Source organism: Cryptomeria japonica, chromosome 11 (assembly GCF_030272615.1).
Source record: "Cryptomeria japonica chromosome 11, Sugi_1.0, whole genome shotgun sequence".
NCBI classification, from domain to species: domain Eukaryota; kingdom Viridiplantae; phylum Streptophyta; class Pinopsida; order Cupressales; family Cupressaceae; genus Cryptomeria; species Cryptomeria japonica.
Genome location: NC_081415.1, coordinates 22,171,968 through 22,316,146, shown reverse-complemented (window position 1 = coordinate 22,316,146; position 144,179 = coordinate 22,171,968). Strand labels below are relative to the sequence as shown.

Here is a 144,179-nt window from a genome sequence, read left to right as displayed (position 1 = left end):
TTTCCAATTTCTAGATTACAACACATTTTGCCATTGAAGGATAAAAAAAACACCATGACTGTTGGAGCAACATCTCCAAATAGTTAGATCACATTGCAAATGATGAGCTAAAAAGAACAAGTATCTTTTGTGTTTGGCACGCTTGTGCAAAGTTGGTCGAGTGGTCCTACTTCTAACACACACTATCCTCTCCCTTGGCTCTTGTGGTCTTAGGTGCAAGAGAAAAGTGTTAGTAACACTCAAAATTTTATCTTTTTAAGAGAGACCTGCCAAGAGACACATCACTCTTGGGAACGACCTCGAGTGGTAAATCCTTCGAGCCTCTATAGAAATCAGGTGTGAGCGAAAGTTGTAGCCTTGGGTATAGCCGTTCCTATAGTGTAACTGGCCGAAAGGACAAATGGGCCCCACCACTGGTTACAAGGCTCTTAAGTGAGTCACTGTAGAATGAACTTATGTCCAAAAACATCGAACATGACTAAACACCTTTAAGTAGTAGCCCACCCATTCTATTGATTGAAGATATTTGTGATATAATTTAGTGCAAAAGCATAGATGGTTTTGCTCTCAAGATACTTACCATATATATTTCCTTGAGTAGAAACATAGCTTTTTGAAAAGTCACTTGTGGCTTGATAAAAGTGGTGACTCCCCCATCATAGGGATCATCTATTTGTTATGCTCGTGCAAGACTTAGTATATCACATCCTTACCTGCCAAGGCAAGATTCATAAGGTATGTAGTACCAAAGTCGAAGAAATATCAAGATGTGGGCTAAATTTATCACAACTGGCCATTTGACCTTAGGGATAAAAAGTGTTTGAAGGGTGTTCATTTTAAAGACCAAGTGCAAATTGAGCCGACTTCAGGCTTTGGAAATACATCTAAAGGAAGGGTCATATACAAGTCCAAGGATTGGGTTGATCTAGACCCATACTCATTTGTGCCTTTAAGGCCACATTCTTGTGTTTGTGTGCTTGCTTTGTTTTCTTGTCAAAGAAACATCAAATCAGAAAAATCACTCCCAAAAACAAAGTATTCATCCAACCAAACATTTCTCAAAATAACCAAGCACATCAAAAACAAAGTACAAACAACAAAGAGTCAGAATTTTATGACCATTCTTCACATCTTGCGAAAGAAGAAGCGTCATCAGAATATCAACTTGAAAAGAAGACCATTAAGCTCAAAGGCTTTTATCAAACGAAGGAAATTCTTCTATATCAATAGACAAATCTTTGTCTCCCATAGAGTTTTCTTGCGTCACATGCGTCTCTACCTTCAAGGCAAAACAAACTAATTTGATTCAGAATCATTGAACCGCAGAGCTTTTATGCAATATAGAGCTCTGAGTTATCACAAAAACCAAGGAGGTAAGATTAATCCCAACTTTTTCCCAAATGTCTGTATCACATACAACATAGCTCAAGAAGTGCCACCAACGCCCGAAAGGGAAGAGGTAGAATTTGTTCCATTTGTAACACAAAGTTTTTATTAAAGTTGAAAACATTTCATCCATCATCTTACTCATACATCATCATTTCATCATCAATCCATTTCCAACTCTCAAAACATTAAGAGGTTCTTGTCCCAAGTTCTCTCTTGGATATTGCTTGAATCAAACTTCACATCACTTTTTAGATTGTTTCTACATCTAGGATAAGCTCATCCTAAGAGACACATCTACGCAGGTTAAAACTAGTTCATGAGTGAATCCTCTCATTACTAGGTAGTTAAATCTGTAACACATCTCAGATTTCTCTACACCTTATCACATCCAACCTTATCAAAACAAACAAGCAATTCGAAGAAGGAATTTTGGTTACATCTACCTTAAAAGTGCTAGAGATCCACATGCAACACAATTCACCAACCATAAATCTCTCATTTCATCAAAAACTCATCATCATTTTCACACAACTTCAACAAAAGCTTGTAAACAAAATGGCCCAAACCCGATCACAGTCAAGGCAACGAGAAATAGAAATGGAAGAAGAAGAAGAGGAAAATCTCAATGAATTTCAAGAAGCACTTGGAGGAAATGCAAATGATGAAAACCTAAGTACTCCCACTCCTGCAACAATAGAAAGGGCCCAGCATAACCCTCTCTTTAATAGACTTTTTGACGAAATACTCAGGAGCAATGCAGATGCTCACTTTTTAAAGCTCGCTCAAGAAGGAGCAAAACTCCCCTCTGACTTTGATCTTGCCCAATTAAGACAAGCATCAGAAAGACAAAGTCGCCATGAAGAGGAAAGAGGTAGAGATCCCATTAGATATAACATTCCTCAAGGTAACCCACCACCTCCTCCTCCAACTGAAATGGAGATGTTGCGGCAACAAGTCGAGAATCTCGCCCAACAACTTCATAGTGGTGTCAAGACCAACCAATTCTCACTCAATGACATCTGTCCTTATCCTTTTGATCGGAATCTTTATATGCCACCCTTTCCACGAGGATTCGAAACACCCAAATTTGAAAAATATAGAGGAAAGGGGGATCCCCGCAATCATGTCCGAGAATTTCATTCCGCTTGTCTCAAAGTAGCATATGAAGACACGTACCTAATGCGCCTTTTTCCCCAAAGCTTGGGAGGAACAACCACATCATGGTTTTCCTGACTACCAGGTGGCATTAGAACATTTGAGGAACTTATCCAAAAATTCCTCGCTCATTACTCTCATAACATTGAACGCGACATCACCATGGCTGATCTGTGCAACACCAAACAAAAACCAGGTGAACTATTCTCAGTATTCCTGCAATGATGGCGCCAAATGTCTAGCAGACGTTCTCTTTAGTTACCTGAACGAGAACTAGTGAAAATATTCATTTCCAACTTAAACGAAGAAATGGAATTTCACCTGGATGTCAAAGACATAGACTCTTTTAATGATATGATCACCAAGGGTTTAAAATGTGAACGGGAACTCATCAAGAAAGGACTCATCAAAATCTTTAATGAACCAAAAGATAGTCCTCACCCGCCCTTCAATAGTGATAAACCAAGCTTCTAGAATAAAAACAAGAATATCGTCAACGATGGGGTTGTGGATGCCCGAACTATCCAGAATGCACAACCTGTGGTTCAGTTTGCAAGACAAAATCCTCCACCTCAGAACAACACAAATGTTCCTTCGAATCAAAGTCGCATTACATCTCACGATGAACCAAGACCTCGTCAGCAAAAACAAAAACGCACATACACTCCCTTAGGGGAACCCATTGAAACAGTATTGCGACAACTCATTTCTCAAAATTTGGTCACTCTCCCTAAAACATCAAACTATGAACCTCAGGTCAAACCCGCATGGTGGCGAGATACTGAACACTGCAATTTCCACCAAGGGAGAGGACACAAGACAAGTAATTGTCACCGATTGAAAGATCTTATTCAGGATCTTATTGACCGAGGAGAAATTGAAATTAAAGGACATGACCGAAAAACAACAAATAATGATCATCTGATGTTCAAAAATCCACTTCCATCACAAGATCAAAGGGGTCCTTCCACTTCCAGGCGAGGCACTGATACCACGAATTATACACAGGTTGCATATAATTATACTGTAAATCACCTGTATAATGCCAGTGAACAAGTTGCAACTATAACCTTCAAAAATCCCAACTCAAATTGCAATGTTGTTACACGTCGCGGTAAGGTTACCATAAAGGCAGCTCCACAAGGCACCACCTCCATCCCAAAGCAATACAATCTTGTGGAACAATTAGACAAAACCCTTGTGCTTATATCCATTTTAGAGCTATTGCACCTATCACAATCCCATAAAACTATCTTGGATCAAGCACTCCAAGAGGCATCAGTCCCTGCAAACTTGAATACAGACCAATTTCAAGCAATGGTTGGAAGTCTAAAGTCATCACCTTGTCTCACTTTTTCTGAAAGTGACAACTCTTTCTTCCAGCAACCTCATAACGCTTCGCTACACATTGAAGGCTTTATTAACCAACACAGGATCAAGCGAGTCTTGATCGATAATGGAGCAGGCCTGAACATTTGTACACTACAGTTGGTCACAACATTGGGCTATGCGGTAGAATTGGTGGATCCTCGTAAGAAGATCACAATCAAAGCCTATGATGATGCAGAGCGTTCATCCAAAGGAGCTGTGGTACTACCAATCCGAGTGGGCCCCGTGGTAAAGCACATCATCTGTCAGGTTCTGGACCTTCCTCTGCCATACAATCTATTGTTAGGAAGACCTTGGATACATGCCATGCAAGCCGTTCCATCTACCTACCATCAATGTATCAAGTTCCCACACAACGGTGTAGAGATCACAATCCTGGGCGATGCAAATCCCTTTGCGTACTGTCATAATATCAACCATCAACCAGAGATTACTGTTCCTAATAATAGAGAAGCCATTTCCTCCACATCATATATAAGTCCCGCCTCTCTTGCCAGTTCAAACACCACTATACCAAAGCAAGAAAAGCTTAAGATGAAAATAGAAGAGGAAGGTCTTGGGGAATACAAATTGAGTCAACTCTTTTGTGTGGGACAGATGCCCACTTCTCCTAGAACACATGGTAAACCACAGCAGGTACTCCCGCAACCACTAATCACCCCAGCATGTGCTTTAATGCCTTTCATCCTTGGAAAGAGTCAAGAAGAAGAAACCCAAGATGAGGACTTAGTGGAATGGATCTATAAAGATCCCATCACCACTGATATACCGAAAGTTAAACTTCCTACAGAGCAGTATGGCAAAGGCCTCCTCATTATGCAACGAATGGGATATGATGGTCAGAGTGCTTTGGGATATTGCAAACAAGGACGACATGAACCTCTGCTGCCAGAATTAAAGCCCAAAGGTAATACAAGCCTAGGCTTTGAAAAAGAGATCTTTCCTAAACTCAAATTCAAAGGAAAACCCAGCAAACCATTATGTCAGCCTACTGCAAAAAGGACACCTTTCATTATCAAAGCAGCATCAAGCACCATCACAACTGCCCCACCGAAGCTCACAACCCCAACACAACCATCTACAATACCAATCATCCCACCAATCAAACCAGTAATCCCATTCGCAGCAGCCATTACATCCATAGTACCATTAGCAGCAACAACTGTATCAGAACCCGTAGCAGCATCTATGGTACCAGCAGTTCTCGCAGAAGCCACTGAGTCAACACTGCCAATACTTTCTGTGCCAGAATCTTTTATCCCCATCAAACTTCCTGTAGCACCGATCACTACAAAGGTACATCAACCAATCACACTTGGAGTGTTTAACTCAAAAGACATCCCAGTATGGTATAGCAATCGGATGCTGGAAATTGATTCAGAGACCGACTCACATGAATGGGAATTTGATTCGGTACAGCTTAATATTTCAGATGAGGAAGACACATCACCACCTCCACCATGCAAAGACATCCCTGTTTACGGAGAAGCATAGATAAAGACCACTTGGGTTCCTGAACTGGAAACATCTTCCACAAACCCTATGTCTCATCCTACGCCTAATTCTGATAGGGAGAGTACCATTAACGACCTTCACCATAACGTCTTGACCCTCACTGATACATCTAACACACTTAACCTAATCAATGAAGTAATGCCCATTATCCACCCTGAACTCATTGAATGGAGCCAATCAAATCCTCCATGTCTTGACTTCTTCCAAAATGATGAGGCCATCATTGACTTTTTGGAATTAAGGGATAACCTACCAAGCGGGGATCACAAAGCTGGATTCGCCATTGAACTTAATAGCGTAGCATACTTCGGGGCGGATGCCAAACCTTTCAGCTGCAAAAATATAACAATAAAACATGGATCTTCCAGTGAAAACCACACTGTGGCACTGTTTGATTCGACAAAAGTAAAAAGAAAGAACGTATCCAATGGTGAAAACCTCTCTGAGGCACCTGAGGATGAAGGGTTTGAAATTCTCCCTGCTAATGTACAACAGGAACGATCAACGATTCTCATCGAGGAAACCAAAGAATACAATGTGGGGACTCCTGAAAATCCTCATCTCATACATTTGGCATCTCTTCTCACTCCAGAGGAACAACCTAAATTTATAGAGTTCTTCCAGAAGCGTCAGATCAACTTTGCATGGTCATATGTAGACATGCCTGGGCTTGATCCTGATTTAGTCATGCATCACCTCACCGTAGTAGAAGGAGCCAAACCTGTCAAGCAAAAGCTTCATAAGATGCATCCACAGATTGCAGTGCTAGTCAAAACAGAACTCAAGAAACTCCTAGATGTTGGTTTCATTAGGACAATTGATTATGCAGAATGGATCTCCAACATTGTGCCTGTCGGCAAACCAAAAGGGGGCATCCGCATTTGTACTGACTTCAGAGATTTGAACAAGGCATGTCCTAAGGATGACTTCCCCCTACCAAATGTCGACATCATAGTGGATCTGACAACAGGACATGCCATGCTTTCACTCATGGATGGCTTTTCAAGATACAATCAAATAAAGATCGCACCAAAGGACCAACATAAGACAACCTTCACATGTCCATGGGGCACATATTGCTGGAATGTAATGCCCTTCGGTCTAAAGAATGTAGGAGAAACCTATCAAAGAGCAATGACCACCATCTTCCATGACATGATGCATACCATGATGGAAGATTATGTTGATGACTTACTAGCAAAATCACCCACCAGAGAAGGGCATCTCCACATCTTAGATAAAATCTTTGATAGACTGGAACAATACCATGTTTGACTCAACCCAAAGAAATGTGTCTTTGGAGTGACCTCCGGGAAGCTTCTAGGATACATTGTCTCAAGCAAAGGTATTGAGGTCGACCTAACAAAGGTAAAAGCAATCATGGACATGCCACCTCCAAAGAATATCAGTCAACTAAGGACATTACAAGGACGGCTTCAATCCATCCGAAGATTCATTGCACAATTGGCTGATAAGTGTCACCCATTCACACACCTGCTACACAAGAACATCCACTTTCAGTGGGATGCCCGATGCCAACAAGCATTTCAGACACTTAAAGACTATCTCATGAAACCACCATTGCTGATCCCACTAGATCTAAGTAGACTATTGTTACTCTATATCTCAGCAACAAGTACAGCATTGGGTGTACTACTGGCACAACATAATGCAGAAGGAAAAGAGTGTGTTGTTTACTACATCTCTAGCACACTAGTGGGCTATGAACTCAATTACACGCCTATTGAGCGAGCTTGCCTAGCAGTAATCTTAGCAGCCACTAAACTGAGGCACTATCTGTTAACACACAAAGTACAACTCATTGCAAAGATTGATCCACTCAAGTATTTACTCAGCAAAGTAGCATTGATAGGCCGCTTGGCCAAATGGGTGATGATTCTAAGTGAATTTAACATCGAGTACGTGGACCGTAAAGCTATCAAAGGGTAGGTTATTGTAGATCAGTTGGCCGATGCACCACTCATAGGCGATCATCCCCTCATTTCCAATTTTTCAGATGAAGAGATATTCATGATCACAACAACACAACCATGGAAACTATATTTTGATGGTTCATACACTAGGCACGGCTCGGGGGAAGGCATTCTGTTTATCACACCTCAGGGTGATAGCATCCTGAAGTCTTACAGGCTCACATTTCCATGCACAAACAACATAGCAGAGTATGAGGCCTTGATCACAGGACTCAGGTTAGCCGTACAATGGAAATTACAAGAACTGCAAGTATATGGCGATTCCCAACTAGTCATTCGACAAGCAACAGATGAATATCAGACCAAAGATGATAAACTCATGCCATATAAGCAAATGGTGGACACTCTAAAGACATCATTTACTACTATCACTTTTGAGCAGATACCAAGAGATCAGAATCGAGCTGCTGACGCTATGGCTACCATCGCATCTCTCCTAGATCTTCCACAAAATTCAACACGCTACGAGTTCTTGGTAGAACAGCTTTGGATCCCCACTTATGATATCCCTGAATCCGAGATGATATGTCGCCTTGTCAGTTCTGAATCCCCATGGTACGGTGAGTTCTACACCTATCTCCACGATCACACCCTTCCTCCCAACCAATCAAATAACCAACGTAAAACCTTCATTCGCCAAACTACTCGATATACCATTATTGCTGAAACCCTATACCGTCGCAGTCTTGATGGTACTCTCCTTTGATGTCTGGAACAAGGTGAGATAACAAAGGCTTTGAAAGAGGTACATGAAGGAATTTGTGGAACCCATGCAAGTGGTCCGTCACTAGCCAAGAAACTCCTGCACAATGGATACTATTGGCCATCTATGGAAAAGGATTCCTACTACTTTGTCAGAAAATGCAAGAAATGTCAAGTTCATGGCGACCTGATACATGCACCAGCCCAGGAACTGCAACCAATCACAACACCATGGCCTTTTTGTCAATGGGGTCTTGACCTTGTGGGTAAAATCCATCCATCTTCATCCAATGGCCATAAATTCATTATTACCGCCACCGAATATTTCACAAAGTGGATCGAAGCTGTTCCACTTACCCAAGTCACCGGCAAGCAGATCGCCTCATTCATCCTCAACTACATCATCTGCCAGTATGGTGTACCCGTGTCCATCATCACAGATAACGGTCTTCCTTTCAAAAATCAGGATGTCCGTGAACTTTGTGAGAAATTTCATATCCAACATCGCTTTTCCACCCCCTATTACCCACAAGGCAATGGTCAGGCCGAAGCATCAAATAAGAACATATTAAGAATCCTCAAGAAGATAGTCAATGATGCCGGTCGTGATTGGCATGTTCAACTAAATCCAGCGCTATGGGCATATCGAACTAGCATTCGAACCCCTACAGGTGCAACTCCTTATTCATTGGTCTATGGTGCAGAAGCTATCTTGCCTATTGAGGTTGAGATACCATCATTACGGGTTTCCTTGCATAATCTGATAGATGACGAAGCATATAGAGTATCCTGTCTTCAGGACTTAGAGTTACTTGATGAGAAGCGACAAGCTGCATACAACCATCTCAAAGCCTATCAGCAGCGCATGAGCAGAAGCTACAACCACCGAGTTAGACCTCGTACATTTTAGGTAGGTGATCTTGTTCTCCGAGAGAATCCTCGCAACCAACCAAATAGAGAACATCAGGGAAAGTTTGAATCAAACTGGCTGGGCCCATACATTGTCACTACTGTATTTGGGTCTGGGGCATATCAGTTGGCTAATTCAGAAGGAGAACCGCTCGCAGATCCAATCAACAACATGCACCTCAAACAATTTTATACCTAAGCTGTACAGAGCATCAGGCTCCCCTGCATACCAGAAAATACCAAAAACATTCAAAAAATGTCCTGAAGAAATACCAAAAAAAAAAAGCATCCAAACGGTGAACAACCACTCCGGTGGCACCTTGGGTAAGTGCGATGGTGAAAACCTGGCAAACAGGCGCCACTCATAAAAGGCTATGGCTCCATTGCCTTTCAAACTTGTTGTCATCACATCTACTTCATACATACATCCATCCATCCATCAACCATGGCTTGTTATAAATCTACAAATCCAAGAAAGTACTACATGCATCCTACATGCCACTTTTTTATAGTCATGTCTAAACTGGGGGCAATTCCCTTAAACTATTGATGGAAGTGGATTCTACATTGTCTTGTGATTCATTAAAGTTCTTCATTTAAAACTATCTCACAAAATCCACAAACATTCAAAACAATTCAAAATCCAAAAACATCCAAAACACTTCAAAATCCAAAAAACATCAAAAAACATCAAAAATCACATAAAAACATGGCAACACATTGTACATACCCATCTGAGCAGATCCCAAACAAACATTGCGACATACTTAACAAAATGACCATTTATCAATCAAACCAAACAACATCAACAATCTACACAACAAACTGTCTTCAACAAGGATGCATCATTCCTTACCAAAACAAAGACAAGATGACATTTTCTTTGACAAGAAAATTCTGTTTAAGCTATCATATACTTGATTGATTTATGGGTTATTTATTTTAGGTTCTTGCCGCAATTGTTTGTATCCTTTGCAATTTATTTCCGATGAAGTTCTGGGGCATGTACTAATGGTGTCTACATGCGAAGTTCACCAAGCTACGTGATCTTATGCCAAATGCAGTCATAGATCATTACGGCTTGCTGACTACAACATATACCTCGACCATATGAGCATGAACCATTACCAAGGATCCATATTCTTTATTCTTTATGTATATACTGTTTGTTTGCAGGTACAATGCTCTTTCTTTGATTCCTCCTACCTCATCCAAACTAGATAAAGGTTTTATCTCTTATTATGGTATGCACCCACCTTAGTGTGTCTTGCATCTTGCATTTCTAATTTCCCTTTAAGCATTTAATTAATTAATTTAATTAAATCTATAGTCCTATTTCATCACTTCATACATTATAAAACTGGGCCCTTTACCTTAAGTGTTCCACTTTTTTATTTTATTCCTCAAATAAATCATTTAATCATAAACCCTAATTATGTCCTATTTCGACATTTAAGGCCCAATTTTGCATATCAAAACACCTCGAAATCAGCTGTAACTTTGGGATTCACTCTAATATCATCATAGCTAATGGTCCTGAAAATTTGGTGAAAAGTTAGTAGGACCGTGGCGGGAGTGCACATGGTCCTTGGCTTTTTTCTCGAAATTTCGGGAGCACAATTCTATGATATATTATAATGCTTAACCTCAAAAGATTGGTAGGAAATTAAATTCCTAGGTCGGCCTAAAGATGGAAATATGTTGAAATTAAGATCTAGGGTTTCATACATAAGATTTCTCTTTCTTAATTTGAAGGCAACTAAGAACTATCTATCGGATTTGAGAATCTAAGAGCAAGTTTTTGGAGCACAAGGAGCCTTCTATGTAGTGAAAGAGAAGCCTATGTGGAGTCTTCAACAACATTCAACAAAATTTCATCAAGCATTCATCATCAATTAGGAGCCTTGAAGACATTGAAGAGTAATAGGAGATCTAGTGGCAATATGTCTCCCTTGGGGATTGGTGCAAAAACAAGTACCTGGAAGGACTTTCAGCTCAGGAAAAGGCATCAGAACCACCTAGAATCATCAGATTTGCCCTAATCTACTTGGGATAGGGGGGTGGTTCCCTGGTCCTACCTAGGACAGTGGCATGGCGCCATAGTCCCCCTCAAAATCAGTCAAATTTGACAGGTTGCAGACTTAGGACCTCTAGTTTGCAGTGTCTCAATTACAACTCTCTGTCATATTCTCAGGGACAGTGGTGTGGCACCCTAGTCCTGGTCAGTTTGGGTTAGTTTGCAGCATCAGGTATACATCCAAAATCCTCCCCCTTTCATGCTTTCAATAACTCAATTTCAGATCTGCAAGTTTGTGCAATTTCAAGTTCATTTATGCTTCATTCTTCATCTCCTAGTCTAGTTGATCAATCAAACCCTCATTTTTCTCATCATTTGCAACAAGAGGAATAGAAACCCTAAGAGGTAATATTTGGCTCTCTTTCTCACAAGAATTAGCCAAAGTGATGTATCTCCCTAGGCTCTTTTGTATTCCCAATGTGTTGGCAAAAGTGGGATTAGGTCATAGTCACCCGGTCTCGCTTTTCCCACCTCCACAACTTTATGAGCTTTATCCTAGTATTCCATGATCTGATCTTCTTTCTCCTTTAGTTTGTCCATCAATTCCTTCCTCTTCTCTCTAGATATGTTTGCTTGATCCTTCTAGTCATTAATGAAATCATCAGCAGAATTCAGGTTCTTCTTCAAGGTATAGATCTCATTTCTAGCTGCATCAAGATCCTCATGTGCCACATTGAGTTGTCTCTAAAAATTAGAATCCATTGACTCAATCTCCTAGACCTTCCTCAAGCAGTTAAGATTCCTTAGAGGAGCTAGGCTCTGATACCAATTGTTGAAATCAGGGATCACTGAGAGGGGGGGGGGGTACGGGTTAGCAGATTTTCAAACTTAACTTTCAACTACCAGATGCAAACACTAAGAACTGAAATGCAAAAACATGAAAGAAGCAACCACAATATGATAAAAATGGTATTTTTTACATGGAAACCCAAAAGGGAAAAACCATGGTGGAATTCGAACCCACAATATTATTCCACAATGGCCAGTAGCAAAACAATATTACAAAATGGGAATGCAAAAGCATTTAGGCACACTACCTAGAGCTCACTGCTCAATTACAATAACCTGGAAGGCTACAACCCTCAGGTAAGTCTCACTGACTTACAAGACAATTTAGTGATTAATTATAATGTACATGAACTTTGAAATAGCATCTACTATGCCTGGATGAGTTCCAATTAAGTGCTAAAACACTGACCGGATCACCTTCTCTGTTCTGCTTTGTTTTGCCTTGTCCTCTGTCTCAGTCAGCTACTGGATCAAGAATGCGCACATGAAATTGTGCCAAAACAAATTCTTGATCAGCTCTTGCTCGCACAAAATCACATCATTCATAAAAAAGAGCACCCACACCGAATTTATATACCAACAACCACAAAATAGGTTAATTACCATGTCGGCCTAAAAGTGTAACGTGTAGTCACATGTCTTGATCGGATCACCAAAGATAAATGCAGATCACCAAAACAATAATAGAATGATATGTCTAAGTCAGCCCAATCATCCCAAACACTCTTCAATGCAACGCAATCACTGGAAAGCTTCCGGACCCAAAAATGCTCTGTTTTTCCCTGAAATACCAGTTAACATCCACTTCCGGATAAGAAAAATTATGACCACCAGATCGAATCTCCATGAAGAGTTACCATCAATGACAACCCTAAACTAATAATCATCTACCGAAAATCACCAGAAATCACCAGATGAGTGTCAATTTCCAACAATATATCCCCAGAAAGAGACAATGATGGAACCTTTAAAATTTTGGTTGAAATTTCCTTTCAATACCTCTTATCTAAGCCTAGTTAGGTTCTAAAAGTCCTAAAACACTAAACCCATGGATTAATTTTACAAGTTTGAGTCCTTAAACCTTGTTATTTTATTTTGTTACTAATCTCAGTAGCTAATATTAAGTTTTTAAGATACATCCTTAAGTGTTAAAATTTGGTGGTTTATTAGCTCCTCCTTCCTAGCTACTTATTGACCCAGACCCATTAATGTTTCCTAAGTCCACATTGTAATATTTCCTAAGTATTTATTGATCAAATCAATGCTTGAAGGCAAATAAGAGAGAATAGATATGTTAAAGGCAATACTAGTTTCAAGGTTAAATTCATAACAAGCAACATATGATTCCACCATAATTGAACTCACAATGTTGGGATGATTATATCTACCTACCTTCATTATAAATACCATTCTTTATAAAAATAAAAAAATCCTCAATACCAACCTCAAATCACCAACTGGGGAAACATGTTTGTTAAAGGGAAAATAGGAAACCAACATATCTAATCTAAAATAATATGGCCTATTTGGACAATTTTGTAGTCATGGTTTAGCTTGTTGTCTGGTGTGCTTCCTTACAAGTTGTTGCATTTTAAATAGTAGTGCTATCCAATACATCATATGATTTTATCTTTGCATATCTCGAGAACTAGGCGATCAAAAAGTTTTAAAAATATAACATTACATCTTAATTTTAGTTGAATATTTTTTAAAAATTTGGGGTATTTGTTATAGTGGTATCAAAGCTAGCAATCTTACCAATTTATACAACTAACCTTGGCATGTAGCTTTCTCTCTATGAACAAGAGTACCTTAGGATTAATATATTATAAGAAAGAGACAAAAAAAAAAAAACAATAACAACCAACAAAACTCTAGTAGAAGATACATTTTAGAATTCCCAACTACTCATCAAAGTCCCATAATTGATATTAAGGTATCTTAAAAAAACATGTCACGGAAAGACAAGGGTATGACCATTTCAAAAACTCCAAATGCTAGAGTAGAAATAAATTTTGATTTCATTCTTGACATGATGTCCCAACTTCTTGCCAAAATAAATTATAATGGAGAAGTGTTTATGATACCACTAATCAACAAAGTAGTAATGACTATATTGTTGAAGTTGTTATTGGGTTTGTTGCTAGAATTCTCTAGGATACATTCACTCGTATGGAGGATGAAAAAAAATGCACAAGAATCATAACTCATATGATAGATGATGTTTGGGCTATTTATACAACCACGTGACTCTTCCTTTGGAAATTCAAGACATTTTGCCTATTCATCAATTGATGCATTAGAAGAAAATTTGTCACCTTATATTTTTTGTCATAAAATAAAAAAGTCAAAAACATGTCAATAATTTGATTCAGGTTGCTTAATTATGGCATTGAGATCGAAGTTCATTAATGACTATATTACAAAATTTCATAAAATGTACAAAAATTAAAAAAGTTAAGCTATCTTTGCCTAGAACTCATAAAAAACTCTACCAATTTTTTCTCCCTTGTAATAATATAGAAAAAAAAACAAAGACAATTCTATTAATATAAATATAATAATAAGTTAATATAAATATAATAATAAATTAATATTCATTTAAATATTAATTTTTTTGATTTTTTCTTCTTTTCTTCTTCTTTAGGAACATTCAACTCGATCGGTGGATTGGGACGGAGGAATGTTGTAGCGCGCGATGTTTGAGATGAGTTAGGGCCAACATGCCCTAGCTCGATTTCTGCTATGTTTCCATTTTTAGTGAATTGGTGGGGGTTTGTTCATTTGTTAGGGTTTTTTTTGTTGTGTCTAGCTCATGGATAGGCTTTTTGCAAGTGTTGCGGGTGTAGTGTGGCGGCTTGAGGATGAGAGCCACCTGTCCCATTTTATTTTTCTTTCTGTTTGGGAGATTCGTTCATTTTCATGAAGAAACGAAGGTTATTTTTCTTTAATGAATATAATTAGAAACATTCATAAAATAATTGATAAAAATACAAGATAAATTTTTAATTGAAAATCTATAATCAAATATTGACTAGCTATTTAGATTTTAAATGTCTCTCAATATATGCCCAAAAAAACACCCACTCATGCAAACACGTCCTCCACATCAATGGTTATATGGGGATTTTTGTCTTTGATTTTTTTCCAATATGTTCCCCCTTCCTTCAGCATTTCCCTCAATTCAGACATCCCTGAGTCGAATAAAGAGATCTTCTTGAGTCTTTTCAACCCCTCCAATCCCTCTCCCACTTTATTCAGCTTCCCACAACTACACAATTCCAACTCCTCCAGGTATGCCATTGCTCCATCCTCCATTTCTGGAAACTCCTCCAATTCAGGGAACTCACTTATCTCCAAGAAGCGTAGCTGTGGAAACCCTCCCGACTTTCCAAACGCCCTTGGCAATTCTCTGCACCTCTTGTCCCCCCACAACCTCAAAACCACTAGATTCTGCATTGTTTGTAATTCCGGGTAATTACTGCAATCACAATAGTATAAGTAGAGGTACCTGAGATTTGCCAAACAACATATCCAAGTTGGCACTGCAAAATGGTCTAGCTCCAGATGTTCCAGATCTCTCATTGCATTCATTCTCTCCGGAAACTGTGGAAGATCCAATCCTGATTCACCTCGCATTCCACGGATTTTATTGTATACTTTCAGCCGACGCATCTTCCCCAAGGGCGCAAGGATCCCTTCTTCAATCTTCTTCAACTGTGTTGCATCCTCAACATAAAACTCTATTTCCTCAATCTCCCTCATCTTGCCAACATCCTCTAACCTTAACACACCACATTTCATACAAGTAATTTTGGACAGGTGCAAAGTCCATGTTCGCAGTGTTCTCAAAGACTCCAGCTTTGACATTCCCTTTGGCAGTCTCGTAAACGGACCTTCCAAATGCTGAAGACACCTCAGTTCACTTATCCATTTCGGTGCCTGCCTATGCCGCAATTGACTGCAACTAGAGACATCAAGATAAGAGAGACTCTTAAGGCTTCTCACACACTGGGGCATCTTCCTAATCTTTGTGTTCCTTAAATTCAAGACTTTGAGAAGTTTCATCTCTCCAACAGATGCAGGCAATGTGGTGATATTTGTATGGCTCAAATCCAGAACCCGCAGAACTCTCATACCGCTAAACAACATTGCCGAAAGCTTTCCTTTAACTAGGCCATTTAAGAAAAACAACATTGCCGGAATCCTTCTTCCAATTTTGGAATTACAGGAGAGCGACAGTGTGCGGACAAGTGTGGGAAAAACAGGGCGTCTCTCTGAGATGGTATCCTCATCAATATCTTTCTTCGCCAAAAATAGGCGACACCAGCGACCACCACCTGTATTTACAGAGTGTAATTTTGAGAAGGCATCCTCCACATGGAATGCACATTTATTTTCTCTGGATATGAGTATGGCCAGATCAAGCAATAAATCATGAATTTTACAATATTTCACCAGCTCCCATCTTTCCCATCCTCCTTCCCATAATTCAAGCAGACAGAGATCAGCAAGCTGATGTAAACAATCCCAGGGGTTCTGTCCTGTTGGAATGAATCCTTCTCCCTTCCATAGATATATGAGATATTCACACTCTATTTCCTCATCCTCCGGAAAGAAGGAAAGATAAGCAAAACAAGTCTTTAAATGTGCAGGGAGTGAGTCGTAACTCAACTTGAGAATATCCATGACAAGGTCGTTAGAATTGCCTACCTTTTCCAGCTTACTCAACTTGGACTGCCACTCACTTAGCAATGCATTGCTCGCCAGAGATGCTGCTATGATTTTGATTGCAAGTGGCAACTCCCCACATTTCTTCACAATCTTACGAGCAACCTCCTCCAAGTTCTCCGGCGCTCTATTTTCCTCGAACTTAGGAAATCCGTAAGCACAAAACAGCTGCCAACTCTGTTCATCTGTCAAACGTTCCATCTCATAGATCTCAGCATTGAGATTTGCAACGACCTCTCTGTTTCTTGTGCTGACCAAAATTTTACTTTGGCTACCATCTTCAGTTGGTATGCCAAGTTTAGCAAGCAAATGACCTCCTCTTGTAGCCCTCCACACATCATCTAACACAATAAGACACCTCTTCTCTAACACAAAGCGATAAATCGCATCTGCTGCTTCCACCTCACATAGGAACAACATTTCCTTACTTAAATCTTTATCTAATTGAAAGGCCAATTCACGCTGCAACTTGGAAATAGAATAGAACTGAGAAACTGAAAGGCATGCAGATTTCTCATACCTATCTTTTCTACTATTGTAAACATGCTGAAGAAGATAGGTTTTGCCGATTCCCCCCACCCCAACCACTGCAATAATTGGAATTTCGGGGTTTTCGAGCAAACTCACCATGCTTTCAATCTTGGACTGTATCCCCACTGGCTTCGAATCTTGGACACTCCATCTCTTAAACTGTTGCCCGTGGGATCTACTTGATGATTCTGCTTCATCTACGTGAGGCACAGCAGCACGAACTATATTCAGTTGGTTTCCATCTGCAACAACGGAGCTCAACCGGTCTTTGACCTTTTGAATTCTTGTGCCCATTTTATGGCGAAGAATCAATTGACTACATGAACTCAAACAGCAAAATTGGTTTCGGGCATACAGAGAATCCACAGCAAATTCTTCGAGTATGTCCTCTGCCTCCCAGGCAATGTCCCGAGCTCTATGAAGCCAGTTTTTTACAGACTCCTTTTGACTACTACTCTCTTCATCGGCTTCACTCAGGACACAATTGATTTCCATAAATTTGCTCTGCAACCATTCAAGGTCTTCTGTGGAGTTGCAGAGTATTTTAGCCTCATTAGCCGCTTGTTGGATGGCCATCTCACAAACTTTTTTAACAACACCTTCTGCAAGCACGGATGCCATTTTCAACTCTTTTTTGGGTTGAAATTGAGGATTGCAGCTCCTAGGAAATAGAATAACTACTCCTAATTTTCAGGGAAAACTGAGAGGAGATAGAATAGAATAGAAAAGCAAAGAATAGCTGAATTCAATTCAAAACTTGAAAACCTTGGCTGCAGTGTGTGTAAAATACCGCCTGCAACAATATCATTTATAACATCACAAAAGCCATTCTGCTTGCTATTCTTTACTTGCAAATCCTGAAAAGAATAAGAATATTGTGGACCACTTGGAAAAGCAAGGCATAAGAGAAGAACTGAGCAACAAGGAAAAGCATCAAGAATAATATGATTGCAGCAAATTTAAAGTTTCTTGCGCACAAAAAATAGAGGCTGATCTAAATTAATTCAACATGGTAAAGAATAAAGCAAACAAAACCTTACCCCACCCCAAGTAAAGATTAATAGATTCTTTAATTACGAACTATGAAAACATAGATTAAAATAATTATAGTTTGCTTTCTGTTTTGCGGAGTGATATTCCATGGCCACAATCTGTTCTCGTGCTTTCGCTTTTTCTTTAGCATAAGCTTTCGTTGTATGTTTTAATTGAAACAAAGTCAAAGCTCAAAAACCTCTACATTATTAACCATGTTTTTAATAATGCATCCAAAATATAGGGGAAGAGCACCAGTAGCCATCATAGCTAATTTCGCGCACCTACAGATTTTAAATGGTACATCAGATTTTGATTTTTTTTTTAGTTGTCTTCGTATGTAACTTAATTGCTTATAGCTATTGATTTGGCTTCTAGGTAGTAACGATGCACGTTGTGGAATCAGTTATGCGCACAAAGGTCAAAAAGTACACATTTCAAAGTGTCGCTTGATACCTAACTAAAGATGTTCCAGTAACCACCAACTCAAAATCGTTAGTACTTATTGACAAATGCCCCAATAGTGGTGCACAAATGTTCCAATAGTGGTACACAAATGGGACAAATGTTCCAATAGTTGTGCACAAATGGGCCAATTAATTACAAAAAATGATCAGCTATTGGTACAAAACAAATTTATTAATGATGTTTTCATTATGACGGCTATTGGGGGGTCAGCATGATAATAAGGTGACGGTTATTGGAACTATGTTATCTATTGGTGCTCTTCCCCTATGGGATAAAATAAAATGGTCTTTGTTTGCTTTCCTTTGTACGTGCCCTTTCTCTTTTTCTTTATATTTCAATTAAGAAATAAAACAATAAAGTAAAAGTTCTCAATTTGAGGGGTCCATTATGTTTTTGATACTAAGAGTGAGAATAATGTACAATTTTGATATTTTTAAGTAAAAAAAAGAAATGAATATAATTTTCTAATAATATTTTAATGTTATATCTTAGAATATAACACATTTTTAAACTATATCATCATGTTACATGACATTATTAAATCAAATGACTAATTTAAGATGTTAAATACTTATTGTGCAAGGAATTGTAGAATAAGATCACTTGTGGCTAATATGAAGGTTATGATTTGAAAATTGTATGTAGATTTTAAAAGAGTTGTGTCTATTAAAAATATATTTATAATAAATATAATAATTAATAATGAGTTTTTTAAGTTTCTATAATTCTTTTAGTTTTATATAAATTTAAAACATTTTAATATCTTAGAATATTACTTTTTGTTCAATTTGAGACAAAAGGTACAACTTTGCCTCATCTCAAGGTTATAAGTGTGGTTTCGATACACTTTTTCAAATATCAAAATTAATAATCATCTCAGGCCAACTCAACTCAAACTAATCATTACATGAGAACTCCCGCACTAAAAGGATTAAATTATGTATCTACGACATGTATAGAATTATATCAGTCATTGGTCATTAGTAACATCCATCCATTATAGGAGATAATCTAAAATCACTCATTGCAATCACCCAACATAATCAAAATCACTTAGGTCTATATCATCATGCCTTGTTTTCAATTAGTCATTTTGATTCTATCAATATTTTACATCAACAAATGCCAAAACCCTAGTTATTACACTTATGGACTCCATCACTCATTATACTTTTTTAGATTTTCATGTTCAATCATCATAACCTGCACATTTTCAATTCTCTTTGTTGTTTGGCATACTTCCTCTAAATTTTATTGAAATCATTAAATAAATCATCAAGATTTGACTAAGGAACAAGGAGGGAAAGAAGTTGGCTTTTCTTTTTTGGCATAATAAAATCCAATGGTATTCTTTAGCACTACCAAGTTTTCCCTTTGTAGGTGCATGTATGGGTAAAATTTTGTTGTTTATCAAAGTTCTAAAGACCGCAACTTTAGAGATGCACGAGAAGTTCAAGGCTATGCCATTTGGATCAAAACTACATATTTATATATTAGAGACACAAATGTGAGATTGATGTAGTTTGATGCATAATTTTATATTCCACAAAATTGCAATAATCTCAAATCAACTTTCAAATTTTAGCTACCAATTTGTTGTCATGAGTGATAGCATAATAGTATGTCCCATGTTTGGCAGCTTGGGACCACTAAAATTAGTATTTTACATTCATTACATTTTATCAAATTCTAATGAATAAATTGTCAATAATTTAAGTGTTGGGAAAATAGGTGTTGTATGCCTTACATAATAATGTTTAATTGTAATATTTGTTTATTATGGATTTCCCATAGATATTTCATGTATTGTTTTATTATTATTGTTGCACCTAGGAGCACTTAGATGGACATGCAACATGTAGAGATTCCTTGGGAATATTCTTGGAGACCACTTTATGAGTTGTTACATTGTATATTGTATTTTATTGTAATATTATTATTGGGGAAATAAATCAAATAAAGTACCCAATAGTAATTGAGGATAGGTGGGGTTATTTATTACATGGTTTTGTAACACATGGTTTTGATGTAATACCACTTGGTGGTTTTGTGGGAGCTTGTGTTTATAAAAGCAATCACAAGGGTAGTTGTTTGGGTTATCCAGGGTAGCCAAGTTTAGCATTTGTGGAGGTTGGAAGCATGGCATGGGATGTGTGGTTATATGCTTGTTCACATGGAGCACTTGTTTATGGTTGGGTTTCAAAAGTTTTTACAGTTGTATTGTAATGGTTGCATTGTTGAATAATACATGGTGATGGATGCTTTTGGAGGCTGGGTTTTTCCCTCGTGAGGGTTTTCCCAAGATATATTTTATGTCATCTTTGATGGGTATGTTGTCTATTCTTTGCATATGGATTCTATGAGTTTATTTTGTTGAAATCTTAATTGGGTTATGTGGAAATTATCATAAAGTTGGCTGCAAGTTTCCTTACAAGTGGTATCAAAGCTATGGTTTTTATGGTGTTATAACCCTAGGTTGAATCCATGAATGCATATAAGAATGTTAGACAAGAGAAGGTATGAGGGTTTGTTGTAGGTTGTGGGGCTGCAGATTTGTGGGCATTTGTTGCAGATCTGGTTTTATAGAAATTTGTTTCAAAATGGGTTTTCATGATTTTACATTTTGGAGGTTTTGGGGGTGGATTTGCATATTTGACCTTGTGGGATAAAACAGACCCCATGGTGTTGATTAGGGAGGCCAAGAGACGAATTTTGATATATAACTTGCCCTATTTCAATGATGGAAATCTAAGTTTGAAAACTTTTTAGACGTACTACCGTACGCAATGATGACATCAGAAATAAAAATTTATTTCCTGCATGTTCTAAAACTTGAAAATGCCTTTTTGAAAAATTGTTGTATTTTTTTTTTTAAATTAAAAGGCAAAGGAAAAAAATTTAAAAACCTGCATGCGGGGGGGGGGGGGGTCTGCAGACCCACCCCCCAGGAGAGTACAGATGGCAACCCCTACAGTCCCGTAGGGTGTGGGCCCTCCCCCCCACGTGGACCAATCAAAAAAAAAAAACTTTGGAAAATGAAATTAATTCTGTCAGCAATGTTATATGCAATGTTTTATTTATTATGCCATGTTGGGGTGGGTTCGGTCAGTGGGCCCCACCTGGTAAAAAAATGAAAATATTATTTTTGGCATATTGTGAAAAAAAAATTTGAAAATTATTTTATTATGACATATTGGCATTTTTGGGGATCCAGTTGCTTGCATGTAGCCTAATGGGCTATTTTTCTTCTATGGAGCATATCTTGATCATATGATGTCGGTTTTTCAACTTCTTATAGTCATTGGAAAGGTGGTTCAGTGTACTTCATTGTGATTTGATTAGTTTTTCCAGATTTTGTTGTTTGGATAGTGAAATGTCAGCTGGAAGTCAAAGTTAATTTTATGGTTTTGAAAGGTCATAACTTGAGCATACAGAGTCGGATTTTGTACTTCGAATAGTCGACAAAAATCTGTTGGAGAGAACTACACTTTGGTTCAGGTTTGGAGCAGGCTTGACATGATTTATTTGCTAATATTTTGATCTGAGCTTTTTATTGGTCCTTTTGACTATGATGATATTATAAGTTTATGACATGTTACAAATTGGAGATTTGGATTTGATGTCATTGTATACTCAATATTCTATCTCGATTACTCTCATGTTGACAAGGTTATCAATTTTGGTTTGAGTATGTGTGTTTCATTGTTGGGTCTACAAGTTGTGCAATGTTGTAGGTGGTCTATACTTACAAGATTGCATTTATGACTTAGATATGGGTTGTCTATGCCCATAGACCTTTCATTGTTGATGCATATATAGATTGGTTGCTTGGTTTAGTCATATGGTTTTCTATTTTTTTGTCATGTTGAGGAGGAGAGATGTGGTTAACATGTACAGTCATGGTGGAGGACCTATGATGTTGACTATGGTATGCTAATAGGTTGGACACATTAAGAGTTAGATGCTTGTTTCGTGGAGATGATCATGATGCCATGGTTGTTCCTTGTGTTTAGGGACTTTGGCATGACATGATTGGATTTGCAGGTGCTTTGATTGGTAATAATTTGTTTTGGATTCCTGATTGGTTATGGCGGTGTATCTTCTTGGTTGAGGATCATGGTTACTTTGACTTTTGGGATCTTATGATGCGTGCCTTGAGTTCTTTGATTTTTAGATGGATTTGGTTGATTATCATGTTAGAGGATGGTTTTATCATGATGTCATGGATAGCTTGGATACACTTTTTGTGGGATCTTTTAATAGTGATGATGTGGTGGTGTAGGATTGGTTCCTAATTGTTTGTTGGTAGTTTGGTATCTTCTTGGTTTGGATTTCATGGTTTACTTGATGTTATTGACATTTTAGTTGTATGTGTGTAGACCTGGATGGTCTTCATTTAGGAGATGGTTATCACAATGCTATGGAGAGCTTGGTATCACAGTCCAGTGGGAGCTTGTAGCAGTGATGTGTATTCACCTTTGGTTGGTGGATGATCTTCTTAGTGTGTAGATGTTTGGAGGATTCCTTAGATCTTATTGTTGCAGAAGGATCTTTCACATTTGCAGGTACACTTGTAGGAGATGGTGATCTTCATGATATTTGAGGATGTTGACATCTTGGAGGACTCACAAAGTTTTTTGGTTGAGTTGTGGTTTTATGCTTTCATTTGGCATGTTATCCTTGTTTGATGGGATGTTTGATATTATGTCATGGTGCACTCTTGATTATAGATTAGAGTTTTGGAATGATATGGTTATTTGATATGTTCATATGGAGCATGTTATCTCTTTGGAGGAGATGGTTAGATCATGTTGCCATGTTTATGTTCTTGATTCTACAGTTGGAGCTTTAACATTGATCTTGGTGGTTCTCTTTGTATAGGGTACATGATCATTTTCTTGATTACTTTATGGTGTTGCTATGTTGCACTTGGAGTTTGTCATGGATTGATTGGTTACAAGTACTCGTGGATACATAGAGACATAGGTGATGTCGGTATTCTCTTATGATTAGAGACATGTATTGAGATGGTTGATGATTTCAATAGGAAGTCCGAGGAGCATTCACCTGGTATGAACTTGAGAGGAGATTGTTCTTAGATGATTCATGATGACTTGGATGTCTTGGAGGAGCATTCTCATTCCCCACTCTTGGTCTACTCGATGGTTTACTACTTGAGGGATATTGCCCATTATTCCTTTCAAGTGCATTATGTTTATGTTTATCTTTTATAAATATGGATCTTGAGCTATGGATAGATGGTTAATTTTGGAGGATTCTGTTTGAGAGATGTATGGCATTGGTTATCTCCTTGTGCATTTGAGTTATTATTATGATGGCATTAATTGATTATTGAGTTTGGGAGATGGTTTAGTGGGCATATTCCCTTGGGATTGTGAATAGATATTAATTTGATCTTCTTGGTTATGAGAGGCTTACATCCATGTTGATTACATAATATATATGTTTATTTGGTCTAGTAACTGAATGGTTTTAGGTGTTGTGATTCTTCTCATTTGGGGTTTTATGGAGGCGATCATGCTTGACACGGTTGGCATTTAGAGGTGTATATGTAGAAGGACATGCTACAGGTTTTGATTTGCGGTGTTTTCTCTTTGGTCTTGGTTATCTTCTAGATCTTCGGTTTCACATTACATTGATTTGAGGTTGTTTGGAGCTATGTGTTCACTAGTTTGTGTTCATGATATGTCATCTGGGAGATGACATGGAGGTTCCTTCTCTTCTTTCTTTTGTTGGTTGTGGAGAACATGGGAGTTATGGATGCGTCAACCTTTCAATAGAGGGGGTAAATGTAACCGAAATGACTCTACTCTTTCTTCTAGTTCTAAAACTCAGAGCCTTTCCCCCCCCCTGGGTGAAAGTCCCTCACCCTGGGTTCAAGAAAAGTGGGATATCTCCGAGCTCGCACTTTTTTCCCAAAGAAAGATCCAGCACAACATCATATTATTAGCTAGCATCCGAGACTTGTGGTGAGAGTTGTACTTGCAGGTTATTGGTTTACAAGTTATTCATAATGTTGTGGATATTCATTGATACTACATAGTTAGGGTTACACTTTCTATGTGATGTTGTTAGTGGATTCATTTTAGATTTAACATTACCTATTGTAGTCACATAAATCTGTCCACTTAATTAAATGAATATTTAATATTTATTTGATTATTTAACCATCAATTAATAATTAATTAAATTAATATTTAATTAATTCATCTTAACCCTCTTCTCCTATTAATTAAATAAATAATTCAATTTATTTGATTTAATTCACTTAACCAAATTCAGACCATTAATTAAATAAATAAATCATATTTATTTAATTAAATCTTCTCTCACATTTAAATAAATTAATATTTATTTAAATTCCCCCAAAATCCCACCTCTCACATTTAAATAAATTAACATTTATTTAAATCACCTTTATCCTCCACCCACTTGTATTTTCCTACAAATGCAAGTTGCACAACAATTTTAAATAAATCATTTATTTAAATCACCTTTATCCTCCACCCACTTGCATTTTCCTACAAAAGCAAGTTGCACAACTATTTTAAATAAATTATTTATTTAAAATCCTATTTATCCTCACCCACTTGAAACCTTTAATGGTTTCCCTTAAAGTCTTCAAACTTGATGGCTTTAAAGTTTTCAAACTTGATGGCCTTAAAGTCTTCAAACTTAATGGCTTCCCTTAAAGTCTTCTTAAGACTTTAATAGTTTTCCTTAAAGTCTTCAAGCCTTTAATGGTTTCCCTCAAAGTCTTCAAGCATTTTAATGTTTTATCTTCCTTTTTCTCATTTAAATAAATTAATATTTATTTGAATATTTATCCAAATGCAAATTACACCATTTAATTGAAATAAATGATTTTATTTTAATTGAAAATACCAAAATTTCTCCCACTTGCATTTTCCTACAAAATCCACTTGCATGCCTAAACCCCTTCTAGATTCTTCTAAACCCTTCCTAATTAACCTAATCCATCCCCTAAATATTGTCACATTCCTAAGCAAATTGAAGTCACTTTTCAAAGACTCCAAAGTCTTTGAAAAACAATTAATGATTTGTGTGTTCAACAAATTAACCTCTAAAGTCTTCCAAACCACTTATGGCTCTTACATGACCATTAATGGTTAATTCCACTTGCACCCATGGTTAAGGACTTTGACCCCTTACTTAACCCTCATGTAACCCATGTGTCTCTTCAAAGCATTTATTTCTTTGACTAGGGTAACCATCATGTCCCCTCAAGCATTTAATGCTCCTTATCACTCCTCTCAAGCCTCCTCATGGTGACACTTGTCAACATGGGATTGGGTTGAAAGTCTCACATGGATTGAATATCTTTCAATCCTAACCCTTGTTAAGATTACTCAATCTTAACCCTTCATTTCCCCATTTCTTCTATAAATAGAACCCTTCTCCTCAAGCAAAAAAAAGAAGCATTAGAGTATTGTTGTTATACTGGCATTAGCATAGAGCTTTTTCATAGCATCACTATCTACTCTTGCATAGTATTTGCTTATCATATTCAACCATCTTGAATCTCCATATGGCATCCATGGCTAGTGCTAAAAGCTGAGAGCTACACTCATTTGGGACTTGGAGAAGAGAGGAACAAGGGAGGAGCAACTATGAGCATCTTGATTAGCTATTTTATTCTATGTTTATATGCTTTCTATTTCATGCTTAATATCTCTCTTGATATGCCTGTTTAGGATAATCTTTTGTTGCTAACACTAACGTTTGTTTCTTGTGCTCTTGTGTGTGTTGCCATCAAACAGATTTTCTAATCCTTTTTGCAGAGCATCACCTATTGTAGCGGAAGTTTCTAGGTGTACATATGTGACAGGTATTGCACTTGGAGCTTATGGTTGTATGTTATGGGTTGTACATGTTGATGAGATGAGATTCACTTGATATGTATACCTTGGAGGTATGGATAATTGGATGTGTTGGCACTAGCTGTGGGTGCTATTTCATTTATGGTTATTGGTTCTTGACAACTACCGATGCATTTGTTACCTTTGGATTGAGTGTTTGTGCTTGGATATTAGGTGAGAAGAGATTTATATTTCATTACGACAGATTGTGTGGCTTTCTCTTTGGATAGCCTTTTTATGTCTAGTGGTAGTGGTGTGGTGAAGGGTGGGAGCATTCATGTATGAGATGGTGGTTACTTTATTTCTTGTTCCAAGTATCTTGACGGAGCACAAGGAGCACTTTGATTCCATGATAGTATATGTGTTAGGAGGGATTGCTCCCTTGTTCATGATATGGTTGATTGCCCCTTATGCAATGTATACAACAAGTGGGAGAATGTTTGGAAAATACGTGTTGTGCACCCTACATAATAATTTTTAAGTATTATATTTTATTTATTATGGATTTCCCATGGACATGTAATATATTATTTTATTATTATTTTTGCACCTAGGAGCACCTAGATGGACGTGCAACATGTAGAGATTCCTTGGGAATATTCTTGGAGACCACTTGATGAGTTGTTACATTGTATATTATATTTTATTGTAAATATTATTATTGTGGAAATAAATCAAATAAAGTACCCAATAGTAATTGAGGGTAGGTGGGGTTATTTACCACATGGTTTTGTAACACATGGTTTGATGTAATACCACTTTGTGGTTTTGTGGGAGCTTGTGTTTATAAAAGCAACCACAAGGGTAGTTGTTTGGGTTAGCCAGGTTAGCCATGTTTAGCATTTGTGGAGGTTGGAAGCATGGCATAGGATGTGTGGTTATATGCTTGTTCACATGGAGTGCTTGTTGATGGTTGGGTTTTAGAAGCTTTCACAGTTGTATTGTAATGGTTGCAATGCTGAATAATACATGGTGATGGATACTTTTGGAGGCTGGGTTTTTCCCTCATAAAGGTTTTCCCAAGATACATTTTGTGCCATCTTTGATGGGTATGTTGTCTATTCTTTGCATGTGGATTCTATGAGTTTATTTAATTGAAATCTTAATTGAGTTATGTGAAAATTGTCATAAAGTTGGCTGCAAGTTTCCTTACATTAAGAACAATGTAAACTAGTGATTCGTGTCATTTTTCTGTGTAGAATAAATTTATATTCTTTCTAACAGTGATATTAAATTAGTTCTATCACATTTCGTTAGTTTTTAAGAAAGTATTTATTATAAATTAATAATATTTTTTATCACAATATTTTACCATAATGCATAAATTGAACTACAAATAAAACATTTTCATGATTTCTTAAACATGGATCATTAACTCCAATATCTAGTTCACAAATATTTTTGGTAATTTTTATAGCATAATCTATTTTCTATTAATCTTTTAATTTGTAATAATGAATATTTGGACTTGTATTTTTCTATAACAGATTTGTCTTTATGTATGTATCAAAACCAATTGATTTATGTATCTATTGAAATAAGGACATCAATAGATAATACAGTTTATTTTTTGTACATCAAATCATTTTTTTAAATTCCACAAAGTATAATAATTTTAAATCAACTTTCAAAATTTGGGCACCCATTTATTCTTGTGATGATAACATAATAATTTGTCTCGTGTTTGATAGTTTGGGACAACTAAAATCAACATTTTTGCATTCATTGCATTTTGCAATTCTAATGGACAGACCAAGAGAGCCTTGTTTTGCATCACCTCCATCTTAGTCATTCTAGGCTACATTATTATTGTTGAAGCTACAGACTTCATGATCGACCAACAAAGATTCCTTCCACAAGAGAGTGTTGCAATGATGAGTTTGCTTGAATATTGAGATATGAAAATGAGATATATTACAAATATACAATCACATTGGTTATATAGATAAGGTATGATGATGTATGACAATTATCCTTGATACAAATATTATATTTTTAATGTAAATATTAAATGCCTAAGCGACTAAAAGTAAATGAAGTGAACATGGTCCAATTATAATTAACTTCTAGAAATGACACTTAGGACCTAAGTCAAAATGTGAATAGGTTCCCACTAATGTCAAGTTAGGAAATAAACTTATTCACTCTAACAACCCCCTTAAATGTAACTGAAGGATTGAAAATATTATGCAAATTATACCAAATGAAAAATGTAATGTGGGTCCTGATGACTAGGTCATGTAAGGTACCCATGCATAGATGATCTCTCATAAATGGAGAAAAAGTTAAAACCAATTGGGATAAAACTCATCTGTGAAAGGGAGAATTCAAATAAGATCATTTAATAATGGTAGAATGAGTGATGTATAGAGGTGTCATCACTACACCTCAAGAACTACATCCTTCACAAAAATACAAGACAATAACCCTTTTAAAGAAGGGAAATATAAAGACTACACAGGCCTTGACACATAATTTGAAGTATCATAAAAACAACAGAAGAAGATCTGAAGCCAAAAGAGAGTCCCATAGCGACAAACCATATATTTACAACGTCAACTTATTGGTTTCTTTAATTTATATTGTTATTATTTTTGTACTTGTGATTATTACTTCAATTATTATTCTTGGTAGGTAAGGTGTTTGAAACCCTGTTTATGCTGATGCTTCTATTGCTGTTTAAAATTTTAGGCATAGAGGGATTATTGTTGTTGTTGTGCATTGTCTAGTTGCTACTCTAGCTTTGGTTGAATAACCTTCCATTATCCTAATAAGTTCTTCTATCACTATTAATGATTTCCTTGTCTATTCTAAGGGCACTCTTTTAAGGCTTACAAGATTTTTAATAGATATTTTTAGATTTCATGGCATGTCTTATAACATGCAAGAAGAGGTCATAAAATACCCAATCACCCACATGAGAAGAACTAGTAGAAGAGTACAACAATCATCTTCTTTGGGTTAATAAATGAATGATTAACTTCTTGTCTTGTTTTACATGTAGGAATTCCCTAATTCTAGTCTTAACTAACTTTTTCATATTGAATTCTAGTACAAGCTCTAATTAGTTTTTAGAAGGGAGTAATTGAACCCTCAAACAAGTGGTTAAAGTATTTGAGAGTAATTCCTTCTAATGTTTTTGAAAATGTTAGAGAAACTAATGCATCTAAGGCTAGCAGTTCTTGAATAGCTATGGTTTAATAGTTGAGGTGGGTGTTTGGATCCCTAAAGGTTCCTTCAAGTACTCTAGATATGTACCAGAAAGGAGTCATGTGTGGATGGTGGTATTCCTCTATTGTCCTCCAATGTGGATCACATGGGAGGAATTAGATAACCTTGACAACTATTTAACCCTGGATTCAATGGTTGGCTATGATGTGTATATGAGAAATGACACAATTATCGTAACAAATTTGATGCAGGAAGTCCATTTGGGCATGATCAAATGAGTTTATCTCAATTGAATGGACACTATTGTGGGGGCTCAGTATTAGAAAAGGCAATGCATTTCTTTCAATATGACTCCCTCAATCTAATGCCCATCTATAGCCCTTGTTTTGTAGCTTCTTGCATAGAGAACCTCTAGCCAATGTTATAAAAAACAGAACTTCTAATCTTAGAACTATTTATCATGTTTAAGGACTACTTATTGAGATTGAATAATAGGTTGGATTAATAAAATTATAATTGACCTTTATATGGTGATCTACATTAAAATTATGAGATTAATCATGCAATTGTATTTTTCCAAGCCTTATAGAAGAGATATGTTTGATAGACACAATCAATAGGGTAAGATTTATAGATATTGTGAAATTGAGTGAAAATAAAGAATGATGTATGACTATTGTATATGCTTTTCTTAAATTTTATGGGAAATTTCTTGATTTGTTGAATATGGGTAATGGGTAAAAAAATCTATTGATTTAATATATTTATGGACTTATAATCTGTAGGTTTCAAGATCACCTCACATTTCAAACTTCCAAAAATATGATGTTGAATGAGATGGTTCTTACAAATCAATATTTCATAAAATGTAAAACAAAATAGATTCTCTTAAGATTTGACATGAGGACATGTTAATTTTTTCAAAGAGAGTGATGATCTCTAAACATTATATATTAATTACAGTTTTTTCTATGATATGAAAGTTTAGAAGGAATTAAATAGTAACATAGACCTATCATACACGATTTTCTATGGTACAAAGATGATCATTTTTCGGGTCATAATCAAATCTTCCAAATCAATCTAGTGATTTTTTTCTTATGTTTCTTATGATCATAAAGGCCAATAAGTTGATCATAGCATTTATTAACAAAAGCCTTAGAGACCTCAAAGAAATTCAAAGTAAGCCAAGGTTATTAGAGACTTATATTGAATGTGTTTTTTTGAAACAAAACTAGAACATTGAATTAGAGATAAAAAAGAACTAAATACTTAAGCTTTATATAGTGACTATGGCATCTTTTATAAATGGATATTCTTGTTTAGGTATTTCTAGATAAGATAAAACTTATACTTGCATTTCTAGCCTCCTCAAATAAAAATTGTTTGACATTTAAACTAAAATATAATTTTGACAATTAATGATACATATAAACTTTAATTTCATGTTTGGATGTTTAGATGTTAGAAAATACTTTAATTCATATGCATCTAAATCAATATATTAAAAAGTCTAATTTTCTTATCATATATAAAGATATTATTTTCTCTTTTAATATAATTTAAATATTGGTATGTTGCATACTTTAGGTGCTACATCTAAGCATGTGAAGAGTTCTAATATCTATATGACTATTGAAAAGATTATTCATTTGAAGTGTTCAATACAATCATTCTCTTACTTTTTGGGAAGAAGATCCAAAAGGTGAAGTTCAAAAAAGATCTTGTGATCTATAAGTTTAAGAGGGTGGACTATCTTGTTAACAATGATGTAAATGCATCAAATGCTATTGAGGGCAACAACTAGGTGGAAAAATGTTATGGGACCATTCAATTAAAAGGAAGATTAAAGTGAAATAATTTTGCAAAATGTTCCCTCTAAAGGGATGAATAATTGTATTTGATATAAAAAATGATAATTAATCATTTATTTAATGGGTATGTTGGTTGCAATCAAAAATAAAAAATAAAAAATTATTTAATCACATGGAGAATCTTGAGAAGATAATCTAAGACAATTTGTAAGCCTTCAGCCAGATAGAAGCCCTACCTACATATCTAGTTATGATTGAGTGTTCATTTAAATAACTGTAGGTGGGAGGTCCTATTTACCTATTGGGTTGGGATTGAGTGTTTCTCCAAGACCCTATACTCATCCGAAGGGCACACAAAGTGTATCCAATTCAAAGTATAGAGTACATTTCAATTAACACAGTATAGAGTACATTTCAATTAACACATCTGAATTGATAATGTATATCTTTTGGATTGCAGCCATAACATAAGAAAATAGTGGAACAATTTTTAAGAGTCTTCTCAAAGAAGTATTGCTTGACCTTTAAACTAAAATATAATTTTATCAAAGTCAAAAGTGGCAAAGTTCATATTGTAGGCATCTAAATAGTGCTGAGATCAAATCTTCTACAATACAAAAAAATTTGAATGTTAACAATAGAAAATAGATATAACCTTTTTCTCTTTATTTTAAATGATTAAATTCACATTTTAGATGTTTGAAGATATATTAATCCATATGCCATTAAATTATTAACAAAATAAATCTAAATTATTTATACATACAAAGGTTACTCCGTTATTTGGTCATTTTAAAAAAAAGTGATCTTACTTCTTTAGGTGCTACATCTAAGCATGCAAAGGGCTCTAATATCTATTCTTGCCAAGGGCTAAGAAAATTATTCATGTTTAGTGCTCAAGGCAATTCCCTCTTTCAGTTCCTGGAGCTATATAAGGTGAATTCTGCTATGCAAAGAAATGTTGTGACTTATAAATATAATAAATTTTAACCCACCATTCCACATGCATAGTTGCGTTTCAATAATTGGACACCGTTCATAGAAAGCATGTTGGAATTATACCCCTATACACAGAATTTCTTCATAGCAATTTTTAGATATTTGGATGAATCATTCTCTTCTGATGAAACCAGAATTTGCATACAGTAAGGCAGGTGTTCATGCTCTCTCATATCCCCACGGTTCTCTTCTTCAATCTTCCTGAACAACAGCAAGATTGAAACACCAGATAAAACATTATAGGAAGACCAGATAAAAAATATGAAAATACACAATCCGGCACCTGCTGCAGTTAACTACAAGAAAATGAAGAACAAACAAGAAGATCAATGCTGCAATGCTTGTGAGTTTAACCAGTTCCCAAACCTTTTGCTTGAACAACCTGTGAGATGTTATACCATCTACCAAAACAAAGTTTGGAAATGGTGAAACCAAATTTGCCACGGGTTGTCCTCTGTCTGTTATACCATCTACACATACATAAGGCATTAACTCTCATGCACCACACAAGTACACATCGGGGTTAGCTCAGGGATATGTCATCGATAAACATGATAACTAGATTATACACACAACACAAGTACAAATAATGAGTACCTTATGCATACATCACATATACACAATATGACTAACTCATACCCACGTCACAAGTACATAGTGACTAGCTCAAGCATCTATGACATATACACTTAATTTCGCATACACATAACATATACACAATAAGATGACTTGGGCCTGAATCACATATACACAAAATGATATAATCTGACTAACTTAAATACGACATGTTCACATAGAGTTCAACTATCAAACATGGAAGTGGTTGCGATGTTTTTATAAACGTCTTACTCTTTACCTGGATAACCAACACATAATCACTTAAGTACATCCTAATCAAAAAGAGGAATGTCAATGCATCCCATACTACACCATGGATCCCATCTTTTTTTCCAATCTTCCACCATCTATGATAACAAGCAAATATCCCATGCTACCTGATGTTGTCATTGACAAGGGCATAAGCTTAACAACATGCAAAATTTGTGGGTTCATTTTACACAATGATTACTTCACACATACATAGTGACTAACTAGTAATAGTCCAAGTGAATTTGCATTATTGCATGCATCTTCCAATTACCCAATCCACTAACACTTACCCTGTATTTGTATCCCGACTAGAAAAGACAATGCCAGTGCATCCCATACAACATTATGGATCCCATCATTTTGCCCAAATTTTTGCACCCATTGTGATGGTGGGTAAGAATCCCATATACTTGCAATCATCATTGTATAAGGTGCAAATGTATCAACACACATCACCATAAGACCCTTAATAAGATTCCCACATCTTGCTAAACCTTTTGAGTCAAGGGTTCGTTGTGATGTTTTCACACATCACCCCATTGCAAATGGGGACCCCCACTTTTTCTGCTTTCTAGGTTAGTTGTTGTGTATGTTAGCTATTAGCCTTTCATTTGGAAGAGGTGTAGTATGATAAGTGGCTAAGAGGTAATCAAGTCAAGGCTCTCTCTTTGGGATGAAGTGAGGTCAGATAGTTTTCAAGGCTTAGGAAATGAATGATTCACATCTCTGCTCGCTCTAATGAAAATGAAATGTTGAAATTTGGCTAAGGCAAGTTGCTTTCAGAAGTCGAATATTCTAAGTTTGTAGTTTGGAGGACAATCATTGACCTCCCAAAAGTGTGACATAAGCTCCCAAGCTCGATCATTGACACCTTGAAAGTGCGACTTAAGGACTTTACTCATTTCCTTGCCCTATTTTTGCATAGCATTACTTTCGATTAGAGGTTATCATTTTTTGACAAAGATATTGCTAAGATCAAGCGATATCAAGGAGGAGATTGGCTACTTCAAGTATGTGAAGAAATCCATAAACTTAAGGCTTTTGGGCGACTTCCTATTGGGACTTCAAAATTTTTGCATAATTTTGAAGACCCAAGCTCAAAATTTTGTAGATTGCATTTAGAATCGCCTTCTAGAGCAGGCCTTTGTAGCTCATTTGGTGAGCTCATATTTTTGCACCGAAGAATTGTTAAGAGAAATCCCTCTGATGGATGGTTATACACCTTTTAGAGGTACCATATACCTCTTTGCAGCTTCCCTAGATCATTTACAATGCGTTAGTGAAGTCTCCTTTGGAAGTCCTAAAGTTAGGGTTGTTGATTCGCAGTTATTCCACTTTTCTGAGTAGCATCCCTGTTTGAGGCATCATAACTTTGCACCGGTTGATTTTCAAGACAAATAGAGAGTTGTATATGATTTCCTGGTATTTGTTGAAGCCCTCTGCCAAGTGGCTAAGTCCCATGAATCCATTTGACAAGTTTTCAAAGTTGATTCTAGTTGCAAAAATTTTAGTTTTGCAACTGAACATTGTCAAACAACAGTTTGAGGGCCACTTTGAAAATTTGTATCTTGTTCCCAATTAACCTGAATTCAAAATGAATATACCCCATGATTCTCTGTAAAATTTTCTACCATGCCTCAGATTTGTAGCCCCCAATCTCATCATTTGATCATTTTTTGAGACCCATTCCAAATGCAACTTTTCAAGGTTCAACATCAGCACAGTTCAGTATTTTCAGAGGAGCCAACTTTGAGGATTAATAATTTTCACATGTGACCTAACCTTGCCAAACCCTCTTGCACACTTATTCAGGGTATATTCATCTCCCAGTGTGCCAAGTGGTAGCTCGTGAGGTGGTGATTTGATATTTTTTCAAATCAAGGTGTTAAGGCTACTTGGGTTTATTCAACAAGTTCAAAATCAAAATAACCTTAGTCAACTTTGACAGTTAATATCTTTTGTCTCGAATGTCGTAATGATGATCCGTCAGATGCCCTAGATTCTATGTATTACAATCTATCAGTGTGCCAGCTTGCAAGTCCTGGTCAGGTGATTTGGTCAATTTTTAAGGCCTGTTCAGGGAGCTCCTCAGGTGTTTTGGACAAAAATCAAAGTTGCAATAAACGTCAAGTTTGAAGATACCAAACTCAATTCCTCGACTTTCGAGCACATCCAATCAGTGAATTAGAGCTTTTATCCAAGGTCAGTTGTTCAGAAACGAAAAAAAAATTTAGTCAGACCCACTTTGGAACCTGACTAATGCTATGACCTAGCTTGACCGACTAAATCCCAATAAGAGAAAATATATTATTTAAATCATCATGATTTAAATAATATTACAAAATCTATTTCTAAGGGGGATTGGTGAAAGTACTTCAAAGTGATTTGTTAGAACAAATTTAATGAGAGAGTTAATATATTTTGAATCAATTTAATATTGACATAAGCATTTGTCAATATTAATTTTATACGGGCAAAATATATTAAATTAATAAATGAATTTGATGAAGTGGGCCCTGACGTAGGAGATTTGGATAATAAACTAACCCCTCATGACCTAAGTAGAGAAAGCAATTGTGTTATCATGTGCCCCTTTCGGAGCACAAGAGCAGCCTTGCGGGATAAGATCATGCGAGGCGGAGAGGTGAAAATTTTATCCCACACCGACCCGGGGGTAAGTCACAGACAGCGCGGGATAAGAGTAGGCTCGGCGGGAGAGATTGGATGCTTATCCCGCGCATAAAATAGGTCAAGCCAAAAACTACGCGGGATAAGGTGAAGAAGACAGTTTCTTGTCCCGTGTGAGGATAAGACAGAGTTAAGACACCCTGCAAGATAGTGAAGTCAAAGCAAAGCGGAAAGTGCAGTGTAGAAGAGAAAACAAAGTGCATCGAAGACAAAAAGATTTAGGGCAATATAGGAGTATAACATGGATTTGTTGAAATGGCATTTACGGTCGCTTGTTGCAGGAGAAAAACATGCTCACATAAATATTATGTACGATGCCATGAACGACACAAGCAGTAGAGGGGACCCCATGCTCGATAATCTCATAGGGGTTTTGTGTTAGTTTGATGTTGTATATTGGCTACTGTGAGGGTTCGGCCATAATAATGCTTCGGCTGTGAACAACATTCAAATTTGTTTGACCCCACATGTTTGCTATTGTTCGATCTACTTTCCAGTTGGATTAACAAACGCATTGTCAGCATGTGAGTGGATTCATTTGTGGCAACGATTTACAATTTGAAACGTTGTGTTTGCCGAATGTTTTTGCCCTGGAGTTAAATATACACTTTGCAAAGGGAAATATACAAGAAGGGAATGAAAAGTGAAGTGATTTCACTCAGTAGTAAAATTTCCCCCAATTGTGCAAAAATCGGCGAAAGATGAAAATGATCTTTTCAAAGTAAAATATACTGGTGAAAGTATTTCACTTAAGAGGAGAATACTTTCACTAAAGTGAAAATATGCAAATGAGGAGGTGAATTCTTCCTGCTCAAAGTGAGAGGTTCACATACAGGTAAAACAAGGTGACTCCTTCAGAAAAATAAAGCAACTTTCACCTAAGGGATGTCACTCTTCATTCAAAGATGGTTTGAAATCAAACATTAATTCTAGAAAGTTGGGAAATTGTTTATGCAAAAGGGGGGAAATCTTTCAACCAGATACTGATCAATTAGTGAAGTATCCCAAGAACGAAAATGTGGTAATTACCCTCAGTAAAAGGGGTGAATTTTGGGACTAAGATGCAAGAGGTGGTTTGAAAAATCATTTCCAACTAAAGGGGTCTTTACTATTTCTAAACCAAAGGAAGTATGTAGTTGAAAGTTTACATAGAAAAGACATTTTTTGATTTTCATCCAAATGAGGTTAATTTTCAGTTTTAAATCAGAGGGAAAAGATAACTCCTGCAGCAGGTGCGATAGGAGCCAAAAAGGGCAAAATTTTCAGATTTTGACAAATTCTCCAGCAGGGTGCAGTGGCTCATTTTTTGGCAAATTTTGAAAGAAGAGTGCAAATTTTAAAGTGCAGATTTCAAGATGGAGGACAAGTCTTCTCAGAGATTATTTTAGGGTTTTTATTAGGTTTTCTTCTCGAGTATATATTTCTCTTCTCTTCTCAAAAAAGGATTATGAATAAAATTTATCATCCAAGAAGTTGGGCTTCTATGCACAATGTAGGGTTGAATGACAGTTAGATTTTGCTTTTAGCTTATGTATGCTTTGTATTTTGAATAGTTGTAATCATACATGCAAGGAATGGACAAAGGTGTCTCTTGTTATTGTCTCTTACATGTAATGGTGTTACTTATGAAATAGAAAATCAAGGATTGTATGTTTTGTCCCAGCAAGCCTAGTGTTTGTCTTATTCTTGCTTCTCTTCAAGGAAGAGATTAAATAGATTTAATAAGATGAGGAGTAATGTCTTTTATGTATGTAGGGTCATTAAGCATGATTGTAGGAAAACTAAGCTGATGGGTGTTGGTTCAATGCATTGATGCCTAGATCTCTTTGGTTACAAGGCAAACTATTTGGGTATAAAGCTATCTTCTGAGAGTAGACTCTGATGCCCAATGAGTGAAGGCACTGGTTGATGTTTTATTCTCATTTTCATAATCATTTCTCAATCAAAATCTCTTTTTTTTTTGCATTTCCTTTCAACATTAGGGGTAGGATTAGTGTAGAAGCCTCCTCGATGAATGATTAGATGATTACAAACTAAGGTTAAAAGGGTAAAAGCACAAAACTGTGTCACGTTTCAGGTTCAGGCTAACTTATCAGCACAGGTGAATTTAATTAATTCTAACTAAAAATTAATTTTTTTCAAACATATGGTCTATATAGATTCATTATAGCTAAGTTATATATGGGCCACAACTTTTCCAATTTGAAGTGTCTACTAAATGTATAATTTATACTACTTTTTGTCTAATTACAAAAAAAAGTAAAACTCAATGTTTCAACAACTCCTACTCTTATAAATAATTTTTGTTTTTGAAATGTAAAAATACCCTTTTATAGATCTATAAGTGAATTTTCCAAAATATATATCTTTTAATATTTTAATTAGTTTTTATATTTTATATTTATTTTTATTGAAATTAGGTCATCAGTGTTGAGATACATGTGTCTCAACCTTGCAATTTTTAGTAAATTGTTCCAAATGTAGTTGGGAGATTTCCCATATGTCGGTGTCTTGGAAAAAGGTATAAGAGTTGTTAAAAGATGCCTTGTCCATACTATAATATAAGAGGGCCATTTTTAGAGATTATATGACACATTTCATGTTGGTTATGAGGGTCAAAAATAGGGGATAAGAGTTTGGATGTGAGTAACTACTTTTAACCTGGTTTTCTTATCTTAGAAAAACAAATGTCAAGGGTGGACAACACATGTCATGGAGGTTTTGCCCATGGTATTGTAAAACCACAAATGGTTTCCAGGTTGTAAAATTCCTATATAATGAGAGCTTGGAGAGGAGTTTGTATGATGGAGTTTGGTTTGCAAGACTAGGTGCTAGAAGGATGCTAGTGAAGTCTCTCTGAGCTTGAGTTGAGGTGATGCTCTTGTAAGAACTTGCATTGCAAGTGTATTGTAATCTCTTGTTGATTTGTTAATATACTATGCAGGTTTTAGAGTGTGGGGTTTTTCACCCTTATGGGTTTTCCCCACGATAATCACTGTGTTATGTGTTTCTTGTTTTATTTCTACTCTATTTGCTTCTTGTGATCTCTGTGATAGTTAAGTTGAAATTTGCAAAATCGTCCTCTCAAGATTAGCGTAGGAAGCGTTTCCGCACACCTTTGCTTCCTTACAATCAACACTAAAATATAAGGTTGATTATCTTGTTAAGGAAAAATACTAAAATTTATTAAAAAAAATTGAAAAAAATATGATGGAGTAGAGAAAATAATCTATGTCAAGATGATATAATTCTTTTCTAATTTGGATAAATAATTAAGAAAAAAGGTGGTGGGAATTGGAAAGAGTTATATTTCAGCACACACAACTTTTCAAATTTATTGAAAAATATATATCTATAAAAAATAGTAAAAAATATATCCATGCACTAAAGTTTCAAGTTATAAATATAAAAAGAAAAAATCAAGAAAAAAAGGTAAAATTTACTAAATAAAGTGTGGCAGCTTGTGTAACTTCAATTTCTACAATTTTTTTAGCAACTAAATTATAGTGTTTACTTTATAAAAAACTACATTCAAATATTTTTAAATTTTTTTATTAAAATTATAAACATAAAATAGACATAAGAATATAAATTTTATTAGTTTACATCATTTCAAAATTTAAAGCATATATTTCACTTTCTATTGATTTAATTTAAAAAGTTGAATCAACATTTGACCATTTCCTTTATAAAAGTGTGACACAGTTTTGTACTTTTACCCTAAAGCCATAACCAGGAGTTTATCCATCTACCTTAGTATCTTTCATTGAGATGATCTGTTGTAACATGTAATGTCAAGAGTATTTTGAAGCTGAAATTTATAAGACATTGCATAGGTTCACTCGCCTTGGTCTCGCAGAGCCAAAAGAGTAGGAGATCTCGGTCTTGTGACCGAGTCTTGTCAAGTTGGCCAAATCCTTTCCCGAGTCTGTCGACGAGTTAGTGGCAATTCCTCTAGGACTCAGGGAGTGTTGGTTTGGGAACCAACACTTCCTTTGCCCCCTCCAATTAGCAACTTAAGGATTTTCATTGTCCTTGCGGATTAGGATCAATATGGTGAGTGATTCAACCTCCAATCAAGCTCCCAATGGTCATGTTAGGCATATCAGACTACATTTTCATTACTATGCCTAAATCTTTGACTTAGAGATTTTGATTTCCTTCGTTGATTGAGATTAGCAAGCTAGGTGATTGCATTTCCAATCATTGAATGGGCATTTCCCTTGAGGGTCTAAATGTGCGACATAAGCTTCAAGACACTTCCTTTGACCCTCTAAAAGTGGGACATGAGGACTACCTTATTTCCTTTGCTTTGTCAAAAGAGTGACATAAGAAATCACATGATTGAGTTTGCGAAGGGTTTGTTTTCTTTGGTGGTGATTGGCATCATGTGATCGAGTTTTCTCAGGTCCTTAGAGGTCTTTCCTCCTTTAATTGCAACAAGGAGGTTTGTAGGGCTTCAACCCAGATGGGTATAATGGTGTTAAGGCTTTCTTAGGTCTCATGAAGCATAGAGCATGAGAGAGGATCTTGCCAAATGGGGGCCACACAATGAATTTTTTATGCCTACAATGGTAGAATCTCCTATGTGGTGTGAGTGTGGTCGACTAGTGGGTTTGACAAAAGAAAACAAGGCATGTTGCTTACTACATAGAGAGTCCTCTTCTTGTAGGAATGATACAAAGAACACAAACATTGTTCCAACTTAGATCGAGGTGATTGATGAGAAAGGAAAGGTAGACAAGGAGGAAAATTAGGAGAAAAGATTTAATAGAAGTTTTGTTTTTTGATAAGTGTAAATGATCAATCTCATTTGGTATGTAACGGGTAGCTGAGAAGCTCTAAGTAGGTATGCATTATAGTCATATATGTTAGGAGTTGAGTTGTTATGTTTCATGATATATTTACAGACTGAGAATATAATATAAAGACCTATTAATTGATCTATGAGAATTTGCCAAGATCTAGAGTCCAATTGATAGCACAAATAAGAGAGAACAAAATATGTGACAAGAATAAATTGTATTCCTATCAATGATGTGAAATACCCAACTGACTGAGTTGATTGAATCGTTGAATTGATTGTTAGATACAATGTAAATGAGCCTGCTTATAAAGCCAACGCTAGATGGATATGTGACCACACAACCATGACATGTGGCTCAATGAGAAATAAGGATAGGAAGGGGAAGGTAGAAGTAAGTAGGAGAAATAATAAAATATTCCACAAGAGGTGGATCACCTAGCAAAGGTGGAATGTAACAAGATAAAAACCACAAAAGGTGGACATTCTCCTGCATACATCATCCCTACGTGCACACTTCCCTAAGTGTCTCATATCCAAACTACTATGAAATGGGTTATTCTTAGTCAACTTAAGTAAGGGGTTATTATGAAACATAATTTATACCAACACAATAAATTATAAAAGGATCTTAGTCCATTAGGTAGGTATATAAGGTTGGCTTATGTTGTAGCATAATTGATCGTAATTTAGATATTAACTAATTTTTATATTAAATAAGTTGTAAACAAAATAGTTTAGATAAAATTATAATGGTGAAAATGGTATTTTGTATTTTTTTGTTTTCGATTACTTTGATTAAAGTGTCTTTCATTCGAGAATAAATTTATAAGTGATATTTTTTATGTAAAACCTATTTGATCTATTGTTTTTTAATATTATTATTATTAATTAATTTTAAAAATTTATTATAATATTTCAATATCTTATTTGTCACTTTAGTTTAATTTCACATGTGCGACAAAGTTGACATATGTTATGCTAACTCATGTGAATATACACCATAAACTTGTGAAAGTCAAAATTCGAATGAAGCCTGTCCAACCTTTTCCAACTAAGTGTTGCGAACTAATTTGTTTATATTTTATGTGGATTCTATATTTTGTTGTTGTATTTTAGGACATTCATTATTCATTTTGAAACAATAAAGGAATAATCTAGGATTATCAAGGAGCATTCATACAAGAGCATCAACATCCTACACATGCTACATGTTTGTTCATTGTCATTAAATCAGTCCAAATGAAAACTTGACAAAAGAAGAACAAATCTTTGCTTAATAAGTTTTCAAGCAATTTATCTCAAAAGTAGCCCATTTCAAACATGATCATTACTTCTTTACTAGTTCTTTTCTAATTCTATCTTCATCTCTACTTCTATCTACTGTAAAGTAACCCACTCATGCAAACACATCCTCAACATCAATAGTTATTTGAGGATTTTTGTCTTTGATTTTTTTCCAATATGTCCCACCTTCCTCCAGCATATTCCCAGACTCAGTTAAACAGATCTTCTTGAGACTTTTCAACCCCTCCAATCCCTCTCCCACTTTATTCAGCTTCCCACAACTACATAATTCCAACTCCTCCAGGCATGCCATTGCTCCATCCTCCATTTCTGGAAACTCCTCCAATTCAGGGAATTCGCTTATCTCCAAAAAACGTAGCTGTGGAAACCCTCCCGACTTTCCAAACGCCCTTGGCAATTCTCTGCACCTATTGTCCCCCCACAACCTCAAAACCACTAGATTCTGCATTGTTTGCAATTCCGGGTAATTACTGCAATCACAATAGTATAAGTAGAGGTACCTGAGATTTGCCAAACAACATATCCAAGGTGGCACTGCAAAATGGTCTAGCTCCAGATGTTCCAGATCTCTCATTGCATTCATTCTCTCCGGAAACTGTGGAGGATCCAATCCTGATTTACCTCGCATTCCACGGATTTTATTGTATACTTTCAGCCGACGCATCTTTCCCAAGGGCGCAAGGATCCCTTCTTCCATCTTCTTCAACTGTGTTACATCCTCAACATAAAACTCTATTTCCTCAATCTCCCTCATCTTGCCAACATCCTCTAACCTTAACACACCACATTTCATACATGTAATTTTGGACAGGTGCAAAGTCCATGTTCGCAGTGTTCGCAAAGACTCCAGCTTTGACATTCCCTTTGGCAGTCTCGTAAACGGACCTTCCAAATGCTGAAGACACCTCAGTTCACTTATCCATTTCGGTGCCTGCCTATGCCGGAATTGACTGCAACCAGAGACATCAAGATAAGAGAGACTCTTAAGGCTTCTCACACACTTGGGCACCTTCCTAATCTTTGTGTCTCTTAAATTCAAGACTTTGAGAAGTTTCATCTCTGTAACAGATGCAGGCAATGTGAAGATATTTGTATGGCTCAAATCCAGAACCCGCAGAACTCTCATACCGCTAAACAACATTGCCGGAATCTTTCCTCCAATTTGGGCATTACAGAAAAAGAACATTGCCGGAATCCTTCTTCCAATTTGGGCATTACAGGAGAGCGACAGTGTGCGGACAAGTGTGGGAAAAACAGGGCGTCTCTCTGAGATGGCATGCTCATCAATATCTTTCTTCGCCAAAAATAGGCGACACCACCAGACACCACCTGTATTCACAGAGTGCAATTTTGAGAAGGCATCCTCAAGACCGAATGCACATTTATTTTCACTGGATATGAGTTTTGCCAAGTCAAGCAATAGATCATGAATTTTACAATATTTTGTCAGCTCCTCATCTTCCCAATGTTCCCATACATCAAGTAGACAAAGATTGGCAAGCTGGTCTAAACAATCCCAAGGGTTCTCTCTTGCCGGAATGAATCCTTCTCCCTTCCATAGATATATGAGATACTCACACTCTATCACCTTATCTTCGGGAAAGAAGGAAAGATAAGCAAAACAAGCCTTTAAATGTGCAGGGAGTGAGTCGTAACTCAACTTGAGAATATCCATGACACGGTCGTTAGAATTGCCTACCTTTTCCAGCTTATTCAATTTGGACTGCCAGTCACTTAGCAATGTAGTGCTCGCCAGAGATGCTGCTGTGATTTTGATTGCAAGTGGCAACTCCCCACATTTCTTCACGATCTTACGAGCAACCTCCTCCAAGTTCTCCGGCGCTCTATTTTCCTCAGACTTAGGAAATGCGTGAGCACAAAACAGCCGCCAACTCTGTTCATCTGTCAAACATTCCATCAAACTCACCATGCTTTCAATCTTGGACTGTATGTCCACTGGTTTTGAATCACTGGGCAGGCGACTCCATCTCTTAAACTGTTGTCCCTGGGATCTACTTGATGATTCTGCTTCATCTACGTGAGGCACAGCAGCACGAACTATATTCAGTTGGTTTCCATCTGCAACAACGGAGCTCAACCGGGCTTTCACCTCTTGAATTCTTCTGCCCATTTTATGGCGAGGAATCAATTGACTACAACTCAAACAGCAAAATTGGTTTCGGGCATACAGAGAATCCACAGCAAATTCTTCGAGTATGTCCTCTGCCTCCCAGGCAATGTCCCGAACTCTATGAAGCCAGTTTTTTACAGACTCCTTTTGACTACTACTCTCTTCATCGGCTTCACTCAAGACACAATTGATTTCCATAAATCTGCTCTGCAACCATTCAAGGTCTTCTGTGGAGTTGCAGAGTATTTTAGCCTCATTAGCCGCTTGTTGGATGGCCATCTCACAAACTTTTTTAACAACACCCTCTGCAAGCACGGATGCCATTTTCAACTCTTTTTGGTGTTGAAATTGAGAATTGCAGCTCCTAGGAAATAGAATAACTACTCTTAATTTGCAGGGAAAACTGAGAGGAAATAGAATAGAATAGAAAAGCAAAGAATAGCTGAATGCAATTCAAAACTTAAAAACCTTGGCTGCAGTGTGTGTATAATACCGCCTGCAACAATGTCATTTATAACATCACAAAAGCCATTCTGCTTGCTATTCTTTGCTTGCACATCCTGAAAAGAATATAAGAGAAGAACTGAGCAACAAGAATAATATGATTGCAGCAAATTTAAAGCTTCTTGGGCACAACAAATACATGCTGATCTAAATTAATTTAACACAGCAAAGGAATAAAGCAACTCAAAACCTTAGCCTACCCAAAATAAAGAAATAATAGATTCTTTAATTACAGACTATTAAAGCATATAGTAAAATGATTATAGATTACTTTGTGTTCTGTCCAGTGATATTCCACGGAAACAATCTGCTCTCTTTATGCTTTCGCTTTTTCTGTTGTATAAGCTTTTGTTATAAATTTTAGTTAAAAAAATAAAACATTATCAATCACATTTCTAATAATGCATCCAAAACATATGGGATAAAATATAACCATTTTTGTTGGTTTTTTTTTTTGTGTGTGTGTTTGTGCTTTCCTTTTTTATATATATTTAAATTAGCACTTGTATCAAAAGGAGGTGCAATGGTTAAGCGGATAGCAAGATATGTCTTAGGTAATTTATGAGAGGGCAAGGAATAATCACAAGAAAGAGAATTTTTTTTTCTTATGAATAAAAATTTAGTAAAGAGAATAAATTAATATAATTTTATAATTAAAATTTTATTACATTATTCAAAATATATATTAGAATTTAACAAATAATAAAATTGTATCATCATGTTAGATGACATTATTAAATCAAATGATTAATTCTAGATGGTGGATATTTATTGTGAAACAAGGAATTGTAGAATGGGGGTGCTTATGGCTAATAGCATTTTGATCTAAAACTTGTATGTATATTTTAAAAGACTTATTGTTTTTATAACTATAATTATTTTATCATTTTAATTATATAATAAATAATAATGACTTTTTTGAGTTTCTATGAATTGTTAATGTTTATATAAATTTAAAACATTTAATATCTTAGAATTTTGTTTTTGTTCAATTTGAGACAAAAGGTGCAACTTTGCCTCAACTCAAGGTTATAAGTGGTTTTGATACACATTTTCAGCTATCAAAATTAATAATCATCTCATGCCAACTCAACTCAAACTAATCATTATGTGTCAACTCCCACACTAAAAGGTTTAAATTATGTTCCTACATGTATAAAATTTATCGGTCCTTGGTCATTAGTAACATCCATCCATTATAGGAGATCATCTAAAATCACTCAATGCAATCATGCAACATAATAAAAAATGCTTAGAGCTATATCATCATGCCTTGTTTTCACTTAGTCATTTTGATTCTATCAATATTTTACATCAACAAATGCCAAAACCCTAGTTATTACACTAATGGACTTCGTCACTCATTAGACTTTGTTAGATTTCCATGTTCCAATTGATATCATAACCCTCACATTTTCAATTCTCTTTGTTGTTTGGCATATTTCCTCTAATTTTTTTTAAAATCATTAAATAAATCATCAAGATTTGACTAAGGAACAGGGAGGGAAAGAGATTGGATTTTCTTTTTTGGCATAATAAAATCCAATGTTGTTCTTCAACACTACCAAGTTATCCCTTTGTAGGTGGAAGTATGGGTAAAATTTTGTTGCGTATCAAAGTTCTAAAGACCACAACTTTAGAGATGCACAAGAAGTTCAAGGCCATGCCATTTGGATCAAAATTACATATTTATAGATTAGAGACACAAATGTGAGATTGATGTAGTTTGATGCATAGTTTTATATTCCACAAAATTACAATAATCTCAAATCAACTTTCAAATTTTAGCTACCAATTTGTTGTCATGAGTGATAGCATAATAGTATGTCCCATGTTTGGTAGTTTGGGACCACTAAAATTAGCATTTTACATGTTCATCACATTTTATCAAATTCTAATGAATAAATTGTCAATAATTTAAGAACAATCTAAATTTGTGTCATTTTTCTATGCAGAATAAATTTATATTCTTTCTAACAATGATATTAAAATAGGAACTATCACATTTCGTTAGTTTTTAAGAAAGTATTTATTATAAATTTATAATATTTTTTATCACAATATTTTACCTTAATGCATAACTTGAACTACAAATAAAACATTTTCATGATTTCTTAAACATAGATCATTAACTCCAATATCTAGTTTACAAATTTTTTTGGTATTTTTTGTAAAATAATCTATTTTCTATTAATCTTTTAATTTGTAATAATGAATATTTGGACTTGTATTTTTCTATAACACATTTGTCTTTATGTATGTATCAAAATCAATCGATTTATGTTTCTATTGAAATAAGGACATCAATAAATAATACAGTTTATTTTTTGTACATCAAATCATTTTTTTAAAATTCCACGAAGTATAATAATTTCATATCAACTTTTAAAATTTGGGCACCAATTTATTCTCATGATGATAACATAATAACGTGTCTCATGTTTGATAGTTTGGGACAACTAAAATTAGCATTTTTGCATTCATCACATTTTGCATTTCTAATGAACCAACCAAGGGAGCCTTGTTTTGCACCACCTCTATCTCATTCCTTCTAGGTAAAAACATTATTATTAAAGCTACAGACTTCAAGATCGACCAACAAATATTCCTTCCACAAGAGAGTGTTGCAATGATGAGCTTGCTTGAATGTTGAGATATGAAAATGAGATATATTACAAATATACAATCACATTGGTTATATAGACAAGGTGTGATTATGTATGACAATTACCCTTGATACAAATATTAAATTTTCAATGTAAATATTAAATGCCTAAGTGACTAAAATTAAATGAAGGGAACATGGTCCGATTATAATTAACTTCTAGAAATGACACCTAGCACCTAAGTTAACATGTGAATAGGTTCCCACTAATATCAAGTTAGGAAATAAACTTATTCACTCTAACACCCCCCTTAAATGTAACTTATGGAATGAAATTATTATGCAAATGATACCAAATAAAAAATGCAGTGTGGCTCTTGATGACTAGGTCATGTTAGGTGCCCATGCACAGATGATCTCTCACAAATGGAGAAAAAGTTAAAAACCCATTGGGACAAAACTCCTTCGTGAAAGAGAGAATTTATATAATATCATTTAATAATGGTAGAATGAGTGATGTATGGAGGTGTCATCACTACACCTCAAGAACTACATCCTTAAAAAAAATACAAGACAATAACCCCTCCAATGAAGGTAAAGATAAAGACTACATAGGCCCTAACATATAATGAAGTATCATAAAAACCACTGAAGAAGATCTGAACCCAAAAGAGAATCCAATGAAGGCAAACCATGTGTCTCCCCTTAAGAAGAGCCCCCACATTATGAAGTATCATAAAAACCACTGAAGAAACCTTGAAGCCAAAAGAGAATCCCATGGCGACAAACCATATGTCTACAACATCAACTTATTGGTTTCCTTAATTTATATTGTTATTACTTTTGTACTTGTGATTATTACTTCAATTAGTATTCTTGGTAGGTAAGGTGTTTGAAACCCTGTTTATGGTGATGCTTCTATTGCTCTTTAAAATTTTACGCATAGAGGGATTGTTGTTGTTGTTGTGCATTCTCTAGTTTCTACTCTATCTTTGGTTTATTAACCTTTCATTATCCTAATAAGTTCTTCTATCACTATTAATGATTTCATTGTCTATTCTAAGGGCACTCTTTTAAGGTTTACAAGATTTTTAATAGATATTTTTTGATTTCAAGGCATGTATCCCTACTTATAGCATGCAAGAAGAGGTCATAAAATACCCAGTCATCCATATGAGAAGCACTAGTAGAAGAGTGCAACACTCATCCTCTTTGGGTTAATAAATGAACGATTAATTTCTTGTCTTATTTTACATGTAGGAATTCCCTAATTCTAGTCTTAACTAACTTTTTCATATTGAATGCTAGTACAAGATCTCTAATTAGTTTTTAATAGAAGGGAGTAATAGAACCCTCAAACAAGTGGTTAACCTATTTGAGAGTAATTCCTTCTAATGTTTATGAAAATATTAGAGAAACTAATGCATCTAAGGCTAGTGGTTCTTAAATGGCTATGGTTTAGCAGTTGATGTGGGTGTTTGGATCCCTAAAGGTTCCTTCAAGTACTCTAGATAGGTACCAGAAAGGGGGTCACATGTGGAAGGTGGTAGTCCTCCATAGTCCTCCAATATGGATCACATGGGAGGAATTAGATAACCTTGACAATTATTTAACCTTGGATTCAATGGATGGCCATGATGTGTATATGAGCAATGACACAATTATCATGACAAATTTGGTGTAGGAAGGCCCTTTGGGCATGATCAAATGGGTTTATCCAATTTGGATGGACACTATTGGGGTGGTTCGGTATTAGAAAAGGAAACACCTTTCTCAATAGGTCTCCCTCGATCTATTGCCCATCTATAGCCCTTGTTTTGTAGCTTCTTGCATAGAGAACCTCTAGCCAAAGTTATAAAAAAGAGAACCTCTAATCTTATTACTATTTATCATATTTAAGGACTACTTATTGAGATTGAATAATAGGTTGGATTAATAAAATTATAATTGAGCTTGATATGGTGATCTACATTAAAATTATGAGAGTACTCTTGCAATTGTATTTTGCCAAGCCTTACAGAATAGATGTTTGATAGATACAATCAATAGGGTAAGATTTATAGATATTGTGAAATTGAGTGAAAATAAAAAATGATATATATAATGATGTAAGATTATTGTATATGTTTTTCTTAATATTATGGGAAATTTATTGATTTGTTGAATATAGGTAATGGGTTGAAAAACATATTGAAATAATATATTTATGGACTTATAATCCATAGGTTTCAAGATCACCTCACAATTCAAACTTCCAAAAATATGATGTTGAATGAGATGGTTCCTACAAATCATTATTTTCATAAAATGTAAAAAAAAATAGATTCTTTTAGGATTTGACATGAGGACATGTTAAATTTTTCAAAGATAGTGACGATCTCTAAACATTATTTATTGATTACAATTTTTTCTATGATATGAAAGTTTAGAAGGAATTAAATATTAACATAGACCTATCATACAAGATTTTCTATGGTACAAAGATGATCATTTTTCGAGTCAAATCTTCCAAATCAACCTAGTGTTTTTTTCTTATGTTTCTTATGATCATAAAGGCCAATAAGTTGATTATAGCATTTATTAACAAAAGCCTTAGAGACCTCAAAGAAATTCAAAGTAAGCCAAGGTTATTAGAGACTTATATTGAATGTGTTTTTTTAAAACAAAACTAGAACATTGATTTAGAGAAAAACAAGAAGAAAATACTTAAGCTTAATATAGTGACTATGACATCTTTTATAGATGGATATTCTTGTTTAGGTTTTTAGATAAGATAAAACTTATACTTCCATTTCTAGCCTCCTCAAATAAAAATTATTTGACATTTAAACTAAAATATAATTTTGACAATTAATAATACATATAAATTTTAATTTCATGTTTGGATGTTTACATGTTTGAAAATACTTTAATTCATATGCATCTAAATCAATATATAAACAATTCTAATTTCTTTATCATATACAAAGATATTATTTTCACTAATTTAAATATTGGTATGTTGCATTCTTTAGGTGCTACATCTAAGCATGCGAAGAGTTCTAATATCTATATGACTATTGAGAAGATTATTCATTTGAAGTGTTCAATACAATCTACTCTTATTTTTTGGGAAGACGTTGCTAAAGGTGAAGTCTATTATTCAAAAAAAATCGTGTGATCTATAAGTTTAAGAGGGTGGACTATCTTGTCAAAAACAATCTACTCTTAATTTTTGGGAAGACGTTGCAAAAGGTGAAGTCTATTATTCAAAAAAGATCGTGTGATCTATAAGTTTAAGAGGGTGGATTATCTTGTCAATTATGATGCAAATGCATCAAATGCTATTGAGGGCAACAACTAATTGTAGAAGAAATGATATGGGACCATTCAATTAAAAGGAAGATTAAAGTGAAATAATTTTGAAAAAATATTCCTTCTAAAGAGATGAATAATTGTATTTGATATAAAAAAATGATAATCAATCATTTATTAAATAGGTATGTTGGTTGCAATATAAATAAATAAATAAAATTAAAAAATAAAACTATTTAATCATATATGAGGATCAAAGTGGAACATGGAGAAGCTTGAGAAGATGATGTAAGATAATTTGTAAGCCTTCAACCAGATAGAAGCCCTACCTACATATCTAGTTACGATCGAGTGCTTATTTAAATCACTGTAGGTGGAAGGTCCTATTTACCTATTGGGTTAGGAATGAGTATGTCTCCAAGTCTCTATACTCATTGGAAGGGCACACAAAGTGTATCCAATTCAAAGTATAGAGTACATTCCAATTAATGCATCTGAATTGATAATGTATACCTTTTAGATTGCAGCCATAACGTAAGACAATAGTAGAACGAGTTTTAAGAGTCTTCTCACAAAGAAGTATTGATTGATATTTAAACTAAAATATAATTTTATCAAAGCCAAAGAATACTTTGTTTAATGGCATAGTTCTTGAGATCAAATCTTTTACAATACACAAAAAAATGAATATTGACAATTGGATATAACTTTTTTCTCTTTATTTTAAATGATTAAATTCACATTTTGGATGTTTGAAGATATATTAATCCATATACTATTAAATTATTAACCAAATAAATCTAAATTCTTTATACATACAAAGGTTACGTTATTTGCTCATTTTAAGAAAGTGATTTTACTTCTTTAGGTGCTACATCTAAAAGCATGCAAGGGCTCTAATTTGACAAGGGCTGAAAAAATTATTCATTTTTAGTCAAGGCAATTCCCTCTTTTAGTTCCAGGAGCTATATAAGGTAAATTCTACTATGCAAAGAAATGGTGTGATTTATAAATATAATAAATTTTAACCCAGCATTCCACATGCATAGTTGCATTTTCAATAATTGGACACCGTTCATAGAAAGCATATTGGAATTATACCCCTATACACAGGGTTTCTTCGTAGCAATTTTCAGATATTTTAAAGATACAGATTTGATCATTATGAAAAGATGTTTGGATGAATCATTCTCTTCTAATGAACCAGAATTCGCATACATTAAGGCAGATGTTCATGCTCTCTCATATCCCCACGGTTCCCTTCTTCAATCTTTATGAACAACAGCAAAAATCTTCACCTCAAACTCACTCTTTCATCCAACATCGGTTTCTTGAGAAATACAGTACTGTACATTACCTAATGAATTGAAATTAATCCTTCGTAGCATCATTGTCCCATTCTTTATTAGAACTGTATCAACTACCTGCTTCTGGCACCTCTGACATGTATGTGAAATCATAACTGGCCAGACCTATATGAATCTCGTATAGCATCTATAAATACATTTTATGAAAACATAAACTGCCAAAGATCTGACAAATGATGAAGAGAATACTGCGTAAAATGAAGGAACTTACACTTTATTAAAATTACTAAATAGTGGTGCAAATTTTAAGCATACTTATGTACTCACATCAGTGTTGGAAGATTAGTACAGACGAGCATACAATGATGCTCACTCTATGTTAATACTCATCTGTCAAGGGAGATTAGAGAAAGAGATAATTGATTTCAACAAAATTCTTATCTCCTTGAAAATGAACTTATGGTATTTACATACACCAGAAAAAACATTATAGGAACACCAGAGAAAAAATATGAAAATACAAAATCCAGCACCTGCTACAAATAACCACAAGAAAATGAGGAACCCAATCGCTGCAGTCCACCATGCTAACAGCAAATGCATGAACGACATTGGAACAAATAAGAAGACCAATGCTGCAATGCTTGTGAGTTTAACCAGTTCCCAAACCTTTTGCTTGAACAACCTATGAGATGTTATACCATCTACCCAAACAAAGTTTGGAAATGGAAATAAAATCTGTATGTGTGACAGGAATGCTGAAACCAAATTTGCCACGGGTTGTCCTCTGTTTGTATCTGGAAATGAATCCAATGCATGTAGCAGTATATAGTTCTTAGGCAGCTGCTGAACACCCCTCCACACACATGGAATGCGACATTCTGGGCAACGTATCCATCTTTGTCCAAGACTGGTTTCAGTTGGGAGGTATTCCAAGCAGAGCTGACATACTGTATGCCCACAGTATAACAAACGAGGCATACGATTATTGACATCAAACCTGTCCCAACATACTGGACAATCAGGGACTTCCATTGCTGGCAAATGTAACCTCAAATAAGAGGGCAACCCATGCGAAATTAGTGTCACAAATTCAATTTGCTCACAATACCATGATTATTATCGACATAAGAATCACATCTGCAAAAGATAGAAATGTCACATTTAAGCTCCAGAAAAATCCATGGTTACCAATTTTCAAATGACTAAATAAACCTTGTAAGATTTTTTTACAATGCAAGGATACAATAACTGAATAAATAAATATACGTACAGTATATTAAAGCCTTGCCAAAGAGAGAGATAAGAAGATACTCATCTTTACAACTACTGAAATACAAAGGTAAATGATAGATAGCATAGTTCTCCAAAATCTATTTTGTCATGGAATAAATAGAGCATGCAAACCAATTGTCGTATTAATTCCCATAAGTGTAAAGCCTAACAAGATAAAAATCAAATTACGGCTATATTAAAAACTGCAGCAGATAGTTTTTGCAGCGTTAAGACAAACAGAGAAGCATCCATCTAGTAAATATAGATTATCCTTCAACATCATCTATATATGGCCAACAGATATGACTGCTGAAATTCATGCACCTGAAAATAATAATATGGATAAAAATTAGTGTACATGAGATTTCCACAGTCCATTAGAATAATGAAATCTTCGAAGAAAAACTGTCAGTTTTGTTTCCACCAACAATTCGGGTCACACTCCATGGTCCCATAATCAAGATGATAACAACTGTGATTCATAATGTTGATGTAAACAAAACTGACAATTTTTTTCAGATAATCTTTATAATCCGAAATATAAATTGTTCATATATTACACAAATCAAGAATCATATATTCTTGCTGTTGATTTCGTCCATTACATTTTATCATTCTCTGTATTTTACTCAATAAGATTTCTTTCCTGTATACTCCAATGCACCAATAACCTGTTTAAGTTAAATTTACAACCTTAAGTCATCACATACACCACTACCCATTCAATTTTCACAGCCAAACATATCCCCTCCTGTTCTTGATCAGGCCAATCTCTCTGCTGTACCATCTCAGCATCAAATTTTGTCCTATTCACCAATGCCCTTTTAGAAATCAGAGTGCACACAACACTAGAGTGATCCAGCCCTCAGTTACCTCTCTTTTTTTCGTGTTATCTCTATATCCTGACCTAATGACTGCACTCTTTTGGGAATCAGAGACTTTGTAGTTCATACACCAATGATAGAGAGAATTCTTCCTCTCCTCTTATATGTAATCTCTAGTACCATTTTTAAATCACAACTATTCATTGAGCTTATGCTTTCAAATCAATCCAATTACAATAGAATAATAACAAATAGAATCCAATCAAGTGTTGGATCTGTGCCAGCCATTAGTGTAAGCACACACACAAAATCACATCAAGACCATATCATTCCAACATTCCATGTGCACATAGTGATTGGCTCAAGCGTACATCATCTATACACATGGCTAGCTTCCACTTGTGTTACACATACATAAGTGATTAGCTCTAATACGCCTCACAAGTACACATCAGGGTTAGCTCAGGGATATGTCATCGATAAACATGGTAACTAGCTTATACACACATCACAAGTACAAAGAATGAGTAGCTTATGCATACGTCACATATACACAATATGACTAACACATACCCATACCCATGTCACAAGTACATAGTGACTAGCTCAAGCATATAACACATATACACTTAATGATTCGCATAAACATGATATACACAATATGATGACTTGGGCATGCATCACATATACACAAAATGATATATTGTGCATGCATCACATATGCATAATCTGACTAACTTAAATACCAAATGTTCACATAGAGCTCAACTAGCAAAAATGGAAGTGGTTGTGATCTTTTTATAAACTTCTTACCCTTCACCTGGATAACTAACACATATGCACTTAAGTACATCCTAATCAAAAAGAGAAAAGTCAATGCATCCCGTACTACACCATGGATACCATCCTTTTTTGCAATCTGCCACCATCTATGATGACAAGCAAACATCCCACACTACCCAATATTGTCATTGACAAGGGCATAAGCTTAACAACATGCACAATCTATGGGGTCATTTTACACAAAGATTAATTCACATGTACATAGTGACCAACTAGTAATAGGAAGTGAATGTACACCATTGCATGCATCTTTGTGTTACCCAGTCCACTAACACTTACCCTTTATATGTATCCCGACTAGAAAAGGCAACGTTAGTGCATCCCATACAATGCTGTGGATCCCATCCTTTTGCCCAAATTTTTGCACCCGTTGTGATGATGAGAAAGAATCCCATATACTCCCAATCATCATTGGATAAGGTGTAAATGTAACAACACACATCATCATAAGGCCCTTAATAAGATTCCCACATCTTCTTGAACCTTTTGAGTCAAGGGTTCCTAACATTACTTCCATGGCATTGGCAAAAGTTAGACCAACCGAGTATGGGGTAACTCCAAGCATCTATCACTTGCTTGGTAATGATAAAAGTGGACTAAGCCCCACATACCATAAGTAGCTCCTAGTGTCTGTCATCTCTGTGCTATTGGCGACGTTAGCTAGACCCTAAGATATGACTATTAGCTTCAAGCATCATTAGTGATAGGTGGTTGGATATCACTTGACATTTGCCACTTGCACAATACTAGTGATAGCTAACTATTTGCACTTGTATCAAACTCTATTCCAACATAGGGGATCATCTTATAGCCAAGTACACATAATCCACATATCACAAAGATTCACAAATATTTGTCAATTTGACCTAGATATATGCCACATAAGTGATTCATGAACCTATAAATTGGGTCCTATAGTTATTGAAGTCAATTTATTGACACACAAATAACACATTGATCCCACATGAGTTGGCCTCTACTCAACCACATATACATATACAAATACCACTCATATAAGTAATTAAGATTTACTCACTCCATTTAATTTTTATTCAAAAACATATTATTTATTAGAAAAAAATTAAGTCACTGTAGTAATACTAAGCAATATCCTAATTCTAAGCACAAATTTTTTTTGTATAATATCAAGCATAAAGCTTAGCATACCATTATCCACGTCAATGTATATTAAAGTAAAACATTGTACCATATTTGGTAATATTGTAGACATGATTTCCGCAGCCCATAATGTTATTGTGCATAGCTTCTAGTAATAGCTGTGAAAGTTTATTTCTTCGACATTTCAGATCAAACCACATGATCCATCATCAGGAAGAAGAGAGCAAGACAAGAGATCGTAATGATGGATCATGTGGTTTGATCCAAAATGTTGAAGAGATAAACTGATGCAGCTATTACCAAAAGCTACATACAATAATATTTGGTAATACTTACTACTAGTTGTCCACATATGGCAAACGCAATCAAGGAATTCCATCCTAAACTCAAACATTAACCCACATACATATTTAAAGCAATAGGCCATCCTACTTGATAAGAATTGTTCACACTATCGGATTCTAATGGCTTGAATCTACATCATCATTAAATGAATGCAAGTTAGTAGCTTTCGATTATTTATTCATAGCCATGTCATGGCCAAGTTTATCATGCCCTTATTTCTGGGAAGGATAGACCTCCCTAGTATGTAGAGGCTAGCTATACCTTATATACATATCACTAAGTCTAGACACAAAAGCTCATGTTATTTTAGTTCCATCAAGTCCAAAGGCATTCTTGCATATTACCATAAAGACAAACCATGACTATGGTGACTCTAAAAGTCCATCCAAAATTGGAGTAGATTTGGAAAGTGAAACACCACATATCTTCGAGTCAACAAGCTTGATAATGATGATTTACCTTTTATTAGCCCAACTTATCTAGTGGAGACATATTAATTGGAATATGAGATCATTGACATCTAATGCAAATTTAGCCTCAAGATGAAGCATTCTGTAAAGGAAGAAATAATCAAACTTAGGAAAAACCCCACATTCTGGAGTTATCCCTTAACCCCACCCCCCCCCCCCCTAGGGACTTGGGTCATAGGGTCATCCTTCACCCAAGGACTACCTACATAACCACTTCCAAATAGGATCAAAGTCCCATGTAGTTCTCCTAAGATTTCAAATTTCAACTATTAGGATGAGAACTTGCACTTTCCCAAGTTAAGATAATCTATACAAGTACTAGACACAACCATTTTGTCAAATACATCAACAAGGTATATGCCTTAGGGATTCCCAAGCTTGGCGAAAAACATTTCCCCTAAGGAAACAAGGATGAGCTTAACAAAGGAAGATCATATGATCTTACTCTAATGAATCGGTTCAATGTGTTAATGTGGCCATTGCCATGAACGTCTTCGAACTACCTCTACATTATCTTAGAAATTACCTTAGAATATTGTTATTAGAAATATGTAAATGGCATATTGAGTATCCATTACTTGTTAAGACCCTTGGTGGTATATTGAGTATCCATCTCTTTCTAATAACAATAACCTTGGACCATTGTATGTAGAGGTATACATCACCATAGTATATTTAATAGAAAAAAAAAAAATTCCACTCGTTTCTAATTACAATGACCAATACATTAAGACAGTTGTTCATATAAGCCTTGGCATTCAGATTTTATCTCCAGTTCTTTCACATATTTGGAATCCTTGAGTATTCATCCACTTGTTTCTACCATAGAGGTATACATCCACTTGTTTCTAATTACAATGACCAATTCATTGATACAATTGTTCATATAAGCCTTGGCATTCAGATTTTATCTCCAGTTTTTTCACATCTTTGGAATCCTTGAGTATTCATCTATTTCATGGGTCATTAACAATTTTGATATGAGCTATGGCAATAAGAATTAACTGTCACAAAGTTAACAGCATGGAATTCACTTAAATGACATTGCCGAGCATTAAATTAACATTTAAAATCACTATACAAAGTAAAGTTACATGCTATCTGTTTCAGCTAGCATAAAAATGTTTGAGGATCTTTTATGAGAGGTTTATCTAAACTTGTAATGTCCTCTTTCTGAAATAGGATTCAATAATAAATAATAATAATAATAAAATTAAAACTTAAGAAATAAATAAATAAATATAATATAATTACAAGTTAATTAAGTTTAACAAAAGGTCAAAAGGCATGCCATGCAGAGTTATAACTCCCTCAAACATGAGATATAAAATGGGGACGGATTCATTTAAAGGGATGAGGAAGGAACAAAAAGAGTGGAGGATAGAAATTAAGGAAAGATAAATGGAAGAATGAATGGGAAGGAAATGAGGAAATGACTCTCTCAAAGGGCAGAAATAATGAAGGGTTGTGACCCTCTCAAAGGGTGATAAATATGAGAGGTTGTAACCCTCTCAAACTGCAGAAGTGATGAAGGGTTATGACTCTTTCAAAGGGCGATAAATATGAAAGGTTGTGACTCTTTCACAGAGTGATAATTATGAAAGGTCGTGACCCTTGCAAAGGGCAGACATGATGAAGAGGTGTGACTCCCTCTCACATTGAAAGTTATAAGGGGGAGGAGGTTTCATTTGAGGGGGATATCCAAGGGAGGTCAACTTGGGGAATGATTTATTGTTCTAAAAGGTAGCAATGAAGGGTGGTGACTCAAGCCTTATGAAAGGTGGTGACCTTTTCACCAATGAAGTATAAAAGAGATCATTCCAAATCATTTGAGGATCACTTATCAATCATCATTGTTGCCCGGAATTATCATTATATTATCATTATGTCATGTTGTCGTATTATGTTATGTTGTCATCGGTAATTATGAGTTACGGCAGTCAGTTAGTCGTCCCGAAGGGCAGTTGGACGCGACTGTTGGTCGCACCCCTTCGGGTATTATATATTGCATACCTTCCCTTCATAGTGGCATCATCATAGTCGTATCTGGGTGTAATGTTATAAGCACTTGATGTACATGGACTGTTGAATTAATACAGAAACTGGTTCTTTAATATATTTCAATTATGTTCTGTGCATTTACTTCCTGCATTTAATCGTTTACCCGTATGTGGCAAACAATCATTCCCACCAAGAAAATAATCGATCAACAAATCATTCTATCAGATCAACATTCATTCAATCACCATTCTCCAATATATCAAACCAGTGCATCATTACATTATCACTCACCAATACCTCAAATCATACAACCAAAGGAATTCATTCAATCTAACCTAGCACTGAATATATTTTATAAGGCATTGAACATACAGCAGACGAAATAACTATGAATTCTCTATATGTGCATAACAATTACTGGGACTGCATATTTATATTTCTGCATATCTATTGTTATTAGTGATTACTATCATAATTGCTTATACATATCCAAATAACAGTCTGATTTAATGACATTCTGCAGTTAATCTTATGCTATGTATTCATTTATATTTTCTGAGTGCTGCCAGCCATGGTGGAAAGAGTGTAGGCTTGCAAGAGGGGTACGGTGATGGGGCACTCCTCTATGGTATACCACCTCTATGAGGGAACTATATAGTTCCTTGAGGCCAAGGGGATACAACGGGTACTGCCCTTGGGCCTAGAGGAGATGGCATTCCAAGGCACCTTGTTGCAACCTCATTCCCCTACCATGGTGCAACAAGACCAATCATAGAGAGAAGGAAAAGGTTGGCAAGATGAGGGGATAATGGAAAAGTGGACAGCTCACTGGGTAGACCACCTCATATGGATGGCATGGGCCACATGAGGCCAAGAGGGATCGTATATCCGCTCTTGGGCCTAGGGTAGGGGTTCCAAGACACCCCATCAAAGTCGCACCCTCCCTTGTTCTCTAATGATCGAGTCCCCCAGAGATATTTAATATTATATGACTGAACTAATAATTCTGCTATGAATTTATTGATTATGATAATCTGATTATTGTTGCAAATCTGATTTAATTTATGGATTATAATAGTCTGATTATTGTTGTGATCTGATTTTTTTGGAATCACTGTTGTAAGGGGCTTCTAATCTATTTTTCGGGTTTAAATCAGGGTAAAGGTATACTCTAAACCCACCTAATTACTTAGAAATTGAGAATTAGGGCAAATTTAGAGCATTCCCAATTAGGGGACATTACAAAACTAGACAAACTGTGTGAACTGTTCAACAAATTGTCACCAAGAAATGTGAATCATGAGTAGGACAGGGGATCATACCCATAAGCATAAAACAACCAGATGAAATTCGTTACAGCTAATTGAGAGCTGAAATCAAAATTAAAACAGAAATTTAGGAAAGTAAGGTGAGGAAGATTTGTGTACTCAGCTTTAGGAATGATGCTGAAGATGTTTCTGAGTTAGGCACTGAAATCTGCTCTTTCTTTGGTAGACATAGGACTCGACATTGGAAAACCTTCCCAACCGAAAACACTGCAAAAGGGAAGCAATAAACACTGACAATGCTGGCCACTTTTTTCTTTTAACTCCAACAAATTTCTGCCCTTTCCTTTACAGTGTCTGTATTAAAATAAGAATCCCTTTATTGGCACCAAATATAATATGGTGGCATCCTTCCTGGCTCTACTAAATTGCCCAAAGAAGGCTACAAAATTCTGAGTTTACCTTTCTTTTTTCTTCTTCTGCCAACTCCACTCTCTGTTCACTTTCTGAAAATTCCATTCCTCAATTCAGAGAATGAAAATATGCCCAAAACCTTGCCATCAGGGCAAATTAAATCCCCCTCACAACCTCCTGTGGTGTCCAATAAAATATGCATATTTTCTCCAGGCTGGTTGCTCTCCTTCCAGGCATATAAGGGCAGATTTATTGCAATGGGCATTTGTTTTTCCATGGATGGATGCTGCAGGTCGACAGAGCCTTAAATTTTGGACACACGATCTTGTCCTCTCCTCTCTGCCAAGCACAGGCAACCCATACTGCACCATACTTGTCTCCTTGTCCTCTTCTTTTTTGATTTAATTTTTGACATGCAGGCCCTGTGTGCAGGCATCCTTCCACAGGGGATGTGACACAGAGAATGTGCAGAAAAGGTACTTCCTATTTAGTATTTATAGAACAGATAATATCAAATTGTGCTCAAGTTCGTTGGTGAAGGTACATCCGATGCCATTCTTAACATTTGATACTTACGTCTATAAAATTGCTGATTTAATACTGAAACTGACATTTCAGAATTATGGTTACCATCATCCAAAGGTAGCCTGAACATAGTTTAAAGTCCCTCCAGAAACACCAAACTTGTCTTTATTGAAGGTGACATCAGCCTTTAAGTTTTTAAACCAACAAAGCAATATTATCCCATCCAAAACCTCTGAATTAAGGTGAAAGCTCGTCCTAACCCGCCCCCATTATATCTCAATATGGTGACAGCTGCTACTGTTTCACAGGATTATTGCAGTCAAGTATACACCAGCCTCAAACATCAAAGACAATTGCAGGACCATCAGCATGCGATGTCCCCTTTTGTATTTTATTTGTTTTTTGGTTTGTTGGAAAGAAATGAAACCAAACAGCAAGTAAAAATCTTGACCAATCCACAATTTCAATAAACAACATCAAACTTTGCTGAATTATGACATAAAAACCCTAGAGTGTTAGCTGAAGCCAATTATGAATTAGGACTGCCAAATAATCTTCCAATATGATTTAGTTGAACAGTATGGCCACTAAAAACAATGAAATATGAATGAAGATGTTGGAAAGTACAAATCAAATATTATTGCACTCAGAATGTTGTACCCAGCTAAAAAAATGCAAGTTAGATTTAGATCAGACCTTGCAATGTTTGTAAACAGAAAATACAGATTGGTGACTAGTACAGCTGTTGTTTGGAAATGTATGGCCTGCTGTAATATTCTAGAAAAAGCTGTAATCAGCTGGAAGTGACACAGATCATTCCAAAGGATTGTGTTAGGATCGAAACATGGAGATTTGTCAATGACAACTGTGAAACAGCAACTAACGTAGCTAGACCCACCCTCTAAACGTTGTCGCTCTAGTTTAAACGGCTGTAGATATGAATTGCAGCTCATAATAGGCCTGCAAACACATGCAAAATGCTCAAATCTGATTGATATCCTCCTGGAAATGATGACACTTCACTCTAATAAGCTGGTCGCTTATGTTGGATGATTGAAATTCAAATAATATAAACCAATAGCTGGTATGATTGGTCTAATATCCAGAGTAATTGAATTTCACTCTCCCAATGTGGTGTTTAGCTAGGGTTTATTGTCACAGACCTGTATAATTCAGATCCAGCACCTTCTGCTGCACAATGGCTCTCCCAAAATTCTGAAAATCAATATAGGAATCTTAAATATGATATGGCAAGAAAATACTGAAATTTGCTTGCAAACCCAAACTGCCCTATCGCTGGAATCTTGCATCAAATATCTAAAAATCAGCAACAAACACTCTAGTACTACTACAGTGGCACTATAAGGATTGAAAAGCAAAATTGCATGGACATGGAGATGGATACAAATATGGATACGTAATCAGATATGGTTACGGCTACTTTATAAGACTCCCGATATGGATACGGCTGGATATGAAATTCATAAAAAACACATACACATATATTGAACACAATTTTCTAAGTTATCAAAGGAGATTTTCATTATTTCAAAAGTAATATAGACACATAATTGCTACATAAATAATTATAAGTTGATATAACAATTTACAATATGTAAAAATAGTAGAGTTGCATTGTCAAATAACCCAAAAAAATGGGTCGTTGAGATAGAAAAACATTTCATTTGTCTTTCTCATTTGGTGTAGGTTTTGTTTGTACCAAAAAATTTTTAAAAAATTGCATGAATTAAGTCTTTTAAATTAAGTTTAGAAAGACTTACATCAAATTTTAAAAAAATCAAATCACATAAAATTTGGCATGTTTGGAAAATCAAGGCTTTTTGGGCACGCATTGATACAGTATCCCATGTGTAACATCGGATACATATTTATTTCAGATATGAGGATACGCGTTCCCAAGGAGGGACAAAGGAGTATCCAGCTACTTTGTTAAAAAATGTCTTCAAATCCTCAACCAATCGGTATAATTGTGATCTCTAGAGAGAATCACCCAAAATGGGAAACAAGGGGTTTTGTCCTTGATCCAATATGATGAATTCCAAGAGGGTTTTCTTCCTCTTGAATTCAAACACACCAAGGGTTTTTGTCCTTGGATACCCTAGATCGAACAATTGCTCGAATCTAAAATTAGTATGCAAAGGATACCTTCAAAAAATGATCCTCAAATGAAGATAGGCACCTCCTTGATATACCTTTTCAAATTGGACCCTTGGGTCCTAATTTTCCTCCAAGTATTTAGAAAACTCTTAGTTTTTAATTTTATTTGTTTATTGTAAGTATTTTAAAATACTTTTATTTTAATACTAGTGTAAAATAACTTTTATTTTAATTATAATAATATCATTAAGTTGCCCTTAAATTTGAGACTATTGCGTGCAACTTAAATAATATTATTAATTATCCGAATTTGAAAAAGGGGGTGTGACACAGCACCCAATAAATTCATTATTAGATGCTATATGTACTTGTAAAGAATATATCACATCCCTGTTAAATATCCAGGCAATTGAGAGGGGGATTGAATCAGTTGATAATTGAACTTTCCTTAAATTCTTTCAAAGATCCAGAACAACCGAAAGATTTAATTAAAGCAGCTATAACATGAAAGCACATACACAAAGCAGATCAAACAATGAACACCAGACATGACGTGGAAAACCCAAGAAGGGAAAAACCACGAAGAATGTTAGTTCTCAATATATAGCATCGATTAAGGTGACACTAGTTAAGGTGATTTTTACAAAAGGTGGCTCACTACCAAAATGCTCACTGCAAGAAGGCTCACTGCCCAGAAAGGCTCACTACCGAAGGAAGAAGAAAGAAAAGAGAATCCACCACTAAAACACAATCTGCAATACTGGAACTGCTTTCAGTGCCTTACTGCAAAAACACACTTCACATATCAATTGGATATTTCCTTTCAATCTCGCACATCTTCCACATCTCACATCTTTAGATCATCCTCTTATTTATACTGTCTTTGAACAACATACTCTTCTAAGTCAGCCAAACAGAGATTTGAAATAGGTCAACACTAAACATTCCGGTGGTGGAAGGGAATGAAAAGTGGACCATCCCATGATGCACTTCATATTGTGAGGTATTCACACATCGCCCCATTGCAAATGGGGACCCCCACTTTTCGCTTTCTAGGATTAATCCTTTTTGCTCAATCCTAGGTTGTCTTAGAGTCTTTTCTATTAATCTTTGCATTGAAGGGATAGAATTTCTTGAGTAGCTAGAGAATTCATCAATTCAGGTGGAAAGGGATTGAATGAGGAGTCTTCCCTAAGGTCACTTTTGAAGATTAATTTGACATGGACATTGAAGTGACTTAAGAATTGGAAGTTTGGATGAATAAAGTATAGGCAAGGGGAGTGATTGAACGAAGTGTCTACATAGGGTCATGTCCCTTGCTGGAGCAAACTTGCCTTAAGACACGTCCTTTGCCTCAAGATTAGAGTGGATTCCTTCCTTGAGCGTTCTTGAAGGGTAAAAGTTAACATGTTTCGTGAAGATTTGGGATATGATCTAGTTGATTGAAGGAAAATGAAGGATTGAGTTTAAGGTTATTTGAGATCATGTACCTTTCTAAGGACTTAGGGTGAAATTTTACATTTAGCTCTTGTACCTTACCAAGGGTCAAGAGCAAACTTGATTCATGTCCTTCCTAAAGTCCTAGAGCGAGCTTGTTTCATGTTCTTCCAAAGGACACAAAGTGAAATTTTGTTTTAGGCCCCGTCCTTCCGAAGGCCATAGAGCGAATTTCCTCTATAGGCGTTCTTAGGGGGCCGAATTAATGATGCCTTCATGTGAAGAAATTGGAAAACTTAAGACTCAAATAGATGAGGTAAAAGGAAGTACTGAGTTTCAAGTCATGACCTTGTAAAGATCCTAAGGTGAACCACCAAGTCCTATCATTTAGGTCCCATCCTTGGAAAGGACATTGAGCGAATTTCTCATATCTTGACCTTGTCCTTGGAAAGGACGGTGAGCGAAATACCTACTTTGACCTTGTCCTTGCAAAGGACGAAGAGCGAATTTCATGCCTTGTCCTTACCAAGGTCAGAGAGTGAAATTCTTTCAACAAGTCATGTACCTTACCAAGGTCATAGAGCGAATTTTCCATCTAATTCATGTCCATGCCAAGGTCTTAGGGCGAGAATTTTACCAAGGTCGTGTACCTCCTTGAGGAACAAGAGCAGAAATTTTCATCATGAGTGTACCTTCCCAAGGTACAAGGGCAAAAATTTGACTAAGGTGATGTACCTCATCAAGGTCCTAGAGCGAATTTTGTTTTTGAGTCCTGTCCTTCCAAAGGACATGGAGCGAATCTTTTAGACCTTGTCTTTGGAGAGAGCATGAAACGAGTTTTTTTATAGGGCTTGTCCTTCCAAGGGACATAAAGTGAATTCCACTTTTGAAGCTTGTCCTTGGAAGGGTCTTAGAGCGAAAATTGCTATATAAGTCTTGTCCTTCCAAAGGAAATTGGGAGGAATCATCTACTTGCCTTGTCCTTGCTGAGGGTCCAGAGCGATCTACTTGCCTTGTCCTTGCTGAGGGTCCAGAGCGATCTACTTGCCTTGTCCTTGGTGATGGTCCAGAGCGAACTACATGCTTTGTCCTTGCTGATGGTCTAGAGCGAACTTGAATTTGTCTTAAAGCGAACTTTATTTAGAATCATGCCTTGTCCTTACCATGGTCATAGAGCGAACTTCATCATAGGTCCAGTCCTTGCTAAGGACAGAGAACGAACTGCATCATAGGTCCTGTCCCTGCCAAGGACAAAGAGCGAATTGCTATATAGGTCCTATCCCTGCCAAGGACAGAGAGCGAACCTCAATTATGGGTCTTGTCCTTGCAAAGGACGATGAGCGAACTTCAAAGATTAAGCCCTATGAGCGAATTTCATATTTGAACACACATCAACAAACTTCAAGAATTGGGGTATATTAGTGAATTCAAGCACCTAAGATTGAATGTTATGAATGGACTTCACAGCTTGACCTACATTAGCAAACTTCATGATCTAAAGAGGATGGGCGAACTTCATGAAACAAGGGACATCAGCGAAATTCACGAATTGATACACATGAGCGAACTTCAAGAGTAGGGCTATATGAACGAACTTCATAGATCAAGATGGGTGAGCGAATTCCAACTTGTACTTAAAAGATCAATCAACCTCTAAGTGGAATTCAAATCTAAAGAACTGAGTCGGCCAGCTTGAAATAATGGTTTGTTATCAAAGCAAGTCGACCTCACCCTAAAAGCACACATCTCCTCATTAAGACACCTATATAAGGAGACTTGAAGGAATCATTTAGTCACCAATTCAAAGCAATCCTTTCTCCTAGAGTGAACTTGATCAGTACATCAGCAGTCCCCATCAATTCCACAAGCTAATTCAATCAGCAGGGCAAGGAGTCCAATCAATATCAACAACAAATCTGATTCAGGAAACATATTATCAGCGAATTTGATTACATCCACAAGGAGTTAAGTAAGCATCAACATCATATCTGATCCACAAGCAGCAACTCCAATCATTAGTGACAGAAAAAGTCACAAAAGAAGAAGCGAATTCATCAAAAGGACAACAAATTTGCTTCAACCAAGGAGTGACCCCTTCTATAGATACTCTTGTTAAACCTGCAAATCACATGAAATCACATAATTACATCAAACTAGGAGGTTATAATGTAAGGGATATCATATGTAATTGATGCTTGCTTATTTGTTTTGTAGGATACGAAGAGAAAATCAAGGAGATCATATTGAAGGAGGAATGAAACAAGCCGCTCCAAGATCAAATTTCAACATCAAGGTTGAAATACAAGGATGATACACTCGAGGGAACTTCATAAGACAGACACAAGAAGATGATTATACAAGAAGCACTCACTTAGACAAAGACATGAACCACAACACCAACTCTCATAGCACCAAGGAGTCACAGAGAAGGAATTCCAAAGGAGAAAGGTAGTGGTGACATCAAGAGTTCATTCTAAGGTACATCAATACTTCAAAGATAAGATCTACACCTTGCACATCTATGATTGAAGCCCTCAAGAAAATACTTTCAGAAGAGTTAATCAAAGTTAGAAGATTATCATCATTATCACACAAGCTGGATAATGTTGAATATCAATAAATATTCCTTCATGATGATCTATCTAGTCTACAAAGTGCAAGATAAAGGTGGCGTCCCAGTCATCATCCCAGTAATCATCCCAATCATTAACCCCAGTCACTATTTCTACCAATCGAAGTTCCACATCAACATGTTTAGATGCAATGTACCTGAATCACCAGTGATGTCACAAACTCCGAGGCACCTACCCCTGATATTTATTGGTCCACGCTCATTGATTGTAATTTTCTCATTGGCTAAGGAGAGTTTGTTGTAACAAACCCTAATTAGGGTTTCATTGCAAAATCTTGGACATTGATGAAGATTCGATCTTGGCCATTCATTGTAAATGAGCTCTCTATATAAGGCTCAAGCTCTTCATTTGTGAAGGTTAATAGTTGGAGAATAGTGAATAGAGGAATAGAATAGTGAATAGAGCTAAGAATAGAATACCAGATAGAATAGAAGTTAGAATAGAATAGGAGAAGAAGAAATTGTTGTTGAAGACTTGTAAATGAGATACTCTTTTCATTGAAGTCATGGTGAAATGTATTATTTTAACAAGTCTCGTGGTTTCTACTTCTCATTTTGTTTTCATATTAATTATATTAAATGGAGGAATTTGTTGAATGTATTCGTGTGGAGTCTGTTTAGTCCATACCACTAGCCTCTTGTTGATTGTAACTGTGCCTTGTGTGGTCAACTGGAATGATATGGGCTTAACTTCGAATCATTCTACATTCATTGCTTATGCATTAACTTGAATGGTGATCGATCTTTGATGGTATTGATTCGAATATCTTTGAAATATCCTTAGAAGATTGCACTGAGCTTGTGTCAAATTGTTCAAGTTGATGGTGAAACCTCGCTCAGTAGGATTCCATCTAATCATTCACTCATCTTCCTACATTCTTAGGATTAGAATAGACTCTCTCAACCCCTTATCTTTTGCCATTTTTTTTTAACTCCAGCTAGTTTAGGATCAAAAGCATCACCATATTGTAACATCTGATGATCTAAGTTCCAGCAAATCAAGCAGTCAAGCATTCGAATGTAAGTACCCTTGTGATTCCAGCATAATCACATCAACCAACGGAGCTTATCCACACGTAGTGACCCTACATTCATGAACCTTGGGAGTCTTCTCAAGTGATCCTTAAGCTAATCTTCAGCATTTGAGATATTTTGTTCAAGAGAGGATAAGATACTTTTTGGTATTTTATTTTATGTTTGCATGTGCATAAAAAACACATCAACACTTCATAAAACAAAACAACACGTTGCATCCATCACAAATAACGAACCCAAATAATATGATTCATACACTACACAAATGTCATAAATTAATCTCCAATTCTCAAGTAATATGATTCAAACGCTACACAAATGTCATAACTTAATCTCCAATTTAGGATCGAATTGGAACCAAAAAAGCACTACCTAACTTAGTAAAAATAAAAATGGAACCAGGATACTCATAAATATAATCGATCAATACCATATTCGGTAAATAGAGAAATCCGGATCACCATACTCAATATCAACTGTAGCACATCTTACGGAGTACCAAACCTTCCAAGAAACACATCTTCCCGGACATCAACCAACAACCATTATCAACATCACTTACATACCTATCTTCCATTGCTACTCAACAAGCTACATCCGGTCCTAACCAGATCACAGGATTTGACATCAATGACAACATTCAATACAATTCTAACAATCTCCCCTTTTGTCAATGATGGCAACATCTATCAAAACAACAAACACATCAAATTAGCATCTCTCTCGCAGTAATCTCTCTCTCTTTGACATCAAGGACAAAGGCGGGCATAACTACCCCTATGAAACATACTTTCCTCCCCCTTAGAGGAAGCCCCCAAGCATTAGTCCAAATAAGAATATTCAAGCAGGTCATTGAACCAATGCACATTCAAATGTACATCAATTCAAACTAGCAAGGGGTAGTACCCCTAACTTCTGCCAGAGATATTCAAAAGTATCCTTACACAATGCCTCGGTGAAGATATCTGCAATCTGCTCCTTCGTAGGTACATACTCAAGTCTTACTTCATTATCCAACACCTTTTCCCTCAAGAAGTGATGCTGAATAGATATATGCTTTATTTTGGAATGTTGTATCGAATTCTTAGAAATATTTATTGCACTGGTGTTATCACACATAATTGAGATAGGTTCATCAAATAGTACACCAATATCCTTCAAAGTCTGCTTCATCCATAGTATCTGAGTGCGACATGAAGATGCCACAATATATTCAGCTTCAGTTGTAAATAGAGACACAAATTTCTACTTCTTACTTGACCAAGCAACCGACCGAGAGCCAAGAAAGAATGCTCTACCACTTGTACTTTTCCTGTCATCAACACTTCTGGCCCAATCTGCATCTGTATAAGTTGTCAAGGTGAAATCTAAATTTCTAGGATACCACAAACCAAACTCTCTTGTTCCTTTTAGATATCTGAAAAATTCTTTTAACTGCCATGACATTTGATTCTTTCAGTTCTTGCTGAAATCTAACCGCCAAACAAATTGCATACATGATATCTAGTCTAGTAGTAGTCAAATATGACAATCCTCTAATCATTGATTTGTACTTACTTACATCGACTTTAGAGGATTTATCATCTTTTATTAACTTGCATCCGGTGGTCATAGATGTACACACCAGTTTGGAGTTCTCCAACGCAAACTTCTTCAACAATTCTTTAATGTATTTAGACTAAGAAATGAAGATTCCTTTTCCGTTCTGATTTACTTGCAAACCAAGAAAGAAATTTAACTCACTGATCATGGACATCTCAAATTCCTTCTGCATTTCACTAGAAAACTTTCTACACATGCCATCATTTCCTCCAAATATTATGTTATCAACATACACTACAACAATTAAGATTTTACCTAAGTCAGTCTTGAAATAGAGATTACTATCAACAAATCCCTTTTGAAAACCTTGATCAATAAGATGCTTGTCTAGTCTTCCATACCAAGCTCTAGGAGCTTCTTTTAGTTCATATAGAGACTTCTTCAATCTGCAAACAATATTTGGATCATCTCTCAACTTAAATCCTTCCAGTTGTTCAATGTAAACTTCTTCTTTCAGTTCTCCATTCAAAAATGCCGATTTTACATCCATCTTATAAACTTTGAAATCCTTAAAAGCTGCAAAAGAAAGAAACATCCTAATTGCCTCCATCCAGACAATAGGGGCATATGTCTCCTCAAAGTCAATGCCTTCAACTTGTGTGTAACCTTTGCAAACCAACCTTCCTTTGATTTTTCTCAATTTGATCCATCTTCATCCAACTTGTTCCAAAACACCCATTTTGTTCCAATTACATTCGTGTCTGCCGATATGTGAACTAGTTCCCATGTTTGATTTTTCTCAATTTGATCCATATATTCTCTCATTGCTTTTACCCAATTTTGATCATTTCAAGCTTCCTCCACTATTTTTGGTTCAATCTTAAACAGTAAACATAACAAAACTTGATCTTGAGCTGCTTTCTTTCTTGTGATAATTCCTTTGCTCTTATCTCCAATAATCTAATCCATTGAATGACTCTTTTGTACATATCTTGGGGGTTTTAGAAACCAAAGCATCTTGAGTTTCTCTTTCTTTCTCTTCTTCTCTGGTTTCCTCTTCCCTTTTTTTTGTCAGTGGACTCATCAAATTCATATCCTACTAATTTGTCAGAGTCCTTAAAGATGTCTTCATCAACCTTTACATTTGCACTTTCAACAATCTTGTTCAGTCTTTTTTTGTAACACCGCTATGCTTTTCTCTTTGTAGAATATCCTAGGAATATGCCTTCATCTACTCTACTGCCAAATTTTCCAAGATTATCCTCATTTCTCCATATATAGCATTTGCTTCCAAATACCTTGAAATATTTTACTGTCGAAGTTCTACCATGCCATAGCTCATATGATGTCTTCGCATATCTTTTCCAATATAAAATTTTGTTAAGAGTGTATATTGTTGTGCGAATTGCTTCTCCAATAGGCTTTCAATAACTCTGCTCCTTTGATCATTGTTTCAGCTGCCTCTTGTATAGTTCGATTCATCCTTTCCACTACATTTTGTTATGGTGTCCTAGGGGCAGATAGTTGCCTTTTAATACCATGTTTTTCACAAAAATTATTGAGCTCATCAGAAATAAATTTTCCTCCTCTATCTAACCTCAAACACTTAATCTTTCTATCAACTTCATTCTCAACTCTTGCCTTGAATATCTTGAATTTCTCTAATGCTTTTGACTTCTCTTAAAAATGCAACCCTAGTCATTTTAGAATGATCATCAATTAGCAACATGAAATACCTCTCACCTTGTATGCTCCTTGTTCTAGTGGGACCGCATAAGTTGTGTGCACTAAGTCCAACAATCTAATGGGCGATTGCTCATTTCCTTTAAATGTTCATTTTGGCTGCTTTCCTACTTGACATTCTTTGCAAATATTGTTATCCGGTTTGGTCAATCTTGGCAAATCTCTCACTACACTTGATGAACTAATCTTTACCAAATTGTCAAAGTTGATATGATCCATCCTCTGGTGCCAAAGCCAGCTATCATTGGACTGAGATAACAAACAATGTCTTGTAGCTCCTCCTAGCTAATACATGTTTCCATTTGTCCTTTTTCTTGTTGCAATAACAGTCTCAGACTCTTTCTGGATCTCACAACCATCAACCTGAAAAACATTGTAACCATTTTTGAACATTTGCCCAACGCTCAAGAGATTATGATGCAAACCCTTTACATAGTAAAAATTGTCAGTATTATGTTTTCCATCAAAAGCAAAAGCCAATTCCTACAATTTGTGTTGTCTGATCATCTCCAAACCTAACAAAACCTCCATCATATTTCTTAAGTTTATGAACCTACTCTTATCACCAATCATATGATTTGAGCATCCACTACCAATCAACCATTCATTTCTATCTCTCCTAGCATGTAAAGTAGTAAAAACAGTCTTAGAAACATCAATCTTAAGTGCATCCTTTTCTACTAAAAACAAATAGTCACCATCTTCATAGTCTGATTCATCATCTGAAATACCAGCATCATCTTTAACATAGTAAGCTTTCTTATTGAACTTCCCTTTATTCTGCTTGAATTTTTGTTTTGATCCTTTTTCCGAACATCTAGTAGCCATGTGACCAATCTTTCCACATCTAAAACATTTAAGGGGTAACATACCTTTAAATTTGTCGGTGCCTTTCTTCAATTCCCTTACAAAGTTCGCTTCCATCTCATCTGAGCTCTGGTCTTCAGGATCTTCCTCAGAGGCTTTAAAAGAAATCTCAGATTTATCTTTGTCCTTTCCAAACTTTCTTATCTCAAATGCAGACAAAGTGTCATGTAGTTGTTCCCTAGTAAACTTCTTCGAATCATAAGTTTCTTCAATAGAAAATATTTTATCACTATAGCTTTCCGATAGAGACATCAAAATCTTCGCAATTATGTCTTCACCTGTCAAGGTGCCACCAAGTTCTCAAATTTAATTTACTGCACTGTCAACCTTTTCAAAATAGCTTGTTATATCTTCTCCTTCCTCCATTTTCAAGTTCTATCTACGCTTAGCTGTCAACTTCTTTGATAATTTACCCTGTCATTTCTTTCATATATATCCTTAACTTTTTCCAAACCTCATGAGCAACATTCAATGAAATAACCTTTGTTAATTCAGTCTTTGATAAAGCACTAAAGATAGCATACCTTGCCTTTTCATTTTCTTCATGAGCTTGAATCTCATCAGGAGCGATAAGACCATGTGCCGATTGTACATATTTAGTTTCCACAGCCTTCCAAGTCTTGTAACCCAAGGAGATTAGGTTACCTCTCATCTTCACTTTCCAGAAGCTATAGTTAGATCCTTCAAAGATAGGGATAGATAATTTGTGTGTCATTGGACCAGGATCTACCTCAAGTGATTAAGCTCTTAACCAAGGAACCAAAGCTTTGGTACCAATTGTTAAATATCCAGGCAACTGAGAAGGGGGATGAATCAGTTGATAATTAAACTTTCATTAAACGCTAGATATGACATGGGAAACCCAAGAAAAGAAAAACCATAGCGAATGTTAGTTCTCAATATATAGCACCGGTTAAGGTGATTTTTACAAAAGGTGGCTCACTGCCAGAATGCTCACTTGTAATGTCCCCTATTTGGTTTAGACCTACTTTAACAATAATTAATCTATTTCTATGTACTTATGGCTTAAACTAACTTGATTATGTGACAATTCTATCTTAACACAAATCAAATCTGTGATATTCTATCTTTCTTTGGTCTATCAAGTACTTGCTAGTTTTACCATGCTATATAATTAATCTTATTCTGATTCAATATAAATTTCATTTACATATTTTTTAATTACTAGTTATATGAATTATTATATATTCCTGAACAACAGTTTCTATAATAATTATAGTAATATCTATTATTATATTAATATCTATATTTATAACCATTATATTATTCCTTTATCTCTTTTTGATCTGCCATGGCTTCCTTTTATATCCCTCTTTTTGTGTCATATACTTGTATTGAATTAACAATATTATATTACATTATCAACATATTGTATTAACAATATTATATTATATTAATAACCACCTATTATATTTAATAATATTATATTATATTAATAATATTAAATTGCAGTAATAATATTACCAACTTCATATTATTACCCATAGTATTTCTCCCCAGTTAATGTTACTGCCGATGTATTCCTTATAAGTAATTTTGTGATTACCATATTAGAATGTGAAACTGTTAAGAGTTTAATTCTGTTTATACTGTGGTACATTACGTATTAATATACACATATCTTCAGATTTAGAAATGCTATGAAATGCTGTAGATGTATTATTGGAATATTCCCTATTACCAGTTGTATGAAATCCGTTTATATACATATCACACTTTGTCTGTTTAAATGACTGATGCAACATATAAATATTATTATACTGATATACACTAATGGCTAAGCTTTCTTTGGGTCTGATTAAGACATGTCTGGAACGATTCTTCTCAAAATAATTCCGACTGCTTCGTACTGTCTGACTATTCTTCTTTCCCCACGTAGCTAATGCTCTCAACATCTTCTAAGTGGCCTCCTTTATCTTATTGGAAGAGCCACGATCCATGAGGATATTGGGACGTGACTTTTCTTATCATTGTCTCTTCGGGAACCCATACTTGCCCAATATTGACTTGCTTTGTTTGTTATGTTACTAACGATAATTTGTTATTAGATTTAATGATTCTTATTAGTCATTGTCTACTCTTTTGTATTTAATTGTATTATTATTATTTATTATTGAATATATGAATTGTGTTTACAATTAAGAATATGTAAATTATGTTTCTAATTTATAATAAATGAATTATTTTAATAATAATATATTAATTTATTTTTTATTTGAATATTTCAAGAATATTATTAGTAATATTTAATAAATAAATAAGTTTCAAATAATCATTCTTTGGTAATTATTTTATTAATTAATAATAATAATAATTGTTTCATTTAGGATATATATAACGAATAAGGAGGGAACATGACATCACTGCAGGAGGGCTCACTGTCCAAAAAGGCTCACTACCGAAGAAAGAAGAAAAGAGATTCCACCACTGAAACACAATCTACAATACCAGAACTGCTTCCAGCGCCTTACCGCAACAACACACTTCACATATCAGTTGGATATTTCCTTTGTCTTGCACATCTTTCATATCTCACATCTTTAGATCATCCTCTTATTTATACCGTCTCTGAACAAGATACTCTTCTAATTCGGTCAAACAGAGATCTAAAATAGGTCAGCACTAAACATTCCGGTGATGGAAGGGAATGAGAAGTGGACCATACCACGACACACTTCATAGAACAAATCAACACGTTACATCCATCACAAATATCGAACCCAAATAATATGACTCATACGTTACACAAATGTCGTAACTTAATCTCCAATTCCTAAATAATATGATTCATACGCTACACAAATGTCGTAACTTAATCTCCAATTCCAGATCGAACCGGACCCAAAATAGCACTATCCAACTTAGCAAAAATAAGAATGGAACCAAGATACTCATAAATATAATTGATCGATACCATATCCACTAAACAAAGAAATCTGGTTCACCATACTCAATATCAACTGTAGCATTTCTTCTGGAGTACCAAACCTTCCAGGATTCAGGAGTACCAAACCTTTCAAGAAACACATCTTCTGAGAAATCAACCAACAGCCATTATCAACATCACATACATACCTATCTTCCACTGCTGCTCAACAAGCCACATCCGGTCCTAACCAAATCACAAGATTTGACATCAATGACAACATTCAATACAAGTCTAACAATCCTCTGATATGAATTATACAAACCCATTTTGGCATCTAACTAAGAGTTATTCATATAACTCATAACATGAATTGGACAAACCCATTTGGCATTTAACCAAGAGTTATTTCACTTTGTTAGTTTGTTCCTCAACTCTAAACTCAGATGGTCATATAACTTATAACAATGAATGCAAAGCATGATAATGAAATTTTTAGAAATGATATTATATCATTTTCCTTTTTAAGCTTGTGTTGGATGACAGGATCTTGCCCTTCGTCCCCACCTCCCTCTACACCATCCCAAATTCTCTTACATATTTAAGCATGTCAAAGTATCTTGAATGTTCTCCTCTGTTCTATCTGAAGTCAGATGATTTTGGTGTATCACATGATACATTTGAAATAAAAGTACAAATTTAGAATTGTGCTCCTATTATTTCAATGGAGTAATTTGACCTTTTTGCTTTTCATCAAGAAACGTGAATTTAAGGATGGAGATCGCACTCCATGTGTAACTTTAAAACAATTCAACAAATCAATCCTAGGTTACAAATGCAGGATCCTCCAGGTCCACATGCAATTGTAATGTCCCTGCTAAGTTCTGATATGAAATCCTAGTATTTTTCACTTAAAAATTTCATGGAACACTTGGTTATCATGGTTTAATTTGCTGTTCTCAGTTTCAGTTTGACTCCAAGGACATTCTAAGGCAGTTACTTCATGTAATATGAGTCATGGCAATGACATAATATCATAGAATTACTTTTGAAAAATAACTACAAGGAATTAGAGATAATTAGGGCTCATTATGAGACACATTTACTTGCTGACATTTAATCAAATGGTTGGCATACATCCTCAGTTTTCTGACCAAATAAGATGCAATCCAAAACTAGTTCAATCCTCTTCAATGATCATTACAAAATTCTGTCAAAGGACCCAAGCATGGACTGATACAAGACTGAGTCTCAGATGTTCTGAGGACTAGGGACTGATTTACACTCACACAAATATACTGAAACAATGGAATGATATGTTAAAAGAACCTGATTTGTTGTTCCCAGGTGTAGGCCATGATGCAGCTGATACAAATCTTCAATTATGATGACTTCTATGTGCAAGATCCAAGTCCTCTATATGCCGACCCTGCTGCTGTCAATGGAGGTCTGTAATCTAGGGAAATCTGCTGTCTAGTGGTCTAATTCTCCTCCAACAGATCAGACCTTCCTCCTAACTGAAGCGCCTTTGTCCAACAAGGGATTGCCAAGCTTTAATATGCACTGAAGGCTCAGATCGAAGGTCGTAGAGACACAAACCTGCCTCAGGTCGGATGCATGAAATAAATTATATAGACACAAAATTGCCTTCCAAATTGTCCCAAAATTGTCACCTCTCCCTCCTATGATATTTGGAATCAATATAAGTCAAAATCGATGCATGTATGGAGAGGTATGAGCAAAGCCGTGGGTTCCTAGTTCTGCAACTGGTTTGATGACAGCTCCCAATAACTTCGATTTGCCTCCAATAAATGATGATAGATATCGCCTATATGCCCAAATGGAATCGCTGTCAAAATGGTTCAAAGAATGCACTCTCCAATACAAGGCGATCTCAGCAACCTGCAAGTCTGAAACACTACTATAATCTGATATTAAAACTCCTTATGCTCAATGTGGAAAGCTCAATTCTCTCCACTCTCCTCGCAACCCTTCAAAGGGTCTTTCACCTCCTCAGTTATGCTGACCAATAGGGAGGAATCATTCCCCAAGAAAAGATGGAATGATGAATCAATCTTAGGAGGACAACTCTTCAAGAGATAACATAACTCATGCCCATCCCTCCATTTCCCTCTTCTATTTATTCTTTTTCATACCCCATCATAAGATTCCTTCTAGAAGAGGGTAGGTACACTATTATTTTTAAGTGACTTTTAATTATTTTTATTTTATACTTTAGTCACTTTATTAATTTAGTAAAATATAAAGTCATCTCACGTGTGATTTAAATAAATATAATAAGACAACTTAATATAATATTAAATTAAATAAATTTCCTCCTTATTTCTCCTCAAACAATTCCAGGCTAAAATCAGGGACATTACAGCAATCCTATCTCACCAAAGACAACAAGAGGATATGTTTTAAATTTTTAATTTAAATAATAACCAGTCTTCTTTGGTTTTGGTTGTTTTGTCTGGAAGTTTTTGATGGCAAAGGAAAAGGACTGCTACAAGTATGTAGTAGGCTTCTACAAATGTGAAATGGGTTGCTACAGGTCATCTACAAGTTGCTAGAACCTTATTTAGATTACAACAAGTGTTATATAGTGTGTTACAGGTATACTGGAGGTTGCTGCAAGTGTTGAGACTACTACAGGCATATAAGAAATTGCTACAAGCATGTTGGGAGCTACTATAGTTGCTATTTGGACTGCTACAGGTCTTTGGTGATAAGTATGACGTTGGAGTCATGTTCAAGTGATTATCATTGCTTTCCACAATATATTTGAGGTCAAAATGGATGTGCTGCTGGTTCTTGACTGGGTAAAAGTCATTGTGGGCTGAGGATTAAATTAAGACAACTTGCCTTTTGTAAGTGGCCGGATATTGCTATCTTTGCTGAGTTTGCCCCTTTTATGATGATGGGACAGCAATTAGGTTGTCAACCACCTCATGCTTGCTAATTGGGCGACAGTTGGATTTTCTTTTGATTGGCAAAAGACATCATTTACTTGACTTTGCAGTTGTTTCCTAGTCCTGCACATGGCAGACCAATTACTTGATCATCTACGCATTATGTTGCTTTTGTGGGCTATGTATGGGTATTTTTGTTGGAGATTATCTTTGTTGGAGACAAAATTGGTGATTTCTCTGGAAGGCCATCATATAATCCACCTTCAATCAAGATGGTTGATAGGGTGGTTGTTTCTTGGATGCAATGAACCATTCTTTTTAGATGCAATCAAAGCAGATGAGGAGATGCTATGAGGTAAAGTGTAAACAATAATCAGACAGCTGGCTCTAGAAAGAGGGGAGAGTACAGATAGGAAAGAGAAGAGAATGGATAGAGGATAAAATGAATTGATCAGGGAATAGAGAATGGATTTTCCAAGCAGACAAGATGACCAGGTAGTAGGGAATTAGGCGAGCAATCTAATAACTCACTATTTGATGCCAGAGCATCCTAGTGTAGCTTACTGCATTTCACCACATAAAATCATTTTGGATTGCAACAAACAATCAGAGTTCAACACTAGATCATACACATCATACCCAGATCTCAAGAGTTTTAAAGCAGATTAAAGAAAGTTATTGTTGTCGGAAGATCATAGCTCAAGACAAGCAACACTCAATTCATCAGGCAAGGTTTGTGGAAACTTTCCATGCCTTGTGGTGTTCAGCCCAACATATCTCAAGGCAATACTGAACCAAAGGAATCTTCACATAAAACCACATCAAGTTTCTTCAACACCCAATGCGTCATAGGTTTTGGGCAGCCTACATGTCACACTAATATTGAAATTTGGAATGACTTGCAGCTGATACAGATCATTCCTAAAGCAAGGAGCTATTATATAAACACCCTTGGAATCCATCTGAAGGTAGTAATAGTAGAGCAGTAGAAAAGATGGAATGATGAATCAATCTTAGGAGGACAGTAATTAGCAAGTTCGTTCATGATAGTAGTAGAGTGACAATAGTTGTTATATCTTTGCAGCAAGCTTGTAATAAGCCCGTGGTGGCCTGTGAGCCAGTCTATATTCATAATTTGCATGTGACAAGCCAATGAGTCGATTTAATCATTCTGTGATACTGAATCAATGATAAGTTGCTATGCTATTCTGAATTTGTTCCACTATGTCAACTTGCTGCATGGTTGGATAGTCCTTTGGGCTCTCCATTCGCGACTGCATCACCATTGAACTATGTATTTGGGAGGCTCTTTAACTATGATGTAAGCCCTGTGTTTGTTGAATGTGTTAGGCTGCTAGGTCTAGGTAGTCCATCATTGGGCCCCCTTTCCTAGGTTGCATCAACTAGTAACAGAACATGGTTTTTCTTGTTGGGTGTGTCTTGTGAAGCTCTAATAGATTTGTTGTATGTGTGATCTTGTAACCATTAACTGTTGAAAGTTGAGAGAGTGAGGTGCCAATTGTTATCAAAGATGATTTGATTTTCTAGGGAAATTTGTCTGTGAAATGAGTCGATTTAATCATTCTGTGATACTGAATCAATGATAAGTTGCTATGGTATTCTGAATTTACTCCACTATGTCAACTTGCTGCATGGTTGGATAGTCCTTCATTGGGCTCTCCATTTGCGGCTGCATCACCATTGAACTATGTATTTGGGAGGCTCTTTAACTATGGTGTAAGCCCCGTGTTTGTTGAATGTGTTAGGCTGCTAGGTCTAGGTAGTCCATCATTGGGCACTAGTAACAGAACAAGGATTTTCTTCTTGTATGTGTCTTGTGAGGCTCTGATAGATTTGTTGTAGGTGTGATCTTGTAACCAGTAACTATTGAAAGTTGAGAGAGGGAAGTGCCAGTTGTTATCAATGATGGTTTGATTTTCTAGGGAAATTTGTGTGTGAAGTGTCTTGTCTAGATTTGGGATTTTAAGCTGTCTTTTATTTATGGTATCATGCCTCCAAAAAAGGAAGTTCTTACAATGAATACAGTGGAGGACTCGAGATGTTTGAGCAACTATGAGATCCAAAATGAAATAGTTGCTTTGCAGTTAATCATAGAAGGAATCCTCAGAATAGAGAAGATGGTGGTGATGAAGAAGCCAAAATCAAAGAGAGGGGAAGGAAAGAAAAGCAACCTTTGGAAGGAGGAGAAGACTTGTTCTTAAGAGCTCTTACAAAAATTAGCAAAGAGACCAAGATGTGAGCCCCTAAATTCTCTAGTGCATTCAATCCAAAAAAATTGATTAACTACATCAATGTGTAAGAAATATTTCAAGTATGAAAATATTCGTGCTGCTCAAAGGGTGAAGATGGCACAAACCAAGCTCAAAAGGCATGCAAAATTTAGGAGGCGAATTGCAAAAAGGAAGATGACTATGGAAGAGAGAATTATTTTTTGGAACAAGATGGTAACAAAGTTAAGGGGAAGGTTTCTTCTTTGAGATTACCGATTGGGGCTATTGGAGAAGGTTTAGAACCTAAAAAGAAATAAGGATAAAGACTACATAAAGGAATTCTACTAAGTGGTGATCAAATCAGGCTAGCATGAAAAAGATCTAGAGAAGGTAGCCCAATATTTGAATAGATCGAGACTCAATATTCAAGACAAAATGAGCATGCTAAGAATTGATTCTATGGAAGAAGTGTAGACAACTAAAATTGACACATAGTCAATCACCTAATTATCCGACCTTTTCCTCCATAATTAATTAACTCCCTATTTATCCAATTAATCAATATTTTATTATTTAAGTGATAAAGCCACTATTCACTCAATCCCTTTTCTAGCCCAAAACCATTTAATCATCCTCCTCCTAATTTCCACCTTAGATAAATATATTTAAATATTTATTTACCTAAATCTCCTATCCTATTTCCAAATATTAAATAAATATACCTATTTATTAAATTTCTCTTTGCCATCCACTCTTCATTAGTGAGCTAAAATAATTAATCCACTTCCCTCATTTGCATACACTAACCTTGGTCAAATTCCCTCAAATCTTACACATCCTTACATGTGTACATAGGTGTAGCCTTTGTACACAAGGCATGGACCTTTGTACATGTGAAAAGGGCTTTTCTACATTCCACATGGGTCAAGGACTTACCCAACACCCTAGGGTACTCCCAAGTAACCTTTTCCACCTTGTCCATCCAATCTTCTCAATGGAATCCCCCACCATTAATTCCCCTCTGATCTTGAACTCCTCCCCATCCACCAACCAAGTAAGGACACTTCTCCTCCTCTCATCCCATAGGAGTTGGTGTTAGTAAGCTTTTATTAAAGCTTACTAACTCTCACTTAATCTAAGTGTTGCATAGATTGAGAGTAGGATGGGTTAATGTTGTTTTAACTAGTTCTCATATGCTCCAATTTTTGTGTACAGAGGAAGCATAACAATTTTCTTTGTACGTGTATGAGAAATTGTCTAGGAGACAGCAAACTAATTCAAGAAGATTAGGAAGGTTCTCTATTGGAAGAGAACAAGCAAAGAGTGCTCAAGGATAGCATACATACGAAAGAGAAGATAACACTTCTTGAAACAACGATTCTAGTTGAGACATAGGAGGAAGAGACTACAATGTTAGAAGAAGACATAGGGGCTTCACGGGCACATGTTATAGATGTGGAGAAGTAGATCATAGAGCATTTGAATGCTCACAAACACAACAAGACAGTAGTAGAAGAAATGAGACCATAACTCATTTTGCTCAAGCAAATCAAGAAAGTGTTGCTTCATCCAAACACACAAAAGAGCTGGACCATGGAAAAGCTCTCACGATAGAAAAGTGTTGTTAAAATCAGCCAAGCAAAGGAAGCACCTTTTTTGAACCATATGCGAATCAGGATGTAGTTGTTGTGAAGTTATTGTTGATAGTGGTGGCTGTAATGTCCCCATTTTGAAATAGGATTTAAAAATAAATAATATTAATAAAATTACAATATAAAAGAATAAAATTAAAATTAAAATATAAAAGAATGAAATTAAAATAATTAAAATTTAGTTAAGTTTGGACAGCCTACCTTATTATATGCTCGGCCCCTATCTATATAAATGGACATTCACAATAGAGCTTGAGCTTGCCCGCAGCTCTAGAAGAAGATTTGAAAGGAATCCTTGGGCTCCACTGCTTCGGCACAGGAAGAACACAAGTCAATCGTCAAAAAGCATGTAGTGAAAAGTTGTGACTCCCTCAAACATGAAGTATAAAAGGGAGGAGAGAACTTCATTTAGGAGGGGTGGGGGATTTTATTCTACAATTAGAAGTGCAGATTTGAATTAAATAATAAGAAAACAATGAGGAGATATGACCATAGAAACGGGAATCGCCATGAATCGCCTAAACTTGGCGAGTCCGAGTCCAAGTCATGCTCGCCGAGTCTCTAGGACTCGGACTTGAACTCGTCCGAGTCTGGCGACTCGCCGAGTTGGCGAGTTTGAGCCAAACTCGCCAAACTCGGCGAGTCCTGAGCCCCAAACTCGGCTACTGCCTAGGTTAAATAAAATGACAAATAAAAAACATTTTAAAAAGTTTTTTTAAAATGAATGGTCTCATCTTTGTTCACTACAACCTTCGCCTGAGAATGAGAAAAATTATGGTTACAACATGTCAGCCAATAGAAAAATAACACCCGACACCTTTATTAAATAATAAGTTTTTTTGGCCTTGCGGGGCGCTACCCCTCGACCCCGCCCAGGGAGCGCGCAAGGGGTGCTACCCCTTGACCCCACCTTGGGGGCGCTGCCCCCAAACCCCCATCGAAAAATATGGGGAGAAACTGCGTCGATAGAAGTAGGGAAAATTTAACCTCCGAGTCTGACACTGATTGGATCGACCAGGTAGATATAGAGGCTAAGACTATAGCCATGGCAGAGAAGGAGCGGAGAGCACGAGCACAGACAAGAGATTCTGAGGCAGATAGTGACACGGATGTTCCTGATGTTGGTGAGCATGGCATGGTGTCATAGGGAGCGGCCATGGCTGTCCAATCATCCAGGACCTGCCTTAGACGCCTTCGCAGGGGGTCGGGGTCGGAGGGTGCTGCCGTGCAGGCTCCTCTGAGCCATAGGCTTGTAGTTGTATTTACCTTAGGTATTTGTATGAAACATTTGATGATGATCATATGATGACATGGATTTTTTATTCCATGAGTTTTGTAATATTGTATACATTTGACAATATTTATATATCTATGTTTGTTATTTCCTTCAGCTACAATTTGCGTTTATGCTTATGTGATTGCTATATACTTGTTTATGTAATCAAATGAGCCGAGTTTGATGATGTTATTGTGTCTTTAAGGTGTATTCAATAAAGGGTGTCTAAAACATGTTTTAAATCTTTAAAAATCTCTAAATTTCTTGAGTTTTTCACTTTCCCGAGTCCGAGTCCGAGTCCGAGCCCGAGCCGAGTCCGAGTCCGAGTCTCGTTTCTTTGGATATGACCCTTTAAAAGGATATATCTTTCCAAAGAGATGTGTCTCCTCAATGAGAGATGAAGATATAAAGAGAGTAAGCAATTGAGATGAAGAAAGGGGAATAGAAATTCAGATTATGAGTTTAATATAGAAGGGTGCAGGCATCAATTAAGGAATCAAATGAAGAGATGGAGAAAGAATGAAGCATAGGGATTAAGGGTTAATAGAAGAAGAAAGGAATGGATAGAAAATAAGGATGTGACTTTGAAGAGCAGAAATGATGAAAGGTTGTGACCCTTGCAAAGGGAAAGCATAATGAAGAGGAGTGACTTCTCCCTCACAATGGAAGATATAAAGGAAAGGAGGTCTCATTTGAGGAGAGGAAAGAGAGAACAATTGGGAAAGAATATATTATTCTAAAAGGTAGCAATGAAGGGTGGTGACTCAATTCTAATGAAGGGTGGTGACCCAAGTCTTATGAAAGGTGATGTCCCTTTCACCAATGAAGTGTAAAGAGATCATTCCAATCATTCAAATCGAGCAAACAATCAACCAGAAAATCATTCTATCAAATCAACATTCATTCAAACATAAAATCAAACTGAATTACATTATCACTCACCAATACCTCAAATCATGCAATCAAGGGAATTCATTCAATCAATCAATCACTCATCAATCATCAGATCAAAAACAAAGATAGTAATAAAATAATAAGAAAATGTCCAGATCAAACATAAAAGAAGATTAAAAGAATACTGAATGCTGTAATAATCAGATCAGAATATAACTCATGAACATTCCAAACCACTATGGTAATATAGGAATTGTTGTTTAGTTTTATATATATGATTCAATTGCACATATTTGTTAACAGTTATATATTAATAAGCATTAAAATAGACATTTAACACTTCAACAGTCTGTCAAAGGGAAGGAAGGAAATATGCAATTAAGGGAGAAGAGGAGAAGGAAGGAAATATGCAATTAAGGGAGAAGAGCTATAGGGCACCCTGCTACAGTGGCAAATAGGGTGAGAACAGTTATTAGGGCACCCTATTACATTGTAAAAAGGAGAAAATGGCTAAGGGTACACTATTGCAATTTCTCTTCCAACTCCTACATTGAGTGATTGTTGATGAACCCAAGATTCTCCAGCTATGGAAGAAAGGAGGGGGATTGCATGGAGGTAGAACCGGTTGTCTTAAGGCACCCTAGCATGTCTCCTTATTCCATATATGACTAAGATCCCACATACAAATCAGTATCTAACTCAGGATCAGGGTTCAAAATCAAGATCACATTATTTAAAGAGATATTTCACATGGTAAGATGTAACCTTAACTGCAATTGTAATTCTAGGGCAAATTAGGAAGGGGACATTACAAATAGTATCAAAGCATGATGTTGCCAGTCTGCAGGGAAAAGCTAAAACAATGAAATGCATTCTATTCAAAAGCAATTTGAAGGTCCTAGAAAGGGATTTCTAAACTTAGTCTTGCAAGGAAAAGCTAAAACAATGAAATGCAGTCTATTAAAAATTTGAAGGTCTAAGAAAGGGATTAATAAACTGAGTCCAAGAATAAAATCTATTAATATTATAGTTTCCTAAGTTATTAATGCTCAATAATGTAATATATTGTAATTTTTGTTTCCTATTAGAAACTTTCTATTTTGTATTTCTTTGTAATTCTTTATAATGATCTTCATGATCATTCGTAAATAAAAACAATAATTTTTTACCAATTATGTCCCCATAATATGGTATCAGAGCAGAAAGAAACATTTTGTTTTTTCTAAAAACTTTAAAATGAAATTTTTCATCAATGAAAGAACAAATCTAGGGTCTACGATTTTTTAGAATTCAAAATTCAAATTTTTTTTCTAAAGGGTTTTCTTCCAGGCGGTTTTTTCTACTGATCTTCGCGTTTTCTATGGCGAATTTCTTTTTAACCAAACCTTCGTCCCGCGATGCCATTAATCCTCTGTGCGTGACGCGATTTTTTCCACCTACAAATTTTTTTTCTGCCATTTTTGGACGGAAATCTGCATTTTCGATTAGGGTTTTTACCCTTTAGATCAAGTCGAAAAAAATTCTGATTGCAGATTCTTGATGGATTTTTCGAGATCTCAACTAGGTTGTTTTCATAATTTTGTGGGTGCATCGTTTTCCGTGCCTCAATTTTTGAGCAAACGGATTTCAATTCTGATTTCAGATTCTTTTTGGGTTTTTTGCAAGGATTTCTGGGTTGTCTTCGGATTTTTCTGGGTCAGCCAAAAAATTTTCTCGAAATCTATGTCACATGTACTTCATCTGTTTTTTGAAGTTTGTATCTGTATCTGCCTCTTCTTTTGCATTGGGATTTGTGCTTTGTATTCTGTTCTATCACCTCTTCTCTGATTTTCATTTTTCGTGCATTGGGAAACATGCAAGATGGTGTCATTGACCAACTTGATGTTGGAAGGCAGTCAGTGATTCAACGGCAACAATTATAACACTTGGAAGCAACGCATGCTGACAATCTTCGAATATCGCCGCCTAGATGATCTTGTCTTGGGAAAAGAATCTCTTCCTTCTGCAACTGGAGCCGATCAAGACAAATTTGATGACCGCAATAGGGAAGCTGTCATGCTTCTCAACCTCTCTGTCACAGATGACCAACTACCTCAAGTTCCTTCTGGTCAATCAGCCTCAAAAATTTGGAAGCATCTGAAGGAGTTGCATGAGACATCTGACAAAAGCCGAGCGTTCCTTCTAAAGAACTAGTTGTTCTCCGTCATGATGGATGAACACATGTCCTTACAGGAGCATCTCACAAAGATAAAGGACATTCGAGATCAGCTCGAAACTATTGGTCAGAAAATGGAGGAAGAGGATATGGTAGTCATAACCCTCAAAAGTCTAGCAAAATCCTATGAGCACTTCATAGAGAATCTCAACATTACATCTACAAATGTTGATCTGAAATTTCCAAAGTTGTGCACCAAACTTCTGCAGCAGGATCGCTGGAAACAACAGTTTGGTAGCGGTGCCACTTCATCCTCCTCTGAGCAAGCCTTTGCAGCCAAATCCTTTCACAAGGATAAAGGCAAATTTTAGTCATCTCAGTTCTCTCAATCGAAGGGCTTTAGTCAGTCACAGGAAGGCTCGACAAAGAAAAAGGTTCAATGCAATTATTGTCACAAATATAAGGATTGTTGCAATCGAATAGCTTCCGAACAGCGAAAGCAAGGAGGGTCTCAGCCTAAGGCCAATGTCGCTGAGCACACAGAGCAGAAAGAGTCTTCCTTTTACGCCTTCATGGCTAAAAGACCTGCAAACCATGTGAAATCTTCTGCTTGATACATTGATTCTGATGCTTCTCGGCATTTCACTCACAGGCGTGATTGGTTTACAAAATTCACTCCCTATACTAATTCAGTTATTTTTGGAGGAGGTGAGGAGTATACAGTTGTCGGCAAGGACAACATTCAGATACAGTCTGGTGGGAGGAATCTCATATTCCTCAATGTGTACTACGCTCCTAGTATGGAGTCAGATTATGCGGCATTCTCCTCAGCTTGATGTCATCTTCAGTGCACATAAGTGTTCTATTGTTGATCGTGCGACACGCACTACAATTGTTGTTGGTATTGAGGATCATGGTCTTTATAGACTTGAGGATACAGGTGATTCTCTTGAGCATGCCTTCGCAGCAAAATCCTCCTCTATCTTGCGTCTATGGCATCAGCGATATGGTCACCTGAACATTCATTATCTTGTTTAGCTTGTTCGGGAAGATTTAGTACAGGGCCTACCTGAAATTCAAACTCAGAATCAGCGAGTTTGTGAAGCTTGTCAGGCTGGGAAGCAGCACAGGACACCATTCAAGGATGGTGACTCATGGCGAGCATCTAAGCTACTGCAGTTGGTCCACGCTGATGGTGACTCATGGCGAGCATCTAAGGTACTTTTTGTTGATGATTACAGTCGTAAGATGTGGGTGTACTTTCTTAGACAGAAATCAGATGTGTTCCCTGTATTTCAGAAATTTAAGGCCTTGGTAGAAAAAGAGTGTGGTTGTTCTATTATTACTCTTAGGTCTGATAATGGGGGGGAGTTTTGTTCTACTGCTTTCTCCACTTTCTGTGATACACATGGCATAAAACATCAGTTAACCACACCATACACTCCTCAGCGGAACGGTGTTGTAGAATGTCATAACCGCACCGTTACAGAAATGGCTAGGTCTATGTTGGAACACAAAAATGTTCCTAAGAAGTATTGGGCAGAAGCAGTGTTTACTGCAGTCTATCTCCTTAATAGGTCTCCCACTCATGTTGTTAAAGGGAAGACTCCTGAGGAAGCCTGGACTGGTCGCAAACCCAAGATCAGCCATTTGAAAGCTTTTGGCTCTCTTGCATATGTTTGGATTCCAGATGCCAAGCGCTCTAAGTTGGATTCCAAGAGTCAAAAGCTCATGTTTACATGATACAGTGACAACCATAAGGCCTATCGGCTGATTGATGTAGACACTAATCGTCTCATCTTCAGTCGCGATGTTGTCTTTGATGAAGATCGAGGACCATTTCAGCTTTCCTCGTCTGAGCAAAATTCTGAGGATCAGCCTTTGAAGGTTTCTGATTTAGGTGTCCGTCTTCCATTTGGTTCACCTGATGGGAGGGATGATGCAGATTCTGTATTTGATGATGCACTACCTGAATTTCCTCCGGATGATGCTAATCTTCCACCTATTCTAGAACCTCTTCCACCTCCAGTTCCAGTTATTCCTCCTCCATTTGATGTTGGCACATCTACTCTCCGGCCTAAGTGGTGGGCTAAGACCATCAGTGATCTTCGTCCTGATGAGCTCATTGAGGGTAGATCTTCTAGAAATAAGGGCAAGCAGCAAAATACAGTTAATTTTGCTCTCATGGCCAACATTCATAGTATTTATGAGCCTCAGACTTATACTAAAGCAAAAGGGATTCCAGAGTGGAAATAGGCAATGGATGCAGAATACCAAAGCCTTTTGAAGAACAACACCTGGGTTCTCTCCGATCTTCCTCCAGGGAAGAAACCCATTAGCTGCAAATGGGTCTATAAGGTCAAGTATCATGCAGATGGTACCTTAGATAAATACAAGGCCAGATTAGTTGCTCGAGGATTCACACAGCGGGAGGGCATTGATATGGGGAGACATTTGCTCCCGCTGCCAAGATGAGTACCATTCGTCGTCTTCTCGCTATTGCAGCTCAGTTTAGATGGAAAGTCCATCAGATGGATGTTAAGGGTGCCTTCCTCATAATCAGTTGCAGGAAGAAGTCTACATGACGCAACCTCCTGGTTTCAAGGCTGCCAGCAAAGAACATCATGTAGACTCGTTAAAGCACTCTATGGGCTTAAACAGGCTCCTCGAGCGTGGTATATTAAGATTGATCAGTACTTGGTTGCTCATGGTTTTTAGCGTTGCCCTTCTGACAATAATTCATATATCAAATACTCTGGTGATGATATTCTCCTTCTTGTTGTCTGTGTGGATGACTTGATCATTACTGGCAGCTCAGCACATTTGATTGTAGAAATCAAACAGGATCTGTGCAAGGATATTGATATGACAGATTTGGGGCTTCTCCATTATTGTTTAGGTGTTGAGGTTTGGCAGTTTGATGGTAGCATTTTTATTTCTCAGTCTAAGTATGTCAGGAACTTGCTTGACAGGTTTCGAATGCAGGATTGCAAACCTGCTTCCACACCTATGGAGACTAGCTTGAAGTTGTCAACCAAGTTTGATTCTCTTCCTGTAGATGAAACACAATTCAGGCAACTAGTGGGCAGTCTCATCTATCTTATTGCTACTAAACCTGATCTCAATTTTGCAATGAGCTACATTTCACACTTCATGACAGCCCCAAGGTTGATCATTGGGTAGCAGTGAAGCGTGTGCTGCGTTATGTAAAAGGCGCCTCTGATTATGGACTTCTTTACACTAGGAGTCATGTTCCTAGACTTAGTGGGTTCACAGATTCAAATTGGGTAGGCTCGGTTGATGATAGGATATCAAAATCTCGATATGTGTTCAGTTTGAGATCCTGTGCAGTCACTTGGACTAGTAAGAAGCAACAGGCGGTGGCTCTCTCCTCGACAGAAGCAGAATATTGAGGAGTAGTTAAGGCAACTTGTGAGGCAGTTTGGCTTCGCCGGATGCTTGCGGATATGCAAATATCTCAAGCAGGTCCGACTCCCTTGTTCTCTGACAATCAGGGAGTTCTCAAACTTACCAAGAATCTAGTCTTCCATGAAAGAACCAAACATGTAGAGCTTCATTGTCATTACATTCGACAATTGGTTGAAGACGGATCCATTCAGTTGTTGTATGTTCCCATAGTGGAGCAGCAAGCCGATATTCTCATCAAGCCCCTCAGTACAGATAAGTTTGTAAAATTCAGGGGGTCTATTGGTGTAGTTGATAGATTGAGCATTAAGGGAGGGTATTAATATTATAGTTTCCTGAGTTATTAATGCTCAATAATGTAATATATTGTAATTTTAGTTTCTTATTAGAAACTTTCTATTTTGTATTTCTTTGTAATTCTTTATAATGATCTTCATGATCAATTGTAAATAAAAACAATAATTTTTTACCAATATGTCCCCATAATAAAATCAAATAGACCAACATTGCATTTCTATATATGTATGCTTTTGACTACTTCATGACTAATGTGTGTTGAGCATGCGTACTCCTTGTATATTTAATATGTGTGCTTTTATCATGAATGCCTTGTGTTTGCTTCATGTTTGGTATGTTTTCAGCATGTATACCTCGTCTTATGTGCATTTATGTGTTGCTTCGTGACTGATGTATGTCCACTCCATGAGTGCCTTTCTCATATATGCTCTATACCTTAAGTGTATTTATGTATTTCTTTATGAATTACATGTATGCTTCATGCATTACACGTATACTTCATGCCTCCATGTATTTTTGTGTATTATTTCATGTCTTGCATGTTTTACATGTATACTTCATGCCTCCATGTATTTATGTGTATTACTTCATGTCTTACATGTTTTACGTGTATGTTTCATGCTTTATGCCTTGCATGCATTCAAGTGTATGATTCGTACCTTATGTGTATTCATGTGTATAATTCATGCTTACGTGTATTCATGTGTATACTTCATGCTTTACGTGTATGCTTCATGTCTTACGTGTATTCATGTGTATACTTCATGCTTTACACCAGTGTGTATTTGTGTTTATAATTCATGCCTTATGTGTATTCATGTGTATACCTCATACTTTATGTGTTTGCTTCATACCAAATGTGTTTCAGCATGTTTACTCCATGTGTGTTTTATATGCGTACCCTTCTCATGTATGCTTGGTGTCTTGCATATATGCTTCATATCTTACGTACATTTATGTGTTTGCCTCATGTTTGTCCTGGTGTGTGTGCCTTCCAAATGTATCCCTTATGTCTTGAATATGCTTCACATCATGTTTGATGTGTTTTCAAGTTTGTTCCATGTGTGTTTCCAAAGCAAATTCATATTGGAAATAATCTTGAACACTCCATGATCATTGCTTGAGGACAAGCAATCTTGGGTAGGGCGAATTGTAATGTCCCCATTTTGAAATAGGAATCAATAAATTTTACTAATAATAAAATTACAATATAAAAGAATGACAATTAAAACTAAAATTAAAATGTAAAAGAATGAAATTAAAATAATTACAATTTAGCTAAGGCTAATGAAAGGTCAAAAGGCATGAAGTGAAAAGTTTTGACTCCCTCAAACATGAGATATAGAAGGGAGGAGAGAACTTGAGAACTTCATTTGGAGAGGGGAATTTTAATCTACAATCAGAAGTGCAGTTTTGAATTAAATAATAAGACAGCAAGAAGGAGACATGACCCTTTAAAGAGATATCTCTTTCCAACGAGATCTGTCTCCTCAATGAGAGATGAAGATATAATGAGAGTAAGCAATTAAGATGAAGAAAGGGGAATACAAATTCAGATTATAAAATTAATATAGAAGGGTGCAGGCATCAATCAAGGAATGTAATAGGAAGAAAGAATGAAAAGTATGGGAATTAAGAAAGGGTTGATGGAAGAAGAAAAGAATGGGTAGAAAATAAGAAAGTGACTTTGAAGAACAGAAATGATGAAAGGTTGTGAGTCGTGACCCTTCGAAAGGGTGGTAATTGTGAAAGGTTGTGACCCTTGCAAAAGGAAAGCATGATGAAGGGGTGTAACTTCACCCTCACAATGGAAGATTAAAAGGAAAGAAGGTCTCATTTGAGGAGGAGAAACAGAAAGAGAGAACAACTGGGAAAGAATATATTATTCTAAAAGGAACAATGACGGGTGATGACTCAATTCCAATGAAGGGTGGTGACCCAAGTCTTATGACAAGTGGTGTCCCTTTCACAAATGAAGTATAAAGAGATCAGTCCAATCATTCAAATCAAGCAAACAAATCAATCAGCAAATCATTCTATCAAATCAGCATTCATTCAAACATCAAATCTTCATTACATTATCACTCATCAATACCCAGTGTTCCATGAAAACATGTTCCTCCCCCTTAGGCCCGCGTTTCCAAGATGGGGATGATTCTCTAAAATTCCTTACTACGACTGACTGCAAATAGATATATATGTCCAGTTTATGTAGTATTTAATTAACCGGTTGATCATTGAGGGCCTATGAATTTCATTTTGAAGTATAACCCACGCAGTCTCAAATTATATTTCATGTTTGTTAATAAACATAACAATTTCTAAACAGTAATTTACAGCATTCAATATCGTAAATTCATGATGCACCTGTTGAAGTTGCAGTGGCTGTTGATGCCAATCACGTCGCTGTCAACTATCGGGAGGTCTTCATGAATGCACCATTGAGTGTAATAGAAGGTTATCCATGTACGAATGCGTTCTGCACTTAGCCCCACGGAACAACGGTTCACGTGATGAACCTGGATCACACTTCTTCACGGTCCGCCACGCACAGCTAATCAGGAATATGCCTCTCCACGGTATATGCTACGCACAGTTATGTTCTTCGTGATTATAGGGGCAAGCAAAGATAGACCCGATATCGGGTTTTCTGGATAATGATACTCCCGCTAGTTCAACTCCGCTACACCACAAGCAGGGATACTTCCGTGGGATACTTTCGTTACACCACTAGTTACATTACTTCCACTACTCCACTGGGGACGCTGTAGACCTTCGTGTCTGCAAGGACAAGACGGGAATACACCCGAAGTCTAGTCTCTATCTCACGTGAAACGAACAAGAGTTCGTGTTTTCAGCTGCGCCCAATATCGGGTTTCTGTGACATGTTGGAAAGAATAGGATTTGTGTGCCTTTCTGCTAGGCTATCGATAGTCTCCGTGAGGAATGGAATTAGCATGCCTCCCTGCCAAACTTCTGATAGTCCTCTCCAATTTGTATGTATGAACTCGCGTATACTCCTGTCATAGATTACTCCTTGGTTCACAATTCCAATAGGCCAGTTATGGCTGGTGAAAGGAAATCATTAATATGCTTTGATACCTCGCATATAATCAATCTTCACTTCAGGCATTGTTTTGTATATAATTCCCCCCTTCTCCTTATTGCCAATCCTTATTTAAAAGACAATAGCAGGTAAAATTCCCGTAGGAAAACCAACTCCCGTAAGATTAAATAATTAAATAATAGTTAGGCAAAGTATTTAAGCAAACTAATATTTAACTTTTAATCTTTATTGAAAAATCAAATATTGAACTCTTATTATAATATATTAGTGTTGACGTGTATTTTGTACACGATCATACACAGAATAAAATACCCAAAGGCATCTTATCCTCTCTTGAATAAAGTCTCTAACTGCTGAAGATTCGCATGAAGGATCAGTTAGGATGACTCCAATGTTCTTTTGGTAGGGTCTCTACATGTGGATAAGCTCTTCGTGGTGTGATGTGATTTGCTGGAATCACAAGGGGACTTACATCTGATGATTTAACTTCCGATCTGCTTTGCTGGAACACAGGCTCTTACTGGCTTAGATTTGAAAAAAAATGGAAAAAGGATGAGGGCGAAGAGAAGATCTAATCCTAATACTAAGAATGTAGGAGCAATGATTTGATTTTTGATGAAACTCTAACTAGGTCTTGTTTTGACATCAATGGACCATCTCCACAAGGCTAGTGCGATCTTCTAAGGGAAGCTTTATGATGTTCAAATCATCACCGCAGGCATAGACACCATCAAGTTGATGCATATCAATGAAGAAGCGACAAATTGAAATTGAGCTTAAGCTGAATGATTCCAGCTGACTACACAAGGCAAGTCTGCAATTAACAAACTGCTAGTAGTATGGATATACGAATTCCACCATTAATCAATCGCATTTCCTCCATTCATCTAATCATCTACCATCTAGGATTGAAGACTCAACAAGAAACCATGCAAATTGCAAGAAACGACACGCTTCACCATTACTTCAATGAAAATGGAGTTTGTTTACAATCAATGGCAACAATTTCTTGCCTTGTCCTCCTATTCTACTCTAATTACTATTCTATCAACTTCTAACTACTCTCTATCTACTAACTGCCTTCTATTATTTACAACTCTCTCTAATTATTGCTAATTAGCCTTTACAAATGAAATGCCTGGGCTTATATAGTGCCCACAATACAATTTGATGGCTTAGATCAATTCAAGATCAATGGCCAAGATTCAACAATGAAAACCCTAATTAGGGTTTGTTACAACCATTACATAACATTTAATGCTTGACCAATGATAAAATTGTATTGCTTGGACACATGTCCCTTCTAGAAAAATCGACCAATGGATAGCTGGGGTAGGTACATCGGAGTTTGTGCCACCTTCCATGAGTTAAGTACATTGAATCTGGACATGCTGAGGTGGACCTCACTGATTGGAGAAATGATGAATAGGAGGCCACCTCATTTGACACTTGTAACTTGGTAGATATTCAACTTGATGTTGTTGAGAAGCTTGCTTTAATTAATTCATCTGGAACTATTTACTTCTTCAACGAGCCCTTGTTCTAACTCCTTGTGTCCTTGATGTGCAGGATGATGATGTACCTCGCCTTGGAATGCTGGATTGGAAGAGGTTGCCCTTGTCCTGGCTTGATCGTCCCGGCGAAGACCGTCCTTGATCCGGCTTGATTTTCCTTGATGAGATCTCCATTTGATGCCTACACAACATTTCAAAATTAGTAACATGATTTTGCAATGAATAGCATAGATTAAATTAATTTTAGGAAACCTCATGATAAGTCCTTGAATTATCATTTCCTAAAAAGGATTGAGCTAATTGAAATTCAAAATTTCAAAATTCAAAATTTAAGGCTATAACAATCAATGATCAAAATCAAAACAATAAATCCATATCGTCATACCTCACTTGAGAGTTAACTCTAGAATGCAAAATGAGGAATTTGCCTAGGCAAAATTAACGTTAGAAGCCTTCAATGTGATCTTCAAAGATAATGAACGTCCTCTTTATCAATTCGCCACCCTTGGGGATGTCTTTGACGTGTTCTTTGGCAAGTTCGCCTAACTTGAAACTCGAACTCCTTTGATAATGCTTGTGCCTTCCTATTGATAAGACTCGCACCTTGAACACAATTCGCACCTCCTCTTGAATGATAATTTCGCACTTCCTTTGTATACTCCAAATCGCATATGAAAAGATAATAAATGATGATGTGAAAATGAAATTTTCACCTCCCCCTTTATAGGCGCTCACCTTCATATTGACCCTAGGCCAACTTTGGTGAATAAGGAAAATTTAAAATAAACTTAAAGGCCGACCTTTGTAAAATGAAACAAATTTTAAATCAAGCGCCCCATTTTTATTTATAATTAATTAATTTAATGCCTATAGTTTTAAATAAACTCGATTTTTAAAAGGCAAAAATTAATTGATAAAGGCCCATGCGCTAATGTTAAATGCTAACTTTAATTGGATATTCAAATTTATCGATTTTTCTAGCATTTAAAATAAATTCAAAAAATGTTTAGCGCCAAGAATTTCAAAAGGTGAAAAGATGCAAACCTAACGCTCTGGTCCCTGACTGAGGGACAGGAGCGAAATCTCAATTTGGTCTTGATTCTTGTGCTTTTGACGTTTAAAATCTCCATTCTTACGTTGAATTTGGCATTTTTACTAGGGATTTCGAGCTTGATTAACTTATCCTTGCAAATGAATGTCCTTTTGTGGTGATATCGCCCTGGTCCCTTGGAGAGGGACAGGAGCGATCTAGATGTTTTCTCCTTGATCTTGCATCTTCGATCTCAAATTTCCATCATAAGGTGAATAATAACGTTGTTTCTTTACTCCACGCTTGTTTTTCTTGACTTCTATAAGGCATATTTGATGTTTAGAGGATCATCGTCCTGGTCCATTGGAGAGGGACAGGAGCGATCTTGATGCTCTAGCCAAAATGTGTCATCTTTCAACCTTGGTTCCTCGTTCATTGCCTCTTAAAGGACGTCCTTGATCTTGTGTGAACTTGCCTTGACATGCATTTGAAGGAAAATGAAGGATCCTATGCAAATCGCCCTGGTCCCTTGGAGAGGGACAGGAGCGATATAGCCTCTTTGTTCAATTTGATGATCGTTTAACGTTTGAAGCCTTTGTATATCATCTTCTAATCATACCTTAGACCTTTTACGACCTTGCAAAATCTTGACTCAACGTGATTTTTGAGAGATTTGGCCAATATGATCAATATCGCTCTGGTCCCTTCCTGAGGGACAGGAGCGAACTTCAAGTTTTTGAGCTTGTCCTTGCTTCAACCAACTTGCAATTGCTATCATTGTGTAAAATGAAGTCTCTCGATCCTCCTTGGTTGCTCAATACCTGATAAACTTTCAAAATCTAGGTCCTTATAGGAATTTCGCTCTGGTCCCTTCCTGAGGGACAGGAGCGAATTAGGGTATTTTAGTGCAAATCCTTCAATTTAGTGACCTTTGATGCTTTGTGTTTGATTGAGATGCCTCGAAACGCCCTTACCACTCTTCACCTTGACTTGGAGAGGTTTGAATTTAGCGAAAAGGTAACATAACTAAGATATCACCCTGGTCCCTTGGAGAGGGACAGGAGCGATTTTGCTCTTGTAGGCTTCATCTCACTTTGCGAACTTCAAAATTTATCTTCAATGGTCTTGTCATACTTTGTTTCACTCATCCACGCCTTGGAATTCATTGTAACTTGGTAGGAAATTCCTCTAAGGTAAAAATCGCTCTGGTCCCTTGGAGAGGGACAAGAGCGAACTTGGGCATTTGGGTCCCTTGTTGGTGTTTGGTAATCTTCAATTTGTCTTCAATAGGTTCAATTTACCTCCTTTCTTGCCTTCGAACGTAAAACTTGCTTGATCTTTGCCCAGAACATGCCCTATGAAGGATTTTGCTCTGGTCCCTGGGAGAGGGACGGGAGCTATCACTGAACTTCGCCCTGGTCCCTGACTAAGGGACAGGAGCGATTTTGCATTTTGGTCTATTTTTCCTCATGTTTGTGCCTTCAAATAATATTCAACTGGTAAAAAGCACTTCCTTGGTTCTCCTCAAGTCGTCAAATCGTCCAAATCTTTCAAGGACAAGGAAATTTTGGATTCCAAGCTCCGGTCCTTCAGTGAGGGACAGGAGCGATTTTTGTCCTCCAGGCCCAAATGCTTCACTTTTCACCATGAAATGTCTTTGCTAGGGAAGATATCATCCTGCATCATGCTATGAATAAAAGTTAATGTCCAAAACAGGTCTAAAATTGTGCATATAAAGAAAATCGCTCTGGTCCTTTAGTGAGGGAGAGGAGCGAATTTGACCTTCTAGGCAAAAACTTCATCATTTCATCGTTTTTGATCAAGTCTGGATGCTCTATCATGCTCATTTCGTCCTTCACCATGCCTTTGATGTCTCAATTTGTCCAAACAAGGTCAGGAATGACTCCACTAAGCTTTTTCGCTCTGGACCCTTGGTGAGGGACATGAGCGATTCGCCTTGGAGAAGGACAGGAGCGAAATTTGACTTTTCGAACTCTCTATCAGGACAATTTTAATGGAATATAACATTTAAGTATAAGAATTATACTTTAAGTTATATTCCATATATACTTTCAGGATGTTTGAGAGTGGTTTCAGACCTCCAGGAGTTATATTGCAAAATCTAGTATTTTGAGGTCTTTTCAGTTTCCAGACTTAGTCAAATTTAGGATCAGGACATTCCAGACTTAGCCAAATTTCAGGATCAGGACGTTCAGACTTAAGCCGGACTTGCTATCCTATTGATCTCCCCGACAGCACTCAAAATGCAAAGGCTAACCGACAAAACCCTAAAAAACCTAAAGAACAAACCCTAAAAAGCAAAAAAAAGCAAGGGTCCCCATTTGCAATGGGGCGATGTGTGAAAACGTCACAACAATTAGTCAACATTCGAACTAATATAAAATATTAAATAAGGAAAGTTCATTTTATTCATAATTAATACCAAATAGTATTAATTTGATGGGGGCATCACAGTCTCCCCTGCCTCGTGTTGCTTGCCCTCAAGCAACTCCAAAACTCTTTCATTTTCCCAGGTGGCATCATTCTGAGGCAGATTTTTCCATTTGATGAGATATTCCCCTAATAGTTTTGTTCCGCAGTTGCCTGTCCCATGTTTCCAAAATTACTTCTGGAATCATTTTGAGCTTCCCTTCATCATTCAAAGGAGGTAAATCTTCAGACACTAACACCTGCTGCCCCAAAGCTTTCTTGAGACAAGAGACATGAAATACATTGTGCATCTTGCTATCCACTGGTAAATCAAGTTCATAGGCTACTGCACCAACCTTCTGAATTGCTTGATAGGGCCCATAAAACCGAGGTTTTAATTTTTCAAACCCACTACGTTTGAGAGAAGATTGCCGATAAGGTTGCAACCTGAGAAACACCAAATCTCCCACTTCGAAATGGCGTTCAACTCGCTTTTTATCTACATAGATTTTCTGTTGATTCTGAGCACATTGCAAATTCTCCTTAAAAGCTGACAAAATGTCTTGGCTTTCTTGAAGCCAATCACGAGATTTAGGTACATTACTCTGCTCAAAAGCAAAGTCAAGAAAGGAGAGTACATCATAGCCATATAATGCTTTGAAAGGAGACATACCAATTGACATATGAAAGGTAGTATTATAGCAATATTCACCCAAATATAACCAACAAACCCAAGCCTTCTGATGACCGGCTACATAGTTACGAAGATAATCTTCGATCCACTTGTTCACTATTTCCATCTGTCCATCGGTTTGCGGATGATAGCTGGTACTATGATTCAACTCTGTACCTATCAATTTGAAAAGCACCCCCCAAAATATGCTCAAAAATCTGCTATCTCTATCACTGATTATAGTCTTTGGTAAACCATGTAAATGGAAAACCTCTCTAAAAAATAACTCTGCAATCTGAATTGCTGTAAATTTTGTAGTGATAGAAAAGAAGTGTGCAAATTTAGTTAATCTATCAACCACAACAAAAATACAATCTTTACCTTGTGATCTCGGTAAACCTGTGATGAAATCCATTGATATACTTTCCCATTTCTGATCTGGTATAGGTAGTGGCTGTAATAAACCTGTAGGATCAGTTTGCTCTGTTTTATTTTGCTGGCAAGTGGTGCATTCCTTGGCATAGCGTAGGACATCGTTTTTTAATCCTTTCCAAGTGAACCTTTCTCTTACCTAACGATACGTTTTGAAGTATCCAGGATGCCCTGCTAGAAGAATATCATGCATAGATTGGAGGATTTTTTCTTTCAACTTCAATCCTAGAATTAAATAAATCTTGTTCTTGTAATAGATAACATCATTAACAACTTTATATTTATCATCTTGAATATTACCATCTAACAAATCACATGCAAAAGAATCCTTTGAATATTCGACCAGCAATAAAGATTTCCAATCAGCTGTTACTACAGATATCGCATTGATTTCAGGCCTTCTAGATAAAGCATCTGCAACAACATTGTTTTTACCCTTTACATATTCAATCTCAAAGTCATAAGCTTGAATCTTCTGATCCATTTATGTTCCCTATCATTTAAATATTTTTGTCCCAAGAAATATCTCAGACTATTATGGTCAGTTTTCACTACAAATCTGCTACCAACCAAATATTGTCTAAATTTTGTCAATGCATGCATGATTGCCAACATTTCTTTATCATAGATAAAATACAATTTCTCAAGGTTATTAAGTTTCCTGCTTTCATAAACTATAGGATGTTTGTTTTGCATTAAAACTGCCCCTATTTCATCACCAGAAGCATCACATTCCAACACAAAAGGCTGATTAAAATCTGGAAGAGCAAGTACTGAGTAAGAACTCATTACCTCTTTAAGTTTCTCAAATACCTGTTGAGCTTCCTCAGTCCATCAGAATGCCTCTTTTTTGGTAAGATCTGTCAAGGGTGCCCCAAGCTGTGAAAAACCTCTAACAAACCTCCTGTAATAACTACATAAACCAAAGAATCACCTTAACTCTATAAGGTTCCGTGGTGGTGGCCAATCCAAAATGGCTCTCATCTTTTCTTGAGAACCTATACCCTTGTTGCACTGATCATATGCCCTAAATACAAAATTTCAATCATTCCAAATTCACATTTAGACGCCTTTGCATACAGTGATTGAGATTCCATAATACCAAGAACTATATCAATATGTTTCAAATGCTCTTCCCAAGTTTTGCTATAAATCAATATATCATCAAAGAACACTAGCAAAAATTTCCTTAACTGTTTGTTAAAGATATGATTCATACAGGACTGAAATGTTGCCGGAGCATTTGTTAGACCAAACGGCATAACCAAGAATTCATAATGACCATAATGACAACGAAAGGCAGTTTTATGAATATCTTGTTCTCTTAACTTAATTTGATGATACCTTGATCTCAAATCAATTTTAGAAAAATAAACAGCACCATGCAATTCATCTAACAATTCATCAATTCGAGGAATTGGATACCTGTTTTTGATAGTTTTATTGTTAAGAGCTCTGTAATCAATACACATACGAAGAGTTCCATCCTTCTTTTTTACCAACACTATAGATGATGCAAAAGGACTAAAACTAGGTCTGATATCCCCCATATCCAACAATTCCTTAATTGCCTTTTCTATTTCATCCCTAAATGTTTTAGGGTGTCTATAAGGAGTAGTGATAACTGGTTTAGCACATTCTTTTAATTCAATAGTATGTTCAAATCCTCTATCAGGTGGAACTCCTGGAGGGATATCACTAAAAACCAAATGATGTGAATCTAATACTTTTAACAAATCATCTTGATAAGATTTAGACTCAAAGCCTGATACCTTGTTGGAGATTAAACATTGTGCTGACCATGCCACATCTCCATGTTTGAAGATAGCCTCCATTCTTTTAGCACTAACGATCCTGGGACCACTATTAGACATACCACGAAAGACTACCTTCTTATCATCAATTTTAAAAGAAAATTCCAATCTTTTAAAACTCTGTGTATATTCATCTAATGTTTCCAGCCACTGTATACCCAAGACAACATTAGTGTCAGCCAAATCAATCACATATAAATCATTAGTAACAGTGTAATTGCCAAGAGTAATATTCAATTTAGGGACTTTATGAGTACTAGATAAATTAGTTCCACCTACTACTCTAACATCAAATCCCTCATGTTTTTCAGTCTGCAAACCATGTCTTTCCACAAGTGTTGCATCTATATAATTATGAGTAGAACCACTATCAAGCATAACAGTCACACGTTGTCCATTCAAAACTCCTCTAACTCTGAAAAATATTATAATGTGGAGTTCCTGTCATAGATGCTATTACTCCTCCTCCTTGTTTGGTACCTGTTTCTGACTCTGTGTTCTGTGATGCTTGTTCTATGTTAGGATCAACATTCTCTTCATCCTCACTGACAGACATAACCTCAATATAATGAATTTTCCCCTTCCCTAAACATCTATGTCCAGGCTGCCATGCTTCCCTACAACTGAAACATAGTTTTTTTCCTTCTGAGTTCTTCCCTTTCTTCTTTATCTAACCTGTTTTTAGGGAAATTATCTTTATTGAAAGGTTGTTTGTCTTTTTCAGGTTTAGGTGGTGGTCCTTTATTAAAAAAAATTCCTTTTGAAGATGGTTCCAATTCTCTTGCTCTTTTGACAGTTGTTTGTACGGTAAGAGGGTTTAAGGACTTACCCAACCTTTGAGGGAATCAGACAATCCATCTATAAATATTACAATCTTGTGTCTTTTTGAAATTTCAGTAACTAAGACTGCCAATTTTTCAAATTCAGAAATATATTGCTCAACAATTCCAGTTTGCTTAAGCTGAGTCAAATCTTTAAGATGTAATTCAGGATCTTTAGAGTCAAACCTATCAATAAGTTTCTCAGTGAACTCAACATAAGTACCTATCAAATTATGACCCAAGGTTACTTGCCCATGATGCGACCATTCATGTGCTACACCGTCAAGATATAATGCAGCATATTTAATTACCTCATCTTCCAACATAGGATTTAATTGGAAGTATGTGTCCAATTTTTGCACCCATGCCCGACAAGTTGTTTTACCTGTTCCATCAAAATAAGGAATGGACATTTTTCCAATTTTCCTTTGCAATTCATTGTTGTTTCCTCGCTGTCCTCTTGGCCTATGTTTCATTTTGACATCTAAATATTCTCTAAATGTCATTGTTGATCTAAATTTTTCTCCAGAACCTAGCCAATCCTCATGTATTTCTTCCTGTATTTCTCTTATTGTTGGTTCATTTTCAGGCGGCTGGTTTCTAGAAGTAAATGTAGGCATTAAAGGTCTAGCTGTTACTGTTCTTTCTGGCTGATTATTGACAGACTGTTCATCTCTGCCCCCATTGTTTCCCCCATTATTTTGATGTTGATTATTTTGTCTTCCATTATTTTGGTGTTGATTCATATTATTAGCCATAAATTGGGTCATCAAATTGGTCATTCTATTAACATTATCTTGCATATCTTGCTGACTTCTGATTAGTGTAGCCAATAGGTCCCTATTGTTATCCGGTTCTCCCATGTTGGTTTCAAAAATAAATTCCTCGTCAGTTTCGTTATGGCTATCCTCAATTTCAAACGAAATAGATGAACTACTTTGTGCTAGAGGAGAGTTTGGAAATCTCTTTTGACGGGCCCTAGTACTTTGGAAATTATAATTTCCTTGGTGCATACTCAAATGTGCATTAAGTTTTCATGAATTTTCAATCACCCTACAGGTTGGCAAGATTCAGGTGCTCTGATACCAATGTAAAATTCCTTACTAGGACTGATTGCAAATAGATATATATGTCCAGTTTATGTAGTATTTAATTAACCGATTGATCATTAAGGGCCTATGAATTTCATTTTGAAGTATAACCCGTGCAGTCTCAAATTATATTTCATGTTTGTTAATAAACATAACAATTTCTAAACAGTAATTTACAGCATTCAATATCATAAAATTCATGATGCACCTGTTGAAGTTGCAGTGGCTGTTGATGCCAATCACGTGGCTGTCAACTATCGGGAGGTCTTCATGAATGCACCATTGAGCGTAATAGAAGATCTTCCATGTACGAATGCGTTCTGCACTTAGCCCCACGGAACAACGGTTCACGTGATGAACCTGGATCACACTTCTTCACAGTCTGCCACGCACAGCTAATCTGGAATATGCCTCTCCATAGTATATGCTACGCACAGTTATGTTCTTCGTGATTACAGGGGCAAGCAAAGATAGACCCGATATCGGGTTTTCTAGATAATGATACTCCCACTAGTTCAACTCCGCTACACTACGAGCAGGGTTACTTCCGCGGGATACTTCCGCTACACCACTAGTTACGTTACTTCCGCTACTCCACTGGGGACGCTGTAGACCTTCGTGTCTGCAGGGACAAGACGGGAATACACCCGAAGTCTGGTCTCTATCTCACGTGAAATGAACAAGAGTTCTTGTTAATAGTTGCGCCCGATATCGGGTTTCTGTGACACGTTGGAAAGAATAGGATTTGTGTGCCTTTCCGCTAGGCTACCGGTAGTCTCCGTGAGGAATGGAATTAGTGTGTGTAATGTCCCCTACCTGATCTATTTAAATATACTAAAATTGATGGATTTTCTTCAATAAGTTATTAACAAGTGCTTGTCTATTTTCCTCATTAGCTGATTAATTTCATTATTCATAGTTCTTAATATAGCTATCAAACACTGCTACTACTTCAGTTTTAAGGGAGAAGGGTTTACATATGTTACCAAAGCGCTTAGAGACCAACTACAATAAGTTCCCTCAAAGTTTACAGATCCAAGCCCTTACCTATCTTGGGTCTATACCCTCAAGGCTTATTGGTCATTGGGACTTAACCTATTGCTTGGATTTAGACTGCCCCTCTTTGGAACATCTCAATCCCATCTTCTTAAATACGGAAAGTAATAACATGATTTAGACTATAAGTATATATATTTCTTATGTATTATATATACGTATATGAAATTAAGTATGAGTATCATACATATTGCAGTCCATATTAGTATTACTATTAATTTTGCATAAGAACATTATTGGGCTTCATATATTAAGGATACTTATTAAACACATCCCCATGCATACCACCAAGAACAAGGATGTTACTGCATGTAACTTAATAACAGTTCTGATCTGATCTGATCCATGGTGCTCTTACTAGATGCTTTTGATTCCTTTCCTTTATATCTCTCAATGTGAGGGAGAGGTCACACCTCTTCATCATGTATGCCCTTTGGCAAGAGACACACCCTTTCACCATTCCCTTTGATAGAGTGCAACTCTTCATTATTTCTGCCCTTTGAAAGGGACACAACCTCTCATAATCAGATCTGCACTTTTTATTTAAATTAGATCTGCACTTCTCATTTCCAAATTATCCCCCCTCTCATATGAGGTTCTCTTCTCCCTTTTATATCTCATTGTTGAGGGAGTCACAACTTTTCCTTTCATGTCTTTTGACTTTTCATTAACTTAATTAATTTTTAATTAATCATATTTAATTATATTATTTTATATTTTAATTTAATTTTAAATATTTTAATTTTATTATTATCATTTATTATTAAATTTTATTTCAAAGTGAGGACATTACAGCGTGCCTCCCTGCCAAACTTCTGGTAGTCCTCTCCCATTTGTGTGTATGAACTCGTGTATACTCCTGTCATAGATTACTCCTTGGTTCACCATTCCAATAGGCCAGTTATGGCTGGCGAAAGGAAATCATTAATATACTTTGATACCTCGCATATAATCAATCTTCACTTCAAGCATTGTTTTGCATATAATTCCCCCCTTCTCCTTATTGCCAATCCTTATTTAAAAGACAATAGCGGGTAAAATTCCCGTAGGAAAACCAACTCCCGCAAGATTAAATAATTAAATAATAGTTAAGCAAAGTATTTAAGCAAAATAATATTTAACTTTTAATCTTTATTGAAAAATCAAATATTAAACTCTTATTATAATATATTAGTCAACATTCGAACTAATATAAAATATTAAATAAGGAAAGTTCATTTTATTCATAATTAATACCAAATAGTATTAATTTGAAGGGGACATCACAAATTCCGAGATAGGGAGATGGAGACATGGCGTCTCTCGCCACCGCCACCAGTGCTCCGCCGAAGACGCCCAAAAGTATCTCAAGGGGCGGGGAGACATTCAGAAAACTCCCATCAGCCAACATAAAAAGGCATTTTAATTTTTTATTTTTTAAAAATACGAGCCATTTTTGGGGGTTGGGGGGTAACTCTAATTTGACATGGGCCCCACCCCTTCTGCCAATACAACACAAAACCACCAAATTTAGTGATTTCAGTCACATTTCCAAGTCTGATTTTTTTTTCCAGCAAGCTGAAGAGGAGAAAAAACTTGGAGAAATCTGATTAAAGGAGTGAAAAGAGTGAATGCAAGTGTGAGAGGATTGAGAAGGAGCAAGAAGAAGAGGAGAAAAAGGATACTCCAATTTGACAATTTCATTTGTCAAATTTTATTTAGCAATTAGCATTAAAGAAATCTTCGTATTTAGATTTAGTATTTCAAATTTTGCTATTTGGTATTTTATAGTTTTACTAATTTCCTATAGTTTCATTTGAAATATAATTCTTATACTATTATACATCTTTTCACAACTAGTTTTTCAAGTACTATAAGTATTTGTATAACCATATCGGTGCCAACCCCCGCCGTCCCCAAACTTAGGCCCTTTGTCCCCCATCCCCAAAACCTCTCCTTGTGTCCCCCCATCTCCTTGTCCCCAACGGCCATGGAACACTATCAATACTTCATATCATACGATCAAAGGAATTCATTCAATCAATAGATCACTCAGCAATCATCAGATCAGAAACAAAGACAGTAATTAAATAATAAGAAACTATCCAAATCAAACGAAAAAAGAGATTACAAGAATACTGAATGCTGTAATAATAAGATCAGAATATAACTCGTGAATATTCCAATCCACTATGGTAATATAAAAATTGTTGTTTAGTTTCATAGATATGAATTTATTGCACATCTGTTATATATTAATAAGCATTAAAATATACATTTAACACTATAATAGTCTGTCCAAGGGGAGGAAGGATATACGCAGTTAAGGGATGTTGGACATATGCCTCGAATTCTCCTGACCAGTGTTCAGGTTGATCGGTGTAACTTACCCCAATGGAATAGCTTGCGGGAAGATATCAGGTTAGGCTCTTTCTATCGGGACAACTCTAGTCGTTGAACTCGACTTCTTGGATTTGGTATCAGCTATCGGGAGAGGTTGTTATTCGTTACACCTAAGTCCCGATGTGTTAGCTGTCTTCCAGCTGGAATGCTTCGCATATCGGAATAGCTGGTCTTAGGTCATCCCGATGACCCAACGAAGTCGACTTCGGTCATCGGGGTAACTTTGGCTATCGGGAGGACTGCATGGGTGTTGTGTCGATGACCGATTAGATCACCTTCGACAGTCGGAGCTTTATCGGCTATCGGAGGTTCAAGATTGGAGTTCCGCCGATACCCGATGAAGTCGCCTTAGGCGATCAGGTTGACATCGGCTATCGAAGGAGTCTATGAGAAGCTACGCCGATATCCGATGGATTCGTCTTCGGCCATCGGGATGTCATCGGCTATTGGAGGAGTTTGCTGAATGTTATGCCGATTACCCGATGGATCCGCTTTGGTCGACTTCGGTGTTATCGAGGATTGGAGTAACCTGTTTGGGTGTATTTTCGATGACCCGATGAAACCGACTAAGTGCTATTGGTGATCAGGGTGACATGGTTGGTTGCTACACCAATACCCGATGAGTTCGCCTTCGTTGGTATCGAGGATCGGAGTAGCCAGTTTGGTTGTCTTGTCAATGACCCTATGGAGTCACCTTCGACGATCAGGTATCATCGAAGATCGGGAGACCCTGTTGATGCTATGTCGATGACCCGATGGAGTCACCTTCGGCGATCAGGGTATCATCAAGAGATCGGGTCTACTTGTTGAAGGCTATCCCGATGAGCTGATGGCACCGACCTGTTTGGAGCCGCATTAGTGAAGTCGTCTATTGGTTCATTGGGAGATCGGAGCAACGCATTTGTGGTCCGTCCGATGGCCGATGGAGTAGAGACTGACTACGGGTGGCCGCCTGGACCAAAGTCCAAAAGACAAGTAGGCGGACACTCAGAATGTTTCTATCGGGGTACTTGAATACGAACCGACCCGACTTTCAGATGAATGTGGGATATTTGGTTTCCACGAGTTCATGAACCGACTGGCAATCGCTCAACAGTTACACTCCGAAGTTGTTATTCTAACTAACAAGAATGTAATGATCTGATTCGACAGATGGCATGTTTGCAATCAGAGGATCAGAGTGATCATTGTTGTATTATGTGGGGAGTTATCGTATAAATCAGAGTGTGATCGAGTAGAGGAAAGGTTGAACGACGGTTGAGCAGAGCAGAGTGAAGCGATAGATCTGTACTAATCAAAGCAGAATGGAGTGACTACGAAGGGATGCAGAGAGGCTACGTTGTTGTAGTCTTGCATGTTTGTAGTCTTGAATGTTCTGCATGATGGAGTGAGAACAGAGTTCTGAGATCAGAGTCCGGAAAAGAAGATCTGATAACTTTATTGTAATCGTGTTGTTTACTGAATAAAGTGATCTCTCTTTGGCGGTGGGTTTTTTACCCGTAAGGGTTTTCCCACATAAATCTTGGTGTTATTTCTCTGTGTTTGGATATTTGAATCATCTATCTGTGCCATCTTAATGGGTTGCAAAAGAATTTTAAAAGGCATTCTTACTTGATCCCCTATTGAATTGACGTTAGGAGAGCATCTTCCTCATGGCTTTCCTTACAAGTGGTATCAGAGCCATTTAGTTGTGTTATCCTTGTTGGCTAGGGTTGGTTTTTTGTGTCAATTCTGTTTTCAGTGGGAGTCTAGCAGAATATCTTGTTTGCAGATTGAGATGGCAAACTCTTCTTGACGAGTGGAGATTGAGAAGTTCAATGGCTCAAACTTTGAGTTGTGGAAACTCAAGATGGAGGATTTGCTGGTTGATCGAGATCTTTGGGTTGATGTGTCTGGACAAAAACCTTCAGGCATGAAGCAAGAAGACTGGGATCTTGCAGATAGAAAAGCCAGAGGATTGATCAGACTCTGGTTGGCAAACTCTGTTCTATTAAACGTTCATGAGGAAAAAACTGCACATTTTCTGTGGAAGAAACTTGGAGATATTTATCAAGGGAAATTTCTGGTAAACAAGTTGTTCCTGAGGAAGAAGTTGTATTCCTTGAAGATGGACGAGGGTACATCTGTTGCAGATCATCTGAATGTTTTCAACATGATGGTTGCTCAACTAACTTCCGTGGGAGTCAAGATTGATGACGAGGATTGATGTATGCTTTTGTTATGTTCTCTGCCTCACACGTGGGATCATCTGGTAATGGCCATTGGGAGTACAACAACCACTTTCAAGATGGAAGAAGTGGTTGCTTCATTGCTATCAGAAGAAACACGAAGGAAATCTTCTGAGATGGTCAAGGAGGCCCTTGCTGTTCGTGGCAAGACAGAGGACAAGAAGTCTAAATCCAAGTCAAAGGAAAGTTATGCTCCTGGAAAGAAGACCAAAGCGAAGTGCTGGAACTATGGGCAGGTTGGATACATTCGGAAGGAATGCAAAGTGAAGAAGAAGAAAGAAAACAAGAGTTCTTCAGATTCTGGGTCCTCACAGAATGAGGATGGAAATGCCTTTTGAGCTGCTTTGGCAAGTCAGACATCCAATGGTGTCTGGTTCAATCACGATGCCATGTGAGACTAGGTACCATGGGTCTTTGGTAGTGATGCAAATTCATCATTTGATGGTGAATGTTCTTCATGTAACTGAAGATGCTGACATCTTGAGGATCCATAAAGGGGTCCTTGGTAGAGATGTTGTTTATGTCATATTTTGACATGTTTTCCTTAGTTGGGATGTGTTATATTATGTTTGGGTACACTCTTGAGATGCATTTAGAGTTTTGACATAATATGGTTATGTTCATACAGAGCACGTAATCTCTTTGGAAGAGATGTTTTAGATCATGTGTGTCATGTTTATGTTCCTGATTCTGCAGTTGGAACTTTGACATTGATCTTGGTTTTGTTTTTATGTTTTGAGTACATTGATCATTTGCTTGGTACTTCATGATAATGTGGTTATGCATTTGAAGTTTTGGCATGGGCTGATCAGCTACAGGTGCTCTTGGAAACGTGGAAACGTAGATGGTGCTGAGTTGGAATGAGTAATAGGTTCAACTGAAAGGCATTCATCTGTTATAACACAGTTAGCAATTAGAGGTGAAGAAAGGCTATGATACAGGGTGTTGTGAAGACTTGCTTGCAGGTTCTTTGTTTATTGTTAGTATTGTGAATGCTCTTGGTACAAAGGTTTTATTTACTTCTATGTAATGTTGAAAAAGGATCTTTTTCAATTCTGACATTACCTATGCAGTGGGAGCTTCTTGGTGTGTATGTGACTATCATTGCACTTGAAGTTTGAGACTGTGAGTAACAGGTTGTATATGTTGATGATTTGAAATTCATCTTGTTATACCATGAAGGTATGTATAGCTAGATGTACTAGCACTGGCTGTGGGTGCTATTCTAGCTATGTCTGTAACAAATGTTGGTACATTCGGTTAAGCTTTTGGATTGTGAGTTTTGTGTCCTTGGCAGATAGAGTCATGGTTTTCTCAGTAGCTTCTATGTGTGTCCAGTGGCAGTGGAATGGTAGAAGGTGGGAGTATTCATGAATGAGATGAGACTGCTCTGCATGTGTCTCAGTGGTGCACAAAGTAAACTGTATTTTCTGATGGTTTATGATCAAGTGGTATATCAACATTGATGGGCTTTTGAGTCCATGGTTCTCAGTGATGTCGATATGTGTTCGGCATGGTAGACAAGTCCAGTGGATTCCTCGGCAAGTGGGAGATTGTTGGAAATATGCCTCGAATTCTCCTGACCAGTGTTTGGGTTGATCGGTGTAACTTACCCCAATGGAACAGCTTGCAGGAAGATATCAGGTTAGGCTCTTTCTATCGGGACAACTCTGGCCATTGAACTCAACTTCTTGGATTTGGTATCGGCTATCGAGAGAGGTTGTTATTCATTACACCGAAGTCCCGATGTGTTAGTTGTCTTCCAATTGGAATGCTTCGCATATCGGAATAGCTGGTCTTAGGTCATCCTGATGACCCGACGAAGTCGACTTCGGTCATCGGGGTAACTTTGGCTATCGGGAGGACTGCATGGGCATTGTGCCAATGGCCGATGAGATCGCCTTCGGCGGTCGAAGCTTTATCGGCTATCGAAGGTTCAGGATTGGAGTTCCACCGATACCCGATGAAGTCACCTTAGGCGATCGGGTTGACATCGGCTATCAAAGGAGTCTGTGAGAAGCTACGTCGATATCCACTGGATTCATCTTCGCCGATCGAGATGTCATCGGCTATTGGAGGAGTTTGCTGAATGTTATGCCGATTACCCGATGGATCCGCTTTGGTCGACTTCGGTGTTATCGGGGATCGGAGTAACCTGTTCGGGTGTAATTCCGATGACCCGATGAAACCGACTAAGTGCTATCGGTGATCGGGGTGACATGGTTGGTTGCTACACCGATACCCGATGAGTCTGCCTTCGTTGGTATCGAGGATCGGAGTAGCCAGTTTGGTTGTCTTGCCGATGACCCGATGGAGTCACCTTTGGTGGTCAGGTATCATCGGAGATCGAGAGACCCTGTTGATGCTATGTCGATGACCTGATGGAGTCGCCTTCGGCGATCAGGGTATCATCAAGAGATCGGGTCTACCTGTTGAAGGCTATCCCGATGAGCCGATGGCGCCGACCTGTTTGGAGCCGCATTAGTGAAGTCGTCTACTGGTTCATCGGGAGATTGGAGCAACGCATTTGTGGTCTGTCTAATGGCCGATGGAGTAGAGACTAACTACGGGTGGCCGCTCGGACTGAAGTCCAAAAGACAAGTAGGTGGACACTCAAAATGTTTTTGTCGGGGTACTTGAATACGAACCGACCCGACTTCCGGATGAATGTGGGATATTTGGTTTCCACGAGTTCATGAACCGACTGGCAATCGCTCAACAGTTACACTCCGAAGTTGTTATTCTAACTAACAAGAATGTAATGATCTGATTCGACAGATGGCATGTTTGCAGTCAGAGGATCAGAGTGATCATTGTTGTATTTTGTGGGGAGTTATTGTATAAATCAGAGTGTGATCAAGCAGAGCAAAGGTTGAACGACGGTTGAGCAGAGCAGAGTGAAGCGATAGGTCTGTACTGATCAGAGCAGAACGGAGTGACTAGGAAGGGATACAGAGAGGCTACGTTGTTGTAGTCTTGAATGTTCTGCATGATGGAGTGAGAACAGAGTTCTGAGATCAGAGTCCGGAAAAGAAGATCTGATAACTTTATTGTAATCGTGTTGTTTACTGAATAAAGTGATCTCTCTTTGGCGGTGGGTTTTTTACCCGTAAGGGTTTTCCCACGTAAATCTTGGTGTTATTTCTCTGTGTGTTTTGATATTTGAATCATCTGTCTGTGTCATCTTAATGTGTTGCAAAAGAAGTTTAAAGGGCATTCTTGCTTGATCCCCTATTGAATTGACGTTAGGAGAGCGTCTTCCACATGGCTTTCCTTACAAGGGAGAGCAGCTATAGGGCACCCTACTATAGTGGCCAATAGAGAGAGAACAGCTATAAGGGAACCCTATTACATTGTGAAAGGGAGAGAACAGCTAAGGGCACCCTATTGCGATTTCCCTTCCAATTCCTACATTGAGGGACTCTTGATGAACCCAAGATTCTCCAGCCATGGAAGAATGGAGGGAGAAACGACTATCTTAAAATCCTACCATGCCTCCTTAAATCATATCTTATATGACTGAGATCCCACATACTAATCAAAATTAGGATTCAAATTCAAGATCAAATTATTTAAAGAGATATTTTACTTGGTAAGATGTAACCCTAACCCTAATTTGTTGCAATTGCGATTCTAGGGCAAATTAGGAAGGGGACATTACATTGGCACAAATAATTGGTATCTAATGAAAAGGTCAAGAAGCTTGGTTTAAAGAGGAGTGCACATCCAAACCGATAAAAGATCTCTTGCAAGAAAGATATCAAATCATGGTAAATAAGTAATGTCTAATGAATTTTTAGATTGGTTTTTATAAAGATGAGATTTTATGTGATGTGATGTTATGCTCATTGACACTCATTATGTCTTGTTAGGAAGGCCTTGACAATTTGATATGAAGGCAATATATGATGGTAAGATGAATAGTTACACAATTGTGAAGGATTGAAGAAAGTTTACATTGAGACCATTGAAAGAAAAAGAAGAAAAGGACAGCGGTCCTATGGTTTGTTTGAACACAGAAAAACATTTTTTAATAGTAAAAGAGGGGAAAGCTTGTTTTGCTTTCACTCCCAGGCTTGTGTAGATTTGGCCAGCATGTAGAATGGATGAAATTCCTCAAGAGGTGAAGAGTTTGTTGTTGTAGCATGTTGAAATTCCTTCCAAGGAGTGATTTGATGTTTACAGCCCTAATGGAGTGGATGAGTTGAAAAGTCCAGCTGATTTAAGAAGAAGTAGTGCCGGGTATAAGCATGAACTATAAAAAAAGCGGAAAATAATTTGAAGAAGCGCACAATAAGCTACAAGCAACATGCTGATTTCTAGAGTAAAGAGTAGAAATTTGAAGTTCATGAGTTGTTTTTACTCATTTAGGGAGAGAAATTCCCAAGGAGCACTTATGACAAATTAAAATGGAAAATTATCAAACCGTCTAGAATCTTAAAGAAGTTTGCAGCAAACATGTGTGAGATCGGGCTCCTAGAGGATGAGTAAATCTCGCCAGTTTCATTATGAGGGTCAAACAAGTGCAGAAGCAAATACATATTCATGTTTAGCAAAGGAAGATTAGGTGCAGTAGTTGCCTAAGGAAGTAAGGATGAGACAGAAGGAGTGATTGATTCTTGAGTGATTACTGAGACGAGAAAAGAAAACAGTGAATACTTGGAGTGGAGGACTAAATCAGCTAAAGAAGCAACTTCGATGAGAAATAACTTGGAATTTCAGTCAAACACTTCACAAAATGCCCACGAGCAATAATTCAGTAAAAGAAACCATGTCCATATGTGATCATATGTCACTAAAAACAATAGTAGGATATGTTGTAAATAAATATCAATTATCTTTGGTAATAGTTGTTTGTGTCTTGAAGGTTTTCATTAGACTCAGAGGCTTGCTAAAGGTCGTTAAGGCATGTAGTAGGCTTCTACAAGTGCAAAATGGGTTGCTACAAGTCATCCATGAGCTGATATAGGCATTATTTAGACTACTGTAGGCATTCTATAGTGTGCTACAGATGTATTGGAGGATGTTGCAGGTTGTTTGATGATTGCAAAAAGTATATAGGAAATTGCTGCAAGCACGTTGGGTGTTGCTATAGGTGCCATTTGCACTGCTACTGGCAACATGATAGCATGCTACAGACCTTTGGTAATAAGTTTCAAGTGACTATCATAACTTTCCCCAATACTGTGAGGACGTGCAACTGGTTCTTGAGTGGATGACAGTCATTGGAAGGCAAGGATTGATAAAAACAACTTGCCTTTCATAATTGGGTGGATATTCTTATCTTCATTGAGTTTACCTCTTTTATGATGATGTGGCAGCAGGTAGGCTAGTAACCACCTTATGCTTGGTGATTGGGGGACAGCTGGAATTTCTTTAGTTGACATAAGACATCATTTTCCCTACTTGGCGATTGTATCCTATTAACCCACGTGGCAGACTGATTATCTTGATCGTCTGCGCATTTTGATGCTTGCGCAGGTTGTGTATGAGTTTTTTGTTGGTGGTTAACCATCTTTGATGGCAACAAAAATTGGCGGTTTCTCTAGAGGGCTGTTATCTTCCACCTTCAATCAAGCCACCTGGCAGGGCAGTCATTTCTTAGAAGCAGTGAACCATTCTTGGTAGAGAGAAGAAGAGAATAGCTGTGAGAGACAATGATCGGGCAGTTGGCTTTGAAAAGAAGATAGTGTACAGAAAGGAAAGAGCAGAGGACAGATAGAGGGACAAAAAGGAATTGATCAGTGAATAAAGAGGGTGGATTGTCCAAGTAGAAAGGAGGACAAGGTAGCAGAAGTTAGGCTGTTGTTCACCCCCCCGGAATGGAGAACGGTACTATAGCTCATTATTGAACTGTGTATTCAGGAGGCTCTTTGAACATGTTGGAAGCCTTTTAACAGACATATTTCAAAAATCAATGCAAGTATGTTCTTTTGCTTATGTTTGTTACATGTATTTTGTTAAAAGAGTGTTCGGCAGCTATGTTTGGGTAGTCTTTCATTAGGACCCCCTTGCCTAGGCTGCATCAGCTACAAGACCAAGACAAGTTGAGTACAAACTTAACAACAAATCAACATGGGAAGATACGTCCATTAAAAGGTACAATGTCCTTTAGAAGAGAGTTTATATCCAAAACACCAATGAAAAGATAGTGGCCATGTTTATAAACACCAAAACAGCAAAGATTCAAAAAACATGAAATATGCTTCAACCCAAAAAATCAAGAGATGAACAACATGTAGAATTCTTTGCAAGTGGATATGTACCACATAAAAAGATTTCTTCATAGACGGTAGTCAATCAAGGGTCGGTAAAGTTGGAGAGTCGACAATTATTAACACACTCCAAAAAACAAGGTGTGATGTCTCGATCCTAGTCAGGGGCTTTAGAGTTGATGAGTTAGCTTATTTCCTGGACCCTCGTAGGCTAACAGGGTATGGACAGAGGGTCATGGTGACAATGGATGGAGGATGATGTTCTTCAGTTCGGTGTTGGGTTCAGTTCAGGGTTCGTTTGAGCAGTTTCTGACTCCATTTGAGGGATTTGCTATTTATAGCATTTTGGCTATTTATAGATGGGAAGTTGGCTATTTTTAGACAGGCCCCTGGTCACATGGGTTTTGAGAGCTTTATCTCCAGTATCTGAAAATTCATCTTTTGGAGTCATATTGAGAGAGATTAATTTTTCGGTGAATTGCAGGCTATATTAATTAATGACGTTTATTATAAAGTCACATTGACTTTTTCATCAAATATTTCACTTAAATTTATTTAAGTGACATTTTAATTTTCTCTATAGTTGGGCGCCATATTAAAAAGTGTTTTAACACTTATGAGATTTTTATAACCCTAAAAGCAAATCGTGGGTTTTTGCATAAAGCCGCCTTTTGAGAAATCAAAGTCATTATTGTTGATTACTTGATATCTCATTCCTCTCTAGATTTTGGAGCTTGAGGGTTTCATAATGGATTCTTCATTGGAGAAAGTGTATTCTTCAGTGCATGGTAATGGTGAGACTATGAAAGATCAGTTGAATTGTTGCAGCTGTGGTTGGCTTCATTCAGAAGTCAAATTGGTGATGATTGCATGCAGATTTGGCTTCTTACAGGGCAGATTTGTTGTAGGTTTTCTTATTTACTGTTATTGCTGTTAATTTTTTGTGGTTTGGAAGCCTCTTTTCCCAAACACACAGCTTGCCCATTAATTGGCACCATCTTCTTACTGTTTGGGCGTCTTATTATTAAATAAGGGCAGATCTAGATTGTTTCCAGAATAAAAATCAGAACTTTGTAAGTTGTTGATTTAATCTTTTCATTTCAATAAATTGGCTACGGACCTACGAGTAAGCTTCTAAATTCTCCAATTTATTGTTTCAGCTAATTATTTCATGTATTATTTCAATATGTGTTGCAAATTAAAGAAACCCCCTTTTGCAACTTCTATCTATTTCTGAAAGACCATCTTAATAATCAAAAATACAAAAAAGAATTACAAATTACAGCAGGTTGAAGAGTTGATCCAGCAAGGGTTCATCACAGTGGTATCAGAGCTCTGATCCTGCCATCCTGGAGGGTTAGGGGATTTAATATGCATCACCAACAGTTTGGGCATCACAAATTTTATACCCGCAGGAGATTCGGTTCTCAGAGAAACCAATTTCATTTTGGTCAGAACCAAATTGAAATTATGGGTGATAGGAATGAAGAAGCCACCAGAAACACTACACAGAATGATGACAATGAGGCAAGGGAGGTCATGAGAGGTGTAGCATCTGGACAACAACAGGTAGCAACAATGTTGCAGCAGCTGACCACTGCCATACAACAACTTTCACTACCTAGAGGTAATGATTTGAATCAAGAAGAGAATGGCAATATTGCTGGTCATTCCAGAGCTCGTGTGACTAACACACGCACATATGACAGACCCACATGCCCCACCTTTGTCAGAGCTGAACCTGAAGATGAGGTTGATTCCAAAGCTGGAGATGACAGGGGTTTTGGTGACAATATCATGGCAATGCATGATGAGTGGGATAGATTACCACAGAGAGTTCAGGATCACCTTAGCTTTGACAGGTATATTAGTTAGAAGAGAGATCATAGCAGGAATTGGAATAATCAAAAACCTTGGAACAAAAATAATGATCTCAAATATGCAATCAACAAGCTCACACTTTCAACTTTTGATGGCAGCGGTAGAGTTACAGCCAGAGCTTGGATTAGCAAGTTGGATACCTTCTTGAACCTACGTCCTATGTCAGAAGAAGATGCTATTAAGTTTGCAGCTTTGCATTTGGATGGGGTAGCCCATGATTGGTGGCGCCATGGGATGGTGACTTTGCATCATGACCTTATTACAACATACCAAGAATTTACTGACAGATTGGTTGAGCGTTTTAATAAAAGAGATCCAAAGTTGTATTTCAGGGATCTAGCCTAGCTGAAACAAATGGGCAACTTGGAATCTTACAATAGTGAATTTTAGAAGCTTTCAGTTATGGTAACTAACATCTCAGAGAGAAGGTTGGTCATTATTTTCGTTGAAGGTCTTTATGAGCCTATGAAGGGTTGGATTAAGGCTTTTGATCCCCCTACCTTGCAAGAAGCCATGAGGAAGGCATGTAGCATGGAACTTACCACTCCATGTAGTAAGTTCACTCCAAACAACTCCAAACCATCCTCATCATTTAATGACAGCAAGTCTGATCCAAAGAAATCAGAAAATGTGGAGCAAGGGAAGAAGTTTCCATCACCTTTGGACAGGGAAACACTTAATGATTTGCGTAGAAGAAAGTTGTGTTTTCATTGTAAGGGCCCTTATGATCAAAACCATGATTGTCCCCTCAAGCCTAAGGGTCAAAATAGGAATATGGAGTGGTTTTATGAGGGAGAAAACATGACTGATAACACAGGCCAGCAAACTGATCAAGATGATTCAGAGACTGAAAATTCAAAGAAGGGAGTGGAAAATGAAGTAGAATTTGATCTGCAGGAAGCTCATATGTCAAGCATGCAAAGAGAAGGTTCTTTTAGGTTGTGTGGACTCTTGGCTGGTCAAAGAGTCATCTCTCTACTTGATACAAGTGCAACTCATAACTTCATAGATGCACAGTTGGTGGAGAAGCGAGGGATTCAAACTCAAGAGTTTGAAGGCATAAGGGTGAAAGTTGTTGATGGTAATGTACTGATTTGTGATAGAATGATTTCAGACTTACCCATGAACTCAATAATTATGAATTCAAAGCTGACTTTTATGTGGTTAACATGGGAAACATGGATGTGGTCCTTGGCATGACGTGGCTTCATGCCATAGGTGAATTTACAGTCAACCTCAGAGATATGGAGATGAAATTCAAGGTTGATGGGACTAATCATGTTCTTAAAGCTATCAAGGCCAGCAACTTGAAGTTAATCACTCTTAAAAGAATGGAGAGACTTATCCGACATGACATGGTGGATTGGGCAGCAGAGTGTAAACTAATGCCTACTTATGAAGAGCAACATAAAACACCTTACCATTCAGATATTCAGGGGCTTAGAGTTAAGCATACAAAGGTGTTTAGTGACATACCTCTTGGTAGGCCTCCTGATAGAGGCATAGAGCACATTTTTGAGCTTGAAGAGGGCACCAAGCCCATCATGATTACACCCTACCGGCACCCCAAGGGGTTGAAAGATGAAATTGAGAAAACCATCAAAGAAATTCTAGCAATGGGACACATAAGGCTGAGTAAGTCTCCTTTAGCTTCATCAGTTGTTTTGGTGAAGAAGATGGCACACTTCGAATGTGCATTGATTACCGTGTGCTGAATAGGACTATAAAGAACAGGTATCCCATTCCTCGCATTGATGAGTTGTTAGATGAGCTTCACGGAGCTTGTTATTTCTCTAAGATTGACTTGAGGACAGGTTATCATCAGATCAGTGTCAGGGAGTGGGACATTGAGAAGACCGCATTCAAATGTCATTGTGGACACTATGAGTTTTTGGTTATGCCTTTTGGGTTAACCAACGCACCAGCCACCTTTCAGTCCACTATGAGCAGGGTCTTCCAGTCTCAGTTGAGGAGATTTGTTTTGGTTTTCTTTGATGACATTTTGGTTTATAGTAAAACTTGGGAGGAGCACTTGGTTCACTTGGATACTGTTTTAGGCATACTTGACAGAGAGTCCTTTTATGCCAAGGAGTCCAAGTGTGCATTGGGAATGGCAAAACTTTTGTATTTGGGTCACATAATCAACAAAGAGGGAGTTCGCATGGATCCTGATAAGGTTCATGCCATTGTTGAGTGGCCTACACCTGAGACCTTGACTCAGCTCAGGGGATTTGTTGGTTTATGTGCCTTCTATCGTCAGTTTGTTAGTAGTTTTTCACGGCATGCCGCACCACTTACTGATTTGACAAAGAAGGGTGCATTTGTTTGGACACCTCTAGCACAAGAGTGTTTTGAGAAGTTCAAGCAATTGATGACTACATGTCCAGTTCTTTCTTTACCCAATTTCACCAAACTTTTTGAGCTTCATTGTGATGCATGTGGAGAGGGTATTGGTGCAGTAATTATGCAGGATCGTCATCCTATAGCTTATGAGAGCAGGAAGCTTAGGGGTCCGAAGAGGAGCTATAGTGTTTATGATAAGGAAATGTTGGCCATCATGCATGCAATGGTTAAGTTCAGGCAATATTTAGTTGGTAGCAAGTTTTGTGTCAAAACTGATCATAATAGCTTGAAGCATTTCCTTGGGCAGCGTGATCTAAATGAGCGTCAACAGAAGTGGGTTAGCAAGTTATGGTCTTATGATTTTGACATCTCATATGTCAAAGGGACTCAGAACATTGTTGTTGATGCCTTACCTCGCCGTCCCCATTTGAGCTCCTTGGTGGTTGTTTCCGAGGATTGGAAACACTTGATTATAGCAGAGTATGCCAAGAATCCTTGGGCCTCTGGTATTATTGATGGGATAGTACAGGACAGCGGGTACTCTCTTGCGAATGACCTCATCATTTATAAAGAGAGGATATTTCTAGTCTCAGGTTCTGAGCTGAAGTGCATGGTATTGAGGAGTTTCCATGATTCACCTATGGCTGGACATCCTGGTTACTTTAAGACCTCTAGGCAGGTACGGGAGAGATTCTCTTGGAAGGGTCTCAATTCTAATGTTCTTCAGTACATCAAAGAGTGTTATGTTTGCCAACAAAACAAGCAAGAGCACAGCTTTCCTGCAGGGTTACTTCAACCACTTCCTATTCCTGACAGGAAGTGGGAATGGATTTCATCACGAGCTTGCCTAAAGCCCAGGGTAGTGACAGCATTTATGTGGTAGTTGATCAGTTGACTAAGTGTGCACATTTCTTCCCGATCACGACTACTTATTCAGCTACTCAGGTGACCGATCTTTTCTTTCGTGAGGTATTCAGATTGCATGGTTTACCTCGATGTATTGTCAGTGATAAAGACAGCAGGTTCATGGGTCACTTCTGGCAGGAATTATTCAGACTTTGCGGGACGGAGCTCACTCCGAGTACTAGTTACCACCCCCAGACTGATGGACAAATAGAGATTGTCAACAAATGGGTGGAAGGATACCTGCGGAACTACATTTCAAGGCAGCAAAAGGCTTGGGTGAAGTGGTTGCACTTGTGCGAGTATTGTTATAATTCCACTCATCACATGACTATTCAGATGACACCTTTCAGAGCTTTGTATGGTTATGATGCACCAAGTTTCCTGGATTTATTGTTGAGCGATTGCAAAGTGCCTAGTGCTGGGGATTTATTACAGGAGAACAAGGACATTATGAGAGCTCTTCGTGAGAACATCCAGAAAGCTCAGAATCAGCAGAAGCAGTATGCTGATCAAAAGAGGGTTGAGCGAGCATTCAACATTAGAGATATGGTATATTTGATGCTTCAGCCCTATAGGCAGTCCACTTTGAGGAAGAAGGGTGCAAAGAAACTCAAGCCACGCTACTATGGACCATTCATGATTGTCAAGCGTGTTGGTGAGGTGGCTTATGAGTTGGATTTACCGGCACATAGTAAGGTTCATAATGTGTTCCATGTGTCATACCTAAAGAAGGCATTGGGACAACATATAGTTCCTTCTACAGTTCTACCATCCCTAGATGATGAGGGGAAGTTAGTGTTAGAACCTGAGGCCATTCTAGAGTTCAGAGAGCGTCATTTGCGGAAAAGTGTGATCAGGGAATTTTTGATTAAATGGAAGGATCTGCCAATAAAGGATGCTACTTGGGAGAGTGATAGCATTTTACAGCATCCAGCATTGAGTTTGTTTGGGGACAAGCAAATTCAGGGAGGGTGGACTGTGATGTCCCCATCCTAGTCAAGGGCTTTAGAGTTGATGAGTTGGCTTATTTCTTGGACCCTCGTAGGCTAATAGGGTATGGACAGAGGGTCATGGTGACAATGGATGGAGGATGATATTCTTCAGTTCAATGTTGGGTTCAATTCAGGCTTCGTTTGAGCAATTTCTGACTCCATTTGAGGGATTTGCTATTTATAGCATTTTGGCTATTTATAGATGGGAAGTTGGCTATTTTTAGACGGGCCCCTGGTCACATGGGTTTTGGGAGCTTTATCTCCAACTTCTGATAGTTCATCTTTTGGAGTCATATTGAGAGAGATATTAATTTTTCAGTGAATTACAGGCTATATTAATTAATGACGTTTATTATAAAGTCACATGAACTTTGTAATAAAATATTTCACTTAAATTTATTTAAGTGACTTTTTAATTTTCTCTATAGTTGGGCGCCATATTAAAAAGTGTTTTAACACTTATGAAATTTTTATAACCCTAAAAGCAAATTGTAGGTTTTTGCATAAAGCCGCCTTTTGAGAAATCAAAGTCATTATTGTTGATTACTTGATATCTCATTCCTCTTTGGGTTTTGGAGCTTGAGGGTTTCATAATGGATTCTTCATTGGAGAACGTGTATTCTTCAGTGCATGATAATGGTGAGACTGTGAAAGATCAGTTGAATTGTTGCAGTTGTGATTGACTTCATTCAAAAGTCAAATTGGTGATGATTGCATGCAGATTTGGCTTCTTACAGGGCAGATTTGTTGTAAGTTTTCTTATTTACTGTTATTGTTATTAATTTTCTGTGGTTTGGAAGCCTCTTTTCCCAAACACACAGCTTGCCCATTAATAGGCGCCATCTTCTTACTGTTTGGGCGTCTTATTATTAAATAAGGGCAGATCTAGATTGCTTCCAGAATAAAAATCAGAACTTTGTAAGTTGCTGATTTAATCTTTTCATTTCAATAAATTGGCTAAAGACCTATGGGCATGCTTCTAAATTCTCCAATTTATTGTTTCAGCTAATTGTTTCATGTATTGTTTCAATATGTGTTGCAAATTAAAGAAACCCCCTTCTACAACTTCTGTTTATTTCTGAAAGACCATCTTAATAATCAAAAATACAAAAAAGAATTACAAATTACAGCAGGTTCAAGAGTTGAACCAGCAAGGGTTCATCACACAAGGGTTTTTATATTTCCAAACAAAAGAAGTACAAGCATCGGCGTAAAACATTATCACATAATTTCTTATGCAAAATCAATTAAGGTTAAAGAAAGTTTCCGTTCTCTCCAAAAACAATGGCAGGTTTGTGTACATCTGACCCAAAAAATGAGGAAATGTCCATTTCGAACCTCTTCAACATAGATTTCTTCCTGAAAGATCGGTTTAGATTATAAAAAACTGGATTTAATATGTCCGCCAAAAAAAATGTTTGTATAACTTCTTTGGCAAAAAGAACTTCTGACTTAAGTTCGTTTACTGTCAAAAGACGGGGCAGAACAATGCCAAACTCTCCAAAAAGAATTCACCAATAAAAAAGACATGATGTGCACGTAAAACTTCCCGCATATAAATTCTTTTGTACAGTCAATTAAGAGTAGAGACAGAGTGGACCAATGCTGCCTACTCAGTCCAAAAATACAATGCTTTTAATAGTCTGACGAAAAAACAAGAAAATGTGTATGAAAAGCGTCGTTCACATAAAATTGTGGAGCTAAGGTAAATTGATATTAAAGTAGATATGAGAGCTGAGGAACACACAAAATATGTTTTTTACAATAATCTGGAGGTTTTTTGCTATTATCAATTAAAATTTAAAACTTTAAAACAAAACACTGATTAAAACCCCTTATGAAAGGTAACGAAAAGCCTAAACCATGTTTTCTGAGAATGAATAAACCATTTTAAATGAACTTATTAGCAAAACATCCTTTTGCAAAAATGTTCAGCATTTATTTACTGCAAGAAACATAATAAGCTCCAAGTGCAGATCAAATAAGACATTATAGAAAACAGGAATACCTCTACAATCCTCCATTCACGCCTCATAAAACTTGAATTTCTCAATAATTCAAAAACCCCAATTTCCTTAATTATCGGAACTTCAGAAAAAAAAAACTCGTTTCTAATTAAAAAAACCCTAATTCCTCAATGATCCAGAAACCACTAAATTCCTCAATTATTCAAATAAACCCTCAATCGCTCAACGAATCAATAATTAAAAGACCCAACCTTTTAGTATTCCAAAATAATCTTAAATTCCTCAATAATCCAAAGAAACGTTTAAATTACTCGATAGTAAAATATAAAAATAAAAAAGCCCAACTTCCTAAAAAATCCAAAGAATTCCTCAGTAATCTAAAGAAACCCAATTTTTCTAATCGTTTAGAAAAAAACGTCAAACTCCTCGAAATCAATAATTCAAAAGAAACCGGATCCCTCCAACAAGAAATTTTAAGGAAAATAGAAAAAAAAAAAAAACATATGAATTACTCAATAATCAAAAGGAAATAGAATTTGTCAATGATACATCGACAGGAAAATAAATAAATAAATAAATCCCGAATAATCCAAACGAGCACAAATGTATCAATAATCCAAAGAAATCCAAGTTTCTCAATGATCGAAAAGAAAATCTCTTCGATACTAAAATAAATACAATTTATATTCTCAATTAACATAAAAGTGTATCCGAAATGAACTAAATTTATATCCTCCATTAACATAAAAGTATATCCGAAATGAACTATCAAGATTTACTTACTTCTACATTATATTATTGACTCTAGGTTTCCCTTCGCTTGGGTGGTTGGAACAAAGCAGACCCTAAATAACAATCTACGGAGACCGAAAACAAAAAGAAGAAAAAAGGGCAGTTCGCAGATGAGGTGTTTTATTGCAGGCTTGACATCTGTAATTCATGCCACGCTATAAAGCATAATAGACAATTCATCGTTGAATAAAGGGTTATTCAAATGATACACGTAGAAGAAAACCAGCGATGAAATCGACTCCGTGAAGCCTCTTTTTGTGGTTATCCGTTGAAGTGCATGTTTTGCTTGAAGTTGAGCGTTTGGTCTGTTTTCTTCCAAATTTTAAATTATGGGAAAATGTGAAATTGGAATAATTTAGTTTTATAAGATTAATTTTATTAGGGGTCATCCTCTAATGGGATGGATGGTTAAAGTGATTGTACAATCATGAATGAGAAATTTATGATTATAAGTGTTGAATCAAAATTAATTATGTTTTTCTATAAGATCTATTTCAAAAACATAGGACATATCATAATTAAAAAATTTAAAACTAGTAATTGCATTTTGGTGTGCAATGGGTATGTCGAATAGGTGTGAAGTCTAATAGGAAAAAACTTTGGACTATTTGTTGTGTAAATTTATGCAGTACATGATGTCACTTGGTAGGTCATTTAGAAAATGGTGTTGTTTGTGCAACAAATGTCTAAATGGAGAAGTGATCCAAACACAACTTAACAAAACTTTTGAATCAAGAAGATAATCAAGCTCCATTACCAATAGACTCATATTATGTTTGTAATAGGGAGAGAGAAAAACAGAGAGAGAGCTAGGGATAGAAAGGGGAGGGAGAATGAGAGAGATAGCGGTATAGAGATAGAGATCTAGAGATGAAGATAGAGAGGTAGAGAGGAGATATATAGGGTAGAGAGGAGATATATAGGGTAGCGAGAAATGTAGAGATAATGAGTTAGAGATGGAGAAATGTGGAAGAGGGAATATGAAGATATAGAGCACATATAGGAAGAGGAAGAGGGAGAAAGGAAGAGATGTTTCCTCTATGAAATGAAAAGCTTTGACTTGCTAAATGAATGGCTCGTCATACTCCAAAAAAGATGCAAGATGGTATGAGTCATATTGCTTGTCTAAGTCAAGGTGGGTCACACAAAACTAAGATCATGAATCTATACATATATGTCATCCTTCTCATGATTATGTGTCCACATTTTGCCAAATAGTCTATGTGTCTAGTCTATGCTTCCACATGTCCACAAAAAACAATCTGGTTGTCTTGATTAAGCTTCTACTTTCCGTCAAATAGTCTACATGCCTGGTCTATGATAAAACATTTTGCATCCATGTCAAGAAAGGGGCAAAAAAAGAATCTTAACTGTCATTCAATATTTTTTAATGAAGGAAGTTGCAAAAAAAATCATTTATGGAGTTCTAAAATCTAGTAACTTTGTAAGCCAATATTTTTAGATTTACTCTCTATTATATTTTATTGTGAATAATTGAAGTAGAAAAAGATATATTGGTTTTGGTTGATCTCATTCCAAAAAGAATTCTTCTTTGATAGTGTTATGCAATTTTTTTCTTAAACACTATGCCCTTAATTTTAGTTTTCCATTGGCATTGTCAATAGATTGACACAACTATGTATAATCTTGAGATAAATTGCTTGCCATGCTTTCAACGAGTTTTATTTGAAATTTATACATAGGCGGATCATTTCTCTTTGAGTTTTATTTCATTCTAAAATAGTTATTTCTTTATCTACTAAATGAAGGTATTGGTTCTATGGTTTTATATATGGTTGTTTTTTATATGGTTGTGGTTTTACCTATGGCTTATGGTAGAGACAAATTGGAGGAAGTTTAAATATAGAAATATTCTATTTCTTAGCAGTGATGACTTTCATTTGAAACATATTTTTATTAGTGTTGTACATTTTTAAAGTCTTTTCTCTAAGTCCATAGAAGAAATTAGTCATGTGACCAATGCAATTAGTTGAGCCTTCCCAACATCTTTATTTTTCAATCATTAATATTTAGTGGATATCAAGATATTAAAGACATTAAGTTTCCACAGTCAATAAGATATTGATCAGTTGTTTCCGAAATTGATTGTGTGTAAGTTTTTGCATCAACATTTCAAATCACACTCTGTGATCCATCATCAGGATGAAACCAATTAGAGAGCAAGCAGAAGTGAAAGATGACCAGAGAGCAGACCAGTAAGCTAAAAAGAGGAAGGGAATGGGCTCAAAAAACAAGGGAGGATGACAAGACAAAAAATATATAAAAATAAGAAGTAGAAAACAAGAATAAAAAATGAGAAAGGACCTAAAGATGAAACACAAAAATAAAAAACCACAAATTGCCTCAAAATAAAACTAAACCTACAAATAAATTAAGACAAAAAATGCAAGAACAACAACATTAAAACACAAAACAAAAAGAACGAAATAATGTGTGTGTGTATATATATATATATATCCATGTATCCACATATATATATATATATATATATATATATATACATATATATATATATATACATGTATATATATATATACATGTATATATATATATACATGTATATACATGTATATATATATATATACATGTATATATATATATATACATGTATACACATATATATACATGTATATATATATACACATATATATACATGTATATATATACATGTATATATATGTGTATATATATATACATGTACATGTATATATATATATACATGTACATGTATATATATATATACATGTATATATATATATATACATGTATACATATATATACATGTATATATATATAGATACATGTATGTATATATATACATACATATATATATACATATACATACATATATATACATACATATATATATACATATACATACATATATATACATATGTATGTATATATATGTATGTATATGTATATATATATGTATGTATATATATGTATGTATATGTATATATATATGTATGTATATATATATATGTATGTATATATATGTATGTATATGTATGTATATATATATATATATATGTATATATATATGTATGTATATATATATATATACATATAAATATACATATATACATATACTGTGTGTGTATGTACATGTACATATACATATATATACATTATATCTATACGTATATGTATATGTATATGTATATGCATATGTATCTGTGTCTGTGTGTCTGTGTGTCTGTGTGTCTGTGTGTGTGTGTATAAAAGAATATCACAAATTAAACCTAAAAAAAATCAAAAAACGAAGAGAGAATACACACACACACAAGAAAGCAAAATAAATAAAAAATATACAAACAATTATAAACAAGAGTGCAAATATATAACAAAGAAAGAATATGCAAAAAAATAAATGAGCATATATATATATATAAACAAGCAAACAAAGAGAACAAAAGGAACTAAAAAAGGAACAAGAAAGCAAGCAAAAAAATCAAGAAAACCAAAACCAAATGAAGAGGGAAAGAAAGGGAACACGACACCTACAAAAACGGAAAAACAAAGGATGCCATGATAAGAAACAAAGAGAAGAACATAGCTAAAGACACGAGAAGGAGAAAATTAAAAAACCAAAGAGAAAAGACGACCAAGGAGAACTACCAAAGGAAGAGAGAGAAGAGACCCCGGGGAGAGAACTCAGGGATGATGAAGGTGGCAAGACCGAAGGTTTGAGAGAAAAGGTTACCAAGACAGACTAAGACACCATCCCTCATCACAATTGAGGTTAGAAGCATGGTTATTGATTTCAATGGCTTCCTTGAGCTTGCGCTTGAAAAAGTTATCTTCCTTGCACATGATTTGAGCGTTTTCCAGACAGATGTGGTGCTTGGTGGAGGAGGCATGCTCGGCAAGGGCAGATTTGGAAACACGCTCATGCCTAATGTCGATATTGTGCTCTTTGATTCTAGTGGAGAAAGAGTTGCATGTCTCACCTATGTAAGGGGCACCACACGAACACACAATCTTGTAGGTCCCCCCGAGTCTAGGAGGATGTCTCTAGAGTCTTTGAGTGTCGGCATTTGGTCCCTCAAGTTAGAAACAGGGTTGAAGGCACATCTAAGACCTTTCCTTAAAAGGATCTTAGCGATTTTGTGGGAGATGCCTTCAATATACGAGAGAGAGGCAAAGGGAGGGGAAGGAGGCTGGATCGAAGAGGGCTTGGGAGATCGCCTAAGAAGTTTGGTTATAATTTTTGATATCAAGATTTTTTTATATTATAAAATTTGTTTGATTGTTTTCAAGCTAGAGTCAGAACCCATATAAAGAAGTTTGGTAAGTATATTTTAGAACAGAGGAGAATTGATTGAGGAAGGGTTGATTGAGAGTTGAATGCATCACTATTTGGCACTTTATCAAGCAAAGCACCTAGAAAACACATGACGTGTAAATGATTAACTCAAAAAATAGATTAAAGAATTTTCTTTACTAATTTCTTAGGAAACTTACATTTCAACTATTTGGCAAGAAAATGCATTTACATTTGAGGGCTAAAAGAATCTTTGCCATCATTTGTCACTCAAAACACATAACATAGAAGTATAAATGATTAACTAAAAATGGAAGCAACAATCTTCTTTATTAGTTTATTAGAAATCTTGTATATCAATTATTTGGAATAAAATGGATTTACAACTGAAAATTCCACTTTAATTCAAACTCAGACTAAAACACACACCTTATCAAAATGTATAAGAAAATGTTTGGAAGTTTGAGCTTTGTTGAAGGGAATTGAGAGGAGACCAAAAAAAATTGGTTTCGTCTTGGCATAGAAGCAGCATTAATTCAGTGTGATTTGACAATATTTAAGAAAAAGCTAGAAGAATAATGGAGTTGTTAGAAAAGAAGAGGTGAGTCAGCTAAGGAAAAGTATGTGGGCACTAGTCCTACGGTGGTAGTGGTGTATTCAATAAATGCAATCTTAAAAAAAAAGGACGAGTTAAAATGATAAAAAATGAATGACCCGGATAATGCAATCATCTTGCATTGTTTCTAGACAACTTTCAACCATCGATGTGAATGAGCAGGTCGTTCTTCTTAAATAAAAGAACGCCTCCAGCATAATTAAAATTTATAAATAATTGTTACAAATTTGCAAATAAGAAAAGCTAAACTAATTAAGTCTAATCATAAGCTTAATTTTAACTTTGATTGTAACCATAAATTATATCCTTGTTCTAACCTTTATAACCTTGAAATATATAATTAAATAAAAATTAGAAATAATATGTATGATTTTCATTATAAGTCTAACTTTGAATTTTACAGATTTTCTAAGCTTAGAATTATATACACATTCTAATTCAATTTTAATCATAATTATGAATGAAAAATAAAATTGTATTAAAATTAATCAGATATATTTTAATATTATATAATTCTATTCTAATCTTAATCATAATTAAACTTTAAATCTCTAAAAAATTATGTTGAAGATATTGTTTTGGGGTGTATATTCATAAGTGACAAATAGCTAAAAATAACTTATAATATAGTGAGCACTTGCAAAAGTAATGACACTTACCCTTAAATAATGCTTTCCTTTATCAGTTAGGGAATAATTTGTTTATGAATATTAGAGTTATGATTGTCAATCATCCTAAATTTCATTAACAGTAGTCATAAGAGTGACTAGCATTGTTAAAGTTTGTTAGGAAGTAATGCATTGATGCATAGTTCATTTTCAATCTATATTATATATAACCCCACAAAAGAAAGACATGCATGCAATCTTATAGAATAACCACAATGCATAGATCAAATAGACAAGCCACAAAATAATAGAAGATACATCCTATGAAAACTCTCAAGAGGGAAAAGTCAAGCCTCCAAAAGTAAATATGACTCCATCTATTAATCAACAATAAAGTAATACACACACTTATATACTTACAATAAATACTTTTGAAACATCAAGCCTCTCCAATGCATCCTTCATGTATCTAAGAATGATTCCACACATTAAATGCCATGCTTCACAGATGCAATCTCGAAAAAACTCAATAATTTTATTGTCCACTTATCTAGCCAACCTTAACCACTAAACTTGTGTTTTCTTTTGCAGACTCATGTTGGAAGTATGTCTTGTTGTGGTTGTCATTGATGTCAAACTTCTTGTTCTAGATAATTGTTGGTTTGGAAAGTCTGTGGTGTAGAGATATCTTGTTGTTTTGGTGTTGTAGTTGTTTTATTAGTTGTTTTGAAAGTGTTTAGGTCTAGGAAGTGTTGCTAATGTTGTTTGATAGTGTTATCTTCTTTGGTTATGTTCTTAGCATGATGGATGTGTTAGTTTTGTGGTTCGAAAATATATGTGTTCTCCAGATGTTGTGGTATATTGCATAGCTGGTTATGATATTCTATGTTAATCCATCTTTTGGTCAAGATAGGATTTGTGGAAGGTAATTTGATGTGTTATGGGTCTCACCGAAGCATGTGCAGATCCAGATAAGACTAATTTGCATTGGAGAGTATGTTTTGACCGTTAATTGTTTATATGGACACATTACGTGTTGGTATGATGAAGGTTATGTTCCAATGATTGTGGATCGGTGGATTGGTGTTAGGAAGATGTGTTTTGGTCCTCTCTTTCTCCTAGAGTGGATCAGCATGTGTTTTTTGGGTCTAGAAGATGTATTTTGCTTCAAGCCGACTTGATTCAAGCTTTGATGATTTATCTTGTATATAAAAAATATATGTGACTGAGTTGGGTATATAGAGAGTGAGAGGAATTGTGTGTGATGTGAAGACAGTCAATGAAATTTGGTGAAGAGCAGAAAAGAAGAGTTGTGGTTGAATGATATGCATGTTGTTTGATACTATGGCAGCTCGGTATGAGATAGAGTGTCAAAAAATGAGGTCTAAGTTGTGTATGTTGATGTTGGTTGCTCGATGCAAAGTTCAAGGACAACATCATGATCAAGAGATCCTTCTTCCAAATCTTTTTTGCATCTTGCCCTATTGTAGTTAGCATCAGGTCTACATGTCATTTTTGTATCTTGCCCCAAGAGTAGTTAGCCTTGGTTTGCAAGTCCAGAGCAGCGAGCTATTTTCATTGTAATCTAATATGCATAGTGGATATATTTTGTGGGCAAATGCTCACTATGGTTTTTCCACGTAAAAAATCTTGGTGTTGATGTGTTGATGATTAATTGATTATATATTGCATTAATTTTAATCAAAATTGATTCACCCCCGCCCACTCAGTCTTGCCTTGGGTTTTGTTAACAAGTTTTGATTCCAATTGTTAGAATGAACATGAGGAAAATTGGGGGGGGGGGGGGGGGGGGGGGGGCGCTAAATCAGTTTTTCACAAGTTAAACATTTTTTGCAAATTATAAACCTTCTACCGGAGCATGATGAAAACAACACAATGAAAGATAAAGCATGAAAGTACACAACACACAACACCAATATTTTTGACGTGGAAAACCCGATTAAGGGAAAAACCATGGTGGGAAACCCTACCCACAGTCAGATAATACTTCTGCAGTAGTATGTGAAATATTACAATGGGAATTGCACTTGCAATTAGGCCAACCGCCTAGAGCGTACTACTCAAGACAAAAGGGAAGTCTCACTAACTCACTGACTTACATAAACATCAGACTACAATCCAAAGGAAATGAACTATGAAAATAGCATCTCCTAATGCTTGATACAGTTCCGGTTAAGCACAAATGTTTGCCTTGCAATACAAATTCCTTCACAACCCTTCATTGAATAATATAACCTTGCTCGCACATAAACCTCTCTCTAATAATGCAAACATAACCATACCATACAAATTACATGAATATATCACCTATATATACAAATCATCAACCTTGATAAACAAGGTCGGCTAAACCTCAAACCCATAACCCATAATTATAATTACAAAAATTACATCACATGATACCACCGGACCAATATTATGATTTACATTACATAGCATGGATCTAATTCAAATTCCCAAACAATTATATCCATCGAAAATTTCACCAAGTCCAAATGCAACACATTTCACCAACCGGTAGAAACCCTTAGTGTCAATAACACAGAATAACCAACTAGATCCAAATAGGATCATCAAATCATCATGCCAGCCAATGCGAAACCACCAAATAATTAGGACATGATCAAGAACACCTTTAGCACGTTATGAACCATTTCTAGAAGCCACACCAAAACCAATTAACTATTTCATCAAATATCATCAACCGGTATCGCCAACTGGTATCGAGAATATCAACTGGCAAACCAGCATGTAAACGATAGCTTTCGGAGCACCAAATCATGAACCAACTGAATATGGAAAGCTTATAATCATCTGGAATAACCATCCAAAACCAAATCTAAATCTGATCATACCGGATTAGAATCTCTAATAAACTCAGCCAAAACCATATCAAATTGAAATAGGTCAGCAGCCAACCGAAGATGGTCAGTAATCAACCGGACCAGTGTTTACATCAATGACAACACATAATCAATTCCTGCATAATGCCAACATGTTCAACAATTGGTATCAAAGCAAGGTTTCTCTTGAGAAAGCTTAACCGCTTGAGGTAGATCCAATATGGTGTATGACATGCATTACAAAGTTTTGATATTTGATGGTACAAACTTTTTCGTACTGGAAGGAGAGAATGGAAGTACTTTTGGAGACATTACATAATGGAATATGGGATATCATCTGAACCAAATATACACATCTGTAAGGTGGTCCTTAGATTCCATATGAGTTAAAATTACAAGAGACTAATGCAAAAGCTAGAGCTATAATTTTCAATTGTATAAGTGATTTGGTATTTGGAAGGGTAAGAGGATTAAAAGAAGCTAAAGTTGTATGGAACAAGTTGTGCTTGGCATTTGAAGGAGATCCAAAGACAAAACAGGCTAGGCTGATGAATCTAAAGCAGAAGTATGAATATCTGAGAATGCTTGAAGATGAAGGTGTTGAGAATTATATTCATAGAATGATTGAACTTGATGATGGTATTAGAGTTGTCAGTGGACATTTGGATGAAAGTGATGTTGTTCAAAAGACCTTGTTGACCTTTCCTAAATCCTGCAAAGCAACAAGGTGTGTCATACAAGAAAGAAATTATTTAAGAAAGTATACCATTGATCAGCTTACCGGTATCTTAGCAACCTTTGAAATTTCAAAAATGGAGGAAGAGAAAAGAGAAAAGAAAGAGGAAACATTTAATATTTCAAGACATGATGATCCAAAATGCAATGTAAATTAGGATGAAGTTGAAGAAAACTTTGTGAGAATATTGTAGCGAGGCACTAGAAAATAAAAAGGTAAGTTACCTCTAAAATGTTTTCCTTGTGGTATTATTGGACATTATGCTTCTCACTGCACTTGCAAGGAAGAATATAAGAGATCGGATGATGATGGGAAGAAAATCAAAACTAGAAGACACAACTTTAATAAAAGAGAGAAAAGGGGATTATGTTCTATAGAGGAGCATACATCTGAAGATTAAATTGATGATGACTCAAATGAAGAATCCTTGATTTTAACAACTGGAGAAAAGAAGAATGCATCAGAGAAACTGGAAGAAGAGAAATTAGTCAACACTGCATTGCATGCTAAGATAGAACCAAACACATGGATCATTGACTCTAGATCTTCAAATCACATGACCAGTGACAAAGACAGGTTTATTAATCTCAAGAGATGTGATGGTGGATCAATAAAATTTGTCAAAGAAGATGGTGCAGCTATTTGAGGTATTAGATGTGTTTCTATTGATGGCAAGCATAAAATTGATGATTTGTATTATGTTCAAGGATTAAGACATAGTTTGCTAAGTGTTAGTTATATGTGTAGAAAAGGTTATAAGGTTTTGTTCAGTAATATTGGATGTGTGATCAGAAAAGAAAAAAATGGTAAAAAGGTTGCAAAAGGGGTTAGAATAGGTGGAAATGTATGCTACATCAAGGATAAAAGAGAAAGCAAATGTTTTCAAACACAGAAGGTTGAGATATTTCCAATAATTACAAAGAGGACAAGTGATCTAAAAGAGAACAAGGAGAAGGAAACAAATGAAGAAGAAGAAGAAGAGGAAGACTCAGCAAAAGTTCCTACTAAGTATGTCCAAAAGCATCATTCAAAAAACTAGATAATTAGAGATAAGACAAAAAGTGTTCAGACAAGAAGGAAAATTGCAGAAGCTCAAGAACAAGCCAATTGCTATTCTTTATCGATGAATAAGTTGAAGCCTTATGAGGAAGCAAGTAAAGATGAGAGTTAGGTAAAATCAATGGAAGAAGAACTAAATTAGATACAAAAGAACAAGACTTGGGAGTCGATACCTAGACCAATAGACAAGAATGTGATAGGAACTAAATGGGTATTCAGGAACAAGCTAAATGAGCAAGGACAAGTTATAAGGAATAAAGCAAGACTAGTATGTAAAACATATTCTTAGGTGGAAGGCATAGATTTTAAAGAAACTTTTTCTCTAGTAGCAAGGATGGAAGCTATACAAATATTTCTTGCATTTTCTGCTTATGAGAACTTTAGAGAATATCAACATTTTTAAATGGAGATCTAGAAGAAGTATACATTGAGCAACCAAATGGATTCAAACCGACAGAAGATTCGAATATGGTGTGCAGACTGAAGAAAGCATTGTATGGACTCAAATAAGCACCTAGGACCTAGTATGCAAGATTAGGTAAGTATTTACTACAATATAATTTTAGGAAAGGTACAACAAACAATAATCTTTATTTCAAGATATATGGAGATAAGTTATTAATTGTTATATTGTATATTAATGATGTTATATTCAAAGGGAATGATGACTTATGTAAATAGTTTGATAAACAGATGCAGAAAGAACTTGAATGATTGGTGAGTTATCTTTCTTTCTTGGGTTACAAGTTATTCAATCTAAAAATAGAATTTTTATCTCACAAAGCAAATATGTGAAAGAAATGTTGAAGAAGTTTGGTTTTGATGATTTTAAACTAGTTACAACTCCTTTAATCATTGGATGCAAGCTAAGTAAAGATGATGAGTCTCCAGAGGTTGATCAAAAGAAGTACAAATTAATGATTGGTGGATTGTTGTATTTGATTGCATCTAGACCAGATATCATGCAGGTTGTTTGTTTGGTGGCTACGTTCTAGGAAAATCCGAAGATGACACATGAGCAAGCTGTGCAAATAATTTTTAGATATTTGAAAGGTATTGTAGATTTTGGACTATGGTACAAAAAAGGTTGAGATTTTATGTTGAAAGCTTATGCTGATGCAAAATGATTTGGAAGTGTTGATGATCAGAAGAGTACTAGTAATGGTGCTTTCTTTTAAGGAGACATATTGGTCTCTTAGTTCAATAAGAAACATGATTCAATTTTCAAATCTATCGTTGAAGCAAAGTATATTGCAACAACATCTTGTTGTACCGAGGTAATGTGTATGACACAAACTCTTAAAGATATCAAAGTAACATATGATGAAGCAATTTCTATTATGTGTGACAATACAAGTGCAATAAACATTTCAAAGAATCAGGTTATTCATTCAAGAAAAAAACACATTTCAATCAAATGTCACTATTTAAGGGAGAAGATTGTTGAGAAGGAAGTTCAGTTGGATACATTTCTACAAAAGAACAGGTTGCAGATATTTTCATTAAAGCATTGGCAAAGGATACATTTGAGTTTCTTTGGGAGAGCTTGGGTTTATTGCCCCTCCTTATAGCTAGGTGCATTATGGAGGTGCATCTTTCCAGGGGGAGCTTTCATGCATATTTCTTTTCTTGGATTGATGGTGTGGTTGCTCTCGAGGGGAGAAATGGAGTGTGTAGTGGTGTTGTGGACTTTGTCTTTGATGGAAAAGGGAAAGAGAAAGAACGGTTTGGGGGAGAGAAAGAGCGGTTTGAGGGACATAGATGAATTTGGGAGAGATAGAGGAAATTTACTTTGAAGTGAAAGAGAATGTAGTGTTTTTGATGGAGCAGTATTATTTTGTAAATTGGTCAAGTGTTGCCATCAATGACAAAGGGGGAGATTGTTGGAAGTATGTGTTGTTGTGGTTGTCATTGATGTCAAACTTGTTGTTTTAGATAATTTTTGGTCTGGAAAGTATATAGTGTAGAGATATATTTCTATTTTAGTGTTGTAGTTGTTCTATTGGTTGTTTCAGAAGTGTTTAGGTCTAAGAATTGCTGCTAATTTTGTTTGATATTGTTATCTTATTTGGTTATGTTCTTGGTATTATGGATGTGTTAGTTTTGTGGTTTGAAAATATCTTTGTGTTCTTTCGATGATGTTGTATATTTCATAGCCAGTTGTGATATTCTATGTTAATTTTATCTTTTGGTTTTGATATGATTTGTGAAAGCTAATTTGATGTGTTATGGTTCTCATTGAAGTGTGTGGAGATTTGAATAAGAGTAATTTGCATTGGAGAGTATGTTTTGACCATTAATTGTTTACATGAACACATTATGTGTTGGTATGATGAAGATTATGTTTAGGTGATTACAAATCAGTGGATTGATCTTAGGAAGATGTTCCCCTCTTTCCCCTAGAGTGGATTAGCATGTGTGTTTTTATTCGGAAGATGTATTTTTTTTTTCAGGTTGACTTAATTCAAGCTTTGATGATCTATCTTGTATATACAAAATGTATGTGATTGAGTTGAGTATGTAGAGAGTAAGAGGAAGTGTGTGATATGAAGGTCCAATAAGTGAAATTCAATGAAGAGTAGAGAAGAAGAGTTGTGGTTGAATGATATGTGAGTTGTTTGAGACTGTGGCAAAGGTATGGGACAAAATGTTGATAGATGATGTCTGAGTTGTTCGTGTTGATGTTGGTCGCTTGATGTGGAGTTCAAGGACAACTTAATGATCAATAAATCCTTCTTTTCAAATCATTTTTGTATCTTGCCTTGTTTTAGTTAGAATCAGGTCTGCAAGTCATTTTTCTATCTTGTGCCAAGAATAGTTAGCCTTGGTTTGCAATTCAAGAGAAATGAGCTCTTTCCATTGTAATCTAATATACATAGTCGATATATTTTGTAGGAAAGTTATCACTGTGGTTTTCCCCTGTTTGGGTTTTCAATGCAGAAAAATCTTGGTGTTGATGTGTTGTGTTTGTGTTGTTGTTTAACTAGTTGTGCATTGCATTAATTTTAGTTAGAACTGATTCTCCACCCCCCCTCAGTCCTACCTTGAATAAAACAACTCAAGACCAAATAAATATAGTCAAGTTGTAAAATAAAACTATGTGACTCAAAACCATTGACCTCTCATTTAATATTGGGTACTAATTTTTCACTTTATTAAATATATGTCCCCAAATTAAATAATTATCTTATGTGTCAAACATGTAAAATAATTAACTCAATATTACAATAAAACTTACATGTGGTCCCTAAATAATTACCTAATGTGGTTAACAACAAGTCCTAAATGCACCATGACTAAAAGAATATAAATTTATGCAAATCCTAACAAAATTGAACTGTGAACATTTCCTAATAATAAAATGTTTTAGTTTCATCATTTGTTTATTTTAGAAACATTCGACTAGTTAACATATTCAATTAACTAACATTACTCATTTGGAAGTTTATATATAACAAGACTTTGTTATTTCTTCTCTATCAAATATTTAAACTTTATTGCATGAATCATATAAATTAAATATTAATCTCTCTATTACATGAACACAAAATAATTAAATATTCATCTAACTAACTAACTAATTATCTCTCTCTATATGTAACTATTATTAAAGTGAATATTGTATATGTAAAAGTCATTTGATCAATATATTATAAGTTACATAATTAATATGTAATAGATATATTTAAACTAAAATACATATTATGTGTATTTTAATTAAAAAAATTAATACTACATAAAAATGGAACTTATTTTTAAACTTTGTCATTTGATGTTTTTATGGTTTACGATCCTTATACAAGCTACAACCTTATAGGTCACTAGTTACTTTTCACCCTTTTCATTTTTAATATTTAATTCAAATAATTTATATATATAATATTATATATTGAATTTACTAACCTGTGTTTTGTGGGAGTAGGATTTTGCAATCCACCAAATAGGGAAGGTTGCAAATTCATATAAAACCAACCACTAATACATAGGTTGATGCATTGTGTTTCAATAATTTGTTTTGTGGGTATGTGGAGTTTCAATATGGCATGACACTCATAAAATTTGAGTGTGTTGTTTGATTCATGTTTCATATTCATTCACATGATTTATTGGATCATGAGATTTGACATGTGTTTCCTTGTGGATTCTATGAGTTGCTTCTAGTTTTTTTCGTTATATATCAAATCCATTATTTGGGTAGACCACCTTTGGACAATCATGATGTTTTGTGACTATTGTCTTGCTTGAATATATGGATATGCTACTAATGGTTTAAGACATAATGTCCAATATGTGTATGGGATGTTCGATTAAATAGGTGACTCCAACATGGTATTAGAGCTCCAATCCGAGGATTCCTTCCCAAATTTGAGAGTTGTGTTTTGTTTTTGAGTTGTTGGGTGTAGTTTGAGGCAAAAAGGACATCTTGGTTGCATTCAGAAGTCCCAAAAACCCCTATTTTTTATACAAGGCACTTCAAATTTGGGTAAAGTCATTTCTGAAGTAAAAAAAATTTGCCTATAGAGGCCACACGGCCTCCTCAAGCACAATGTACGAAAAAATGTTTTTTTCATCATCATTATTTTCCTATGCTTTATTATCTTCAGCTAATTTTTTAAAAAGGGGTAAATACTTTTGACTAAAGCTATGAACTAGTGAGGTAGTTAATGGGAGACCTCATCCCTACATATTCTACATTCAACATTGCACCTGAATATAGTTTGACCCTTGATGGCAAGAACAACAATACCACAACTTAACCATCAAACCATGTCAATACCAACATTTTCAGGCTAAATTTATGTCATCGATGAAATATTATTTTGTTTTGGGCAATAAAAAAAGGGAGGGTGACACATTTTTTATCAAATTTCTATCAACTTTAACAAGTACAAAGGCCTTATTGAAAATACACAATGTTTAAACTTTGTGTTTATCTTGTTGACTCCTTATCTTCTTTTATCATCTTTTACTACTTGTCTACCCTTCTCTTTGCATTGGTCAAGTGCCTTAATTACTTGTTAGCCCATAATAGCCATCAGTCTACAGTCTTTTGTAAGTTTGTTATGTAATTTAATTTTGCATGTGCTTCATGGTTGGCTTTAATTATTTTGGCTAGTGAGTTTATTTGGTAGTCGACACATTCTTTATTGTCTAAGATTGCACTTCATATCATTGGATAAAGTTTTTAGGCATGGGTCATAATTGTATTAGTTGAATCTTATGTTATTGGTTGGATCTTTATTACAATTTGTAGGGTAGTTTGCTTGATATGCTTCTGAGTTGAATGGAACACCTTGTTTTATATTGGTTGGGCGATTTAAATACAATTGTATGGATGCAAGATTAGTTGATTTATCCCACACTCAACAGGTGCTTTCATTATTTATCTTTATATCTAGTGGGTTTTTCATTGGTTAACACCTACCAAAGGCTCATTGTAGGATTGTCAACACTTGTTTGTAGATAGTAGTCACATTGTGACCCAAGCCTTTCGCAAAAGGTCTTAATGTAGGTGGTGCAACTTAGGCTCTATGCCCCATTTCCTTGTAACCACCATGGTGCAGTGCACCTCACACTCCAAGCATGCAAATTTTGTTTTTTTCCTAAGTTTTTGTGTTGTCTTTCATGATGTAATAATGGACCAACCATTTGGGACTCAATAGAGCCATGGTTAAGTTGTCCAAGCTTTTGGTTGTGTCATTTGTGTTCAGGATACTATCAACCTAGGAAGTTGTAATGATAATGTTGATCATAGGAGCAATACTCTATATCATTGTCATCATGTAATAGGGGTCTAATGTTTTGTATTTAGGTATTCTAGGATGCTTGAGGGCCTTTGGGAGCCTTGGAATGCACTATAATGAGAAGTTGCATCTCAAGTGTCAAAAAGATGTAAAAGTTGCTAAGCAACATTTTGGAACTTTTTGCAAACGTTGCAATTTTTATGATTGGCATTGCAAAGTTTGTTGAACCAACTAAACCATGAGAATATAAGCCATAATAGCTTTCATTGTACAGGTTGGAGAACCTAGAATGCAGGAGCAAGTTTTGTGTTTTCAAGAAATCTTGTCTTTTCACCATTTTTTTACAGCTTTTCCTTATTTTCATTGCATTGTACGGTCTAGTACGGACTTGTCAGATAAATATCATTGTAGGTCATGAGTTTTTATTGAATTTACTTTCTTGCAAGGTATACTAGTATTTTTTTTTGTGTTTGGTTGCAGGGAACTAGCTCATCCTTTGTAACTAGGTGTAAAACCCTTGCAAAGTAGGGTTTAAGAGCAAAATGGCTCTAACCTGAGCATCCATTGATGGTACCAGTAGAAATAAAATGGAATGCTAGGTTAGGGTCTGTACATATGATTAGAGTAGTTTTTGTTGCTTTGCAGAACTTTGTGGTGATTGTGCAATGAAGCCCTAGGTTCACTACTAGGAGTTAGTGAGTTAGGACAATAGGAGATGTGTGTTTTAAGAGCACATATGGATTGGTGGAGCCAAAAATGAGACAAGGTTGGAAATCCCTATGAATTCCCTAAAATAGTCCTCAATTTATTTGAACGAATGTTTTGATTGGTGAAGGGTTTTAAAGCCATCTTTCCAAGTCACCCGGGTAGGCCAAAACCCTTGAAATTAGGACAAATTTGGTTCTCATATGTGTATATAAAACCCAGATAGAAATTTGCAATATTATTTGTAGCCTTGAAAAGGGTATCCAAATCTGTAATTTATTTGTGGCCTTATTTGGGAAGTTTTGAAACCAAGTCCTTAAAACCGCCAAGGGAGGGCTAATTGTATTAGGCCTATTTGAGCCCGGACGAGACAAAGAGTGGTTAGGAAACATTAGCGATGGGTTTGAAGATTCCCAAACCCCTTAAAGACATCAAAAACATAATGTAAATGTATTTTTCCCACCTAGAACCAGTCGGTGCATTGTGATCCTTTGTAGAGGTTGTTGGAGCCTTAGGAGTGGTGTTGGGGATTGAGGTGAAAGCCTCAACAGGTGGTGTTGATGGACTAATATCAATGGCTATACCTTTTCCGAAAGCCAAAATGGATCAGACCTTGGAGGTATAGATATAAAAACCCCTACCAAGTGCCATTGGATGGGCTTGAAGAGTTAGAGGGTTGAGTAGACAAGTAAACCAAGAAGGTGATTAGAACAAGCTCCAAGACTCTCTACATCAGAGTGGTATCAAAGCCACCCTTTGAAAGATTTGGTGTATGTCAGACTGTGAAGAATCATAAGCAAGTTCAATGCCTCCAAAGGCTTTGACTCTAGAAGCCATCCGATAGATGGTGGCAAAAATGATAGAAGGATTGAAGGATTTGAAAGGAAGTAAAGGAACTAGAGATGCTAAGAAGGAGAAGGGGAAGGTTAAGATGGGATGGGGAGATGAGACAGATGAATAAGTGGAAGATGGAGAGGAACAAGCAGCAGTAGCAATGCCTCAAGACCAAAAACTATTCTTGGATGCAGTCAAATCCATCTCCAAAGATAACTTGGATGGATTACCCACCTATGGAGGAAACCTTAATGGAGAGGAGTTACTAGATTAAATAGAAGCCTTAAATAATCATTTTGATTATAAGGAGGTAGCAGAGGAGAAAAGAGTCAATGTGGCCAAGTCAAGATTGAGAGGATCAACATTAGTTTGGTGGAACATGATGCAAGAAGAAAGGGTACAAGAAGGTAAGAAGAAGATAACTTCATGGGAGCATATGAAGATAAGGCTTAAGGCTCAATTCCTACCAGGTTATTATGAAGTTCAAATCCACAAGAGACTGCAAAATTTGAAACAGAGGGAGCTAGATTTCAATGCATACATTGAGGAATTCCACAAACTCAGTTTGAGGGCTAGGAAGCATGAGAATGAAGTAGAGAAATTGGCCAAGTACATGAATGGCCTTAGAAAAAACATACAAGATGAGATAAGTATCCTCACACCAGACACTATTCATAAGTGTTTTCAGTTGGCATTAAGGGCGGAGGAAAAGATCAAAAGGAGAAGTGAGCAAAATCAGAAACATAGAGGTGGTAAGAATTTTAGAGTTAGAGGAACCTTTGGTAGAGGGCAAAATGCTCCAAGAAATGAAGAGTAGCAAAACCAAGAAGGAAGTGGGGACTCACAAAGAGGAACATTTAGAGGATCCTTTAGAGGAAGAACCAATTTTAGGGGCAGGTTTGGAAACTCAGGAAGAGGAAATATAGTCTTCACTGGTAGGCGTTACCACTGCAACCAAGTTGGTCATACCATGAGTAGGTGCCCATGAAACGCCTCAAGTTCAACAAGCTCATACATGGGAGAAAGAAGAACTCAATTAGTGCAAGAGGAGGACACTCAAATTGAGACCTCTCTAGTCATCAAGGCAGAACCAATGACAGATGGAGGAAAATTAATGCTGAGAAGAACAATGCTCAAGATACCCCAAGCTCAAGAGCCACCACAGAGGAAAAGTTTGTTTAGGACCGCTTGTAAGTCACATGGGAAAATTTGTAAGGTGATTGTGGATTTAGGTTCCACAGAGAATATTGTCTCAGTTGAAATGGTGTATAAGCTCAAACTGAAAAGATTACCTCACCTCACTCCTTACAAGGTATCATGGCTCAACTAGGGTCAACATGTCTTAGTTGATGAACAAGCATGGGTGGACTTTAAAATTGGTGAGTATAAAGACAAACTACTATGTGACATATTGCCTATGGATGCTTGTCATTTGTTGTTGGGCCGTCCATGGCAATATGATGTGAAAGCCTGTCATGATAGAGAAAAGAATAGTTATCTCATCACCAAGAATGGCAAGAAGTATCAGATGGAATCATTACCTGATCCAAAAGAGGAAAAGAAAGTAGGGTCAAGTGTCATGTTGCTTAGTGGTAAAGAGTTTCTTAAAGTATTGAAACAAGAAGGTAATCAGGGCTATGCTATAGTGTTAAAGCCTAGAGATGAAGCAAAGACAAATCCAATGAGTGAAGTGCCTCAAGAGGTGCAAGGTTTACTAAAAGAATATTCAGAAGTTATAGGAGATGATATTCTTGATACTTTGCCTCCAATGAGAGATGTTAATCTTCAAATAGACTTGATACCAGGGGCAAATCTCCCTAACAAAGTGGCATATAAAATGACACCTAGTCAAAATGAAGAGATCGCCAAACAAGTGCAAGAACTCTTCGACAAGGGGTTCATTTAAAAGAGCTTGAGTCCATGTGTTGTTCCTACTGTATTAGTTCCTAAAAAAGGAGGAAAATGGAGGATGTGCACTGACTCAAGAGCAATCAATAAGATCACTATAAGGTACCGGTTTCCCATGCCAAGGATTGAGGACCTATTGGAGAATCTAGGTGGAGCAAGCTACTTCGCAAATGTGGACTTTAAGTCTGGTTATCATCAGATAAGAATCAGACCTAGTGATGAATGGAAGACAACCTTTAGAACCAATGTAGGCCTATATGAGTGGTTGGTGATGCCATTTGATCTCACCAATGCACCTAGTACCTTCCAAAGGCTCATGAATGAAGTCTTAATTGAGTTTATTGGTAGATTAGTTATTGTGTATCTTGATGACATTTTGATCTTCAGCAAGTCCAAGGATGAACACCTTAAGCATGTGGAGATCATCTTGAAGAAGTTGAAGGAGGCTCAACTCAAAATCAACCTTGAAAAATGCAAGTTCTTGAAAATAGAGCTAGTTTACCTTGGTTTTGTTATTTCTCAAGGATGTTTAAAGATGGATTCGAGTAAAGTAGAAGCAATACTTAATTGGCCTATACCTAGGGGCATAAGTGATGTTAGGAGTTTTCATGGAATGGAATCTTTTTATAGGAAGTTTGTGAGAAACTTTAGCCATGTTTGTGCTCCTATACTCAACACCATTAAAGGAGGGATTAAATGTCACTTTAAGTGGATAGAGGAAGCCAATAAGGGGTTTGAAATGTTGAAAGCAAAGATAGAAAATTTGGCAACCCTTAGATTGTTAGATTTGAATCAGTTGTTTACAATAGAATGTGATGCTAGCCAAAGGGCAATAGGGGTAGTTTTAAGCCAAGAAGGTCATCCTATAGCCTTCTTCTCAGAGAAGTTGAATGAAGTTAAGTAAAGATACTCCACATA

At 36.3% G+C, this 144,179-nt stretch overlaps 2 protein-coding genes and 1 long non-coding RNA gene across 3 annotated transcripts; all 3 read right to left on the bottom strand.

Moving 5' to 3' along the window:
- Nucleotides 1–14,919: 14,919 nt before the first annotated feature.
- On the bottom strand, nucleotides 14,920–18,051 carry LOC131060324 (putative disease resistance protein At1g50180). Its single transcript, XM_057993501.2, has one exon. It carries the CDS (start codon nucleotides 17,800–17,802, stop codon nucleotides 15,007–15,009), a length of 2,796 nt encoding a protein of 931 aa, XP_057849484.2. The 5' UTR covers nucleotides 17,803–18,051; the 3' UTR covers nucleotides 14,920–15,006.
- A 24,276-nt stretch (nucleotides 18,052–42,327) lies between these two features.
- LOC131060337 (probable disease resistance protein At1g58390) lies at nucleotides 42,328–44,691 on the bottom strand. The gene has a single exon (XM_057993512.2). It carries the CDS (start codon nucleotides 44,689–44,691, stop codon nucleotides 42,328–42,330), a length of 2,364 nt encoding a protein of 787 aa, XP_057849495.2.
- A 7,066-nt stretch (nucleotides 44,692–51,757) lies between these two features.
- On the bottom strand, nucleotides 51,758–124,148 carry LOC131859888 (uncharacterized). Its single transcript, XR_009359469.1, has 3 exons — nucleotides 123,891–124,148; nucleotides 52,123–53,217; nucleotides 51,758–52,040 (listed from the first exon to the last, which is right to left on the bottom strand). It is a non-coding gene; the product is annotated as an uncharacterized LOC131859888 (long non-coding RNA).
- Between the last annotated feature and the right edge of the window lie 20,031 nt (nucleotides 124,149–144,179).

Excerpts from the sequence above, each read along its gene's own strand:
- LOC131060337 (XM_057993512.2), bottom strand. The coding sequence starts at position 44,691 with ATGGCATCCGTGCTTGCAGAGGGTGTTGTTAAAAAAGTTTGTGAGATG.
- LOC131060324 (XM_057993501.2), bottom strand. The coding sequence starts at position 17,802 with ATGGCATCCGTGCTTGCAGAAGGTGTTGTTAAAAAAGTTTGTGAGATG.